This window comes from Pecten maximus, chromosome 14, assembly GCF_902652985.1.
Source record: "Pecten maximus chromosome 14, xPecMax1.1, whole genome shotgun sequence".
Classification (NCBI taxonomy): domain Eukaryota; kingdom Metazoa; phylum Mollusca; class Bivalvia; order Pectinida; family Pectinidae; genus Pecten; species Pecten maximus.
Window position 1 is genome coordinate 22,616,934 of NC_047028.1, and position 136,595 is coordinate 22,753,528.

At 36.3% G+C, this 136,595-nt stretch overlaps 5 protein-coding genes and 2 long non-coding RNA genes across 8 annotated transcripts; 3 read left to right on the forward strand and 4 right to left on the reverse strand.

The window, feature by feature from the left end:
* Positions 1-5,291: 5,291 nt before the first annotated feature.
* Positions 5,292-30,495, reverse strand: LOC117342437. Of its 2 annotated transcripts, XM_033904597.1 has the most exons (8): positions 30,246-30,495; positions 21,200-21,488; positions 20,438-20,515; positions 19,015-19,164; positions 18,338-18,694; positions 16,807-17,169; positions 12,436-12,530; positions 8,136-8,247 (listed from the first exon to the last, which is right to left on the reverse strand). In XM_033904597.1, exons 1-7 carry the CDS (start codon positions 30,348-30,350, stop codon positions 12,463-12,465), a joined length of 1,410 nt encoding a protein of 469 aa, XP_033760488.1. In that variant the 5' UTR covers positions 30,351-30,495; the 3' UTR covers positions 8,136-8,247; positions 12,436-12,462. The 2 variants fall into 2 exon arrangements, with proteins under 2 accessions (XP_033760487.1, XP_033760488.1); XM_033904596.1 differs by lacking the exon at positions 12,436-12,530 and having other exon boundaries at positions 5,292-8,247.
* Positions 21,995-23,014, forward strand: LOC117342439. Its single transcript, XR_004535864.1, has 2 exons — positions 21,995-22,084; positions 22,866-23,014. It is a non-coding gene; the product is annotated as an uncharacterized LOC117342439 (long non-coding RNA).
* Positions 30,496-45,168: 14,673 nt separating the features above from the next.
* Positions 45,169-56,884, forward strand: LOC117342433 (glutamate receptor 3-like). The gene is made up of 7 exons (XM_033904592.1): positions 45,169-45,365; positions 48,730-48,771; positions 49,282-49,458; positions 52,308-52,549; positions 54,114-54,196; positions 54,480-55,189; positions 56,480-56,884. Exons 1-7 carry the CDS (start codon positions 45,303-45,305, stop codon positions 56,540-56,542), a joined length of 1,380 nt encoding a protein of 459 aa, XP_033760483.1. The 5' UTR covers positions 45,169-45,302; the 3' UTR covers positions 56,543-56,884.
* A 6,744-nt stretch (positions 56,885-63,628) lies between these two features.
* On the reverse strand, positions 63,629-64,906 carry LOC117341806 (neuronal acetylcholine receptor subunit alpha-6-like). The gene has a single exon (XM_033903668.1). It carries the CDS (start codon positions 64,904-64,906, stop codon positions 63,629-63,631), a length of 1,278 nt encoding a protein of 425 aa, XP_033759559.1.
* A 4,827-nt stretch (positions 64,907-69,733) lies between these two features.
* Positions 69,734-77,109, reverse strand: LOC117341807 (myo-inositol 2-dehydrogenase-like). Its single transcript, XM_033903669.1, has 8 exons — positions 76,996-77,109; positions 75,535-75,611; positions 73,649-73,719; positions 73,109-73,217; positions 72,656-72,783; positions 71,270-71,508; positions 70,940-71,105; positions 69,734-70,051 (listed from the first exon to the last, which is right to left on the reverse strand). Exons 1-8 carry the CDS (start codon positions 77,107-77,109, stop codon positions 69,948-69,950), a joined length of 1,008 nt encoding a protein of 335 aa, XP_033759560.1. The 3' UTR covers positions 69,734-69,947.
* Positions 77,110-79,901: 2,792 nt separating this feature from the next.
* Positions 79,902-99,436, reverse strand: LOC117342953. The gene is made up of 4 exons (XR_004535930.1): positions 99,326-99,436; positions 98,860-98,984; positions 95,844-95,963; positions 79,902-80,006 (listed from the first exon to the last, which is right to left on the reverse strand). It is a non-coding gene; the product is annotated as an uncharacterized LOC117342953 (long non-coding RNA).
* Positions 99,437-106,190: 6,754 nt separating this feature from the next.
* LOC117342005 (glycerophosphodiester phosphodiesterase domain-containing protein 5-like) lies at positions 106,191-132,488 on the forward strand. Its single transcript, XM_033903945.1, has 14 exons — positions 106,191-106,459; positions 108,789-108,982; positions 110,377-110,480; positions 116,484-116,577; positions 117,048-117,206; positions 117,593-117,686; positions 118,777-118,922; positions 119,540-119,622; positions 120,337-120,487; positions 121,564-121,782; positions 122,594-122,739; positions 123,163-123,310; positions 124,103-124,185; positions 127,139-132,488. Exons 2-14 carry the CDS (start codon positions 108,866-108,868, stop codon positions 127,473-127,475), a joined length of 1,881 nt encoding a protein of 626 aa, XP_033759836.1. The 5' UTR covers positions 106,191-106,459; positions 108,789-108,865; the 3' UTR covers positions 127,476-132,488.
* The last annotated feature ends 4,107 nt before the right edge of the window (positions 132,489-136,595 follow it).

The window sequence follows — 136,595 nt, forward strand, 5'->3', positions numbered from 1 at the left end:
TATATATATTACGTTAAATTTTATTTTGCCGGCCTTAACAAATACATTCTCTGAAAACCCTATTGTTTCTACCTGTAGGGTATAATAACAACTAAACGAACCAAAATCATAAACGTTGAAAACTGAAAAAAAAATTCACATTAACAGAAATGAAGATTTACAATTTGTGCCTAATTCCGTTATTAAAAATACAATAAAATACGATAAAACCAAACAGCATAAACCTCAAATATGCTCTATGAAATCATATGGTGTCATACGATGATGTTATACATATATCTACAAGCACGAGACGTCCTAGCAATACCAATGTATACTGACAATAGGCATTACAATGTTATAGAATCTATTATGGCGGTAACTGTAAGTAGAAGTACATACATGTATGTACAATCGTATATATCAGAGAAGATTGCTATCATCTATCGTATATCAAAAGGTTGATATTTCATGTGATTGTTCTAATGGATAATTAACGTGTATTTGATATGTAGCTAGAATGTGCCCTGCATTAGTTTTTAATTAGTTTTAATTAAAAGTATTTAAAATATATATTGTGTTCATCGTTTATGAACACTTATTTGTTAAATATCGTAATGTAGCAACATTCATCTTACTCTTAGATTTCTAGATCGGTCTTTCTTCCTGTCATTCTTCTTTGCTTTTCTTTCCTTATAATCATTATAAGTATACTGTGTCGCTATCACAATCTTTGTAATATATATTTTTGGAGGTGGCTTTTATAAGTTGTTAACAATCTGTGGCGGTCCTGGAGAGATAAACAAGACAATAAAAAAACACTTTAAAGAACTTGACACGGCAGAAGGATTATAATGTCCCGTAGCTGACAACTAACATAAATGCCAAATGAATATCGTCGGGAAATATGTCTATAGGTATATTGTATATGTTATTTGTTCCTATAAACCTAGTAAGGAATTTTTAGGTTGATAATTCGGGATATCCGTTAAAAAATAATAATCTTGTTGTAACAGTCATTTTCATTGGCTTATAGAAACAGTCCATCACGAAAAAGAAATGACGTCGCTGATTGTAACGCCGCTTTAGATTGGCTGAGTATGATACAACGGCGTAGTAATACTGTATCTAACAGAAAAAAGTTCATTAATAAAGTGGATTTTTATAGGGATAGCATATAATCAGTTAAATTCAAGCGATTAACTTGAATATATATTTTATGATATGGAGCTATAACGCAAAAAAACTGGAGTGTACAACATTTGATGTAACTATTCCTATCGACCTTAATTAAGCTTCCTTCTTGATGGAAAATGTAACTATGTGTGTAATCTGCTTGCAGCTCTAGGAGTGCATACGACGTTTATAACTATACATAATCAAATCATTGATAGAACTATGTTTTGAACGATTTGATTACCGTCCTTTTGTACCAATACCACCGCCATCGCGAATCTGTTTATATTTATATTATCACTAAGGCAAAGAGAGGTAACTCCAACATTCAGTTCTGCTGAAAGAGTTACGATAAGAGGTAGAACAACTATGTAAAGGAACGCTTTCCTCTATCTTTAAAAATAAAAAAAATACACAAAATAAAAGAATAAATGTATTTTGATAGGTAATAAATTCTAACAAAATTTTCAAAAATTAATACATCAAATTAAATAAATTAAATAAAATTGAAATAATGAAAAATAAAACATTTAAATGAAGGATGATTTGAAATCGGATAGCACTACATATTAAATAGACTGATTTTTCTTTTAAGGTCATTTGACAGGGTGACTTATAGCCATCGTGTTTCGTCTTTACGTACGCCGTGCGAATTTTTTTTCTTTGAAGTCGCTACTGGTCTGAAACAACTTGGCGAACATGCATCATGCCACTAGAATCTAGTCTCTCCCCTATCCAAGGTTGCTTTAGACAAAATATAGAAACAATCCTGCCATTTCCTATAAAAGAAAAACAAACTGTATTTCCCCTATTGGGCTCCATGGAAATATTAAAATTTATTACAAATCATAGCAAAATAATAAGTATGTAGGTTTATTCTTTTAAAGCAACAAATTGATAAAAAATCTATATCTATTTTCAAGAATATAAGAAAGCAACTGCGAACTACTTCTTTTGCGTTATTATTTCCAGGACATCGTGAAGCGGCCATCGAGTGTTAGCCAATGAAATTGCATGTGATTAAAACATATTCCCGGTCAAAGGTCAGTGTCAACAAATCCAAACGCATTTCCACGTGTGGTATAAACTGAAGTTATTCAACAGTTGTAATGATTATGTCATGCCTTGGGAGTTGAATAACACCCACCTATTGCGGTAGAAATTGTTTTATAACTATTAAAACAGCAATATCCACATTATGAAACAGTACATTGGCATTCTTTAGGAAATTCTTCATTACGAACAGAAATAAGATACAGGTACGGTGTCTATACAATACCATTTGGGAAAAAAATATATAGATACGTATTTTACTTTTGTTGCCAGTTCTAATGGAATTATCGGCATTTATTTGTAACTAAATACCTTAGTGGAACAATGGTAATATCAATGTTACTTCACCCGCCTGAGACAGTTTAGTAACTAATGTCTAGGTTTGACGTTATAAAAGACTGTGAATATATAGTGTGAAGTAAAAACGCATAGTCGCTCAAACAGAATGTGTAATGTCTATACACATTTTTACAAATACTTTTCAGGACAGCAGGAAAAGAACAACCCTACAGGCGTTTTTAGCGAGATATAAAATTTGGACTGGCTAATTTCTGTCATGTAAAGGAAAAGAAGTACGAAGTATTTGACGTAGGAGACTTCGTCCGTAATTTTTCGCGAACAGATTTCATCTTTGAGTCATTAGAGGAACCTATCAACAACAGGACTAGGAATGAATACCGTCAAAGTCTAAGATGGGTCAATAATGCAACTATGTATTGTCGAAGGTTAAAGTAACATTTTTGGTTGAATCTGGACCTCTATGTCCTCAATGTCTTTTAAGGAGGTCAGTAGAAGTCTTTAGATATTATTTTGTTATTTCCCCGTCACTACTCTAGGGTAAGATTGATTGAATATCTCATCCATGTTTAATGTGGGCAGGGATAACCCGTCGTAGATAAGTCAGCCTGGGGTACAGTTCCAAATGTTACATCATCATGCTAAACGTTGAATATCTTATATCTAAAGTTGAGATTCCCCTGTCTACATCACAGAGCGGTGATTGTTTAATGAAGCATGACATGTGAATGATCTTGTAGAAGATGAGATAATAAATTATCAATCCAATCGCTTCCTGTCACGCTTCCGCAATGATATTCGAAAACGAAGCTGAGGGTGCTTCCCTTGACAACATCTAACATGGACGATTCGCCTTCCCGGTCGAGATCACTCTCTTCTGTACCACCTATTTCTGACACCATTATCAAGGGATGAGCCTCAGAAGCTATATTTATTTTCTGTGACTGAACAGATGTTTTGCCTTTAGTAAATAAATGGTGTTAAATATTACTTTGTTTAACCATCATTTATCATTTCGATCTAACTGTTGTACGATAGTGTATATGAAGTATTCCTGTCTGGTTCGGCCATTTTTGCGTTTTGATAAAGAACATATCATTTGTATATATTCTTTTTCTTTATATGATATCAAGTCTGATTTTCGCTATGTTTATTGGTATGTCTGGTTGTTCCGTTGTCACCTGCACAGATAGCATCTTCTCAGATTTGGCCTAGATTTGTATGGCGGGTATCGGCATTGAAATGAAAGACGCTTACACTCTGGAACTCCTGGTCTTAATCTGCTTCTTTCGTGAGATCTTCAAGCAAATTTTGTAATTTTTGTTTGTAATTTACCATCGTCTTATCGATTTTGATATAGAAATGCGATTTCATTATCATGCCGGTATTCTTTGTTTTTAGTGTATAAATTTAAAACTTTCGACAGTTACTTCTGTATTCCTGTTTTCTTTTTGTTCCTCGGATAAGCTAACACGATCAAAAAAGGGTCGTCCTTTGAGGGAGAAGGCCAGCATTTTCTGTAATAGAAATTTCTGCGATGGCCGTACGGAGAGTTTCTGGCTCAATTTGACAAGTTTTATTCTTTATTCTGTATCTAGGACAGCTGGGATTTTAATGATAACCCTATTGCTTTATCATTTTACATCATCAGTACGATCTAACATGTAATCATGCGCGAGGATGCGTGTGATAAACTATAAGTGTATACAATTCATTTAAAAGTGTATTTAAAGTATAATAAATGTATGTGACCAATTCGTTGGATAACTTATTTATTGCCAAAGTTTCGTTTGTCAAATTAAGACATATTAACACGTCGAATTATATATCAAATATAGTTAAGAAATACCTGGTAAGTGGTAATTGTTACGGTTTCCTAAGTGACACCTGTATACACAATGTACGCATACCTAAAACAATGCATTTTATCCTTGTGCCAGACGAGGTCAGCGGGAAGTAGAAAAACTACGACAGGATACCCAGTCTTCGGAACAATTATGATCAATCGGAAGAATAAACGATTAGAACTTTACATGTTTACGATCGATCTTGAATAAGTGGACCAAATTGAATTTTAAGCTAAAACTGAATTTCAGTGGGGATAATCAATGCATCCTATAATGTGAGAATGTAAGTACTGGGCATTATTTACTTGGACTGGACGTACAAATATGTAAGCTCCCTGTCTTTGACAATTCAAATTTTGTCAAAATGTTCAATGGCTAAAATGGCTCTTATCAATCTTATCAAACAATAGTGAATAAAACGGTTTGCCACATGATAAAACGGAAAACTTAATTGGATGATTATATCTGTACTACTTCATCACCGAGGGACATAGACAATGCATCTTGGTAATGTTGTAGATAGGAATTATAAGCAAATAAGTTAAATCATGCCCCTATAGATAAGATGTTTTTCGTGGTATGCATTGGTATTTATAACTTTATGTAGGTATATCTTTGATTGATCTTGATCTTGATGACAGTTCATTTTTAGCACCTTGGGCTAATTGGCTAAACAGGGTAATAGCACATACATACACAGTTAATTAAATAGAAATATGTTTTCCACATCATATGATATAAAAAAAACAAAAAAGTGTTCAATCTTATCGTATGATTGTATGATATATATTTATTATCACACACCACAAAACATAAATATAAATATACCTTGCACATACAGATTAGGTTTAAATAATATTTTCCACGCTAATCTGATGTCCTTTCATCAATAAGAATCCCAAATTATTATTAATATACCGAAAGGAAAATGAAACACAATTTGAAAATTGCCCACTTTACTGGAAATAAAAAGATGTTATAAAATGTTATAACAGTGTAATCAATAGATAGGGAATCACGGTGTCATGTGTAAAAATTCCATCCATGTGCGTTTAGTAGCCTCGTCAAATTTCAGTTTGATTCAAAGTTACCCCCTCTCAAAATGCGAAAAACATAGAGAAGGTGAATAGCGCCTTTATATACTGTCGTTAAAGGAATATGGTCACAAGATGACGAAGACTAAACATCAGTCAGGAAAAATAAACTTTTATATGACAAAAAAAAATCGAATTGTAAGAGGCATGAAAATGATCCATAACCACAAAAACGATTCGTCATTATCAATACCGATAGTTGTAGAGACCCCTTTGCATAGCACCATGTTAAATAATGGGTGTACCCTACCAAAATCAATAATAACAGTTTACAGTGCATACATTTACTGATATTTTGATACCAAATATGTCATAATGACGTAAGCGTAATGATACATTTAATTAGAATAACATGCAAAATTTTCACAATATTGATTGGTATATTATTTTAGGTGAACCATTTTACATCATTTTCATATGCAAAACAAGTCTTAATTTCCATAATGTGTAATACATAACGTCATTATTATAAGGTATAACGTCATAATGACGTTGCTAATAATGTGCTCCAAATGACCATCTTTCTGCTCAGACACAAATCACATTCTTTCTCTAATATTTTTTGTTACATGGCTGACTTGAAATCTTTCTTGTCTCTCTTCTAATTGCAAGGTTAAGTTTGTTATTATCTTTCGGAAGGGGAGAATAAACACGATTCTGAAGGTAACCCACAAGAAAACGTCTAGCGAATGCAACGACATAATGTTATCTCCAAACATATCGGACTGTCACGTTAACACTCTGGCTGCTTGATGTGAAGTTGACCCATATCTTGCCGAGACTACGCTTCCTCAGGTTAATCATTCAGTGTATTAATTGAGGCACAAAACTCTTTTTTAGCAATGTCAAATAGTCCATAACTATTCAGTTCTGTCCAGAAGTTTACTTCTTGGCTATTTAATGGTTTATCGGCGTAATAGGCTGGCTTATCTGTTCCACAGAAATGCACAATCTGTTTGTTGACTTGCCCATCAAGTGAACCTCATCAGAGAACCCAATAGCAACACTATGGTTCCAATGTTCCATTTGGCAAACGCAATGCGGGAAGAAAAATCGAAGAAAGATCAAATATCAGATGTTTCATAATTGAAAATTTACACAGCGTAAACTTTAGCTCAAATTTTGAAATTTTGTGAACAGACGAATAAATGATATATTTCAATTAAAGTAATTGAATTTTTCTATTGCTTCATATGGTTTTTGTTTTTTCAGATGACTTTGACCCTTCGTGGCAATGCATGCCCCTTTCATTCGTCTATTCGTTCTAATATTCCGTGACTGTCTCATTCGGCCCAAGTTCTCACATCTCCTTATAGACATTCTACATTTAACATTACCATTGGATATTTATTTTCGTGCTATATCTATTGACCGCGAATACAGCGAAATTATATATTATCTTCTCTACAATATAAAATTTCGCAAAAATATAGAAGTATGAAAAATATAGAATCAAATTATACATGTACATACAGTGAAACTTGCCATATGTGATTGTTCAAGGGAGGCAATAAAAACGTCACATAAGACAGGTGGTCTCTTAGTCCAGGTTCAGGTAACTAGTATAGTGAATAACATTGGGAGGGGAGAGTATGATCACTTATGACAAGGAGTCGCTTAATTCAGGTGGTCACTATGGCGAGGTTTGACTGTAATTTTTTTGTCCATCTTTAGGACCATCGAGTAATGCTGTAGTTCCTCCAGCTTAGCTAGTATATATAACATTTACCATATGGTGTTGTCAGTATAATATCACACATGAACTATTACCTCTAGTTGCGTTAATTGTATTCACACTAATAGGAAGATAGTTCTAATTGTGAAACCAAAAAATGGCGGCTCCTCAGATATAAAAATAGCTATCATTGAACCGAAGTTACTGTTTATCAACACAACATCGATCATTGTAAGAGTAAATAGTATTAGTACTGTGAATACCATACAACGCAAGAAAATATTAAGGACTGTAACATAGACCAATCAAGTAACGTATTCGTTGCTAAGCAACAGGAATAATTATTGATGGAACATTCCGTATCAGCGGTAACTCACACGCTGACAGCAATAAAAACGGCGTCCGTTCATCAACAAGCAGACAGCGACTTACATTTTTCGCCACTTGACTTCACAAAATAATAGTCGGTTATGCACTAGAACATTAGCATAAACGTAACTGTAATGCAGACACTAATTATAAATTATATACATGTTTATATAACGAGTGTTTCCAATATAACATTAGTCAGATTAATTTTCCAGTCTATGAACACTGTCCCTTTTGGGGTTTAATTTGTTTCAATATATGGCGATACATGTAACGACTGCAGGAACGAGTGTAATGGATTCATATGTCAAAAATGAAACTGAATGAGTTTTCCCTCGGTTTTAGGTCTATAATGCCTTTTCTCTCTCAGGTGTGTTCACCAAAAGCCCGAAAAAAATGAAAAATGAATAAATTGTATCTTAAATCTAACAAGAGACGAAACAAGTTGATCATTGTATTGATGCTATTGTTCCATGTTAATTCACATGTAAAATAAAAGAGAAAATAAAATAAATGTCAACGATGTAAAGAAATCAGTTAAAACAACCGGGCGTTCCATCAAAACAAATTATCATTTATGCCATCCAGTTAGTCACATGAATCCCGCGCTAGTCGCATTGCTTGGATTTCTCCTGAAAGCAGGTTTGTTCCGGGCATGAGTATATGAGCATTTTGTCCGGCATACATCTGACGATCTTGGTGCATGTGTATGGGTGGGCGATTCTGGTGTCATTAGAGAAGCCATCGCAGTGATTTGCTGTAATATATAAAACAGGAAACGTTATTGTAAGTTTTGGATTCCTAGGTATTCAAAATAAACATGAACCACACTATCCTGTTAAACTATCCTGCATTATCTGCATGCCGATTTATTCCTCTAGTCTGTCATAACCTTTAGATATGCTGTCTTCACAAATACCCTCCCTTTTTACCCTCTCCTTGTTCTCTTATTTTATGCTTTTACTTTTCATATACAAATATTGCAAGTGCCATACGATGATGGAATGTGTAATTGATATATATTTTCTTCTTTTAAATACCTGTACCTATTAAATAAAATTAGAGTTGAATCATACATTTACTATCAAGAAAGCGTATACCGGAACATGAGAGTGATACTGCTAGCACGAGAGCCGATGATAATTATTTTATATTGCTATATATATAAATCATACAAACTGTCAAGAACCAATACAGTATTGGGAAAAATATGTTGAAAATAAAACAAATATTAAAATTAATCTAAAATATCAGATATTTTATTTGAAACAATATTCTCATTGTGTTGGTAAGTTGCATGTATTGATAAATCGATGCATTAGTCGCTTTAATTGAAAAGATAATAGGAATAAGGAAATGCTGAACGCGGCAGTTTGAAGTGGTAGCATTTTTCTCCATTCTTCATATTCATGCGTACTTAGGGTGATGAACTAACTTTTGGAATTACCAGAGGTAGTACACTGTAGAATACAATAGTCTACTGAACTTGATGCGTGATTGTATTTTAAGTATATAAGTCAGCACATGCATCATTACTGATACATTTGTATATCAACGATGCTGTTCACTCGCCAGCGTCATTAACAATTGTGATACCATGTAGGATAAAGACAGAACCGCGACAACTTTGAAATTTGATGATAACCTATACTAAATTAGTTATACACGGCATACAAACACTATGGAACCCTTATTAATACAGTAAGTAAAAACCGCAATTAGTAGTCGTCGAAAGTATTTACGAGAAAAAAGTATTAATATGTCAATCAAGATTAGTTGGTCGTTAATAATCTTTCTCGTCACTGAGGATAAACAATATTCCATCTCCTAGACGCCACGTTGTCATTATAGGATAGAAACACAATATAGTTAATAAATCATTAGAGGTCTATTGAGAATGTAAATCACATACAGCGACTTTCTTCCAAACAAGCCAGTGGAAATTGTTTTATCATCATTTATTTCACCATTATTTACCTTTTCATTGGCATTCATGCAAATCTGTATACATTTTTGTTCATACTTTGCCCTCGTTCGATCGAGTTTGAGTAAGAATAACGGTTTCGTACATTAATTATGGCGGTATTCTCTGTTGTTTATGAATATGCGTTTTTTCATGGTTAGAAGGGCTTGCGAAAAGATAGAGAAAGAAAACCGTTGATAATATCGACTATTCAAGGACAAAGACTACCTATGTGCATCAAGAAAAACTGTTTTCTTTTAAGCTAAAATTGATGTATAATTCAGTCATACTTTTAGTACAAAACTACCTTTATCGTGAAATCCCATATTATTTAACGTTACAGTATGTCAAAAGACTGAAATTACTCTCTGGGGGTATCAGGTAATAAATACAATTTCGATTTCCCTGGTCAACAGTTGCTGCATATTGACTTTTAGTGACATAAATATCTTCATTCTAACCCGAAAGTTAATCGAAAATCTCAGAAAGACAACACTTTATCATTTTAATGACTTTACTGATATTGTGTAAGTGGATAATTTAACTACATAATGTACTTGACGTTTTGCTTCAGTTGTATTCCTTGTTGTATCACTATGTTGTAGAGTTGATACCAAGACATGTTATCCTATAGTCTTTATCGCTGTTTATTCTATCGCCCTGTTACCCTGAAGTGATACCCTATAGTCTTTTTCACAAGACACTCTTTGGCTTTGTTACATACTTGTTATGCTATAGATCTTTTTATCTTTATCCAATAGCCTTGTTTTTATGACATCATATCCTATAGTCTTTTTCACTCATTATTCTATTGTCTTACTCCCCTGAAATGATATCCTATAGTCCTTTTTCATCGCTACCATATTGCCTTGTTCCCCTGACATGATATCCTATAGTCTTTTTCACTTATTATTATATTGCCTTGTTCCGCTGACACGATATCCTATAGTCTATTTCATCCATTACGACATTGCCTTGTCCCCCTGTCGTGATACACATAGTCGGTTGGACCGTTACTCAGTTGTCTTGATTTCTTGACATGATATCCTATAATGTCTTTCATTCATTATTTTATTGCTTTATTTCCCTCCAAATGATATAATAGTCTTTTTCATCCTTTACTCTATTTCCTTGTTACCAAAAGATGGTATCCTATATTCTTTTGCATCATTATTCTATAGTCTTGTTTCCTTTGCATGATATAAAGTATCCCTTTTCATCCTTTACTCTATTGCCTTATTCCCCTGACATGATATCCTATAGTCTTTTTCATCTTTACTCTATTGCCTTGTTCCCATGACATTATATCCTATAGTCTTTTTCATCCTTTACTCTATTGCCTTGTTCACCTTACATGATATCCTATAGTCTTTTTCATCCTTTACGCTATTGCCTTGTTCCCTTGACATTATATCCTATAGTCTTTTTCATCCTTTACTCTATTGCCTTATTCCCCTGACATGATATCCTATAGTTTTTTTTCATCATTACTCTATTGCCTTGTTCACCTTACATGATATCCTATAGTCTTTTTCATCCTTTACTCTATTGCCTTGTTCACCTTACATGATATCCTATAGTCTTTTTCATCCTTTACTCTATTGCCTTGTTCACCTTACATGATATCCTATAGTCTTTTTCATCCTTTACTCTATTGCCTTGTTGCCCTGACACTATATCATACAGACTTTTTCATCATTACTCTATTGTCTTATTCCCCTGATACGATATCCTATAGTTTTTGTTTCACTCGTTATTCTATTCCCTTGTTCCCCTGACACAATATCCTATAGTTTTTGTTTCACTCGTTATTCTATTCCCTTGTTACCCTGACTTGATATCCTATAGCCGTTTCCATCCTTTACTCATCATAATTGATTTTATTCCTACATTCAATTCCCATTTTATAGTTTAAGCGATATTTTTGAATTTCAGGACCTAATCAGGAAATCGCTTTCTCGAATTAACCGTACCAACTTTAATGATAGCGTACAGTCAAAAGACTTCACTTTCCTGTATCTTTCCGGTCATCATAACAATATCAATTATTGTATACATATTGATTTCAAGCGCTTATTTTATTTATTTTCTTGTATTTCTTTATTTTAATATCTTCACAGAAGTTAAGGTGATCTGACAACCACGAATGACATCCCATCCTGTCATACTTGACTAATCACTTGTCTACCAACCCTTACAGTAAATTCATTGATTCAGTCTTCGGACAGAGCCTACAACCTCCTTGCAGTGGTGGACGTTCAACTTTAAGGCCAACCTATAGGCAAGTTAAAGCGGTGGCAAAAACATTTAGGTGGAGAAAACATAATTGTCTATCAAAAATGTTTGAACTAGTGCAATAGGTTCAGTGTGGTCACTTACATGTAAATGTCTTCAAGCAAGGTGCACGAAAGCATGGCCTCTTATGCAATTGCAGTGAAAGGTGTGTCGGCATCAATGCCAGCAAATACCATGGAGAGGCGTGTGAAGTTATGATGTTTCGGCAGAAAACGACATAATTGGGTCATCATTCCATCAATTAACATATTATTGCTGTTTAGTATGGTTTTGTTGTGTTGGAAATTTAACTCCTAATGATCTGTTAACGTAGATTGGAAGTTTATAGTGTATATTGTCTTATTTCCTTAAAGAAATGTCTTCAATCTCTCGAAAACTTCAATTCGACTGAGATATACTTCATCTTCATTTCGTAAACTATAAGTAATAACACGACTGTCACATTTGATACTGAAACTGGAGGTTGTTGTTGTTTTGTTTTTTTTTTTCTATTTTCATGATAAGAAATAGTAATGTTTTTCTCTACTCGGGGAGATGACTTATCATACAAACTTTTTATTATACAATGAATTAATCCTTATTGCAATTAACTTAATCTATTATGATTTGATTCTTTATTTTATTTTCTTTTTTTTTTTACATTTTTTTAAACAATCATTTTTTTTATCTGTATGGTCAGCGACTTACCACTCGACCATTCCGCTGACTAACGTATTAGTTCTTCCGAATTCGCCTAGGCTTCTTCCGTCGGTTCCGTCGTCTATTACGCTTTTTCTTTTTGCCTAGGGAGTCCGGGAAATAAGTCATACTGTATCAAGCACTACTTGTCAAATCGTCTTAGACCTGTCATCTGATTAGAATTACTTAGCCTGTGTGATTTGAATTCAATTTAATTCATTTTTATTTCACATAATAACTGGTGAATCACTTTGCAAAGCCAACAGATTATTTCATAAACAAGTCTCTTACTGATGAACTCTTTTTTCAAATGCACATAGACGTGTCTCTTTTGTGCCCAGGACATATATGCAAGTGAATTTACATGTTATTTAGATATTATTGTGAAGGATGAGAGCGAACTACTACACAAGACACAACGATAAGCAACCACGCACCTGACGCAAATGACACTACATGTGTATTATACTAAACGTTTACGTGACAAAAACCTCTAGGTAGGGTTATATATATATATATCATTATAATCAGGATTCTTTATGGGACTTGCAAGGTGATATTCATCAATTATGGATTAATTTTATCTGAGACCTGTCCCTAGAAATTTCTGGACTGTTGACTGACGCCTACTAAACATTGTCAAGGTGTGGGCGGTGTAATATTTGTAGGACAGATCATTGAGATATTTTTCATTCCCGTTTCGCACACGTGAAAATGTCAATCTGTTATACTCGTGAAATATATGTTATTTTCGACGGGAAACATCTCAATTTTTTCTATAGTCAAAGAACGTGAACGTATTCACAGGAAGTGACAGATCACAGGAAGTGACATACATGTATATATGAACGAACGTTATATCCACAGAAAGTTACAGATATATATTTACATTCCTAATGTGGTTTGCTGATATGAACATACCAAGTGAAAACAACAAACATATGACCATGAATACACTATGAAAACCGTATGAAAACATTGTCTCTCGTGCAAATCACCTGATTAATCGGGTCATATTAATACGCCATCGACAGTAAGACAGGAAGAGTAGCTTCCCTTGGATCGATAACGTTGGTACGAGATAAGTGTTAAAATAGTGAATGATTGTATTTAATATTATTTTTACTTTAATACTTCTTTCTTTTTGTTTTATACAAAATTAAACAAAAAAGACCGGAAAATGCGGAACGACATTAAAACAATGGCGTGGTGCATAGGCGGGATCTCCCGGCTGTTCTAATAATTTGGCGTTTCGTCGTATGCATGACAAATTTTTCTTTTTAATAAAATTTCTCGTTTTCTCGATATAAATTTTTTAAATCAAGGTTATGTAAATATATGAATTGAATAGATTTTTTTAATTTTCATTGCGGAAAATTAAAAAAATCTATTCAATCCATATATGAACGTGCGTTATATTCACAGAAAGTTATAGATATACGTAAGTAAGTTATATTCACAGGAAGTGACATCATTATATTCACAGAAAGTTACAGATATACGTAAATACGTGATATTCATAGGAAGTGACGGTCACATATATACGTAAGTTATATTAATTTATATTCACAGGAAGTAACAGGTATACATCAGTACGTTATATTCACATGAAGTGGCTGGTATATGTTAGTACGTTACATTCACAGGACAGACAGTAAATGGATAAGAACTGATATTCAACGAAAGTAACCGAATAAATATCCGTTACTCACCGGTAGGATAGTAAAAATCTATATTGGTTTATTGGGTTCATAACCGTACCTACAATCTTACCGACATACATGTACCTCTTTGGCTGATTAACAGAATATATATATACATATATATTTACATTCCTAATGTGGTTTGCTGATATGAACATACCAAGTGAAAACAACAAACATATGACCATGATACACTATGAAAACCGTATGAAAACATTGTCTCTCGTGCAAATCACCTGATTAATCTTGTCATATTAATACGCCATCGACAGTAAGACAGGAAGAGTAGCTTCCCTTGGATCGATAACGTTGGTACGAGATAAGTGTTAAAAATAGCTGATTTGAATTGAATGATTGCATTTAATATTATTTTTACTTTAATACTTCTTTCTTTTTGTTTTATACAAAATTAAACAAAAAAGACCGGAAAATGCGGAACGACATTAAAACAATGGCGTGGTGCATAGGCGGGATCTCCCGGCTGTTCTAATAATTTGGCGTTTCGTCGTATACATGACAAATTTTTCTTTTTAATAAAATTTCTCGTTTTCTCGATATAATTTTTTAAAATCAAGGTTATGTAAATATATGAATTGAATAGATTTTTTTAAATTTTCATTGCGGCTATGAATACCAGTAGCTAGCTATATATCCTCCGAGGCGCGCTACCGCGCGCCACGGGATATGTAGCTAGCTACTGGTATTCATAGCCGCAATGAAAATTAAAAAAATCTATTCAATCCATATATATCCCCATACCAAACACTTATTGTTAACCATCGCCATGGTATCATTCATCTATATACATGTATATACTACTTCAATATAAAATAGCTGATATAGCATATTAGAATTGCTTCAAACATATTCGTCCTTATTTTTTTCAGATTCTTAAAATATTTATCTTTATTCTTGGAAATTTTTCAGCATTTAGATATTAATTGCTTGCATGTCCCGATAACTGATTCCTATCTTACATATAAAAACAATAAATCACACGCGAAAGAAAGCTGATTTTCAATAAGTATATGCATTATCAACATTCCAAGGCAATTAGGGTAAAGTACCTTGCCCAAGGACACAACCACACTGACCAGTCCGTTCACAGCTTTCCGAGAAACACAAACCGCCACGGGTAGAAAACGTCCAACAACGCACCTCGGATCTTTACATGAGGTTACGTATAGGTTTATGTTCTAGATGCCTGAATTGTCAAAGCTCTTAATGAAAAATTCAGGATAATTAAAAATACCAATATACATGCAATTACAAAAAGGGAAATTTGACATTTCTCTTTTAGCTGTAGACCTATTTCTCTCTTTTTGAAATAGTAATATTTTCATGCATACACTATTATTTCTAGAAAAGCAGCATCTAGCCAGCGTTATACAAGTCACAGAAAGGTCTCTGCACCAACTTACATAGCTGTGGAACTTTCTCTTGTTCTATAAGAACGAAACCTCATATATTGTTTGTATATGCAAAGTAATGACGAAGTCTGGCAATGGGAACTCTAATTAATGAAATTAAAATCCTCATTTTTCGAAGATTTTGCTATAGACCAAAAACAAAAGTAAATAGTTTAAGGTTCAAAAGTTGGGGCAGACTTGTGTTGGTTTAATTTAGTTTTATTTTGTTTAACGTCCTAATAACAGCCAAGGTCATTTAAGGACAAGCCAGGTTTTGGAGGTGGAGGAAAGCTGGAGCACCCGGGGAAACACCAACGACCTACGGTCAGTACCCGGCAACTACGCATGACCTACGTTGGTTTCGAACTCGCAACCCAGAGGTGGAGGGCTAGTGTCAATGTGTCGGGACACCTTAACCACTCGCGGCTCGTGACTAGACCGGGGTTGTTCGTTTATGAAATAAGACGGACCTGGTGACTTTTTGATGCTGACTTTATAGGACTATATCAACTTGTGTATCTGGCCCCAGTTTCATCAACGTTCCCGAACTGAAGTTTAGGAATTTTCTTGTGTTGTGGAAAATTGATGAAACCGCGGTCAAAACATACTAGTTCAATAAAATACTAACACTAAAAAAAACACAGAGATCTGAAGGAAACAACGACAACTTGACTTCAACCGATATATAATCTTTTTTGTATATATTTGGGTAATAAAATACGTTTTAAGTGAATAGTTCACGACGAATATGATATGCTGTTTCTCTCAAAATATTGAACATAAACAAAGACAATACAAAAATACACTTTGTTATGTTATTTGATAATGTGAAAAGGAAGGAAGTAAGTAAAACCTATCGACCGGAAGTGACGACATTAACAGCAGAAACGGTGTCGTGACAAAACAGACACAGCAGTGTGAAATGAAAGCTTAAGCGGTTAGCACTACAAGGCTTTGTTTAAACATGAATTTGTGAAGCTAGAGCACGAAATTTACCTAAACCAATCTATATCAACACAGTCGAGCGAACTTCACTAGTAAATAATTCCAATCATTCGTGTTGATTTGAAAATATGCATTAAGTTCAAATTGTAGCTGAAATCGCATTTCTATTAGTGAATGTGAAATTGAAATGCAAATCGAAAAAAAGGAAAAAAAGTCAAATATTCAAAACAAATTAAATTCCATCATGGAGGAACAAAGTCTTTGATCCAATTTTGCTTCAACATGTCAGAAACATTTCAAAAGAAAGCTTGACAAATATTTACCTGGAACAACGTAGAGAGTTTCCCGTGATGACTTTATTTTCAGATCCGGGACTTCTCCTCCCGCTACTGGTGTGATTTCCGGTTTGACGATGATGTCTGTTCCATTCCAATCTAATTTCGGTTTAAATGTTGTATGAGTGTCGACCACAGTTTTACACTTGTTCTCCTGTCGCTTTAATGACCATATCGTTTGAGCACTAGAGAAAAAGTCCGAAGGAGTGGTTTCCCCGGGACTTATCGTGGACCAGCTCAGATTTCCGTGAGGGTCGGGGTAGCCTGCCATCCAGGAAGCGGAAATGCGAAGCTGCTCCCCCTCGATGACCTGCACTGGGATCGCCATCGTGACTTCCGGAGCCGGATCCACTGGATCATGTGGTCAAATTATGCTTTACTTTATCAATTCAAATTGTATATAATATTTTAAAGCAACATCATAGTAAAATATTTTCTTACATTGTTTTATCAATTACATAAACAATGACATTTGGTTGAGCTGAAATATATACATAAAGATGTTGATTGAATAATAATAATAGGAAAAGTTCCCTACATTGTAAATAGGCTGCGGTTGAAAAGGTTACAACGTTAAAGGACCCACACAAAAAATGGATAATTGGCAGAAAAATCCACATAATTTAGCTAAGGAAGTGACATGACAAATAAGAATTGTTCGAGGAAAAAGAAGAGAAAAGAAAAAAATGACAATTGCCATAACAAGATATAACGGTGTGAGTATGCTAAGCTTAGCGCTGCACGTTGTTTACAATATATGACCACAGCGATTTTGGTTTAAAAAATGATGACTGAATCATTCCCCCGTAATTATCAATTGAATTTGAGTTATCAATATAATTCGCCAAACACTGACAAAATCTGATGCCGAAAAACAGATAATTACATATAACGTCACTATGTCGTCCCTGTAATAGCATATGTTTCTTCTACAAGCTATGCGTATCTGTTCGTGTTTACAAATGAAATGCCTCGTTTTCAAAGCTGTCACGTGATGTTAGTAGGCTACAGTCGTGTAAATTTAACAGATATTTCCCATATAATCTAATGGCCAAGATAAACATCGGAACTCGGCAATGAATATCGGAATAATACGATGCACGTGTAAATGGAAGTGTATCAAAACGATCATCAAAAAGCAATGTTTTTACTGTTATATTATTCGATATGAAATAGTTATATTGATGTCAATAAACATTGTTTAATTTTGCGTTAGGAGATGAACATGCTTAAATGTTAAAATAAATAAATACATAATTTTTTGGAAAAAAAAAATGGAATGGAAGGGGATCGCCACAATGCACTTGAAAAGAGAAATAAACTATTATTTGACATCGAAACAACGCTTAACTCAAATCGTCATTGATCTAGATTATTTACGATGGCAAAAAAAATTTAGAAAATCTGGAGTTTTAAGAGCGCCGATAGGGACGATGTGGACATCACATAAATCGCGCTAGTAACAGAGATCTACAATATTCAGTACCTATCATCGTATTTGTATAAGATCACAACTTACCTGTAATGATCACCTTGGCTGTCCGACTGTCCGTCTCTCCGCCCGCCTGGACGCCACACGTGAATGTGTCCTGGTTGTCACACGCGACGTCCGTGTAGGCAATATACACCAACACATTATCCAGGTTGATGTCTTCCAGGTTTCTCTGCTTGTTGTGACGTACAACCATGTCAGAGTTATTTCCCTTTAACGAAAATTGTCCCGAAGAAGTCAAAATAAACTCAAAAATACCAGGTGGCTGAGATTTTCGTTTTCCGCGTAAAAATACAGATGTCCATCCCGATATTCCATTGACACTACAGGAAAATATCCCACTGGCTCCAATAGTCGTGTACATATCTTTAATTTCAATCGACCCTGTCCAAAGACAAAATCAGGTATTTCAAATCATTATATCACTGTGATGTTCTGTAATACCTGTACTCCTTTTGATCATATATTTCACAAATGTAACCATACGTTTTTTTTTATTTTGCTAAGTGTTGAATACATCATGATAAAAAGTAATGCATATATTTATTAGATAAAGCTTTATTTTTTCTTTTATTGATGATTAATATTTTTATTGAAGGCATATTCAAAATCAGCTGATATTTCATCAAAATATTAACTCGTCCTCCTTGTCCAGAAGGTATACAATAAGAGAAATGATTTCTGTCGAAGTGCATGATACGTACGTGCTAGTTTAGGAGTGTTTTTGGCTGCTTCTACGGGTTTGAGAGGTATAAACTGTGGCTTGCTGCCTTTCTCTGTGATTGTGGGGATGTTTTCTAGTTTTGGTATTGGAGGAGACAATGTGGTGAGGCCGAGTCGCCGAGAATCGTTAACTGAAAAAAAAAAAAAATGAAAAATAAAATATAATGATAAATTCTTTTTAAAAAATTCCAGGCCAACATCAGTTTCTTATGTACATTTCTACATTTATGATCGATATAAAAAACGGTAAATTTAAATGCTAAAAAGCTAAGGAAATAAAAAACAAAAACAAAATTTGCTTTGCTTATGATTTCATACAATCATATCCACATATCTGCCACGCCATTATATATAATTATGTGAGAGCAAAGTTCAAGTGAATCTGTCGTGAAAATATGTATCTTGTACAAAACAATTTGGCTCCTTCTGTAGACTGGACACTAATTAGTCAATCTACGCCATCTCTCATAAAGTTTGTTCTGTTCTGAATCATGGCGTGCTCGAGCTCCATTACTTTTTCATTCTTCATACTGATGCCTCTTAATATCTGATTAATTATGTTACCTGCCAATGGCGCCAAAGTTGTGATTCATATCACAAACCTAGACTCCGTACGTATGTTTTAATTATATATATATACATGTATTACGTTCTATTCCATACAATGTATCTCTAAATTTGTACCAAATTAAGGCTGCTTATTTTTTCCTATCATTAAGTACGGTACCTATATTTCATATGTCTTGCCACAAAATATCTAATGCTTAAGAATTTTTATTAAACAGGACCAAGACCTTTCGCCGAAATCACTTGTGCTTGTGGACAGGAGTGAGATTTTTCATTAAATATCGTGATTAAGACGAGACTGAATCATTTTATAGTGATCAGATACTTCATTAAAATAGTTTATAATAACAATATACGTACTGACCTCAAGGTAATAGGTGTTCTTATTATAAACTTTTAAGATTGAATATCTGATTACTTTAAAACTTTTTTTGTTCTCGTCTTACTAACCATATGTAATGAAAAATCCCATTATTGTCCACAAGTACCTGTGGCCGAAATAAATTTCACATTAATTTTCTTACACTTGCATTTAAAAAAATCCAGTTATGTTCAAACAACATATAGTCCTTGAAACGAACGTATCGAATTTTAAAAGTATATATTACAACCAAAACAAGAAAGACAAGTCTACTTTTTCTCGATGTCATCCATTTTGAAATAGTCTCATTCAGTCAGACGCTCCTTACCTTACATTGGTCTTACTGAACCAGACATATTTCTGTCTTGATTAACCCAACCGGAGATTTATAAATGACTTCATAACATGAAGTGTAACACCTACCCCAAAAAAAGAAAGAAACAAAACGAAAAAAAAAAGAAGAAAACTATTCATACCTAAAGCACTTAGATTTTGATGATGTGTGTCACTCCCTGGAATATGGATGGGGGCGCTGTTCGACACGTGTTCCTTGCCTGTTTAATATAAAATCATTTAATATGTTTGTCAACTGTTCTTCATCGTAAGAAGCAAAGTCGGGCTGGGCATCGCATGTTTGTTAACACCGGAATGGGAAAGAAGATGGCAGGCGTCAACTTAGGATGAAGGTCCTGGGGAATAATTGAAACATCAGCCAATCAAATTGCAAGTTAATCCCGGATCGCGGGAAAATCGAAATGCTACATTGGTAATCACGCGAGGGCGGACATTAAAGATTGAAAGACCGGGCCGGGGATACTGTTCTATGTTTGCAAAATATAATAGCAAAATTGTTGCTTATTCTTTATCATAATTTGTATAGGGAATTTTACAGACTAATATAACAAATTTAATTTTAAGACCTGTGGTTCGTGTTTCTGCACGAACCAACCAATTTATCATTCCCACTTTGATGTTAAAATTGTTGCTATGGAGATAAATCACTCTCAAACTATCATAGATACAGGTAAATATACACTGTATATGAATATTTATAAATACTTACCTGTATTTATGCTAATATATATATGACATACGTCATCTATATGTCCTAATTCCTGTTAATAAGCTCAGCCAACCTGCCTTAACGCTCATTATTATCATATACTGTTTGGACAAATCGTTACCTTCGCTGTTAATGAGAACTGACATTAATTAAATGAAATTATTCAGACACCCACTTTTCACGAAGACGAAATGAATGATAAGGGCTACGGCAGCAGCTATGGCGCCGAGACACAGGATCCCTAAAACTACACATCCCGTCGTGCGCCTGTTCCGTCGCTTCTTTTCAACAGCCGTCAGAAAGTTCTCAGAATTTGTTGACGTCATACGCGAGACCGGTGTCGCGCCATTGGTCTCCAGAGCTTTGCTTCCAAGGGGAGGTAACCAATTTGTCTCGTCATTTAGCACTGGGGGTTCTGACGAGAGTGAGTTATTGCTAATTACACTGGCTCGATTGTTCAAGATCTGGAAAAGATATTAAACACCATCAACATTAATATTATTACAGATGATATTGATAGTTGCCTGTTATTTGAGGCATATTGAGGATGATGATTGTTTTAGAAAAAAAACATTGATTCATTGACGACGACGACGACGACGACGATGATGATGATGATGATGATGATGATGATGATGATGATGATGATGATGATGAGATATATGTTGATACATTTCTAATGTATCTTCAAAGTGATGAGGATGATGATTGTTTTATGTGTGAGGTGTAATGAGCCAAGAAGATGATTATACATGCACACATCTATTTACAATATTCTGTGAGTGAAAAAAAAATGTTTGTGTGAATCTTTTTGTTATGTTAACAACTTTGAAAACAAAATATATATAAATATTATTAATATGCGATGCCTAGATTCTTGGCTAAGACACCAAACCCATGGTCCATATCATATCATTTTATGATATGTATCTATAATACATATTAGCTAATATATATAGATGTATTTATGTGTTTCCACTTTGGACGATGACCCAAAACTAGATACTAGGATGTCATATAGAAATTTTTACGATGACTACAAAATGGGACGAACAGACAAGTAAGTACTCTTATAGGACAATATTACAAGAGGCCAACTTCATATTGGTTTCTTTTGACACTGATAATTCAATATTGATCTTTACAAAAAAGTTTTCATGGAAGTTTCAGCAGCAGTAAGTACCATGTTCAGATTAAGTTTATAAATATCAGTTATAGATCTACCAGAAGGCAAGCATATTTTATTTCGCTGGCCATTTTTTAGAGAGAGGTAGGAAGTATCAATTATCTCTGTCAGATATATATATCTGAAGATCCCAAACTTTGTGGTTTACTTAAAATTTAAAAAAAAATGTGGATTATCTAAGTCATGGTTTGAATAACATCCATGAACTCCGTTTTAGTTATGAAATATGAAAATATAATATTGAATTTCAAATAGTTTTTTAACTACCTATGAAATCAACATGAATAAAAACCCACAAAAAATAATCGTTTTACAGTAACTATCAGTATTTAATGTGTGTATTGAATGTTGATTATTCCTCAAACTTCTTAAGTAAGAGGTATATGCACAGGGGATTGACACATCCTATGACTCAGAATGAAAAATTACCCCAGAGTCTGACCACTAGATCACTTATTAAGTCTAGGGGTTAGACTTTTGAATTAATGTTTCATTCTGGATCATAGGAACGTGTCGAGCCCCTGTGAGTGTATTTTCTTCCTGACTATCTCCCCTCCTGTTAGGTTGACAATTTTGTTAGTTTACAGATAGAAAATCAAGCTCATGTAGACTCTTGTATGTTAATGTTTATTTATTTTTCATTTTTTTTTTTCAGATCGGCAAGCAGTCAATACATTAATAATTACTTTGAGGATCAGTATAAGGAAAAATAAACGACCAACGGAAACTCCTGATTTCTGCCGTGTCAAAATTCTTCTCTGGAAATAACAGTTGGCTGTTGAAAATTTTGAGTGAAAATAATAAGCAATATACATATGTGTATATAATAATAAAAAAAACTCGACGACTGACTTTCAAGCGCTTTCGCAGCTCTTGCTGCTCATCAGCAGCAAGAGCTGCGAAAGCGCTTGAAAGTCAGCCGTCGAGTTTTTTTATCATTATATCTTTATTCTTACTTTCACATGGAAACAAACTATTTTTTCACTGTATATGTATATATGTACTATGTCATTGTGGTTGGAGTCACATTTGAGGATCTTGAAGAAAAAATGTCATGTTCTATAAATATAAATCTGATGTAGTTTTATGTTTTAGTGGTGAGTTGCCTGATTATCCTGGACAAATCTTTGAAAAATTATAACAAAACACTTTCTGAATGGGGTAATGACAGTCAAATTGTTGCCCTTTTATTGTCTCAGCGGACAATTTATTCAAACAGTCCTGTTGAAACTAGCACATAATGTCAACACCAATGCTTGACTTTTCTTTAGGTTCTTGATACTAGTTTCTGGGATGCTGTGCCAATCAATGTCACCATGGGGACATCTTATGTGCATGTTATTTCCATCTCAATTTCATTTTTCTTTGCTTCAAAAGGTTGTTGGTAGAAGGTCAGAAAACTAACCAAAAAGAATTTAAATAAATAGAAGAGAGAAATTGATGTGATAGGCATGTTATGGACAGTGGTGGCCCTGTAACAATAATTTTCCTTGAATCCCTTATTTAATTGAATATACATAAAGTTTTAATATGGTATGTATGTGTTTTGTAAAGTATGAACGTGTTATAGTTAAAAACTTTATTTAATATCAAGATATAAATTATTAATATTATATGAAAATGCTGTGTGTTACTGGAAGTAATAAGTTATTGCTAGAAATTGGAAAGTAATCGAAAATGAAAGGTCCAACAAATTGATGTGTTTTATAACGTGATAATATATTTCTATTGCTCTAGCCATTCATAACTTGATTGAAGGAAATAAATGATTTTTATCAAAGCTGAATTTGGTGTTGTTCTTTGTGTAATTTATAGATGTTATTTAATTTAATTTGGTATACTTTGTGCCAAATCCCTATGTTTACTAACATCGTCGCTTTTCTCACTACTTTTCCTATTCCTAATAATGACCAAATACGTAAATAATACCTGCTAGCCTCGTCTTGACAAGCATCTTTCAAAGACAGTATACATACTTATATTCTACTTTTCCAAACAAATTATGATTACAGGTGTAAATATACCTTATGATAATTGTAAAGTAAAGAACACATCAACAAAAAATGTTCCATTTGTAGGCTTCAATTATCATATGTGGTACTTCATTTTACGACGGATTTTGAGATTTGATAACAATAAAATTATCATTACTAGACATCCTCGCTGAACAGATCGTGAATTATCGACCATAAATTTAAAATCGGTATTAATGTTGTACATCCATTTCCGTTTTATGTCGGGGTTAGCAACTTTGTAAAAATAGCAATTAAGATAAGATGGGAAATTTATAAGTCGAATTTGAATTGAGCGAAATAATACCTTGGTAGAACTCGAGAACATGTAATTCAAGCTAGTATACGTTTCCAAAAACACACATACGCACTCACCACACGCATGCATGTCCCACGCACGGGAGGCCGTCCTTAAAATACCTTAGCTGTTAATAGGACGTTAAACAAAATAAACCAAACCAAAGTATACGTTTAATCTAATCTTAACCAAACAGTCTCTTAGTTGTTTTAGTTATTCTGAATGATTCTGTCTGGATAAAAAATGTAGTCAATAATACTTATTTTGTATACTTCGTCTGTTACCTACATTGCTTTTGGCATTCATAGCCGTTATAATTGAAAGCACTTTGTATACATATATATTATATTACACGTACATTGTAAAACACAATATTTTATGTTTCACTGCAAAATTCTGTTGTTAAAACTACTATAGATACACATACAGATGTAAAGCAGTTCAGTGCTTATATCAAAATTACATTGAACTTTTGCCTATGACGTCATGACGGGCAGGCGATCGGTAGCGTTTTCAATCCTTTATACATTTCAATGGCACTGCCATGTGGATATAAATATTACCTTATCTATGGCACATCGGTAGACATAGACCGTGTCATTAACCATTTCGAATTACAAGAAGACTGTCACGTTGTGGGGAAGACCTTTTAATTCTTGACTAAAAGCCAACATTGTTGAAAGTCATAAAAATCGTATTGCATAAATAAAACTGATCTTTTTCCTCTTTTTATTGTCGTATACCTTGTTATAAACATCGGTGTTGTCAGCACGTGATCTTAAGCTTTTGATATGTAAAAACAATGCAAATTATGCAAATGCAAAACTCAATGAAAAAAATATACATCTATATGTATTATGCAAATACTGTATGAATGCCTTTGTAATAATTAATCCTTTTAAATCATGTAGTGCCATTTCCTCTACAAACTAAAACTGTATGCCTCTCTTTGTTTTACCAAACACACGTTAAGTGATTCTCGTCCCCTATAATTTAGCTGTATTTCCCATTCATCACAGAAGGTCATTGGCTACAGTACCTGTCGTCTGTCACCAGGGAGTGGTGAGATATGGCGACAGTTATGTGTTTATTGTTTACTCACAGATCAAACCCAACGTAATTATCATTATACCTCCATATCGGCCTAATAACATGTCCACTTGTGTGTCACTCTCTCACACACAACTGCTGATACTGATACTCTGTCTATAACGATTACCTCTCAATAATGAACCCAGATTACATCTCAATAATGAAGTCAAACCCAACGCGATTTTCTTTTTACATCCATATCGGCCTAATAACATGTCCACTAGTGTGCCACTCTCTCACCTGCCCTGCAGGTAGGGCGCAAGAATTGTACCTGCTGCCCCCATTGCATGATCGTAAGAGGCGACTAAACTTGGGATCTTACCTTTTCTCTTCTTTCTTAACAACTTTCTTCTTCCTAATGTCTCCCTTGACAATGCCTCATTTTTGGCCTTAGTTGAGCGTTCGCCCCTGTGAGGAAGGCTTTGGGTTCTGTCCCCTGGCCGAGACATACCAGAGTCTTTAAAAATGGTAGTTGCTACTCCTGTTTAGCGCTCAGCATATTTGGAGTGGAACGACTGGTTGGCCCGTTGTCAGTATAATGTGACCGGGTGGGGTGTGCTGCTGGGTGTCTTCGACAGTATGCTTCAGTGAGGTAGCACTATAACTCGGCAAAAGTTCCGGCCTATCACAAGGAGACTTAACACAAACATACCGCAGCCTCCCAACACACACATACGCACTCACCCAACGCATGCATGTAGCACGCACGGGAGGCCGCCCTGAAATGACCTTAGCTGTTAATAGGACGTTAAACAAAACAAACCACACCAAACCAAACCACTCTCTCACACATAACTTCTGATAAGGATAACCTGTCTATAACGATTACCTCTCAATAATGAACCCAGATTACCTCTCAATAATGACCACCTCTTGGTTTTGATATCGATAGTAAGTTTCTCTACACAATGTGGAACTCTTAGAAATAATCGTCTCTTGACAAAGAGAGACTATCGATTATGGCCCTCTCTCTTTCTCAATAACGACCACACATCCATAGGTTAACCTGTCGATAAGGACCACCTTTCAATATTGACCATATCTTGATTAAGAATTTATAACTAACTATCGATAGCGATCATTCCTTCTTGATGGTCACCAGTCGATGATGACCACTTGTATTTGAATATAAATTCTCTATGGTGGCTAACCTATCGGTTATGGCTACCTGTCGGTAATGACCACCTATCGGTTAAGGCTACCTGTCGGTAATGACCTCTGTGACTAAATAATGACAACCTACAGTTGAGTGTAGACTAAAGGTTACACAAAGTGCACTCCGAGTGCACTCCGTTTGGACTCCAGGTAAACTTGGAGTGCACTCCGAGTGCACTCCAAGTTTACCTGGAGTCCTATCAGGCCCCAATCCGACCTGGGTCCACATGTATCACATGTACCTGTAACCAAGTAAATATATACATAATGTTTATAGATAGATGTATACTCTTATACATTAAGACTCCTTAAACATGTAGCAATAATAAAAGAAATATTCCTAGTAGACTAAACAAATGTTAATAGTAATATTAACAGAACAAAAGTTATTTGTAAAATTCTATTTATCTATATGTAAATTATATTAAAAGCATCAAAGTATTAATATATATATGATATAATCTGATTATAGAACTGGGGTATAGGTATGGTGTCTTATAGGACCCCAGGTAGACTCTGAGTCCACTTGGAGTGCACTCCAAGTTTACCTGGAGTCCAAACGGAGTGCACTCCAAGTCCAAATGGAGTGCACTCGGAGTGCACTTGGGTGTAACCTTTAGTCTACACTCAACTGTATCTATAATGCCCACGTGCAGAAAATGACCACTTGTATATGAATATCAATTTATTTTCGATGATGATTGCCTATCCGTAAGGCTAACGTGTATATAATGACTACCTCTCTATTATGTTCAAATGTTAAAATGACAACCTGTCTATAATGACCACCTATATATAACGACCATATGTAGTTGACTATGAACTCTCGATGATGATTGCCTATCCGTAATGCTAATCTGTCGGTAACGGCCACCTTTCAGTAATGCCTCCTGTAGTTAATGACCACATGTCCATAGTGACCACCTGTAGATAATGACCGCTTATGTTTATATCGTCGAATTGTAGCCAGATATGGCATTATCACAGCAAATATCTAGCGGTAGAAATCCACAGGTACCACCTCACCTGTACGACACAGTGACCTGGTTATTAAGGATATACATACACCGACATGTGTATACCTCACAGGGACCTATATGGTAATGTTGTATGTGTCACATACAAACTATTTTAAGCACAGGGACTTGCGAGTTTGGTTATACTACATTTACCATGCAGTCCTATTTTATGTCACATGCAAACTAGGTAATGCAAAGGGCCTTGCGAATTCGGTTAGCATACATGTATACAAATGTACAGGTACTTCCACGAGTGAAAACCAAACAATACTAGTACCACAAGCAACTAAAACATACTATAGTATTAGCACATTCTTAAGATATTTGACATGGTTCCACAGAATAAAAAGGTAATGACAGAAATGGCTACTTAGAAAAAGTTATACTGTATAGTGACAGTAATAGTTACACAAGACATGTGATACTGTATAGTGACAGGAATGGTCACACACGACATGTGATACCGTATAGTGACAGGAATGGTCACACACGACATGTAATACTGTATAGTGACAGGAATGGTCACACACAGGACATGTGATACTGTATAGTGACAGGAATGGTCACACACGACATGTGATACTGTATAGTGACAGGAATGGTCACACACGACATGTGATACTGTATAGTGACATGAATGGTCACACAAGACATGTGATACTATATAGTGACAGGAATAGTCACACACGACATGTTATACTGTATAGTGACAGGAATGGTCACACAAGACATGTGATACTATATAGTGACAGTAATGGTCACACAAGACTTGTGATACTGTATAGTGACAGGAATGGTCACATGTGACATGTGATACTGTATAGTGACAGGAATGGTCACACACGACATGTGATACTGTATAGTGACAGGAATGGTCACATGTGACATGTGACATGTGATACTGTATAGTGACAGGAATGGTCACACAAGACATGTGATACTGTATAGTGACAGTAATGGTCACCCAAGACATGTGATACTGTATAGTGACAGGAATGGTCACACGATACATGGGATACTGTTTAGTGACAGGAATGGTCACACAAGACATGTGATACTATATAGTGACAGGAATGGTCACACACGACATGTGATACTGTATAGTGACAGGAATGGTCACACACGACATGTGATACTGTATAGTGACAGGAATGATCACACAAGACATGTGATACTGTTTAGTGACAGGAATGGTCACACGATACATGTAATACTGTATAGTGACAGGAATGGTCACACAATACACGTGATACTGTATAGTGACAGGAATGGTCACACAAGATACGTCATACTGTATAGTGACAGGAATGGTCACACAAGACAAATGATATTGTATAGTGACAGAAATGGTCACCAAAGACATGTGATACTGTATAGTGACAGAAATGGTCACACGATACATGGGATACTGTATAGTGACAGGAATGGTCACACACGACATGTAATACTGTATAGTGACAGAAATGGTCACCAAAGACATGTGATACTGTATAGTGACAGGAATGGTCACACGATAAATGGGATACTGTATAGTGACAGGAATGGTTACACAAGACATGTGATACTGTATAGTGACAGGAATGGTCACACGATACATGGGATACTGTATAGTGACAGGAATGGTCACACAAGACATGTGATACTGTATAGTGACAGGAATGGTCACACGTGACATGTAATACTGTATAGTGACAGGAATGGTTACACAAGACATGTGATACTGTATAGTGACAGTAATGGTCACACACGACATGTGACACTGTATAGTGACAGTAATGGTCACACACGACATATGATACTGTATAGTGACAGGAATGGTAACACACGACATGTAATACTGTATAGTGAGAGTAATGGTCACACACGACATGTAATACTGTATAGTGACAGGAATGGTCACACAAGACATATGATACTGTATAGTGACAGTAATGGTCACACAAGACATGTGATACTGTATAGTGACAGGAATTGTCACACAGGACAGTCACTGCTCTAGTGAAGAATTGGAAACACAGGACAGGCTTTATTCTAGTGACAGAAATGATCATACAGGACAGATTTTACCGAAAGGATAGGTCATAAAAGACAGGTTTTACTGCATCAACACAGTTAAAAAAATGCTTGCTCTGATATATTCTACATTTTGGTTATAACAGGATGGTAAAACGAGTGATGTTTCCATTCCCATGTGCTGCAATGTAGTACAAATCTGCTTGTATTGCATTGATCTATATATGAACGCGGAAAATATCGTCCGTCAAATGTTATATATACTGTTATTACATTTCGTCGTTGTCAACACTGAAATGTATCTTAGTTAATATGATTACGTGATAAAGATGGATGGGACCCACAACACTGTGGTAATGTTATATATACTTATCACACAGGAAAAAAACTATCGTCACACTGACACGAGATAACATTTACATTTAGCGCGAGATTCGTTACTGTACCTTGGTGAGATCGTGACTCCGCAGGTAGTCTTGGTAACGCTTGAATAGTGTTCCATCGAAAAACAGCGTCCATAATGGCCGTCCATCCGGCACCGGGTCGTCCATCCAGGATGATGGCGAGTCCTGGGTTTGTGAAATGCTCCTTAATAATCTACACCATTAATATATCTCCGAAACTTTCGATAAATCCCCATGCACTTGTTAGTTAAAAATAATGGCGGCCGGGCTGACTTTTCCGTCCGAGACTTATTTCCCAGGTGTGGCGTCGTTAAACTGGCAAAGTTATGCCTCTCGTTTGTTTAAACACCTGAATTTTTAATTAGATATATTATTTTACCTGTGTTTTACCTGAGAATGTCAAACTCTGTCATAACTCATCCTTGTCGTTGTGAATCTGACAAGCCCATCACGCCTCACCTCCACAGCTCAACGTTGTTTCCCGCGACCGTCACGTAAGGTAGACCTCATTAATTCATATAGACATGGCAGTGGCGTAGGAAGTCGTCAAAAAGTGGGGGGGCAAAATTTTTTTTAACCTAAAATTTTACGCACTAAACAAATCGTATGCCATCTCCGCAAAATTAGCCAATAATTATCATTTCAACATCCCATGATAATTTTGATAATTTATGTAGTACAAAATAAGTTATTGACGCAAATCAGGATATATTATTTATGGCAAAACATGAATCACTAGGCCCGGCCAGGATTTTCGAAAGGGCGGGGGGTCCAGTAACTTATTAATAATGCGAGCGCCGTAGGCGCGAGCCGATTATTTTTGCTTTTTTTTTTTTTTAACGAGGGGTCTGAGGGGCCGACCAGCGAGCGCCGTAGGCGCGAACCAATTTTTTTTTTTTTTTTTTTTAACGAGGGGTCTGAGCCCAGCGGGTCCAGGGCAGCGCCCTGATAGGGTGTTCAAGGGGGTCTTAGCCCTCCGCGGAAAATGAATATAGCACATTTCCAATAATTCGGGATCAGGCGCGGATCCAGGAGTTTTCGGAAGGGGGGTCCAGTAATTAAGTGATCATGCTAGCGCCGTAGGCGCGAGCCGATTTTTTTCCCCTTTTTGCGAGAGGTCTGGGGGCCGCCCAGCGGGTCCCAGGGTGGCGAAGCCCCCCTGTGGATCTGCAATCGAAAGGGGGGGGGGGGGGGGGCAGTAATTTAGTGATACAGCTAGCGCCGTAGGCGCGAGTCGAATTTTTTTTGTATTTCCTCGTACCTGTCGGTAATTAGTATCACTCTATTCACATTAAAACCGCGCATTCTTATTCATGTTGTGTTTCTGTCTTGTTCTCATTATGAACTCAATTAACTTCACAAATTATCATCAACTTATTGAATCTATGTGATGAGGTTAAGCAAAATTTCGTATTAAGATATAAATATTGACTTACCAGGCTCTATTGCAGACGACCGACACACAGGTCTGAGGATTGATATACTAGTATAAAAGTCGGAATGTTCCGGATGTACAAGATAAAGTTTTTATCGTTGCCTTCAAGAAAACATTATCGGTTCGAAAATATACAGATATTTATCGAAATGAATATATAAATTCGTGTTTTTTCCCCTTTTTTAGATTTTGGATGTCAAAAAGTGGGGGGGCAAAAAGATATGTTTGCCCCCCACTGTAAAAAGTGGGGGGGCAATTGCCCCCCCCCCCCCCCCCCCCCTGCCCCCCCGCTTCCTACGCCACTGCATGGTTCATTGAAACGTTGTCGTCCGCTTCGGTCGCTAGACCGAGATCATTAACTCTGTACGCTAGGGCGGGGGTTCGATTCTGTGATGTAATGCAAGGAACGCTAAAATCGCTAAGCAAATATTGACTGTTTAGTTTATCGTTTTGGAAGTTTAAGATATTCTGTAATCATATTGAAATATTTCTTGAAGTTAAGACATATATATTGGTAGTTTCAGAAGTGTTCAACATTTGGTGTACGGTGACTTATCGATGGATGGACTTTCAGTTTGGAAAACACATTAAGTCATCATACAGGATCGTATGGTTTTGTTGTTGTTTTGTTTTGTTTTAATTATCATTTCAACCATCATGGTATAGACTCTGTTTATGAGTTAAGACCATCTTCGTTTTGTCTGTCTTTATTGTGTGTCTATTAACATAACTAACGTGTATCCGCAATCCTAACTGTATCTACAAGTCTGCTAACATGATGTCTGCCTGTACGTGTGTGTGGAATACAAATTTACTATACAATGTATGTGCAGAATTGTACAGGCATGTGTGACCTTATGCCCCTGTCACACTTTACCGGATTGGGCCACCGGACGTGAAACGGATAACATTTTTGGATATCCGGTGATGTTCGTCAATATCCGTTTTATGTCCGTTTTATGTTCGGTTCATTCGTTTCATGTCAGGTGATGTACGGTGCGTCCGGTGGTATCCGTTGGAAAACGGACAGTAACGGATAAGAATATTCGTTGGCTGTCCTGTGCATGTCCGTTTTGTCCTGTATATATCCTGTCATTGTTCGTTTATATGCGGTAGGTGTACGGGGAGCATGCGTTACCCAGTCCGTTGATGGAACTTGAACGCACACATAACGAACACATAACGGACACATAACGGACAAACACAGGATGCTTGCAGGATTAACACCGGACACGACGAATAGACAAACGGATTGAAAACGGATAACACGCACAGAACGGACGAATACAGAATACCTACAGGATACCTACAGGGGGAGGAACTGACTACCGACAGAAACTGATTAATTATCGCAGGCATATCATCACCACCTTTATCATGTTCTGTTTCAGTTTCAGTTTCGGTTTCCTGTGCAACAGCATCAACAGCATCGACAGACACTTCTTCTGTGTCACTTTTGCAGGAACGTTTTTTTTTTTATTTTTCTGCCGCGAGGCATTTTGGCGAGGCAGTCAGCACTGCAACTTTTTGACAACTGATCGCCGGAGAAATGCATATATCTTGTTTTTTTTCTGCACGCGCGCGTTAATGTCCGTTAGGTGTTCGGTTTGTCCGGAATGCATCCTGTACACGTCCTGATTCACCGGTTCATGTTCGTTTGTTGTTCGTTACTCATTCGGAGACACCCGGTTGGTAGTACGGTAGCCGTACGTTACATGTTCGTTATTGGTACGTTTTATCCGTTCCATATTCGGTGCAAGTACGTCGTCAGTTTGGATTTTTCTACCGGACTGACAACTTTGCCACCGTATACCACCGGATAACAAAAAATTATATCCGTTGATGTCCGGTACACCAATCCGGTCAAGTGTGACAGGGGCATAACTACCTGTACAGGAGTGTCCACTAACCTAACTACCTGTACAGGTGTGTCCACTAACCTGACTACCTGTACAGGAGTGTCCACTAACCTAACTACCTGTACAGATGTGTCCACTATCCTAACTACCTGTACAGGTGTGTCCACTAACCTAACTACCTGTACAGGTATGTCCACTAACCTAACTACCTGTACAGGTGTGTCCACTAACCTAACTACATGTACAGGTGTGTCCACTAACCTAACTACCTGTACAGGTATGTCCACTAACCTAACTACCTGTACAGGTGTGTCCACTAACCTAACTACCTGTACAGGTGTGTCCACTAACATAACTACCTGTACAGGTGTGTCCACTAACATAACTACCTGTACTGGTGTGTCCACTAACCTTACTACCTGTACAGATATGTCCACTAACCTAACTACCTGTACAGGTGTGTCCACTAACCTAACTACCTGTACAGGAGTGTCCACTAACCTAACTACCTGTACAGGAGTGTCCACTAACATTACTACCTGTACAGGTGTGTCCACTTACCTAACTACCTGTACAGGTGTGACCACTAACCTAACTACCTGTACAGGTGTGACCACTAACCTAACTACCAGTACAGGTGTGACCACTAACCTAACTACACTGTGTACCTGTACAGGTGTTACCACTAACCTAACTACACTGTGTACCTGTACAGGAGTGTCCACTAACCTAACTACCTGTACAGGTGTGTCCACTAACCTAACTACCTGTACAGGTGTGTCCACTAACCTAACTACCTGTACAGGTGTGTCCACTAACCTAACTACCTGTACAGATGTGTCCACTAACCTGACTACCTGTACAGGAGTATCCACTAACCTAACTACCTGTACAGGTGTGTCCACTAACCTTACTACCTGTACAGGAGTGCCCACTAACCTAGCTACCTGTACAGGAGTGTCCACTAACCTGACTACCTGTACAGGAGTGTCCACTATCCTAAGTACCTGTAGAAGAGTGTCCACTAACCTAGCTACCTGTACAGATGTGTCCACTAACCTAACTACCTGTACAGGTGTGTCCACTAACCTAACTACCTGTACTGGTGTGTCCACTAACCTAACTACCTGTACAGGTGTGTCCACTAACCTAAGTACCCGTAGAAGAGTGTTCACTAACCTAGCTACCTGTACAGATGTGTCCACTAACCTAACTACCTGTACAGGTGTGTCCACTAACCTAACTACCTGTACAGGTGTGACCACTAACCTATCTACATGTACATGTGTGTCTACTAACCTAACTACCTGTACAGGTGTGTCCACTAACCTAACTACCTGTAGAAGAGTGTCCACTAACCTAACTACCTGTACAGGAGTGTCCACTAACCTTACTACCTGTACAGGTGTGTCCACTAACCTAACTACCTGTAGAAGAGTGTCCACTAACCTAACTACTTCTACAGGTGTGTCCACTAACCTAACTACCTGTACAGGTGTGTCCACTAACCTAACTACCTGTACAGGTGTGTCCACTAACCTAACTACCTGTACAGGTGTGTCCACTAACCTAAGTACCTGTAGAAGAGTGTCCACTAACCTAGCTACCTGTACAGATGTGTCCACTAACCTAACTACCTGTACAGGTGTGTCCACTAACCTAGCTACCTGTACAGGTATGTCCACTAACCTAACTACCTGTACAGGTGTGTCCACTAACCTAACTATCTGTACAGGTGTGTCCACTAACCTAACTACCTGTACAGGTGTGTCCACTAACCTAAGTACCTGTAGAGGAGTGTCCACTAACATAGCTATCTGTACAGATGTGTCCACTAACCTAACTACCTGTACAGGTGTGTCCACTAACCTAACTACCTGTACAGGAGTGTCCACTAACCTGACTACCTGTACAGGAGTGTCCACTAACCTAACTACCTGTACAGGTGTGTCCACTAACATTACTTACCGTACAGCTTACTGTACAGTGTGTGTCCACTAACCTTACTACCTGTACAGGTGTGTCCACTAACCTAACTACCTGTACAGGAGTGTCTACTAACCTAACTACCTGTACAGGTATGTCCACTAACCTAACTACCTGTACAGATGTGTCCACTATCCTAACTACCTGTACAGGTGTGTCCACTAACCTAACTACCTGTACAGGTATGTCCACTAACCTAACTACCTGTACAGGTGTGTCCACTAACCTAACTACATGTACAGGTGTGTCCACTAACCTAACTACCTGTACAGGTATGTCCACTAACCTAACTACCTGTACAGGTGTGTCCACTAACCTAACTACCTGTACAGGTGTGTCCACTAACATAACTACCTGTACAGGTGTGTCCACTAACATAACTACCTGTACTGGTGTGTCCACTAACCTTACTACCTGTACAGATATGTCCACTAACCTAACTACCTGTACAGGTGTGTCCACTAACCTAACTACCTGTACAGGAGTGTCCACTAACCTAACTACCTGTACAGGAGTGTCCACTAACATTACTACCTGTACAGGTGTGTCCACTTACCTAACTACCTGTACAGGTGTGACCACTAACCTAACTACCTGTACAGGTGTGACCACTAACCTAACTACCAGTACAGGTGTGACCACTAACCTAACTACACTGTGTACCTGTACAGGTGTTACCACTAACCTAACTACACTGTGTACCTGTACAGGAGTGTCCACTAACCTAACTACCTGTACAGGTGTGTCCACTAACCTGACTACCTGTACAGGTGTGTCCACTAACCTAACTACCTGTACAGGTGTGTCCACTAACCTAACTACCTGTACAGATGTGTCCACTAACCTGACTACCTGTACAGGAGTATCCACTAACCTAACTACCTGTACAGGTGTGTCCACTAACCTTACTACCTGTACAGGAGTGCCCACTAACCTAGCTACCTGTACAGGAGTGTCCACTAACCTGACTACCTGTACAGGAGTGTCCACTATCCAAAGTACCTGTAGAAGAGTGTCCACTAACCTAGCTACCTGTACAGATGTGTCCACTAACCTAACTACCTGTACAGGTGTGTCCACTAACCTAACTACCTGTACTGGTGTGTCCACTAACCTAACTACCTGTACAGGTGTGTCCACTAACCTAAGTACCCGTAGAAGAGTGTTCACTAACCTAGCTACCTGTACAGATGTGTCCACTAACCTAACTACCTGTACAGGTGTGTCCACTAACCTAACTACCTGTACAGGTGTGACCACTAACCTATCTACATGTACATGTGTGTCTACTAACCTAACTACCTGTACAGGTGTGTCCACTAACCTAACTACCTGTAGAAGAGTGTCCACTAACCTAACTACCTGTACAGGAGTGTCCACTAACCTTACTACCTGTACAGGTGTGTCCACTAACCTAACTACCTGTAGAAGAGTGTCCACTAACCTAACTACTTCTACAGGTGTGTCCACTAACCTAACTACCTGTACAGGTGTGTCCACTAACCTAACTACCTGTACAGGTGTGTCCACTAACCTAACTACCTGTACAGGTGTGTCCACTAACCTAAGTACCTGTAGAAGAGTGTCCACTAACCTAGCTACCTGTACAGATGTGTCCACAAACCTAACTACCTGTACAGGTGTGTCCACTAACCTAGCTACCTGTACAGGTATGTCCACTAACCTAACTACCTGTACAGGTGTGTCCACTAACCTAACTATCTGTACAGGTGTGTCCACTAACCTAACTACCTGTACAGGTGTGTCCACTAACCTAAGTACCTGTAGAGGAGTGTCCACTAACATAGCTATCTGTACAGATGTGTCCACTAACCTAACTACCTGTACAGGTGTGTCCACTAACCTAACTACCTGTACAGGAGTGTCCACTAACCTGACTACCTGTACAGGAGTGTCCACTAACCTAACTACCTGTACAGGTGTGTCCACTAACATTACTTACCGTACAGCTTACTGTACAGTGTGTGTCCACTAACCTTACTACCTGTACAGGTGTGTCCACTAACCTAACTACCTGTACAGGAGTGTCTACTAACCTAACTACCTGTACAGGTATGTCCACTAACTTAACTACCTGTACAGGTATATCCACTAACCTATCTACCTGTACAGGTATGTCCACTAACCTATCTACCTGTACAGGTGTGTCCACTATCCTAACTACCTGTACAGGAGTGTCCACTAACCTAACTACCTGTACAGGTGTGTCCAATTACCTAACTACCTGTACAGGTGTGTCCACTAACCTAGCTACATGTACAGGTGTGTCCACTAACCTAACTACCTGTACAGGAGTGTCCACTAACCTAGCTACATGTACAGGTGTGTCCACTAACCTAACTACCTGTACAGGAGTGTCCACTAACCTAACTACGTGTACAGGTGTGTCCACTAACCTAACTACCTGTACAGGTATGTCCAAAAACCTAACTACCTGTACAGGAGTGTCAACAAACCTAACTACCTGTACAGGAGTGTCCACTTACCTAACTACCTGTACAGGAGTGTCCACTAACCTAACTACCTGTACAGGTGTGTCGTCTAACCTAACTACCTGTACAGGAGTGCCCACTAACCTAACTACCTGTACAGGTGTGTCCACAAACCTAACTACCTGTACAGGAGTGTCCACATACCTAACTACCTGTACAGGAGTGTCCACTAACCTAACTACATGTACAGGTGTGTCCACTAACCTGACTACCTATACAGGAGTGTCCACTAACCTAACTACCTGTACAGGAGTGTCCACTAACCTAACTACCTGTACAGGTGTGTCCACTAACCTGACTACCTGTACAGGTGTGTCCACTAACCTAACTACCTGAACAGGTGTCTCCACTATCCTAACTACCTGTACAGGTGTGTCCACTAACCTAACTACCTGTACAGGTGTGTCCACTAACCATTCTACCTGTACAAGAGTTTCCACTAACCTAACTACCTGTACAGGAGTGTCCACTAACCTAACTACCCGAACAGCTGTGTCTACTATCCTAACTACCTGTACAGGAGTGTCCACTAACCTAACTACCTGTACAGGTGTGTCCACTAACCTAACTACCTGTACAGGAGTGTCCACTAACCTTACTACCGGTACAGATGTGTCCACTAACCTAACTACCTGTACAGGTATGTCCACTAACCTATCTACCTGTACAGGTGTGTCCACTAACCTAACTACCTGTACAGGTGTGTCCACTAACCTAACTACCTGTACAGGAGTGTCCACTAACCTAACTACCTGTACAGGTGTGTCCACAAACCTAACTACCTGTACAGGAGTGTCCACTAACCTAACTACCTGTACAGGTGTGTCCACTAACCTAACTACCTGTACAGGTGTGTCCACTAACCTAACTACCTGTACAGGTATGTCCACAAACCTAACTACCTGTACAGGAGTGTCAACAAACCTAACTACCTGTACAGGAGTGTCCACTTACCTAACTACCTGTACAGGAGTGTCCACTAACCTAACTACCTGTACAGGTGTGTCCTCTAACCTAACTACCTGTACAGGAGTGCCCACTAACCTAACTACCTGTACAGGTGTGTCCACAAACCTAACTACCTGTACAGGAGTGTCCACTTACCTAACTACCTTTACAGGAGTGTCCACTAACCTAACTACATGTACAGGTGTGTCCACTAACCTGACTACCTATACAGGAGTGTCCACTAACCTAACTACCTGTACAGGAGTGTCCACTAACCTAACTACCTGTACAGGTGTGTCCACTAACCTGACTACCTGTACAGGTGTGTCCACTAACCTAACTACCTGAACAGGTGTCTCCACTATCCTAACTACCTGTACAGGTGTGTCCACTAACCTAACTACCTGTACAGGTGTGTCCACTAACCATTCTACCTGTACAAGAGTTTCCACTAACCTAACTACCTGTACAGGAGTGTCCACTAACCTAACTACCCGAACAGCTGTGTCTACTATCCTAACTACCTGTACAGGAGTGTCCACTAACCTAACTACCTGTACAGGTGTGTCCACTAACCTAACTACCTGTACAGGAGTGTCCACTAACCTTACTACCGGTACAGATGTGTCCACTAACCTAACTACCTGTACAGGTATGTCCACTAACCTATCTACCTGTACAGGTGTGTCCACTAACCTAACTACCTGTACAGGTGTGTCCACTAACCTAACTACCTGTACAGGAGTGTCCACTAACCTAACTACATGTACAGGTGTGTCCACTAACCTGACTACCTATACAGGAGTGTCCACTAACCTAACTACCTGTACAGGAGTGTCCACTAACCTAACTACCTGTACAGGTGTGTCCACTAACCTGACTACCTGTACAGGTGTGTCCACTAACCTAACTACCTGAACAGGTGTCTCCACTATCCTAACTACCTGTACAGGTGTGTCCACTAACCTAACTACCTGTACAGGTGTGTCCACTAACCATTCTACCTGTACAAGAGTTTCCACTAACCTAACTACCTGTACAGGAGTGTCCACTAACCTAACTACCCGAACAGCTGTGTCTACTATCCTAACTACCTGTACAGGAGTGTCCACTAACCTAACTACCTGTACAGGTGTGTCCACTAACCTAACTACCTGTACAGGAGTGTCCACTAACCTTACTACCGGTACAGATGTGTCCACTAACCTAACTACCTGTACAGGTATGTCCACTAACCTATCTACCTGTACAGGTGTGTCCACTAACCTAACTACCTGTACAGGTGTGTCCACTAACCTAACTACCTGTACAGGAGTGTCCACTTACCTAACTACCTGTACAGGTGTGTCCACAAACCTAACTACCTGTACAGGAGTGTCCACTAACCTAACTACCTGTACAGGTGTGTCCACTAACCTAACTACCTGTACAGGTGTGTCCACTTACCTAACTACCTGTACAGGAGTGTCCACTAACCTAACTACCTGTACAGGTGTGTCCACTAACCTAACTACCTGTACAGGAGTGCCAACTAACCTAACTATCTGTACAGTTGTGTCCACTAACCTAACTACTTGTACAGGTGTGTCCACTAACCTTACTACATGTATAGGAGTGTCCACTAACCTTACTACCTGTACAGGAGTGTCCACTAACCTAATTACCTGTACAGATGTGTCCACTATCCTAACTACCTGTACAGGAGTGTCCACTAACCTAAGTACCTGTACAGATGTGTCCACTAACCTAAGTACCTATACATGAGTGTCCACTAACCTAGCTACCTGTACAGATGTGTCCACTAACCTAACTACCTGTACAGGTGTGTCCACTAACCTCACTACCTGTACATGAGTGTCCACTAACCTAAGTACCTGTGCAGGTGTGTCCACTAACCTAACTACCTGTACAGGTGTGTCCACTAACCTAACTACCTGTACAGGTGTGTCCACTAACCTAACTACCTGTACAGGAGTGTCCACTAACCTAAGTACCTGTGCAGGTGTGTCCACTAACCTAACTACCTGTACAGGTGTGTCCACTAACCTGACTACCTGTACAGGTGTGTCCACTAACCTAACTACCTGTACAGGTGTGTCCACTAACCTAACTACCTGTACAGGTGTGTCCACTAACCTAGCTACCTGTACTGGTGTGTCCACTAACCTTACTACCTGTACAGATGTGTCCACTTACCTAACTACATGTAAAGATGTGTCCACTAACCTAACTACCTGTACAGGTGTGTCCACTAACCTAACTACCTGTACAGATGTGTCCACTAACCTAACTACCTGTACAGGAGTGTCCAATAACCTATTTACCTGTACAGGTGTGTCCACTAACCTTACTACATGTACAGGTGTGTCCACTAACCTAACTACCTGTACTGGTGTGTCCACTAACCTTACTACCTGTATAGGTGTGTCCACTAACCTAACTACCTGTACTGGTGTATCCACTAACCTTACTACCTGTACAGATATGTCCACTAACCTAACTACCTGTACAGGTGTGTCCACTAACCTAACTACCTGTACATGTGTGTCCACTAACCTTACTACCTGTACAGGAGTGTCCACTAACCTAGCTACCTGTACATGTGTGTCCACTAACCTAACTACCTGTACAGATATGTCCACTAACCTAACTACCTGTACAGGTGTGTCCACAAACCTAACTACCTGTACATGTGTGTCCACTAACCTAACTACCCGAACATGTGTGTCCACTAACCTAACTACCTGTACAAATATGTCCACTAACCTAACTACCTGTACAGATATGTCCACTAACCTAACTACCTGTACAGGAGTGTCCACTAACCTAACTACGTGTACAGGTGTGTCCACTAACCTAACTACCTGTACAGGTATGTCCAAAAACCTAACTACCTGTACAGGAGTGTCAACAAACCTAACTACCTGTACAGGAGTGTCCACTTACCTAACTACCTGTACAGGAGTGTCCACTAACCTAACTACCTGTACAGGTGTGTCGTCTAACCTAACTACCTGTACAGGAGTGCCCACTAACCTAACTACCTGTACAGGTGTGTCCACAAACCTAACTACCTGTACAGGAGTGTCCACATACCTAACTACCTGTACAGGAGTGTCCACTAACCTAACTACATGTACAGGTGTGTCCACTAACCTGACTACCTATACAGGAGTGTCCACTAACCTAACTACCTGTACAGGAGTGTCCACTAACCTAACTACCTGTACAGGTGTGTCCACTAACCTGACTACCTGTACAGGTGTGTCCACTAACCTAACTACCTGAACAGGTGTCTCCACTATCCTAACTACCTGTACAGGTGTGTCCACTAACCTAACTACCTGTACAGGTGTGTCCACTAACCATTCTACCTGTACAAGAGTTTCCACTAACCTAACTACCTGTACAGGAGTGTCCACTAACCTAACTACCCGAACAGCTGTGTCTACTATCCTAACTACCTGTACAGGAGTGTCCACTAACCTAACTACCTGTACAGGTGTGTCCACTAACCTAACTACCTGTACAGGAGTGTCCACTAACCTTACTACCTGTACAGATGTGTCCACTAACCTAACTACCTGTACAGGTATGTCCACTAACCTATCTACCTGTACAGGTGTGTCCACTAACCTAACTACCTGTACAGGTGTGTCCACTAACCTAACTACCTGTACAGGAGTGTCCACTAACCTAACTACCTGTACAGGTGTGTCCACTAACCTAACTACCTGTACAGGAGTGTCCACTAACCTAACTACCTGTACAGGTGTGTCCACTAACCTAACTACCTGTACAGGTGTGTCCACTAACCTAACTACCTGTACAGGTATGTCCACAAACCTAACTACCTGTACAGGAGTGTCAACAAACCTAACTACCTGTACAGGAGTGTCCACTTACCTAACTACCTGTACAGGAGTGTCCACTAACCTAACTACCTGTACAGGTGTGTCCTCTAACCTAACTACCTGTACAGGAGTGCCCACTAACCTAACTACCTGTACAGGTGTGTCCACAAACCTAACTACCTGTACAGGAGTGTCCACTTACCTAACTACCTTTACAGGAGTGTCCACTAACCTAACTACATGTACAGGTGTGTCCACTAACCTGACTACCTATACAGGAGTGTCCACTAACCTAACTACCTGTACAGGAGTGTCCACTAACCTAACTACCTGTACAGGTGTGTCCACTAACCTGACTACCTGTACAGGTGTGTCCACTAACCTAACTACCTGAACAGGTGTCTCCACTATCCTAACTACCTGTACAGGTGTGTCCACTAACCTAACTACCTGTACAGGTGTGTCCACTAACCATTCTACCTGTACAAGAGTTTCCACTAACCTAACTACCTGTACAGGAGTGTCCACTAACCTAACTACATGTACAGGTGTGTCCACTAACCTGACTACCTGTACAGATGTGTCCACTAACCTAACTACCTGTACAGGTGTGTCCACTAACCTGACTACCTGTACAGGAGTGTCCACTAACCTAACTACATGTACAGGTGTGTCCACTAACCTAACTACTTGTACAGGTGTGTCCACTAACCTTACTACCTGTACAGGAGTGTCCACTATCCTAACTACCTGTACAGGTGTAATCACTATATCCAAACTACCTGTGCGGATGTGTTTACCCGACAATTGATTTTACTTTGAAAGCAAGTAATTATTTTCAATTGTTTTTCACATTTAACATTGATTGCACAATCTATAAGCAATCGTTTGTATAATAATATATTCAGTCCCTGCCCCTAGAGAGCGACAGAGAATTATTGACAGGTGAAACAGGTGAAATAAAAACAATGGGAGACAATAACAATACATCCTGTTCACCACGTGCGTCTGTAGTCATAACATTTCATGTAAGAGCGGTTTGGTATCCCTCTGTCTCCAAGTCTACATGTATTTAACAGCATGATTAGACTAATCTGTGATCCAGACAAACATTTCAAGATAAGTTAATGAATTTAACAACCAATTACTAAGTCAATTATACTCATATCTGATAACAAGTATTCTATCACGTCTGGAACTATGGCGACAACGTCCACTCGTATTAATGTTCTGAATTACTATTTCAAGATTCATTCACAAACTCAGACACACTATTGTGTACAACTAGAATTAACATTCAGTAAAATCCATTGTTAATTTGCACTTTATAATATATAATACAATGATATCCTAAACACTTTTAGATTCATCATACAATCCTAAACTGACATATATAGACACTATACAGCACTACCAATCCAGTATTAGCATGCATTAATAGAAATTATTACACTTGTATTACCATACCATTACACCCTAAGACGTACTTGAATTAGTGCATCATCAGGTTTCAGCAGATATGCGCAAGTATTTGCTATAACTGTATTTAACGTTGAACAAATTATTTGCTGAACTGTATTTAGCGCTGATAATAGTATATGCTACTTGAACAGCCAACGCTGTACAATTGATAAGGTTATAGTGTACATACAAAATGTATATATCGGCATGTGTTCAAATACACTGACTGTATCATAATATGAAATTTTATAATCTGTAATTCGGATACGTTTTTTAAAAGACAATCAGCATTGTACAATAATATATAATAAATATATATATATATAAATATATAAATAAATGGATACGTCACTTATGCAAACGATCCAATCGTAACATCTCGGTCGATTCCGTGAAGGCAAGGAAGCATTCCAAACCTTGGCGGAATTGGCCGATACGTTACGATTAATATATGTTTTGTAATCACGGCGGTAATTAAGTTGAGGTGTAGCGTGTATGTGTACTGGTAAGCAAAATTGAGGTACGACAATACCTCGGATGGTTGTTTTTCAAGCATAATGCAGTTTCAAAAAATAATGATGCTTATTTAATATTCGATGTTATATATATCCAGGATGTACCTCAGTGTACAGTGACGTTCTAACACAGCTGTACTTTATTACGTGTAAGGGGTACGTCACCATGTATATCGTATTAACGTATCGTAACATAAGACCTTCACTGATATGTTAATTAAACCCTCATTAATTTGCACATTCAGCGGTTGACGCGGACCTGCACTTACAATTAAACCGTTAATGACTTTAGTGAAGTCTTGTGACAGACCCCTACACGTGACAGAAGTGTGCGCACGACCCGAGTGGTTTCCACTAGTTTAACGAGTTGTGTACTTTGAACTTTATATATGAGTTATGGAAACCAAAACTAATGTATTCGGGTATTGACGGCGCCCCGGATATCACCACGGGTCTCTGAAACGTACATGGTATTGAAGTCGACTTAACAGTATCATTTGGCAGATACAGTTTTGCTTAAGCAGTACCATGGCAACCGGAAAATTCACGTGGTTTGTCGTAATGGCGTTCAGCACTGTTCTCGTTTCACAGGTATGGCAGCTTTAACATACTAATTCTACCACAACTTTAGCGTTTTTAGCGTTTGGCTGGAGAGATCAGATAGCAATCTTCTTTAGTGACATTAGCTATAGAATATATTGGGAGATCACTTGTAGCGATAGTCTATATATTGTAATATCTAAAGAGTTCATATTTAGCGATCACCTGTAGCAATAACTCTAGATGAAATGAAACCAGAAGCTATTAATTAGCTTGAGAAATAACCTGTAGCGAACACTTGTAGAGATAACCTCCATAGATTATCTTAAAGATCACTTGTAGCGCTAGTTTCTAAAAATTACATTGAAAGCTAGATCATTTGTAGCGATTACCAATAGGAAAGTCTCTTTGGTATATCTTTAGAGATCTGATCACCTGTGAGGTTGTCGCTATGGATTATAATTAGATATCACCTGTAGGGGTTGTCGATATAGATTATATTTAGAGATCACCTGTAGGGATTGTCCTTATAGATTATATTTAGAGATCACCTGTATGGGATTGTCGCTATAGATTATATTTAGAGATCACCTGTAGGGATTGTCGCTATAGATTATATTTAGAGATCACCTGTAGGGATTGTTGCTGTAGATTATATTTAGAGATCACCTGTAGGGGTTGTCGCCATAGATTTTATTTAGAGATCACCTGTAGGGATTGTCTCTCTTGATTATATTAAGAGATCACCTGTAGGGATTGTCTCTCTTGATTATATTTAGAGATCACCTGTAAGGATTGTTGCTGTAGATTATATTTAGAGATCACCTGTAGGGGTTGTCGCCATATATTTTATTCAGAGGTCGTATGCTGGGTTGTCGCGATAGATTATATTAAGAGATCACCTGTAGGGATTGTCTCTCTTGATTATATTAAGAGATCACCTGTAGGGATTGTCGCTATAGGTTATATTTAGAGATCACCTGTAGGGATTGTCACTATGGATTATATTTAGAGATCACCTGTAGGGATTGTGGCTAAATGTTATATTTAAAAATCACCTGTAGGGATTGTCGCTATAGATTATGTTTTGAGATCACCTGTAGGGATTGTCACTATAGATTATATTTAGAGATCACCTATAGGGATTGTCTCTCTTGATTATATTTAGAGATCACCTGTAGGAATTGTGGCTAAATGTAATATTTAAAAATCACCTGTAGGGATTGTCGCTATAGATTATATTTTGAGATCACCTGTAGGAATTGTGGCTAAATGTAATATTTAAAAATCACCTGTAGGGATTGTCGCTATAGATTATATTTAGAGATCACCTGTAGGATTTGTCGCTATATAATATATTTATAGATGGTCTGTAGGGATTGTCGCTATAGATTATATTGAGAGATCACCTGTAGGGATTGTCGCTATAGATTATATTAAGAGATCGCCTGTAGGGATTGCCGCTATAGATTTTATTTAGAGATCACCTATAGGGATTGTCGCTATAGATTATATTTAGAGGTCACCTATAGGGATTGTCGCTATAGATTATATTAAGAGATCACCTGTAGGGATTGTTGCTAAAGATTTTATTAAGAGATCACCTGTAGGGATTGTTGCTAAAGATTTTATTAAGAGATCACCTGTAGGGATTGTCGCTAAAGATTTTATTAAGAGATCACCTATAGGGATTGTCGCTATAGATTATATTAAGAGATCACCTGTAGGGATTGTTGCTAAAGATTTTATTAAGAGATCACCTGTAGGGATTGTCGCTAAAGATTTTATTAAGAGATCACCTGTAGGGATTGTCGCTATAGATTATATTCAGAGATCACCTGTAGGGATTGTCGCTAAAGATTTTATTAAGAGATCACCTGTAGGGATTGTCACTATAGATTATATTTAGAGATCACCTGTAGGGATTGTCGCCATGGATTTTATTTAGAGATCACCTGTAGGAACTGTCACTATAGATTATATTCAGAGATCACCTGTAGGGATTGTCGCTAAAGATTTTATTAAGAGATCACCTGTAGGGATTGTCACTATAGATTATATTTAGAGATCACCTGTAGGGATTGTCGCCATGGATTATATTTAGAGATCACCTGTAGGGGGTGTCTCTATATATTATATTTAGAGATCACCTGTAGGGATTGTGGCTAAATTTTATATTTAAAAATCACCTGTATGAATTGTCTCTCTTGATTATATTTGGAGATCACCTGTAGGGATTGTCGCTATAGATTATATTTAGAGATCACCTGTGAGGTTGTCGCTATGGATTATATTTGGAAATCACCTATAGGGGTTGTTGCTATAGATTATATTTAGAGATCACCTATAGGGGTTGTTGCTATAGATTATATTTAGAGATCACCTGTAGGATTTGTCGCTATATATTATATTTATAGATGGTCTGTAGGGATTGCCGCTATAGATTATATTGAGAGATCACATGTAGAGGTTGTCTCTCTTGATTATCTTTAGAGATCACCTGTAGGGATTGTGACTAAATGTTATATTTAAAAATCACCTGTAGATATTGTCGCTATAGATTATATTTAGAGATCACCTGTAGGGATTGTCTCTCTTGATTATATTTGGAGATCGCCTGTAGGGATTGTCGCCATGGATTATATTTAGAGATCACCTGTAGGGGGTGTCTCTATATATTATATTTAGAGATCACCTGTAGGGATTGTGGCTAAATTTTATATTTAAAAATCACCTGTATGAATTGTCTCTCTTGATTATATTTGGAGATCACCTGTAGGGATTGTCGCTATAGATTATATTTAGAGATCACCTGTGAGGTTGTCGCTATGGATTATATTTGGAAATCACCTATAGGGGTTGTTGCTATAGATTATATTTAGAGATCACCTATAGGGGTTGTTGCTATAGATTATATTTAGAGATCACCTGTAGGATTTGTCGCTATATATTATATTTATAGATGGTCTGTAGGGATTGCCGCTATAGATTATATTGAGAGATCACATGTAGAGGTTGTCTCTCTTGATTATCTTTAGAGATCACCTGTAGGGATTGTGACTAAATGTTATATTTAAAAATCACCTGTAGATATTGTCGCTATAGATTATATTTAGAGATCACCTGTAGGGATTGTAGCTATAGATTATTTTGAGAGATCATCTGTAGGGGTAGTCTCTCTTGATTATCTTTAGAGATCACCTGTAGGGGTTTCGCTATAGATTACAATTAAAAATCACCTGTAGGAACAGTCTGTCTTGAGTATCTTTAGAGGTCGTCTGTAGCGATAGTCCGAATAATCTTTAGAAATTGTCTTGTTCAGTTCCTAAGACAGCCAATACTCTTAAAATGTCAGTTATCGCATTTTTGCGTTGGAATATCTGTTGATTTGTTTTCTTTTTTCCTGGTAACATAGGGTAGCTGTGACGGCCCAATATACAGAGTGACAACAATATTGGTAAGTTTTCCGTTTTTTTCAGTAGATCTGAATATTGATATCAAAATACTGACAATAATTTGCTATATATGCACTTCTTAATATCCTGACTTATGTTCACTATAATGAATCATTTAAATCAACCAGTCGCTTCTCTGCTACAAGTGACCCAAGTAATGTGACTTTCTACGTCCTACACATACATTGATGACGTTCTACCCTTGTTTATTAATAGTGTACAAGGTAGTACAAAAAATATGCGTATACGTTTCTTAAATGTCCGTTTGTAAAATATTACGACAAACAAACTGTACAAAAATCAAAAACTGAAAAACTGTTTCAAGCGGTATTTTACAAATTGAATCTTTATCTATAGATGTATATTTCGCTATACCCTCGTCGAGATATTTTACTGGATATGGAAAATGGTAACTATGGAACATCACGTTCATTGCTGATATGTAATTAGAGTACGTATAATATACGTGCATGTGTATGTCCATTTAAACTCATATCTATTTATATCTGAAGCACAAGCCTTACCTCGTCAGTCAAAATCCCATGAAGGGATACGTCCCGGACTTGCTGCAAGAAATATCGGCACTCTCTAACGCGACTTTCATCCTTAATCACGTCGCTGACTATAGATTTGGAACTCTGAACCCGGAAGGAGATTGGAATGGGATGATTGGCGAACTCACTTCAAACGTGCGTACTTCCTGTTTTATGTCTGTATAATGTACTTAATGTCAGTCTTATGTCTGTATAACGTACTTATTGTCTGTCTTATGTCTGTATAATGTACTTACTGTCTGTCTTATGTCAGTATAATGTACTTATTGTCTGTCTTATGTCAGTATAATGTATTTACTGTCTGTCTTATGTCTGTATAATGTACTAACTGTCTGTCTTATGTCTGTATAATGTACTAACTGTCTGTCTTATGTCTGTATAATGTACTTACTGTCTGTCTTATGTCTGTATAATGTACTTACTGTCTGTCTCATGTCTGTCTAATGTACTAACTGTCTGTCTTGTGTCTGTATAATGTACTTATTGTCTGTCTTATGTCTGTATAATGTACTTTCTGTCTGTCTTATGTCTGTATAATGTACTAACTGTCTGTCTTATGTCTGTAGTATGTACTTACTGTCTGTCTCATGTCTGTATAATGTACTTACTGTCTGTCTTATGTCTGTAGTATGTACTTACTGTCTGTCTTATGTCTGTATAATGTACTAACTGTCTGTCTTATATCTGTAGTATGTACTTACTGTCTGTCTTATGTCTTTATAATGTAATTACTGTCAGTCTTATATCTGTATACTGTACATATACTAACTGTCTGTCTTATATCTGTATAATGTACTAACTGTCTGTCTTATGTCTGTATAATGTACTAACTGTCTGTCTTATGTCTGTATAATGTACTAACTGTCTGTCTTATGTCTGTATAATGTACTAACTGTCTGTCTTATGTCTGTATAATGTACTAACTGTCTGTCTTATATCTGTATAATGTACTAACTGTCTGTCTCATTTCTGTCTAATGTACTAACTGTCTGTCTTATGTCTGTATAATGTACTTACTGTCTGTCTTATGTCTGTATAATGTACTTACTGTCTGTCTTATGTCTGTATAATGTATTTACTGTCTGTCTTATGTCTGTAGTATGTACTTACTGTCTGTCTCATGTCTGTATAATGTACTTACTGTCTGTCTTATGTCTGTAGTATGTACTTACTGTCTGTCTTATGTCTGTATAATGTACTAACTGTCTGTCTTATGTCTGTAGTATGTACTTACTGTCTGTCTTATGTCTGTATAATGTACTTTCTGTCTGTATTATGTCTGTATAATGTACTTTCTATCTGTCTTATGTCTGTATAATGTACTTACTGTCTGTCTTATGTCTGTATAATGTACTTACTTTCTGTCTTATGTCTGTATAACGTACTTACTGTCTGTCTTATGTCTGTATAATGTACTTATTGTCTGTCTTATGTCTGTATAATGTACTTACTGTCTGTCTTATGTCTGTATAATGTACTTACTGTCTGTCTTGTCTGTATAATGTACTAACTGTCTGTCTTATGTCTGTACAATGTATTTACTGTCTGTCTTATGTCTGTATACTGTACTTACTGTCTGTCTTATGTCTGTATAATGTACTTACTGTCTGTCTTATGTCAGTATAATGTACATTCTGTCTGTCTTATATCTATATAATGTACTTATTGTCTATCTTATGTCTGTATAACGTACTTACTGTCTGTCTTGTCTGTATAATGTACTAACTGTCTGTCTTATGTCTGTATAATGTACTTACTGTCTGTCTTATGTCTGTAGTATGTACTTACTGTCTGTCTTATGTCTGTAGTATGTACTTACTGTCTGTCTTATGTCTGTATAATGTACTAACTGTCTGTCTTATGTCTGTATAATGTACTTACTGTCTGTCTTGTCTGTATAATGTACTAACTGTCTGTCTTATGTCTGTATAATGTACTTACTGTCTGTCTCATGTCTGTATAATGTACTTACTGTCTGTCTCATGTCTGTATAATGTACTTACTGTCTGTCTTATGTCAGTATAATGTACTTTCTGTCTGTCTTATATTTGTATAATGTACTTACTGTCTGTCTTATGTCTGTATAATGTACTTACTGTCTGTCTTATGTCTGTATAATGTACTTACTGTCTGTCTCATGTCTGTATAATGTACTTACTGTCTGTCTCATGTCTGTATAATGTACTTACTGTCTGTCTTATGTCTGTATAACGTACTTACTGTCTGTCTTATGTCCGTTGTATGTACTTATTGTCTGTCTTATGTCTGTATAATGTACTTACTGTCTGTCTCATGTCTGTAGTATGTACTTACTGTCTGTCTTATGTCTGTATAACGTACTTACTGTCTGTCTTATGTCTGTCAAATGTACTAACTGTCTGTCTTATATCTGTATAATGTACTTACTGTCTGTCTTATGTCTGTATAATGTACTAACTGTCTGTCTTATGTCTGCAGTATGTACTTACTGTCTGTCTTATGTCTGTCTAATGTACTTACTGTCTGTCTTATGTCTGTTGTATGTACTTACTGTCTGTCTCATGTCTGTCAAATGTACTAACTGTCTGTCTTATATCTGTATAATGTACTTACTGTCTGTCTTATGTCTGTATAATGTACTAACTGTCTGTCTTATGTCTGCAGTATGTACTTACTGTCTGTCTTATGTCTGTATAATGTACTTACTGTCTGTCTTATGTCTGTCTAATGTACTTACTGTCTGTCTTATGTCTGTTGTATGTACTTACTGTCTGTCTTATATCTGTATAATGTACTTACTGTCTGTCTTATGTCTGTATAATGTACTAACTGTCTGTCTTATGTCTGTAGTATGTACTTACTGTCTGTTTTATGTCTGTATAATGTACTTACTGTCTGTCTTATGTCTGTTGTATGTACTTACTGTCTGTCTTATGTCTGTATAATGTACTAACTTTCTGTCTATATGTATATAAGTAAGTAACGAAGAATTGCAACTGTTTCAGAAAAGCGACATAGCTGCAGCTGCGTTGACATTGACCGTAGAAAGGTCACGTCATGTACACTTTTCGCACCCGTTTCAAGAAGTGTCTTTGGGGATTTTAGTGAAGAAACCATCTATGGACATTCTAACGAAACTCGTGAATGATGATGCTGCTCTCTTCTTTCGGCCGCTAACTGCTGGGGTATGGATATCAGTGGTCGTTGGTTTTGTCGTAGTTGGCATTGTGCTCTACGTCATCGGAAGGTGTGTATTTTCATTTCTATTGACTTCCGGAAGTACATGTTTATTTACCCTTGCGTCATGCTCCCCTTATGTAAACATATCAATCAATAAAGGTAAATGATATCATGTGACAATTATGACGTCATAGGTGACATCCAATATGATGTTATTCATTTATTACATCTATAAACGTCATATCCAGAATGTTCAGCTCTTATATATACTTTCCTTACACATCCTGCGCGCGAGGGGTCTTAATGTGGGAGGAAACCGGAATACATGGAGAAAACCCACGTGGTCGGGCAGGTGACCCAATACCTTTTCACGTCCGACCGGGGAATCGAACCCGACCGCCTAGGTGAAAGGCAAGTGTGTTACCACTATGCCACCCGACCACCCATAGGAGTAATTGTATAAGTTTTGGGTGACCGTGTGTAACGGTTTCTGATCAAGAATATCTATATATAACCGAATGAAATCTAAGCTAGTCACATAAAAGGCTGTGTCGAAAACCAAAATACTTTCGTTCAATATTATCTCCAACCATTCCGCTGATCTATTTATAGAATAATTTATTTATATGGTTTAAAAACAACGGTGGACAATGTAGAAACGCAATACTTTTTGTTATGCAAAGCTTCTTCTTTCTTGAAAAAGCGTCGCTTCGAAACGTGAGAGTTCATGTTTATGCATCCCCCTCTAAAAATGTAATTTTAAGGAGAACTGTTGCGATCGCCATTTGTCTGACGTCTTCTCAATGACCAAGAGGCTCGGGGCCATGGTATTCTGGCAAATAGCATGCTCGGATGAAGTTTTTTTCCCAAATGAATGACCTTGACCTATTTTCGAGGTCACAGAGGTCAAATGTACTGAAATCCTTAAACACATTCTCAATAACGGAGACGCCCTGGGTCAAGATTGTTCAAATGAATGACCTTGACCTACTTGCAAGATGACAGGGGTCAAACGACTAAAAATCTTTAAGCGACTTTTTCTCAGAATCACGAGGCTGACCACAATGATATTGGGCGAGTAGCATGCTGGGAAAAAGGCCTACTGACTTGTTTTCGAATGAATGACATTGACCTACTTTAAAGGTAACAGGGGTCAAATGACTTAAAATCTTTAAACGACTTATCTCGATAACCAAGAGACCCAGGACCATGTGATTGGGCCAGTAGCATGATGGTATAAATGCCTTTTAAATTTATTTTCAAGTGAATGACCTTGACTTACTTTCAAGGTCACAGGGGTCAAATGTTTCAAAACCTTTAAATGAGTTCAGATGTGTTTACTGTTGGTTTAAAAGCAAAACGTTATTGATCAATATACACATCAGCACTCAGGTGACCAGAACACTCTTGTCTTCACTTAGGCGGCCGGGGTTTGATTCTCCGATCGGATGTGAAAGAAATATGGGGCTAATACATAATAGGATATCTTAATCATTCGACCAGTTTGCATTGCATAAAAGAAGGTTATACATTGCTTGATTGTCCAACGTGAACAAGTTACTTCGCCAGTTGACTTTCATGTTATACTAACTTTTTACAAGTAATTAAGACGAACATTCGTATTTTTGTAGGTACAGCCCTATACAGGAGGAGCAGACAGAAGGCGGAGTTCTGTGGGCACTATGTATCACATGTGCTATAGCTTCGCTACAAGGTCAGTGTTCAGTTATATTTGGTTGAAATCATGCAAAGCAGACAAAAGTTCATATTTGTGTTTTCTTTTCTTATTAAAGAAATTTGATTTAGTCGGCTTAAACAGAACAGAAATCAGTAAAACTGACGTCAAAATAAATCATTCAAATATATCGAATTAAACATAACAAATAAGTGAATAAATAATTGCTATAAATGAATAAAAGAATGAACGAACGAATATCAAAACGATTACTAAAGTAATTTATTTCACTATGTACTGAAGAGATAGTCTATACTTGTAGGAATGCGACATCTGCCAGTGGCATTCTCCGCCCGTGTCCTCGTATCCTGTGCCCTGTTCTTTACGCTAATACTGGTGTCCATGTACTCCGCATCACTAGTTGGGTTCGTTACGGCAAAGACCGGCAACAACAACGTTCCATTCAACACATTCAGAGGCCTAGCGATGCAGTCAGAGTACCAATACGGCACGATGGGCGGAGGCAGTACTTACAGTTTCCTTACAACCTCCAAAGGATCTACAGAACAGAAAATGGCAGCGTACCTTAAAAGTAATCCTTTAAATATCATGAGTAATACGGCGACAGGAGTTGCTCGAGTGAAAAAAGGAAAGTATGCTTTCATTCTCGAGTCGGCATCTGCCGAATATATCGCCTCGACGTCATGTGACTTGATGGTTGTAGGGGATAATCTGAGAGAAAGGACCTACAACTTTGCCTGTCGACAAAACACCAACATTTGTGATCAACTCAATATAGCCATTTTACAATTGAAAATGAACGGGCGTCTTGAAGAGCTCAGAAAAAAATGGTGGAATGGAAAGTGTGGCACCTCCTCACCAACACCAATGGGGACATCTGATGGAGTAACGGATAAGGGTACTCCAATAGATATAAAGCGTTTTACCGTTCCATTGATACTGCTGGTGACCGGGGTAGTGCTGAGTATTGTGATGCTTCTAATGGAGATATATCTTCCAAAAGTCGCAGGGGTACGTACATGTTAATTTACCTTAGTAAAGGTCACGTGACTGGTGTTGAAGGGCATATTTACCTGAGTTAAGGTCGTGTGTGTAGTGTTGTAGGATATATTTACCTGAATTAGCGGGCTGAAGTTAGCAGCGGATTTGTTATTCGTTATTTTGGATTCGAATAACGAATCCGCAACCGATTGGGGATTCGAATAACGAATTCGCGGATTCGAGATTCAAATAACGAAACAGCTGCAGCAGCGGATTGGGGATTCAGTTTTTTATGTTAAAATTATATTTCTTTTTGTTGACATTTTGACGTTTGGATTCATATAAAGAATCGACTACAGAAGCGGATTGGGAATTAAGTTACATATGTTTATGGATTTTTCTTTTTTTTTAATTTCATTATTGAAATTTTGGGATTTTGGAATTCGAATAACTGCCCAGGACGGATTGGGGATTTAATCATTATGCTTCTTTGGTATTTTTCTCATAAACTATGATTGTAGATTCGATTTTGATTTTGTGATTCGAATAACGAATTTGCTGCCAATAGCGTATTGCGTATTGTCGATTCAGTTCTTGATTGACGTATTTTATCACAAATTACAAAATGGTAATATGCGGATATTTCAATTACATACTTACTTCGTAATTCCATCAACAATAATAGGAATCTACTTCGAATCTGCTTCCAAGAGTTTCTTTCTTGTAACCTCTAACGAGATCGAGTGTCATTTCGATATACATGTAGCTGAAGGTTTGATTGGAGTGAAAACATGCATACGGAATTTATAATTATATCAGTAAAATACTCTTGGTTATTATATTTATGCTACCAATTGAATAATATTGTTATACCAATTTGCTGTTATTCGAATCTCCAATCATATATTAAAAGGAAAAATATCAATTGAACATGTATGTAACTGAATCGTTATTCGAATCCCCACCCCATAACGAATAATGAAACCGCTGCTAACTTCAGCCCGCTTATTTACTTGAGGTAAGGCCACAAGCTCAGGAAATATTGTAGTATGTATCGCCGTACATGTAAGATCATCAGCACTAGGTTAATTTCGACAATAAAATATGCTGAAATCAAAACCCCCTATGCGTATACATTGGCAGATAACTTTGTCAACAAACCCTGACGAATTCCGGACATCTTTTTGTGTAACTTCACAAACGTTTAGTCGTCTTTACACGGTGCAATTGCTGAGTGATTTTCATCTAGAAATGAGACTTAAACAGGTATTTGTAAAATCTCATCACGATCAATATAATGTCATTTTTATCTGCTTTCAGCAATTCCACACAAAGAGGATGTCTGATGACACCCAAGGCTTCTCTGGACAGATGCATTCCTGATCGGAACTCCTCTTCCGCTTCATACGCTTTATCGTTGTCTCGAGATTTATCGAGATCCCTCAGTATCTGGTGATCTGAGCTGTACTAAAGTGAAGATCTCCTTCGAATTATTGAGCTGTCAGTATGTTGACGAATTATTGAGCTGTCAGTATGTTGACGAATTATTGAGCTGTCAGTTTGTTGACGCTAGCTGTCGACGATATCCCTTTTAGTTCATTTAGACTAGTAATACATGAATAATCAAATCATTTTAAAGCATTTTTGCATCAATATTTATGTTGTATTTTCTTTTTTTTAAGATGGTTAAGAAATGATATTAATAAATTAAATAATACTCTACCACAGGAGGTTGTGTTCACTATATTTTTACACGAGTATAAGATGGTAACGACTACAAATTGAATTAAAACTTTCATTTTTGAGCAACTGACCAAAACACGCAGAGCGGCGAGAGACTGAACAACACAGAAACACGTAATCACAATGCACATGTACTCTTTATAATCAGATCGGCGAGAGACAAGACAAAGAGACACGAGCAGTATACATTACCAGCTAAATACAAGAAACGGTATCTTCTTTAAGAATTTTAAGGAAACAGAAAAATTCGTAAAATTCATAAAATGACACATATGATATAGGAATATATTTAAGTTGGCCCGCGGCCGCAGTTTCCCATTACCTCAAAGTAATCAGGGCTGTTTCTATAGGCGATTGTCTAGTTCACATGACATTACACCATACATTTTATATATCAACGTCACAGAAATGCTTCGCACTGCACTATGAATGAATCAAGTGCAGCTAGGATTCTGATAGAGAGTCGAGCTACGTTTTCATGACGTCATTGCAATGACGCTATGTTGATTTTCGTAACAGCAAGGATTTGTACTGTGTGTCAGATGGTTGCGCAAAAATCACAGAAATCAATTTGATCAAATCAATCAGATGCTATTCTTTCAAGTGAACACAAGGAAAAGGAGTAAAAAAACCCACATATTTATTACAGAAAGACATAGTTAACATGTAAATTAGATATGATAATTAAACTTTTGCTACGTTTGTATTAATCAATGTAATCTGGCTGACACATAGATATTCATGTCGCCTTAGCGTGAGTTATTCTTTTAATATGTCAACCAGATTACATTGATATTGAAAATCAATATAAATAGATAAGCGTTTAAATGTCTAATTAACACCAACACATGAAAACAATAATTAAACTTCATAAATTGAACGCATTTTAGCGCTAAAACCTTGGAAAGGTCTGCAGCTATTGTCAACCCATTCTGAGAGAATATGACAAATGATGAAATCCACCCTCCCTGCTCCTAATTTTGTGAAGCAGCCAACATATCTAATAGCGTCGGTCTCCAATTGATTTTTGTTTTTCTTGTTTATAAGGTTGTCAAAAGTCACGAATCAAATATAAAGGCGGAGCAGGATAGCCTTTCATCAGGATCCAATCAGTTATTTATTCACTCTAAATAAAAAGATGAAAAATAAGTTGATGAGGTTGGTAATAGCTTGAGGTGTAATAGGAAAAATACACAGCAAGACCAGGTTCGACCCTGAGACGTCCGAACACTAGCCGAATGCTCTACCAATTGAGCTACCTGCCAATTCTAAATGTACATGTAATATGTAACTTAGGTGCTGTATGAGAATTTAAAACACACTAATGTATGTTTGTTTTCAGTCGATCACAGTTACCCTGTGACGGAGATGTAGCTCCTAGACATGTTGAACATATCTTTTCATAACATTACCAACAAGACAGGTCAGTTTAATGCAGCATTTCTGTTTACTACATCTATCAACATCATCTATCGAGCATTACCAACAAGTATACCTTAAACATCAGCAGACCAATCACGGCATTGCATTTATATCACATGGTACTACGACGGTTGCGTTAATCTGGCCAGTTGTGAATTCGAATTTGCTGCTGTGGTACCATATATTTCCATAACCGCTGACCAGGGTTTCTCATCTCTGTGTAAGATGTTGCCACCCATCCGCGATTCTAGCTGATATCACAAACTTCAAAGGTAAGCTGATTCCATTTTGTGTCGTCTGATTTTGAAAAAGGCAGACGACATATAGGTATCACTCGTTTGACCCGTGGGAGCAATTGGCTTAAAAGTCTGTGGTCTAACATGAATATTCATTTTGTTATCTGCCAATCAAAATGCTTCCTACATTGTACTGATGAAACTCTTTTTCGTCTAGAGGATAGAAACGAACCGTATACCAAGATGGCAGCGCCACTGTGACGGCATTGATCTTTACCAACATCTTGCTGAAGAAACCGAAGAATAAATATTAAACAATTTTTCTGATTGGTCGAATTTTCAATAGCCATTCTTTTTACGGAACGAGTCAGATTACTTCATTTTGGTTCATGAATATATTCATTCATCTACAGAATACAAATTATTTCTTCTGAATTTAGTCAAACTTATTAAACCCGACACCAACGATAACGGCTGAGAGATGTGAACATATAAGAGTTGTCCCCCATCGAACGTAGATTACTCTGCCCGCCTGAAATGCTTAGTAAGATAAGTTTGTCTTGCATAGCTATTTTACAAAGGACAACTCTATGAAACATGTAAAAAAGTCTGTCTTAAGTGCATGTAACATTTCACGCGCGGAGTAATCTGAGTTCAAGCGGGACAACTCTTATATATGTAATTATGTGTTCACATCTGTCAGTCGCAATTCCCGTGTCGGGTATAAAAACCGAGAGTTTGCCAAACAGAAAAAAGATTTTGGTAAAAACCTCAAATAACGAAATAAATAATAAAAAAACAACGGATATCCAGAGAGGTATATATACCAGAAGTTTGCAAATGATATCAGAGAAAAATACTCTTTAATATGTGTGCATATGTGATGTTGTGTTGCGTACCTGTCTGGACGATCAATATTGATTCCGCACACCATCTTATCCGGGTTTTATCTCCTACACTTTTCCCAGAGCAAGGGTTCTACCAAAATTAGGTCATTATGTGACATTAATAACTTTGATATCAAAGAAAAATGTTGTCCAGGCTATTTGCACTTCGTACTTCGAGCATGAGTGCGACCAAAAGTAGCTATCTATGATCTACATTGTGAATTTTGACCTACATCTAAAAATGTTGTCCGGGCTATAACTGCTATACTTTTTACACTACATATTTTCCTCGCTTTATTCGGCATAGCCGTCTAATTTTGTTTTGGCCCCGGATATGACGCGACAGGTGGCGGTACTGGTCAAGATGAAGTATGTGATTGGTCAATGTAGCGGTCAATGCAAAATGCAGATATACAGTTAAAAACGAAACAAAGTTAAAGGGACCTCACGGTAAACTACTATTTATTTTGTATTTTTTTTTATAATATTATTGGGTATATCTTTTAAACAAATAACCTTCTGAACAATAACCATACGAATTCGATGATGTATGTACATAAAAACATCAATTATCAATTATTAAAAGGTTATCACAATTCGCTGATCAACAATCTGAATAAACACATGGAAACAAAAATGGCTTCCAATGTGAATCGACTGCGGTTGAAAACGATAACAGCTTCTGCAATGAAGAGAATAATAGGAAAATGGGTCAAACACAATCCTAGAATTAAACTTGGGAAGCAGTACAATATACTGTAACAGTTCAAACATGAAAACAGCAGTAATACGGACGCCGCTCGTATTCTGCTTGATTGTTTGATAGTAGGTCATGACAATCTCGGTAATATTTACACAAACTCGGTAAGATTTCCACAATCTCGGTTATATTTACACAAACTCGGTAATATTAACACAAACTCTGTTATAGTTCCACAAACTCGGTACTATATATACAGTCTGTACCAGTACATCGCTACTGTCACTATACTATATGAACAATGTTTACACTTATTTACACATAAATATGTGTGCCGTAATATACAAAGAACGTGTTATTTAACATTTAAACCACTGTATACATAATATCGTTATCCAACTAACCCAGATGGAATATAGATATCGCCTTGTAAACTATCGTGTGTTTGTGCTGCCACGAATTCAAAACAGTCACGTAATGATTTAAAAATAATTTCCGCGCTAAATTTAGAGGGGGATTCCCAACTAAATCGAGTGGTCAAGCTGGACATAGGGATTGACTGTGAACATTGGGACAGCACAGAAACATAACTGGAGAGGAACAAAACGCGTACATTCAGTGAAAATTGCAACGTTTTTACCGTGATGTCCCTTTTAAATTGAATGCAAGCTGAATAAGTGGATGCATCTATTCAAATGACACATTTGCAGTCTTATTATCACCAAAATGATTCAAACTGATATAATTTTGTTATCCGTGCTGAAACTGCGCATTTATTAATTACAATGTAGTTCGTTAACTTATTTCACCAGTAGTTTTACATTATAACCACCAGCATTAAAACTATGCCGTTTATCTTTTTTAAAATAAAGATATTTCTTGTTTACTGCGTACTTACGGAAATGAAACAGATGACACATATGATTCCTCAGAGTCAATACTTGGAAAAAACATTGATTTTTCGTATATACGTTTCTCTCATATCTCGCCATGTTGGATAGAGTTTGCCCATGTAAGATAGTTATGTAAGATAAATCTATCTTACATAGCATTTCACGCGCGCGGATTAATCTGCGTTCAAGGGGGACAACTCTCACAACGTCGTCTGCTTGTGTTCACATCCGACAGTCCTTATCGTCGGTGTCGGTTTTGAAACGTTGGACTTAACTATAAAAATACATACATTCTTAGATAAATATATATCATATCAGCAGTAAATCAATAGGGCTACACGGTTAAACAATTAGACATTTCATCTGAGCGAACATATAACTCCGTTACTGTAACAAACAGACTACGCCTACAGGCCTGTTGTAGGCACAGTTACAGTACAATACAGACTTGCCTACCCGACAGATTTGTCATTTGTCATTAAAAACATGTAAACACACACAATCACCTGGCAATGACAGGAAGTAAAATAAAAGCCATACATAGAAAAAAAATTTAAAAAAAAATGTCAAACGTCACAACCTATGAAACGGTTCCGTTTGCGTCAGCAGGGGGCCCTGGAATTTGTTTACTCTACTGTACTGTCAGTAACTGTTAGACCTACCCAGTAACCTGTGTATTTGGAAGTTGGGAATTGGCTCTTAAATGAACGAACATTCGGTAAAAATGACACCCCTCGATGTTCATATAAAAATATTTATTTTAATTGTAACTCAGAGCCTATATTTGTGTAGAGTAACCATGAAAACTAACTGCCATCCTAGCCTTTCAATATGATCATCGTTAGCCTATCGACTGACCTACCTTCGTCATTCCATCAAGACAACCGGTTAAACACATATAATCCTTTGTCACAGAAAAGATCGAATACTCGTATAGTCACTGTTCGCTGGTTCACACACGAAGTTGCCAAAATCACAGTGAATTTAAAATTACCAGCCACGGAACATCGCCGCGTCATGGCGATCGAGATCGACATCACTCTCAATATCCTTGAACTATGAATGGAATTCCAATGACAGTCGTGACGTCATGCAGTGACGTAGTATTTTATAAAAAAAAAATGACTTGACATTTAAAAGTACAGTGTGTTCTGTGAAATGATTAAATATGTCGAGGTGCAAATCAAATTATATGTGAAGTTGGAAAACTCATTTCAGCGTTGGCTTTCAGTATTGTTGATAGAACTTCTTTTTCTCGGATGTTGACAATTTGATCACGGCCACGTAAAAGTCGGTCAAGTTATGGTAATTTTTATCGGCGAATTGTTCATTCGTTCATCACTTAACCACACAATGAATGAAATTTGTGTGCAAACATAGTTTGTCAAAATAGGGTATGATCTTTCAGAATATCACAAGTATATTTAGTAAAAACGTCAAATAAAGAAATTAAAAAATTGAAGAAAATGGATGGCTGAGGGACACTTTCGCCAGAAATTCGGTAATGATATGAGAGAAAAAGACTCTTTCATTATGTGTGTATGTAGGATAGGGATATTCCACCCTCGGGATCACAAAATGTGGTAAAACCCTCGGCAAGCCTCGGGTTTCACCACATTTTGTGACCCCTCGGGTGGAATATCCCTATCCTACATATACACATATGAAAGAGTCTTATAATCTTTGAAAGTGCCAAGTCAACATAGAACATCGGAAACATTCATCCTCGGTTGATTATCCGAGGTGTGTGGCTCCACCCTTAATCTGAAAGCATAGAACACAGACCCTCATGTGATGTCATGTTGTGACACTTCATCCCATATATATCATGCATCTTACCATTAAATGATGTGGTCACCAGCTGATAAAAGGATACCAGTCTAAAAACAACCCACCTTACATGTAAACTAATGTAGTGATATACACGATGTTTGCATATGGTACTGCCGTAGGTTGATAAAGCAATTACTTAGTACTTTAAAAAAAGTGCCATCATTAATTTTGTCGATGCCGAAATACATTTTGTTTTTGTTTGCTTACACTGTACTTGCATTTGTCTTATTGAAACGATATTAATGTTTTTTTTAATCTTAGGATTATTGCTTTTTCAAAAAGAAAAATACATTTCTGAATAGTTGAAAAGGTTTACAAAATCGACCGACTTGTCATACAATACATGCATTGTCTAAAAATAACCAGGAATGAAGTTATTGTTGTATTGATTTTCAATAAGCATGTGATCAAAATGACATATATAGAATGATTCATAGTCGTTACAGAATGATAAATTAATATAATGTTTACATTTCATACTAAGTGGTTTTTATTTTTTTAACGTAACAGGTCTTAAAGATCATCAATATATTGTTTATTGATGCTAAGCTATGTGTGGTATCTAAGGCGACGTGCGAATCATGTAAAATGTCACAATTAATTACGGATTACAAGTCTACTTACAGATTGGTGGGCTTCTATAATTGTTCATACAAGAATATCTGATAAGGCTTATAATTATACAACACAATGATAGTAGTTATTAAAAGAAGTAGAAAAATCAATCAAACGATGCAATAAATCAGTCATAAGTATTACGATAAAGCAATATACATCACAAAGGTAATATTGCCTATTACGAGCGTTGACAATAAGACTATCAGGCAAAGTCTGTCTATAATTTTGCCAAAGTCTTTTTTCAGCATGTTACCATCTGTCTTGTCTTTAGCAGAATCGCCCTTGGTCATGGATATTACGGGAGGCATAAAATCATTTCCACTTACAGCGACTGTCATTGTGCCATCTTTGTCGATATCATACTGCGATTTCACAGTAGGGGAACAACACCACGATACAAATCTCACAAATTTTGAGACACAACTAGGCATCATTTCTCCGTCCTCCTGTACTAAATGAAATCTCAGTCCAACTACAGTCGTGAAGAGAATAAAGGCACTATATCCTACATTACATACGAGATACTGAGTGAAGATTGACACCGGGTTGGTTACAGGCATCTTCTCCGATATAAGTGTCATGTAGACCGAAAACGAGAGAAACATGGTGACAGAGAACGACACTCTCTCTCCGGACTGTGGAGGAAGAATGTATACAGCTAGGTTGAGGAAACATAGCAGGACAATCGGTGTCAATAGATTAATGATGATAAATTGAGGTTTTCTTTTGAGAACAATTCCAAAGGCAGACCGGCTATACATTTCAGTGTCATCATTGTAGGCATATATTTCTGTAATTTCCCATTGAGAGTCTTGCTCTAATTTTGCCATATCGGTGTTAACTGAGGGAATCAGCTTCATTTCTCCTATGAAGTAGTCAGGTGAGTATATTTTGAGAGTACAGTTATGACGATCATATGGATATAATCGCATGTCAGGTTGGCAACTCGTACTTGTCTGTACAGCAACAGTTAAGAAATTATCACCAACTGCAGTACAGCGAATAGTTCCTTCCTTATATTCGTTCTTCATATTATCATCGCCAGTCGGGTTATCCAAAGCAAGAACCGGATTCCATATGTTTTCACTGTTCAGAATTATATAAGATGTGTAGTACACTGACATATTCCATTGCATCAATTCATTCTTCCATACATTTATGAATCTGGAACTAGTCACGAGTTCTCCTGCCACTTCGTTGAAGCCGTTGATGGAGCTTAGCTCCCAGTATACCTCGATCACAATCGCCTCTGCTTGCCTTTTTATGGGTCGGAAATCTTTGCTGTAATTTTTGAGTAACAAATCTTGAAGTTCGATAACAGATTCATAGGAAATATTTGGCGAGAATATATAGTCATTACTACGGGCATAACATATAAAACATACATACAGAATAAGACTGTTACAGAGATACATGGTGTGATCTTCCGTAGTCTCGAATGGTTGGCGACACCAATGGTTCAGGTACCCAAAGTCTACATACTTTCAGCCTTTGATATTTGCCCATCACACGGATGGTAAACATCCTGCGTTACAGATCGTACATAATATTATTGACAGAGGATTGCATTTAAACTTCAATGGCACAAGGCATATAACGTAGAATTATCGTTGTCTGTGCTCAACCAGTACTCACTTTTAGATCCATTACTATCGATTCATCAATAATTTAACAAATCCCTTATTTGGCTAGTATCGGGTTGCGAAACAAATGTATGTATTGATTTGAAGACTTGCCACTGAATGTACTCATCATGATAAAAGCAGCGGTACACACATTATGTAAACATGACACAGGGGTTCAGGTTCTAACTTTGTTAATTTGATAGAAACAATGTTATCCCCAATGGGACTACTATAAATCAACTAGTCGCAGAGTAATGGTCGATATGCTTTTTTGTTAATTTATACTTAATGCCTTTAGGTGATAGAGCACAAACACATTGATGTGTTGAATAATTAAATCAATATTCAGTTGAAGTATATTCATATTGTGTTACAGAGTGACGATGAGGATAACTATTGCCCAGAGACACACCAAGACAAAAGCACAAAAAGGTCAGACCATAAACAAAGGCGGTTTACTCAAATAACCATAGAGAACAGATAAAAGAGGAAACAGACATAATGGACCAATAGGGACACGGTTTTGTTAGGGAACCATGGAGTCACCAACAACATGAACTTCGGTGTTGTCAATAACATAAACTGAGGGCGCCAACAAAAGGGATCAACGAAAATCAATAACAAAGACTGGAGTGACAAATGAGGATACATTAATAGCAAATTAAAAGGCTTCAATTACTGCTGCCAAGGAGATATGATTATCGCAATTAAAGAGATATCAACTATATATAATTATTGACGTTGTTTAGATTATTACAAGGTATCGTTACCTTCGAAACATCACCTTTGGAAGATTAACAATTCGTTGTATTAACCTAAAGAAACTCAATAACTGTTTTGTAATACATTGTAAGATACCGGTAATACCACTTTCCTCAGATCCAGAAGCAGTTGCGTATCTAAGTTCGTGGTAGTATCACATTTCTCGGCTACATTCATATAGTTACGGCATACAAAATGTGCGAATTAGATTTTCAAATGCCTATATTCTGCCAAATAATACAGAAATATCCTTACCTATGTCTTTTCGGTGATTCTGGCTTTTTTCATATGATTGCTATCTTTGTTATTCTGTAGATTAGTGTCCGAAATACATCTAAATGTGTATTTATTAAGTCCAACAGCAAATATTTATGGCCATAGCCCGATGATCGACAATCCTCTTTTGTGATAGGTAACTGAAGTCTCAGGAAGTTATCTTTTACTATGTATAGCCCAGGATAATGAACTTTATCTCAAAACAGGTGTTCATAGATCTCGGATAAAAATTGTATTTTGTCAAGGCCTTTCGAAGAATTTCTACGACCAATCAGAAAACCGGAAAATCAGTCATATAACAAACTTAACTATGGACCATCGACATCAGCTAATGAGAAGACATCACAGTAACTATGGAGACATCAATAACTTGTTTAATAACAATAGTGGGAGATCTAATGACTAGTTCAGTAAAAACAAGTGTAAAGACATCAACAACATAAATCGTACGACTGTATTTTCGTAATCAGCAAGTCATACATGGCATTTGCTTGTTTTACGAGTAATAAAACAATAGAGCGGTAGCATCTAATACTGTAGTCAGCCTTAGCTCTATGTACGTGTAACACAACGTGACTGAGAACCAAAAGGCATTGACAAGGAAAGCTAAGCAGACCACACAGGTGTTAAAACATTCTGGAATTACCACGCCAGCTGCTTCATACTGTTATACATCGAAACAAAAGATCAATTCAGGATAGTAGAGTTTGTTATATTTGATTTCTTCTATCCTTATCTATATCTTATCCAAGTTTTGATATTTTCTTTTCCGTGTTTTGCTTGAGAAACATTAAGGAAATCGCTAAGGACCAGCAGTTGCCTCTTTGTCTTTCCTAGAAATCCGTTCTGATATGAACTAGACCCGTTGGGAGGACTTTCACTCCATACAATGTACATGTACACATAAATAGATTAACACCTTTTTTATTATTATTTTTTTTAATTTGCTTTTTAACACGTAGTATATAATATCATCCGAGAAAACCGAGGCCATAGCCTTCCCAGCCAATGGAACACTCTTTGCTTTCTTTGGCGGGGAAGAGCCATGGTGTTTCCACTCAATAATGTGCGCCTGGTGTGCTTCTGATCAAATGTCATAAGTCTTGGTACCCGTCGGGCCGAAAGCTTTCTCATTGCGAAATCCTCGGTCAGAATGGTATGTACTCTTTCCTGTGAAAGAGTACATTGAAAGGCCTTTCAGGACGATGGTCACCCTCAAGGCTGATCCACTTTTTCACTGAATTCTATAAAGGGGCATCTTTCCATTGTTTGGCTACTATATCATTATGGATATCCTTAGGTGTTCAACCTTTTATGCAGATATTGGGTCACTGCTCTTTCACCGATTTTGTCAATTTTGCAAACGGAGCTTGTCTTGTTTACTTTACAGTGCTACCTCGTCGATATAAACTAACCAAATCAGACCAGTCATTGGGTACACGGCCCCTTATATTCAGAGAATAGTAGGACATAAAAAGAACATCCTTGAGTACCTCCTTCAATACGAGGCTCACACCATATCAATCACCCCTCGTACATAATCTAAATTACGTCTATAAGGTGCAAATTGCACATATCATGCCATTTCATAGAAGGATTTAAATGACCATTTCTTTTCAAATTGTGGAATATCAGCACAGAGTGATATGTAAATAGATGTATATTTGCAGTTGTTCATATGTCAATATATATACTACATTTGCAGTTGTTCATATGTCAATATATATACTACATTTCATTGATTTTAGGATTTTAAACCAATTGTATGGTATTGTTCAATTATATTTAGCACAGGGATAGTTCATTAATAACTGATATAACGGTCGTGCTACGTTATACCAAGAACATATACTAAATCCATACGGAAACAACTTCAAACCAGTCCAATAACTTCGTCGAAGTCCGTCAGAGCTGTAAAATGCCAGGTCTGCCGGTGACCACTAGTTACGGACACACGTTTATATACATGGACATGTTCATTACGTATACAAAGAAATGCACACGCCGGTATAGTACTCGCGAACAGGTGTTCAGACAGTTTTGAATTGGCCTCTGTAGAAGATAGTTTATTGGTTTGTCCGCTATCTTGGGCCATAATTAATGATATGACAGGCTATGGCTGTGACGTACGTGGAGTGTGTGCCTCTGTGCAAGCCTATATTAATAGATAATCTTCAATAAATATGAAGAAGTAATCCTGCGGCTTTGCCGTCTTTTAATCGACATCAGCGTAAGTAGCATTATTCAACTTTCTTCTGCGAAATGTTTTTACAATAAGCTGGTTATAATTCCAATTAATACCAATAATATTTCTACTTGGGATGATATATCACCATGGGATGGGACTGGACTCTACACATATTACAGCACTTCAGCATATACAAGTATCGTTACTTTTGGAATCATCTTTCAACAATGAAAACCCGAATTTACCATTGTGAATCTACTGACTCCGACTGCCCTGCTATGTGTTCTCTACCTAGCAGTTTACGTTTTTACTACACAGTCCGGAGAAAGGGTGTTTTCTCTGTCACCATCTTTCTCTCGTGTTCCGTCTATATGAAAGTAATATCAAAGAAGCTCCTTATGGCCTATCAAGTGTCAATCTTCACTGATCTGATTTTTAACTGTGGTGTATAGTGCATAGTTCGCTTCGCGGCTGCAAAATTATGTACAAGATACCCTCCTCTTGTTCGAAATTATCTCCCTTTATGTCTGACTACTTTGATATGTTTAGAGGGCTAAACAGGGAGATATGTTAACCCCATGACTCATTTGAGCAATGATCTCTATGGGCAGATTATGAATGATCATTTAAACCTAACAGACACAGAGATCGGCTGTAAGACGTTTGCCGAGAATCTGTTAATATTGTCAAAACTGTTTGGGGACTCCAGTTCTCCCTTTATAAAAATCATTTCTACTCCTCAGAATGGAACTTGGGTCAGTTAACCCTAGTAACACTTAATTCATGATCTTCCAGCCCTCTAATCGTATAAATAAATAATAGATTTAAATTTCAAGTTTGCAACAGCGAATATGAATATCTGGGCAATATTATAAATGATTCAGGTAAGCCCAATTTAAATATTTCAGTTCCTTAGTCAAACCAATACTTACTCAACTCAAAGTTTTTCAACAAAATTTACAAACATCAGATCATCACCAAACCGAAGTTTTTGTTGCTGTTTCTTTAATTACAAGAGTGCTAATAAGGTTGACTTGAATTGAATCGGATATTATCAATGTGTTCAACATGTTTAATATCACTTCATGTCTACTCGAAATCAGCCTGCATGGAATTTGAAATCTAAAAACTATTTGCTGAAACAGTGCTATTGACTCTGTCTGATATGTATATAATTTATCTTGAATAATTAAATTACTTTCGTATATTTCTGGTTGTGCAAGTATCACCTTGTTATATTACCTTTGCCGTATTTTGACCCTTAATTACTTTTTGGTTGCTGGGTCGTTACGTAGGACACAAACCAACAGGACTTCTATGATGTTGAGCTATCATGTATGTTAGTTCTTTTATTATTAATTCAATACGTCAAAATTTCACAATTCGATATATGATCAGCCCAATTAAGACAATGTAAAATCAGGAAGAGCGCTTGCTACAATGTATTGGAAATACCTGGTAACACTTCACAACGTTGAAGCCAATATATTAATGCCTGCCCTAAAGCCAAATTACCATTCTTACATGTTTATCATATATGAAAATATGTAACCGAGGTCACAACCATGTCAATTTAAGATTTTATAACTGTGTGATGTTGACGTGTCATAAATATACCACTTTTCCTGTTTTGAATGATTCCACGCCTTTCTCTACTACTTCCATCGTAAGTAGACATTCCTCCTTCTTTATCAATGGGGTGTCTCTACCTAAAAATGTAAAAACATTTGACTCATATAATTTTAGTCGTTTCGGCAAAGTACAAGACCTAGTTCAATTTCATTTTGGGCCACCAGTTATACTTACACATTGAAGTAAACAGATGAATAATTGAACCCCTTTTTTGTCTCTGCTGATGCCGTTTGCAGCCCGGAACTCTTGTCGTAATTGTTATAAGTCACGTCTGAATTCTTTAAATCACCTTAACGGAACTTGAAATATATGTCATTTACGTTTGTCTCCTGCAACAATTTGGCATATACTATACACATGTACTTCATGGATGAGTTTTTGGACAAATGACCACTATCTGTATTTTAGCATTGTTATTATATAAGGACTATAAGATGTTTCTTTTAATGAGCGAAGAATGGCCACAGTGCATTGCATACGATAACCAATTACCGTTACACACTAAAAACTGATAAAAACTCGATTGCATTGATCTACAACCTACAAAAGATTTGTCTTATTATAATAGCATAGCAAGTGTAAGAATTCATTTCAAACTCTTCACATCAACAACATTTTGAAATATCTAAAAGCTGTTGATATATATCAATAGATATGAGTAACCATAGCCAACTCAGACTATTCGTGAGTATACCAATGCATAACAACATTTTACATGCTTCGTTTACCTACTGTTGTTTTGTTTTTGCCCATTTTTACTCACTTTTCTTCCTTCCCAAATGACCGTTATAATGTTGGTTGGCCGTTACGAATTCATAGTTAACTAACCGACCTGTTCTTGAATCACATAAGATTTCTAGTAGAACGGCATTTGTTCCACTCTTAATTCGGATTTTATTGTAATTTCATATATATGTCTGGTCATACGTTTTATTGACTGCTATAATCAATATATTTATGCTTACCATCCAAACAATCTATGAAGTGGTCGATTTCCTTTTCAAAGGCAGCCTCAAATCTTTGCGGGAAGGAGTTAAACAACCTTTTAAGTTTACCACCATCTTTGCCATCTACCACAGCAGAAGATTCTCTTGGATTTTCCGCCTTCACCATCCCCTCTGATCCGAACATCTGCAAACATCATATTGTACCATAAACGTATTCTAAATAGTTCATATTGTTTTTGGTACTCTTTTAAATTCACGTCAAGGCTGCATATTTATCTAAATCATAAAATCAAACAGTAAGGTATACAATTGTACAGTTGCGGTTGATGAATCGTAGCATTAACCTACCTCTATCCGCATATCATAGCCGTACGGAGACTCTCTCTCCGAATCTATAATGACCATCAATCCGCTCTCGTACTTTAGCGCCAGTAAACTGGAATCGGGCTGACTTATTTCTTTCATAATTGGGTCATGCATGTGCGACATTGTGTATACAGAAATAGGTCGCTCTGCACATGTCAGCCATACGGTCATATCTATATCGTGTACGGCCATGTCTGATATCAGGCTGCATCCGCTTACATCTGCAATCATACATATAGAAGAAAAACGTCAAAAGTTTTAGTGTATTTGTATTTGTTACAGGTTTCATACAGACGTACAAAACTGTTATAAAGAATCCCAAAGGAGAATGAAAACACTGAGTTACAAACTTAATTCGCATTAACGTAGGCTAAAAACTCGAAAACAAGCTGACCTCAAGCTCAGCATAGATTAAAAATAAGCATGTGTTAATTTACTAATAGAGAAAATAAGCCGCGTCTTGTTTAGATGTTTAGCGGTAATAATGAATGAAAAATACGCATTCTTTATTAAACAAAATAAGATAATCGCTCAACGGTGGGATTCGTACAAAACATACTATCACACATCTCCGCTAACCAAAGATTGCATTATAGAGTAGCTTAGAGTAGTGTAAACCTTCGTTAGTGAAGATGACAATCACCATTTCCGTGTTCTTATATGTTTTACTTTGTATTACTCTACTGGTGTGATGCCATGTTGAACAATATTGTTTTGAACAAAGAAATCTCGATTCATCGAACGGGACTTAAGAAGGCTAACAAAAATACTGGAGAAGAAACAGGTATGTGAAAAGATGGCAATATTCCTGATATTTCGAAAGATTTTCAGCTGAAGTTACATGGGAGACAACTAATGACTTCCATTATGAAACTGCTTTCAAGGAAACCGTTACTTTTTTGAATTTTTTTCCTGAAAGAAAACCTGGAAAAACATTCTGATATCTCCATTACGGGTTACTAATCTTTGTCTACACACCCACATTGTTTTTCAATTAAACTTTGTCGGCCAAATACTTAATGTGGATAAATTTGAAGCGAGACGGCATAGCATGGTGCATATGTCACTTACCGTTCTGGATTCATTATGCTAGTTTTACACTTAGCCGAAAGATCTACGATTTCCACGATTTGGGGAGTCATGGGTTCGAATCCTGGTGATCTTGAGAGAACGTAATGGAATCGTGATGGTCACAATGACCGTGATGAAAGTATTGGATTGTGAAAACATCGTATAATTAATAGGTAAAGTTACAAGCTTCCTGCAAATTGCAGAGATTGTGGCTTATTGCAAAACTAGCATTGAAATAATTTAAGCATCGATTAGCATGTTATGTTTTAGTAAATCAATATGTCTCTGAAGGAATACCCGTATTTCTCAAAAATTCGTATGGGGGCTTAGGCGAATCCCGACTGGTGACTCTCATGAATCGCAAGTCTCCAAGGGCTTTATTTCTTGAGGCTTGGAATACGTCTTGGAATGTAGTGTCGAATCTCCTGGAAAACATACAACAGAATTAAATAAAGGATAATATTACATCCTGTCGTAATGTAACATCAGATATCCTACACACATATAACAAAGGTATAATTAGAAAAACATAATGCGTCCAACTTGTAAGAATGAAGAGGCTAATGCGTACAATATAACATTACTAAAGCAGAAACCCCGTGTCATTCTAGAATGAATTAAGAATAGCTTGTCGGGCATATACAAACCGAACTCCTATATAGTGTTTACATATAGTGTTGGATTTCACATATAAACTAAAAAATAGAAACATAAAAAAAACATTATTTTGTAGCAAAATAAATGAAATACCTCTGAAATCCTGTCAGGAGAACCTTGTCCATACGTTCGGCCAGATCATAACACCGTTTTATGTCGCTGTATGTTTCACCACATGGCTTTTCCGTCATAACAGCTTTTCCTGAAAAGGAACCTCGTGATATGCTAACGAGCATACATTAAGTCAAATGTCATTTATCAAAAGGAAAGAAAACAATTCCTATTTTGATTGAGTTATATATCATAAACAGTTCGATGGTTTTTCCTCGCCTTGTATCTGTTAGCAATTGACATCTATCTAGGACATTCTGGTATTGAGCAGAACAATCGACATCATGAAATCTAAAATTCACAAGTTTGTAAGCAGGTTTGTACTTGGAAATCTTAATGCTTCTCATAAGTAAAAAAATGACCGAGGTTAGCGCTGACCCGGAAGGATTGGTTAATTTTTTTTATATCTGGTCTAAACGATTGTTTTACAACACATATATTGTTCTCCAATTAAAACACAGTTTTTTTCTCAGGGGGATGCTATAGACGATCCTTAAGGAGGCTTGGTGTTTGCCTACCTACCTCTACGGAGACTCTCGCATATATAGTCAGCGTGGGTCTCTGTCGGTGTAAATACGAATACGGCGTCCAGACTGAAAGACAGAAGGAATCATCAATAGGTGACCATATACATGTATATATAAAGACAATACAGTGTATATACACATACTGTATGATTAGTTTCCTCCAATTATCACCATTTTAAGTCATCAACATCAATGACGCGAGTCCTACAAGGAGAATACACATGTATTGTGTAGTTGAATCCAATGTGGTTCTACTACTACCTTACTCCCAAGTTGTTCTAACACTTGGTCATATCTTATGTTTGTCTTAAAACCATTACCTCACTTATTGTCGTTTTCATTCTTATGGAAATGAAAATATTATAACTCATTTCTCTCTTATTATTATATATATCATATATGCATTTTATTTCGTTACTGTTGTTTCCCTGGTGTTACCGATCAATATGTCTCCGGGATGTTTGTATCAGCGCTAACAGGGGGAATTACTCTTCCAAGCTTTACTCAAATGTACGTATGATGTTGAATTAGAAATCCATTTTTTCTCTGGAAATATTATTTTATAAGTGTTTCACGTCCCATCAAGAATTGACATTGTTTTCCATTAATCCTTTATTATCGTACTAATGATAATTAACTAACAGATTGCAACATACAAAAATTGCATTATATTTTAGGTAAAGAAAGTTCAATACTTTTTTGAGAACACATTATTTAGTTTATATAAGTTAAAATTGACGATATTTTTTGTGAGGAATGATTGTAGATCCTATACGTTTATTGTAACTGAATATTGAAGAAAAAATAGAGTTTTGGTCATTATTGGAAATCATTCAAGTATTGTACTTGATAAAAGACGTCTAGGACTAACGCCTGTCAATTGTAACTTTTTACAAAGTAATATATGATCTAATACACCAGTTTTAATAATAATAGAGTAATTAATACAAAACATTTAAATGTATTCTAGTAATAGGAATAACAATACTGTTGAATAATCTTGATTTCGTGGACTGGCGAGCTTTATCTTCACCTGTGGTTTCTGCAAAGAAGCTGTTAACATGGACAAGAGTTGATTTGCGTCATAACACGCGGAAGGTATTCCGGGTTTTCTTTAATGTATTATTGATCTTCTCTCATTAAATTCTGCTAATGAGTATATAGCAATACTAGAATGTGTACCCTATCGGCCCCCGCTTAAACTTTTGCCTTGATCCCAAATATCCTTTTCCGAGATATCATAAGTTTTTACCAAGGGTCAAAGTTTGACTAAAATCACTCGCAAACTTCTGCGTAAGGTACGTACAAGACAGACGGAAAGGAAAATTAATTTTACCTTCCACCAATGATGCGGATGCAACAAATAATGGACAATAGTTTTTTTTTTCAATTCAAATCAATTCTATGCTGCGAATACTGTTTTGAATTGAAATTACAGAGTTGTATACCTTTCATCATAGAAGTGTTTCCCGGTCATCACTGTTATAAAATGGAGTGTCGTGTAGATGTAGAAGATCTTTACAGCTTGATACAGCAGCAGGGGAGTCATCGAGTATCCACTTAAGATGTAATCGTCTTTTCTGCAGGATGTTCTTGATGTGAACTGAGGACGCTATTCTTCCAGCACCGAAAACGCCAACATTGTACTGCCTGTGGATAGGAATGCATTTCCAGCTCTAAACAGGGACGTCCACCTCAGATATTTTCTTAGAAAACACAGATTTGAAAACTCTCCATTAGATCAAAGAATCAGCTTTAATATGCCTTAGAGAATCATATATATGACTATATATGAAAATGAATAAGCCGTATAACTGCAATTACACGATGTATATATGTCGCTCTGTACTGGTGATTCACAACTGTATAATTATATCTTGCCTCTGTTTTGATGAAACCTGGCTTCCTGGTGTAGAGTTATTCTTTACGCTTGAGGTACAAAGTGTGCGCTGAAATATCTGTGAATAACAAAACAGTAGAAATGTGTATAACTTATCTTAAAGAATATTTAACAACATCAGAAAATGAAACAAGATAGTTTTGTGACATAATTAAATGTTAAATTAAGAAATATATTTATTGCAGTAATATTAGAACTATGCTTTGTTTCGATTTAAAACACCATGGAATTCAAATATAAGATATGCTGTGGTTTGATATATTTTTGTTACTTTTTTTGTCACGTTCCGTGTGTTCTTTTCTTTTAAAAAAGCTGGATAAGACATTTAGTCAAGTATGTTGATTGCTTAAAAACAGGTATTACTACGTAGGCTGATTTGTGCCATTTCGTTATTTCGTCTTTTCGCCCCGAAAAGACGAGAATTAACAAACTTTAATTCTCGTCTCTTCGCCCCGAAAAGATGAAAAGACGACAAGTCATACACGAAAAGACGAAATTAATGCACGCTAATTAGCGACCTTAATTCTCGTCTTTTCGTGTTTAAAAATCTCGTCTTTTCGTCTTTTCGTGGCGAAAAGACGAAATTTAACAAACCGAGAATTTAACAAACTCAAGAATCGCCCCATTCTGCTCAATCTGGTGTATGCATAGGTAAGGCATGACATTAAAACATGTAGATTACAAATGTTTGCTCCTCATGTTTATTTGTTTGGACTTTGCATCTTAACGATTTTGTTCACAGGTGAAGTGTCCTAAATATTATATTTTGAAATATTTTCTTCAGGTTGGGGAGTATTAAATGGATTCGTACATCAAAATCAGTGTTGGATTTCATGTGTGACTAAATTATGTTACCTTCATCAGACAAATGACCAGTTAAGCGTATACAGTGGTATGACGTGTATATGATTTTAGTTCAATCTTACTTAAATGCATAAACATAACTTGTATTGTCTCTTCAAATCATTGATACTACTTCTTTAACAGCTTCAGTTATTAAATAAGTCAAAAGAAGAGGCAAGACCCTAAATACTAGTCACAGCCGTGTTTAAATTAAGTACACTTAACATAGCTGAATCAGCAGAGAAAAGCTGATATTTGTTTTACCTTAGGCTAGGATATGTATAGGCTAGTTATGCTTTACTGGGTTATAGCAGTATAGGGACACCCAGGTTATTGACACAGGTACAGGTTTCTCCTGATAAGATAACGCAAAATGCTTTCTGTGTCAAAGTGAAAAGAATTCGAATTATTCGGCTCGGAACTTGGTGATTTTATATTGTTCTCCTTTTGCAAGGTATATCAGATATTTAGTACACGTTTTTATTATTAATAGATCATCACCAGTCTTAAGGATGTCATTGTACATACACAACAGCACGCTGTCATATATAATCTTAACATAATACATATACCAGAAACGCCAAGCACTATGTACTTACCTGATATTTAGAGGCTTCATTGGTTAAAACATTGAGTATTACGTCGTTACTACGGGTTCCTGTGAGGAAACTTCGTACAGGTGAATGTCCAATCTTCTTCCCTACGAGCGCCATTTTATCTCTCGACTCATATACTTATACAGTGTAAGTCCTATATATACTTCTCGACCGTGCTCATCGAACAGATTTCTTCGGTTATGGACAGTTGTCATGGGCTATCTTGACGTAGTTGTTGTACAGACAAGCCAGGTATAGCTTCGGTAATGATAAGAACAATATTACGAAGACAAAAAAGGAAATTTTACCCGGGCATTTATCATGAATTATTTTGTACAAGTAGATTATTTAGAATGTTACTTTTTGATGTCAGATTTTAGCTATTTGCAATTTGTCTGACTCTAGCCTTGAGCTGAATAGGAATGTAGCAGTGTTATTGAAAGACTTCTTATCTTCACCAAACATTGTTTGATTTTATCTATGGTGTTCAAATAATCTCAATCGTTTCGGTTTTATCTTTTACACTAGTTTTCTATTTCTTAAGATGTCATTTGTGGCCTTTTGACCTTTTGACCAACGGCCGCCAGAATCTAATAAGGTGGGGGAACTTAATAGTTGAAATAATAATATTTTATGAAGATGATCAAATTCTATTGGTTGAGAGGTTTGCGGTATATTATGTGCACAACATACATACTTTTGTTTATTTCATAAGCAGTAAAATAAGACCTGTGACATTTTAAATCTTGATGGCTGACCACCAAGTTCTGCAGAACTTATGATACGGGATTTGGAATTTTAGGAAGGCACTCCTCACATCGGGATGAATACAAAAATGTTGTATTGTGTTATAACAAAGCAAACAAACAAAGCACAGTAGACGTACTAGCTATTGTAGGATACAAAAAAACAAGAGAAAATACCGACATAATAACAAAAATTGTTATTCGAGATCAAAATTCGATGAAATGGACAGGGAAATATTAACAAATAGCCTATATTTTAAAAGAGACCATTGAAAAATTACAGGTGTTTAAGTTTATTTGAGGAAGCGTCTGTGAGTTGTACAATTTTGCTTAAAAATATATAGATCTACCATTTGTTTACTTTCATCGTTCATTTATCTTTAGTTGTTGCAGGGAAAAGTCTACGATGAAATCAAAGTTGTGTTGAAGACTTTACTTGCGTGACAGATGACGGTGTAAATAACACGAAAGTGTTCGAGAGATACAGGTTGATGACAACCACAGGACAGTGTTTTGGTCGGCATCATGGTCTTCGTGTGAAATACATGTTTCCTTGTGTTATATCAGGTTACAAATGCTCGATGCTCGTTCATATGCCTAGTGGTTCTGATGTCACTATTTTTGTTCTCAATTGGAGAATGTGGTGTACATTGGAATTGACCTACATTTGCATGACGGGTGTCGTTGAAAAAGCGGAAGACGCTTACTCTTCTGTGGTATATGGTCTTAGTTTCTGTGTATTTGTTCAAGGATCTCCATGCAAATATGTTTATTTAATATTTTGCTCCTTTTTATCGATTTTGTCTATCACTGATATATGTAGAATGTCGTAAGGTAACAGATAAAATGGTCTGTATACAAAACAGCAATAATTCTAAAATATAAAGAAACTAACAGGAGTATGGATATAAAACAATAGAATATAACGTCTTCGATTCAACACAAAATGACAGAACTACAATTCTAAAGTGATTAAAAACAAAGGTCTAAAACACTGACAAACCTTAGATAAATTATATAATAAATATTTGATATATACAATCACGCATAATTTATCCGAGCAGTTCTCCTAAGTCATTAATATCAAAGAAAGCAGCTTAATAATCAACTTTGTCACATTTGAATAGACATTTTATGGGTACAGTTTACTGACAAGGCCAGTTGTATGATGTATATTTATGATATCTATTAGACGTCATGTGTTGTATCTACTAATACATCCTCTGTTAAGAGTTCAGTTATGGCGTGTGGAACGTTCCAATTAATATTCATAGAATTTATATATTTGAACAAATAATTATATTTTATGACCATATATTGATTTTTTTTAACATAGAATTTTAATTTTTGAATGTATCTTATTTTTTTTTAAACAAATATTTGTGTTATTGAACAAATATTTGTGTTATTGAACAAAAATATAAATTCTATGAATATTGCAACGTCCCACACGCCATATGCAGTTGTGTGTTAATTGTATTATCTGATTATCGGTGCCTTCCTTATATGGTTTGTTTTGTTTTGGTTTGTTTTTTGTCTAACGTCCTATTAACAGCCCGGGTCATTTAAGGATGTAGGTTTCAAAATCGCAAACCAGAGGTGGAGGGCTAGTGATAAAGTGCTGGGACACCTTAACCACTCGGCCACCGCAGCCCCTCCCTTATATGGTATCGGAATCACTGCAACGAATTAGTATCACGAATCACAAAATTCTAAAATATCTTAAATAGTGCTCAAATACCTGTTTCTATTGGTAAGAATAATGATTGCAAAGAATTTGTCTGATTTATAAGTTATATAATAATATGTAGTAAACAGACATTATTAAACTGATCCTTTGCTATAAAATCTGTGTCAACAGATTAACCAAAGTAGGAGTATGCTTGAAAGAAACAGCTATTTTCATAGCAACAGCGTGGCGCAAAGGAGATATAGTGTCTTGCTTTGCAAATGTGTGGACTAGCTTTACACCCGGTTATCACAGTAAGGTAATCCATGAACGGGTCAGGGTAGGATTAGGGATCAATGTCAAATTAACGTTATGTACGACCGACATTCAAATTACATATACATGTACGTATAGAATTCGTTTCTACAACAATGTCGTTTTATCTAGCTTGAAAAAAAAAAGATAATACATGTAAATGAATAAAACACAAACCATAATATGTTTGATGCTTTTATTTGTCAAAATTTGAATTTATATTTTATTAAATCTGTAACTTGATGTTGCCGTCTTCCAACTCGTAGATATCAGGACCTGACAAACTGAAACGAGAAAACAAATGATTATCTATAAAAGCACTGGCTGTGTGAAATTGGCTCAATATTCAACATACAACATTCACCATTCAGAAATTGAATATTGTGCCATTTCGACATACGACATTAGATAATTTCAGTATTATAATGTTGTGTCATCTCGACATACGACGTTAGAGAATTTCAGTATTATAATGTTGTGCCATCTCGACATACGACATTAGAGAATTTCAGTATTATAATGTTGTGTCATCTCGACATACGACGTTAGAGAATTTCAGTACTATAATGTTGTACCAGCTCGACATATGCCATTAGAGAATTTCAGTATCATAATGTTGTACTATCTCGACATACGAAGTTAGAGAATTTCAGTATTATAATGTTGTACTATCTAGACATACGAAGTTAGAGAATTTCAGTACTATAATGTTGTACCAGCTCGACATACAATGTATGCCATTAGAGAATTTCACTATTATAATGTTGTGTCATCTCGACATACGACGTTAGAGAATTTCAGTATCATAATGTTGTTTCATCTCGACATATGGCATTAGAGAATTTCTTTATCATAATGTTGTGCTATCTCGACATACGACATTAGAGAATTGCAGTATTATAATGTTGTTTCATCTCGACATATGACATTCAACATCATGAATTTTAATGTCGATCAAGCACAACTTTCAAACTCTGATCATGAATGTTGTAAGTTGAGCTGACTCGACATTCAAATTCTGAATGTTACATGTCGTATGTTGAATGTTGAACTACCTAAGTAGGGATTTGACAGCAAATATTCTGCTGCAGTTAAAGCATTCTTAAGATCATACAAAACAAAGTTAGCTGGCGATTGTATTCAGCAGAATTCGAGGACATAGGACAGAAGAAATATGTCACACACAAAGAGTGAAAGAAGAGCACGGCTTTCTACATCATCGCTGTTTGAATGTTAGCCTGGTGTACAATGTGTCCACCTCTTCGCAATATTCAGAGATAACTAAAGAGAATAAATGGATTCCGTTGATTTGAAGCACACAGAAATGTTTCGTGCATTATTAATGAATATAAAGAATCTTCATCAAAGGAAAGAGGAAAATTGACAGGCCATTTTCAGGTTAATGACAGTGCAAATTCTACAGCATCATAAATATACTTTCTCATCTGGTCATTACCGTATGTATATATATGTTGTGTAGTCATTACTGTATGTATGTTGTGTGGTCAGTACTGTATGTATGTTGTGTGGTCTGTACCATATATATGTTGTGTGGTCATTACTGTATGTATGTTGTGTGGTCATTACTGTATGTCTATTATGTGGTAATTACCGTATGTCTGTTATGTGGTCATTACTGTATGTCTGTTGTGTGGTCATTACTGTATGTCTATTATGTGGTCATTACCGTATGTCTGTTATGTGGTCATTACTGTGTGTCTGTTGTGTGGTCATTACTGTATGTATGTTGTGTGGTCAGTACCGTATGTATGTTGTGTGGTCATTACTGTATGTATGTGGTTTGGTCATTACTGTATGTCTGTTATGTGGTCATTACTGTGTGTCTGTTGTGTGGTCATTACTGTATGTCTGTTGTGTGGTCATTACCGTATGTCTGTTGTGTGGTCATTATCTGTATGTCTGTTGTGTGGTCATTACTGTATGTCTGTTGTGTGGTCATTACTGTATGTCTATTGTGTGGTCATTACTGTATGTCTGTTGTGTGGTCAGTACTGTATGTATGTTGTGTGGTCTGTACCATATATATGTTGTGTGGTCATTACTGTATGTATGTTGTGTGGTCATTACTGTATGTCTGTTATGTGGTCATTACTGTGTGTCTGTTGTGTGGTCATTACTGTATGTCTGTTGTGTGGTCATTACCGTATGTCTGTTGTGTGGTCATTATCTGTATGTCTATTGTGTGGTCATTACTGTATGTCTGTTGTGTGGTCATTACTGTATGTCTGTTGTGTGGTCATTACTGTATGTCTGTTGTGTGGTCATTACTGTATGTATGTTGTGTGGTCATTACTGTATGTCTATTATGTGGTAATTACCGTATGTCTGTTATGTGGTCATTACTGTATGTCTGTTGTGTGGTCATTACTGTATGTCTATTATGTGGTCATTACCGTATGTCTGTTATGTGGTCATTACTGTGTGTCTGTTGTGTGGTCATTACTGTATGTATGTTGTGTGGTCAGTACCGTATGTATGTTGTGTGGTCATTACTGTATGTATGTGGTTTGGTCATTACTGTTTGTCTGTTATGTGGTCATTACTGTGTGTCTGTTGTGTGGTCATTACTGTATGTCTGTTGTGTGGTCATTACCGTATGTCTGTTGTGTGGTCATTATCTGTATGTCTGTTGTGTGGTCATTACTGTATGTCTGTTGTGTGGTCATTACTGTATGTCTATTGTGTGGTCATTACTGTATGTCTGTTGTGTGGTCAGTACTGTATGTATGTTGTGTGGTCTGTACCATATATATGTTGTGTGGTCATTACTGTATGTATGTTGTGTGGTCATTACTGTATGTCTGTTATGTGGTCATTACTGTGTGTCTGTTGTGTGGTCATTACTGTATGTCTGTTGTGTGGTCATTACCGTATGTCTGTTGTGTGGTCATTATATGTATGTCTATTGTGTGGTCATTACTGTATGTCTGTTGTGTGGTCATTACTGTATGTCTGTTGTGTGGTCATTACTGTATGTCTGTTGTGTGGTCATTACTGTATGTATGTTGTGTGGTCATTACTGTATGTCTATTATGTGGTAATTACCGTATGTCTGTTATGTGGTCATTACTGTATGTCTGTTGTGTGGTCATTACTGTATGTCTATTATGTGGTCATTACCGTATGTCTGTTATGTGGTCATTACTGTGTGTCTGTTGTGTGGTCATTACTGTATGTATGTTGTGTGGTCAGTACCGTATGTATGTTGTGTGGTCATTAATGTATGTATATGGTTTGGTCATTACTGTATGTCTGTTATGTGGTCATTACTGTGTGTCTGTTGTGTGGTCATTACTGTATGTCGGTTGTGTGGTCATTACCGTATGTCTGTTGTGTGGTCATTATCTGTATGTCTGTTGTGTGGTCATTACTGTATGTCTGTTGTGTGGTCATTACTGTATGTCTATTGTGTGGTCATTACTGTATGTCTGTTGTGTGGTCAGTACTGTATGTATGTTGTGTGGTCTGTACCATATATATGTTGTGTGGTCATTACTGTATGTATGTTGTGTGGTCATTACTGTATGTCTATTATGTGATAATTATCGTATGTCTGTTATGTGGTCATTAATGTATGTCTGTTGTGTGGTCATTATCGTATGTCTGTTGTGTGGTCATTACTGTATGTCTGTTGTGTGGTCATTACTGTATGTATGTTGTGTGGTCATTACTGTATGTATGTTGTGTGGTCATTACTGTATGTATGCTGTGTGTTCATAACCGTATATATATGTATGTTGTGTGGTCATTACCGTATGTCTGTTATGTGGTCATTACTGTATGTCTGTTGTGTGGTCAGTACTGTATGTATGTTGTGTGGTCATTACCGTATGTCTGTTGTGTGTTCATTACTGTATGTATGTTGTTTGGTCAGTACCGTATGTCTGTTGTGTGGTCATTACTGTTTGTTTGTTGTGTGGTCATTACTGTATATCTGTTGTGTGGTCATAACTTTATGTCTGTTGTGTGGTCATTACTGTATGTCTGTTGTGTAGTCAGTACTGTATGTCTGTTGTGTGGTCATTACTGTATGTATGTTGTGTGGTCATTACTGTATGTATGTTGTGTGGTCATTACTGTATGTCTATTATGTGGTCATTACCGTATGTCTGTTATGTGGTCATTACTGTATGTCTGTTGTGTGGTCATTACTGTATGTCTATTATGTGGTCATTACCGTATGTCTGTTATGTGGTCATTACTGTGTGTCTGTTGTGTGGTCATTACTGTATGTATGTTGTGTGGTCAGTACCGTATGTATGTTGTGTGGTCATTACTGTATGTATGTGGTTTGGTCATTACTGTATGTCTGTTATGTGGTCATTACTGTGTGTCTGTTGTGTGGTCATTACTGTATATCGGTTGTGTGGTCATTACCGTATGACTGTTGTGTGGTCATTATCTGTATGTCTGTTGTGTGGTCATTACTGTATGTCTGTTGTGTGGTCATTACTGTATGTCTATTGTGTGGTCATTACTGTATGTCTGTTGTGTGGTCATTACTGTATGTCTGTTGTGTGGTCAGTACTGTATGTATGTTTTGTGGTCTGTACCATATATATGTTGTGTGGTCATTACTGTATGTATGTTGTGTGGTCATTACTGTATGTCTATTATGTGGTAATTACCGTATGTCTGTTATGTGGTCATTACTGTATGTATGTAGTTGGGTCATTACTGTATGTCTGTTATGTGGTCATTACTGTGTGTCTGTTGTGTGGTCATTACTGTATGTCTGTTGTGTGGTCATTACTGTATGTATGTTGTGTGGTCATTACTGTATGTATGTTGTGTGGTCATTACTGTATGTATGTTGTGTGGTCATTACTGTATGTCTGTTGTTTGGTCATTACTGTATGTATGTTGTGTGGTCATTACTGTATGTCTGTTGTGTGGTCATTACTGTATGTCTGTTGTGTGGTCAATACTGTATGTATGTTGTGTGGTCAGTACCGTATGTCTGTTGTGTGGTCATTACTGTATGTCTGTTGTGTGGTCATTACTGTATGTATGTTGTGTGGTCATTACTGTATGTATGTTGTGTGGTCATTACTGTATGTCTGTTGTTTGGTCATTACTGTATGTCTGTTGTGTGGTCATTACTGTATGTATGTTGTGTGGTCATTACTGTATGTCTGTTGTGTGGTCATTACTGTATGTCTGTTGTTTGGTCAGTACTGTATGTCTGTTGTTTGGTCATTACTGTATGTATGTTGTGTGGTCATTACTGTATGTCTGTTGTGTGGTGTTTACTGTAGTATTTTTGTCATTACTGTATGTATTTTTTGTGGTCTTATGTATGTTTTGGTGGTCTAACCTTATATATGTTGTTTTGTGGTCATTACCGTATGTTGTTTGTGGGCTTTCTGTATTCGTTGGTGGGATTTCTGTTGCATTATCTGGTCTTACCCTTTTCTGTTAGTGGATTCTGTGTGCTGTTGTGTGGTCTTACTGTAATTGTGGTTTGGTCAAAATGTTTGTCTGTTAGTGGTCATTTCTGTGGTCTGTTGGTGGCATTTTTCTGTAGTCTTTGTGTGGTCTTACCGATGTCTGTTTTTGTGGTCATTTTCTGTAAAGTCTTTTTGGGGGTCCTTCGTAGTCTGTTGTGTGGTCATTACTGTATTCATCGTGTGGGCATTACTGTATTCGTTGTGTGGTCTACTGTAGTATTTGTGGGTCTGTACAAAATTGTTTGGGGGTCTTACTGTATTATTTGTGTGTCTTACTGATGGGCTGTTAGTGGGCATTACTGTGTGTCTGTTGTGAGGTCATTACTGTATGTCTGTTGTGTGGTCATTACCGTATGTCTGTTGTGTGGTCATTATCTGTATGTCTATTGTGTGGTCATTACTGTATGTCTGTTGTGTGGTCATTACTGTATGTCTGTTGTGTGGTCATTACTGTATGTCTGTTGTGTGGTCATTACTGTATGTATGTTGTGTGGTCATTACTGTATGTCTGTTATGTGGTCATTACCGTATGTCTGTTATGTGGTCATTACTGTGTGTCTGTTGTGTGGTCATTACTGTATGTATGTTGTGTGGTCAGTACCGTATGTATGTTGTGTGGTCATTAATGTATGTATGTGGTTTGGTCATTACTGTATGTCTGTTATGTGGTCATTACTGTGTGTCTGTTGTGTGGTCATTACTGTATGTCGGTTGTGTGGTCATTACCGTATGTCTGTTGTGTGGTCATTATCTGTATGTCTGTTGTGTGGTCATTACTGTATGTCTGTTGTGTGGTCATTACTGTATGTCTATTGTGTGGCAACTTATTTGTTTTTTGGTCATTACTTTTAGTTTGTGGTCTTATGTAGTCTATTATTGATAATCCGTATTCTTTTGGGCATTTAAAGATGTTGTTTTGGGGCTTACTGTATGTCTATTTTGTGGGCATTACCGTATTCGGGGTTTTGGTCATACGTTTGGCTGTTGTGTGGTCATTCTGTATGTTTTTGTGGGGGTTAGTACCGTAGTTTTCTGTGGTCATTTCTGTAGTAGTGGGTTTGGGGGCATAGGTATTTGTTTTGTGGTATTACTGGGTGTTGTTGTGGGCTTCGTTGCTGTTGTGTGGTCATTTCCCTATGTCGTTTTGTGGGCCCTTATCTGTATTTCTTTGTGTGGTCATTATTATGTTTTTGTGGGGTCATTTCGAGTCTGTTGTGTGGCCAAATTCGTATGTATGTTGTTGGTCATTCTGTATTCTGTTGTTGGTCATTTTCGTATGGGTTTTTTGTGGTCTTCGTATGTCCCCGTTGTTTGGTCATTCTATGTATGTTTTGTGGTCCCTTAAAGTATGTTGTTGTGTGGTCATTACTGTATTTTTGCTGTGGGTCATAAAGTAATAATTTTTGGGTGTGGTCTTACCCCATGTCTGTTATGGGTCATTACTTATGTCTGGTGTGGGCGTACTGTAGATGTTTTGGGTCTTACCGTATTCTGTTGTGTGTTTAAATTTCTGATGTATGTTGTTTGGTCTACCGTTTCTGTTTGTGGTCATACTGTATTTGCTTTGTGGCTTCCGTTGTCGTTTGTGGTCTTCTTTTGGGGTTTTTTTTTTTTGGCTTATTTTTCTGTTGTGGGGTCATAATTTATGTCTGTTTTGTTCAAAATTATGTCTGTTGTTGGGCAAAGGGGAAAGTCGGGGGGGGGTCATTAGTAGATTTGTGTGGTCATTAGATGTATTTGTGTGGTCATTACTGTTGTATTATTGGGAATTACCGTATTCGTTTTTGTGGTCATTACTGTAGTCTGTTGTGTGGGCTACCGTATGTCTGTTGTGTGGTCATTATCTGTATGTCTGTTGTGTGGTCATTACTGTATGTCTGTTGTGTGGTCATTACTGTATGTCTATCGTGTGGTCATTACTGTATGTCTGTTGTGTGGTCAGTACTGTATGTATGTTGTGTGGTCTGTACCATATATATGTTGTGTGGTCATTACTGTATGTATGTTGTGTGGTCATTACTGTATGTCTGTTATGTGGTCATTAATGTGTGTCTGTTGTGAGGTCATTACTGTATGTCTGTTGTGTGGTCATTACCGTATGTCTGTTGTGTGGTCATTATCTGTATGTCTATTGTGTGGTCATTACTGTATGTCTGTTGTGTGGTCTTTACTGTATGTCTGTTGTGTGGTCATTACTGTATGTCTGTTGTGTGGTCATTACTGTATGTATGTTGTGTGGTCATTACTGTATGTCTGTTATGTGGTCATTACCGTATGTCTGTTATGTGGTCATTACTGTGTGTCTGTTGTGTGGTCATTACTGTATGTATGTTGTGTGGTCAGTACCGTATGTATGTTGTGTGGTCATTACTGTATGTATGTTGTGTGGTCATTACTGTATGTATGTTGTGTGGTCATTACTGTATGTCTGTTGTGTGGTCATACTGTATGTATGTTGTGTGGTCATTACTGTATGTATGTTGTGTGGTCATTACTGTATGTCTGTTGTGTGGTCATTACTGTATGTATGTTGTGTGGTCATTACTGTATGTATGTTGTGTGGTCATTACTGTATGTCTGTTGTGTGGTCATTACTGTATGTCTGTTGTGTGGTCATTACTGTATGTCTGTTGTGTGGTCATTACTGTATGTCTGTTGTGTGGTCATTACTGTATGTCTGTTGTGTGGTCATACTGTATGTATGTTGTGTGGTCATTACTGTATGTCTGTTGTGTGGTCATTACTGTATGTCTGTTTTGTGGTCATTACTGTATGTCTGTTGTGTGGTCATTACTGTATGTCTGTTGTGTGGTCATTACTGTATGTCTGTTGTGTGGTCATTACTGTATTGTGTCTGTTTTTTGGGTCATTACGTATGCGTTGTTTTTCATTACCGTATTTTGTTTGGGCCATTATCGTATTCTGTTGTGTGGGGCATTACTTTATGTTGTTGTGGGGGTCATACGTTGTCTGTTGTGGGCCATTATGTATTTTGTTGTGTGGTAAATTTCTGTATTCTTTTGGGGGGTCATTATCGTTGTCTGTTGGGGTCTTTCTTTATTCTTTGTGTGGTCATACGTATGTATGTTTTGTGTCATTCGTATGTTGTTTGTGGTCATTCTTATTTTTGCTGTGGGTCAAACCCTATATATTTAGTTGTGTGGTCATTTCCCCTAAAGTCTGTTAGTGGTCATTCGGGATTCGTTTTGTGGTCAGTACTGTATGATGTTTGTGGTCATTACCGAGTTGTTGTTGTTCATTACTGTATTTTGTTGTTGGTCAGTACCTATTCCCGTTTTTGGGGGAGACTGTATGCGCTTTGTGGTCATCCGATTTCTGTTGTGTGGTAATTTTGTTTTTTTTTGTGTGTCATACTGTAACTTTTGTGTGGTATAAATTTATGTCTGTTGTGTGGTAAAACTGTAGTTGTTGTGTGGTCGACTGTAGTCTGTTGTGTGGTATTACTTTTTTTTTTTTTTTTTTGGGGTGGGTCATTTCTGTATGTTTTTTTGTGGTCTTATTATGTCTATTATGTGGGAAAATTTCCGTATGTCTGTTTTTGTGTCTTCTTTTGGGCTTTGTGTGGTATTTGTTGTTATTTGTGGGCATTACCGTATTCTTTTTGTGTCTTACGTGGTCTGTTTTGGGGGTCATTTCGTAGTAGTTGGGTGGTCATTTCCCATGTATGTTGTGTGGGCATTACGTTGTAGTGGTTTGGTCATTATGTAGTCTGTTTTGTGGTCATTATGTGGGGTTGGGTTTTGGCATTTTGTAAAATGGTTGTGTTGTCTTACCGATGAGTTGTGGTCATTAACTGTATGTCTGTTGGTTTGGCTTTTGTAGTTGTTGTTGGTCATTATTATTCTATTTTGTGGTCTTTCTGAGTCTGTTGTGTGGTCAGTACGTTGTAGTTTGTGGTCGTACCATTAAAATTTTTGTGTGGTCATTACTGTTTTATTTGTTGGTTTTTTACTGTTGTCTATTATGTGGTAAATTAACCCTATTCTTTTTTGGGCATTACTGTAGTATGGGTTTGGGCCTTTTTTCTGTTTTTGTGGCATTACTGTTGTCTGTTTGGGTCATTCTTATGTTGTTGGGTGGTATACCGAAGGGTTTTGGGGGGGTCATTATTGTATGTGGTTGTTTGGGCTTCTGATGTCGTTGGTGGTAAATTTCTGTTGTCTGTTGTGTGGTCATTAGTATGTTGTTTTGGTGGTCATTTGTAGTCGTTGTTGGGGCATTATGAGTTTTTTTGTGGTCATTTTCGTAGGGCTTTGGGGGGTGGGGCATTTTAATGTTTTTGTTTGGGTTTATTAAGTAGGGATGTTGTGTGGTTTTTGTATGTATGTTGTGTGGTCATTACTGTATGTATGTTGTTGGTCATTACTGTATGTATGTTGTGTGGTCATTACTGTATGTCTGTTGTGTGGTCATTACTGTATGTATGTTGTGTGGCCATTACTGTATGTATGTTGTTTGGTCATTACTGTATGTCTGTTGTTTGGTCATTACTGTATGTATGTTTTGTGGTCATTACTGTATGTATGTTGTGTGGTCAATACTGTATGTCTGTTGTGTGGTCAGTACCGTATGTATGTTGTTTGGTCCGTACCGTATGTCTGTTGTGTGGTCATTACTGTATGTATGTTGTGTGGTCAATACTGTATGTATGTTGTGTGGTCATTACTGTATGTCTGTTTTATGGTCATTACTGTATGTATGTTGTGTGGTCATTACTGTATGTATGTTGTGTGGTCAATACTCTATGTATGTTGTGTGGTCATTACTGTATGTCTGTTTTATGGTCATTACTGTATGTCTGTTTTATGGTCATTACTGTATGTATGTTGTGTGGTCAGTACGGTATGTTTGTTGTGTGGTCATTACTGTATGTATGTTGTGTGGTCAGTACCGTATGTATGTTGTGTGGTCATTACTGTATGTATGTGGTTTGGTCATTACTGTATGTCTGTTATGTGGTCATTACTGTGTGTCTGTTGTGTGGTCATTACTGTATATCGGTTGTGTGGTCATTACCGTATGTCTGTTGTGTGGTCATTATCTGTATGTCTGTTGTGTGGTCATTACTGTATGTCTGTTGTGTGGTCATTACTGTATGTCTATTGTGTAGTCATTACTGTATGTCTGTTGTGTGGTCAGTACTGTATGTATGTTGTGTGGTTTGTACCATATATATGTTGTGTGGTCATTACTGTATGTATGTTGTGTGGTCATTACTGTATGTCTATTATGTGGTAATTACCGTATGTCTGTTATGTGGTCATTAATGTATATCTGTTGTGTGGTCATTACTGTATGTCTATTATGTGGTCATTACCGTATATCTGTTATGTGGTCATTACTGTGTGTCTGTTGTGTGGTCATTACTGTATGTATGTTGTGTGGTCAGTACCGTATGTATGTCGTGTGGTAATTACTGTATGTATGTGGTTTGGTTTACTGTATTTCTGTTTTGTGGTCATACTGTGTGTCTGTTTTTGGGCATTTCGTATGCGGGTTTTGTGGGGATTCCGATGTCTGTTTGGGGGGCAACGAGCCGGGGGCAAATTTTTATGGGGTTTGTGGGGGAAGTATGTGTGGTTTTTTTGGTTTAGTATGTGTTTTTGGGGGGTATTTTGTATGTCGTTGGTTTGGGGATTATGTATTTTTGTGTGGGTCTTTTCTGTATGTATGTTTTGTGGTCATTCTGTATGTATGTTGTTTTGGGGCATTACGTTGAGTTTGTGGTCATTACCGTTAATATATGTAGTTGTTGGGCATTACCGTATGTCGTTATGTGGTCATTACGTATTTTGTTGTTTTGGCAGTACGTATGTTTTTGTGGGCTTACCGTATGTCTTTGGTGTTCTTATGTAGTATGTTGTTTGGTCAGTACTGTATGTCTGTTGTGTGGTCAGTACTGTATGTCTGTTTTGTGGTCATTACCGTATGTCTGTTGTGTGGTCATTACTGTTTGTTTGTTGTGTGGCCATTACTGTATGTCTGTTGTGTGGTCATAACTTTATGTCTGTTGTGTGGTCATTACTGTATGTCTGTTGTGTGGTCAGTACTGTATGTCTGTTGTGTGGTCATTACTGTATGTATGTTGTGTGGTCATTACTGTATGTATGTTGTGTGGTCATTACTGTATGTATGTTGTGTGGTCATAACCGTATGTATATGTCTGTTGTGTGGTCATTACCGTATGTCTGTTGTGTTGTCATTACTGTATGTCTGTTGTGTGGTCAGTACTGTATGTCTGTTGTGTGGTCATTACCGTATGTCTGTTGTGTGTTCATTACTGTATGTATGTTGTTTGGTCAGTACCGTTTGTCTGTTGTGTGGTCATTACTGTATGTCTGTTGTGTGGTCATTACTGTATGTCTGTTGTGTGGTCATTACTGTATGTCTGTTGTGTGGTCATTACCGTCTGTCTGTTGTGTGGTCAGTACTGTATGTCTGTTTTGTGGTCATTACCGTATGTCTGTTGTGTGGTCATTACTGTTTGTTTGTTGTGTGGCCATTACTGTATGTCTGTTGTGTGGTCATAACTTGATGTCTGTTGTGTGGTCATTACTGTATGTCTGTTGTGGGGTCAGTACTGTATGTCTGTTGTGTGGTCACTACTTTATGTCTGTTGTGTGGTCATTACCGTATGTCTGTTGTGTGGTCAGTACTGTATGTCTGTTGTGTGGTCATCACTTTATGTCGGTTGTGTGGTCATTACCGTATGTCTGTTGTGTGGTCAGTACTGTATGTCTGTTGTGTGGTCATTACCGTATGTCTGTTGTGTGGTCATTACCGTGTGTCTGTTGTGTGGTCATTACTGTATGTCTGTTGTGTGGTCATTACTGTATATATGATGTGTGGTCATTACTGTATGTCTGTTGTGTGGTCATTACTGTATGTCTGTTGTGTGGTCATTACCGTATGTCTGTTGTGTGGTCAGTACTGTATGTCTGTTGTGTGGTCATCACTTTATGTCGGTTGTGTGGTCATTACCGTATGTCTGTTGTGTGGTCAATACTGTATGTCTGTTGTGTGGTCATTACCGTATGTCTGTTGTGTGGTCATTACCGTATGTCTGTTGTGTGGTCATTACTGTATGTATGATGTGTGGTGATTACTGTATGTCTGTTGTGTGGTCATTACTGTATGTCTGTTGTGTGATCATTACTGTATGTATGTTGTGTGATCATTAGTGTATGTATGTTATGCGGTCATTACTGTATGTCTGTTGTGTGGTCATTACTGTATGTATGTTGTGTGATCATTACCGTATGTATGTTGTGTGGTCATTACTGTATGTATGTTGTGTGGTCATTACTGTATGTCTGTTATGTGGTCATTACTGTGTGTCTGTTGTGTGGTCATTGCTGTGTGTCTGTTGTGTGGTCATTACTGTGTGTCTGTTGTGTGGTCATTATCTGTATGTCTGTTGTGTGGTCATTACCGTATGTCTATTGTGTGGTCATTACTGTATGTCTGTTGTGTGGTCATTACTGTATGTCTGTTGTTTGGTCATTACTGTATGTATATGTTGTGTGGTCATTACTGTATGTCTGTTGTGTGGTCATTTTCGTATGTCTGTTGTGTGGTCATTACTGTATGTCTGTTGTGTGGTCATTACTGTATGTATGTTGTGTGGTCATTACTGTATGTATGTTGTGTGGTCATAACCGTATATATATGTCTGTTGTGTGGTCATTACCGTATGTCTGTTGTGTGGTCATTACTGTGTGTCTGTTGTGTGGTCATTACTGTATGTCTGTTGTGTGTTCATTACTGTATGTATGTTGTTTGGTCAGTACCGTATGTCTGTTGTGTGGTCAGTACTGTATGTCTGTTTTGTGGTCATTACCTTATGTCTGTTGTGTGGACATTACTGTATGTCTGTTGTGTGGTCATTACTGTATGTATGTTGTGTGGTCATTACCGTATGTCTGTTGTGTGGTCATTACCGTATGTCTGTTGTATGGTCATTACTGTATATCTGTTGTGTGGTCATTACTGTATGTCTGTTGTGTGGTCATTACTGTATGTCTGTTGTGTGATCATTACTGTATGTATGTTGTGTGGTCATTACTGTATTATGTTGTGTGGTCATTACTGTATGTATGTTGTGTGGTCAATACTGTATGTCTGTTGTGTGGTCATAACTGTATGTATGTTGTGTGGTCAGTACCGTATGTATGTCGTGTGGTCATTACTGTATGTATGTTGTGTGGTCATTACTGTATGTATGTTGTGTGGTCATTACTGTATGTCTGTTGTGTGGTCATTACCGTGTGTCTGTTGTGTGGTCATTACTATATGTCTGTTATGTGGTCATTACTGTATGTCTGTTGTGTGGTCATTACTGTATTTATGTTGTGTGGTCATTACTGTATGTATGTTGTGTGGTCATTACTATATGTCTGTTATGTGGTCATTACTGTATGTCTGTTGTGTGGTCATTACTGTATGTATGTTGTGTGGTCATTACAGTATGTCTGTTGTGTGGTCATTACTGTGTGTCTGTTATGTGGTCATTACCGAATGTCTGTTATGTGGTCATTACTGTATGTCTGTTGTGTGGTCATAACCGTATATATATGTCTGTTGTGTGGTCATTACTGTATGTCTTTTGTGTGGTCATTACTGTATGTCTGTTGTTTGGTCATTACTGTATGTCCGTTGTGTGGTCATTACTGTATGTCTGTTGTGTGGTCATAACCGTATATATATTTCTGTTGTGTGGTCATAACCGTGTGTCTGTTGTGTGGTCATAACCGTGTGTCTGTTGTGTGGTCATTACTGTATGTCTGTTGTGTGGCCATTACTGTATGTCTGTTGTGTGGTCATTACTGTATGTCTGTTGTGTGGTCATTACTGTATTATGTTGTGTGGTCATTACTGTATGTATGTTGTGTGGTCAATACTGTATGTCTGTTGTGTGGTCATAACTGTATGTATGTTGTGTGGTCAGTACCGTATGTATGTCGTGTGGTCATTACTGTATGTATGTTGTGTGGTCATTACTGTATGTATGTTGTGTGGTCATTACTGTATGTCTGTTGTGTGGTCATTACCGTGTGTCTGTTGTGTGGTCATTACTATATGTCTGTTATGTGGTCATTACTGTATGTCTGTTGTGTGGTCATTACTGTATTTATGTTGTGTGGTCATTACTGTATGTATGTTGTGTGGTCATTACTATATGTCTGTTATGTGGTCATTACTGTATGTCTGTTGTGTGGTCATTACTGTATGTATGTTGTGTGGTCATTACAGTATGTCTGTTGTGTGGTCATTACTGTGTGTCTGTTATGTGGTCATTACCGAATGTCTGGTATGTGGTCATTACTGTATGTCTGTTGTGTGGTCATAACCGTATATATATGTCTGTTGTGTGGTCATTACTGTATGTCTTTTGTGTGGTCATTACTCTATGTCTGTTGTTTGGTCATTACTGTATGTCCGTTGTGTGGTCATTACTGTATGTCTGTTGTGTGGTCATAACCGTATATATATTTCTGTTGTGTGGTCATTACTGTGTGTCTGTTATGTGGTCATTACCGAATGTCTGTTATGTGGTCATTACTGTATGTCTGTTGTGTGGTCATAACCGTATATATATGTCTGTTGTGTGGTCATTACTGTATGTCTTTTGTGTGGTCATTACTCTATGTCTGTTGTTTGGTCATTACTGTATGTCCGTTGTGTGGTCATTACTGTATGTCTGTTGTGTGGTCATAACCGTATATATATTTCTGTTGTGTGGTCATAACCGTGTGTCTGTTGTGTGGTCATAACCGTGTGTCTGTTGTGTGGTCATTACTGTATGTCTGTTGTGTGGCCATTACTGTATGATGTTGTGTGGTCATTACTGTGTGTCTGTTGTGTGGTCATTACTGTATGTCTGTTGTGTGGTCATTACCGTATGTCTGTTGTGTGGTCAGTACTGTATGTCTGTTGTGTGGTCATTACCGTATGTATGTTGTGTGGTCATTACTGTATGTCTGTTGTGTGGTCATTACTGTATGTCTGTTATGTGGTCATTACTGTATGTCTGTTGTGTGGTCATAATCGTATATATATGTCTGTTATGTGGTCATTACCGTATGTCTTTTGTGTGGTCATTACCGTATGTCTGTTGTGTGGTCATTACCGTATGTCTGTTGTTTGGTCATTACTATATGTCTGTTATGTGGCCATTACTGCATGTCTGTTGTGTGGTCATTACCGTATGCCTGTTGTTTGGTCAGTACTGTATGTCTTTTGTGTGGTCATTACCGTATGTCTGTTGTGTGGTCAGTACTGTATGTCTGTTGTTTGGTCATTACTGTATGTCTGTTGTGTGGTCATTATCGTATGTCTGTTGTGTGGTCATTACCGTATGTCTGTTGTGTGGTCATTACTGTATGTCTGTTTTGTGGTCGTTACTGTATGTCTGTTTTGTGGTCATTACTGTATGTATGTTGTGTGGTCATTACTGTATGTCTGTTTTGTGGTCGTTACTGTATGTCTGTTATGTGGTCGTTACTGTATATCTGTTGTGTGGTAAATACCGTATATGTTGTGTGGTCATTACTGTATGTCTGTTGTGTGGTCATTATATATTACTGTCATATGTAAATATCGATTATGGCTGAAAAAAAACGCACTTACACATCGGTAGCTGTTGTGTTCATCCAGGCCTGTGCATCATTTTACAAATACGTTTGCAGTCACATATCTTGGGATGACGTGGCCAGCCTTTCATGCGATGCCACCACCATCGGCCGCCATCTAAACGGAACACTCAGAATGAGGCATTCGATCTCTACCTAGATTGGCATTAATTGAATATGAAATGTTACATGTAATTCTTATATCCAGTGCAGTAAGGTCCTATTTTATAAAATGAAATTTGTAGAATTCAGATAGCAGCTTAAAGTAGTGTAATATTATCACAAGGATGGTTTAGATTACGTCGTGAACTTTCTCACGTGCCCAATATTGCAACCCTACAAAGTACAGAAACGCTCTCCTTAATTGAATTATTGCTGCTCCTAATATTTTTGGACGGTTCATTAGAAAGTTTCAAAAGAAAAGACCATTATGCTGAATTCAACCATTGTTTATGATGCCCTTTGGAGGCAGGTTTATAGAAAAAAAAAAACCTTCATCGTCGGATACCATGGTTTATTGCAGTATACGCCACGCTACAGTCATCACTCGTGGGTCAACTCAGTGGAAAATCTTCTTTTCATTATAGGCTGTAACGTATTCCTATCAGAATTCCATCCAATCGTATTGAAGGTAACATATTCTTTATAAAAACTGGACATTAACAACAGTTGTAGCGAGCGATCTCGAAAATATATTTCAGAAATTTAATGTCAATGGGTTTAAACCATTTAAACGGAATGTTAATACCCAATTGTCTGACAGACATGGCTTCCTATCGCCAAGTCGTTGTTCAATCTCGATACTCAGTTTAGGCTACTGACGCACATATTATAAGGTTTTCATATCTCGGCTGTTCCTTACTTCCCAGAAACATCGCCAACAACGTGTATTACTTCTTATCCACTTAATGTTTACAGAATCTGTACGCCTTCACCTTTACATGCTCTTTTTAACATTTCCCCCTTTAACTGAAGAGTTCTTTTTTTGAAAGAGTTATGTTGATTAGTTTCTATTTATAAAGTGACGCCAATGAAATGAAGATTTGTTTTTACTAAGTTGGCCCACCTGTGATAAATGTAGCGTAGTGCAATCACCCTAGGTATATTGACGGTGTAAAAACTTGTGTTGGTCGAAACCTCGTGAATGAATCATGTCTATCCTTCATTTGTGCGTGTCGTGCAACCGGTTAATACCTTAAGCATTTTAGTGGGGTAACATGCATGTTGTCACGTGGTTGTTTGTTTATACATGTACTTTAAAATACAGTGTTTTCTGGACCAAATACACTTATACTACTATAAATAATATAAAATGTTATTGAATATGTTTACGGGAATAAAAAATTAATTCGCAGGAACCCGTCTTTAATAAATGTTAGTTTAAACATATCCATTTGCCAAAACGAGACAAGACAAGATTTCACAATATTATCTCGACTTTTTATTCCAATATATACATCAAATTATAGTATGTATAAAAATAACAAACAAAAAAACAGACTTTGCCGCAAGCCCTTTCTGTCCTCTCAGGCTTCTTCAGGCGGACTTAAATTATATATATATATATAAAACACAAAGACAGTCACATAATAAAAAAAACTATGTTTGACAAATATATGAGGAATCCTCGCCTGTAAGCAATATATTGGGTGTGTTGACAGACGAGGCGAGTACCTGTGTACGAATCGTAACGTCGGACATGTATTTGGAACCATAGATCAACGCGGCTTTAACATCTTAATCTTCATTAAAATAGAAACAAATAACCACGTGTCTAAGGTTAGCTCGCAAAATGTAACAATTACATAATAACCGAAACATGTTTAAGATGGTCAACCGGCGGAGCAAACGACAATTTTGGATGAAATTAAGAAAATACAAATTCAAAATTATCGGTATCCCTAAAAAAATTCACCTGATATTGGATTCCGAAACAAAATTAATTGAATAAAATATGGATGGAAATTCTAGTCCTTTCTAAATCTTATAAGATAATACAAGATAATGTGCAAATGAGGCTCCGATTAGTGCTCACGAATCCCATAATGCGGTGCGAAAAAATGTATTCTGGTGTAAATAACATGACCGAAAGAGCACGAGTAAAAAAATGAAACTTGAACAGACAAAAGGAATAGAAAGCATGCAAAGATGGATGTCCAATCGCTGGAATGAGGTCAAAAAGATATTTCAATTATCGTTTCAATCTTTCTTTAATACCTATTTTATCACTAGTTTTCTAGTTCTAGTTAGCCACTACCTGTAGGTGTCTATCTTATTGTATTGTTATTTCGCATTTCATACCATTATGATTTTGTTTTAACGTGTTTTAATAACACATTCTTGGACACTCATCAGTGTCAAAATATTTGACATGGCGAATAAAAACAGATAAAAGTCAGAAGCATTTAACTTGAAAAATACAGTACAAGCTGGAGACTATAGACTGTCCAATGAGGTCACAGAAAGTAGACATTTACACAAGGAGGTAGAACAAAACTAATTAATGCGTGAATTTCGGTAGTTTTCTAGTGTTTTGTTACATTGAAGATAACCGCATTTAAAGAACTCGTATTTCATGGCAATTGATTTTGAATTAGAGATTTTATTGTTTTTCTTACATTGTGATTACTCGAATTCGGGAATGTGCTATGGCAATTTTCTTAAGAGGAAGCATCTTTATTTGAACAGAAATGAAACTGAAGTGCCACACCTTAATATCCTGAATGGTTTAAAGGCTATGAATCAAAATTTAAATGTTTTCAAATATCCAGTTATAGCTCTCTATCAAATCATATTGATCTATTTACTTTTTTATCGTAATAACCTGTTTTCAATGATATTTGATATTAAATACCGGTGAATCCTCCCCTCCTCCATAATATCTCAGAAAAATCGAAAATCGAAAATCATAAAAGAACGATCAAAAGTCCGACAGCGATGAAATATACACGATATATATTTTAGAAGACTTATTATTTATAAATTATCTACTTATATAAAGCTGGCATCCATACCTGTCGTGGGGAATCCATCGGTATATAAAGTCGCTTGTACTGTGCCGAGAACCACGGCAATGGCTAGCAACACGACTACTGCTTTCAGCATCTTTAACTTCTAAAGGCAGTAAGGGAGGAGAAACCTGAAATAAATAAATAAAAATGACTTGTGCTTCTTTTTAATAATACTAAGTGAATATTAACTAATGTATTATATACGTTGGAGATAGAATGATTCAAAGCGATTACAATCTATCAACATTGAACAGGAAAGTTGCTTTCTATTCTTCACATAGGACACATAGGAGGATAGCGACATTAGATAAATCAATTAAGTAAAAGTTACAGCGTTGGATGAATGATGAATACAGAACTGTATTATACAGCTTTTCCATGGTCCAGTGTTAATGTAGAGTCGTAACTGTTCTTTATACTAATTTAAATCATAGAAATATTCCATGTAATTATCATCTTCTGCACTTACCGTTTCGCTGTTGCCAAGGTACGTGTTATACACACTGTTGATGTGACCCCGTATTTATACGTTTCTGTCTAACAAACATTGATCATATATGATACATCGGGAGTAATCAGGCCGTTGGGAAAAAATCTGTCCATTGCCGATTAATGAGTAGATAAAATAGATATATGAGGATGCAATATGCAATAAAGTAAACAGATAAAATTGCTGAAGACCGTGTAAATTATACGTAAAGTGTGGGTAATAAAATCTCCAGTGCTAATAGATACTGGGATGGACGTGTTAATTATAATGTAATTTATCTTATGTAATGTGATGAATATTTATTAGTATGCATATTGTTTACACTGTGTCATGTAATGGCGCCTGTGTGCTTCAGCTATAAAAGTCGGTATGTATCACTACCACTGCCAAAGTTCATGCAGCGGTTTGTATACATTACGACCTACTAAAATTTGTAGTGAATATTTTACCTGAAAGTCTTAACAAAACCTACACAAATCCCATTTCCCCCAGATTTGAACTCCATACGCAGTTTGATATTAGACTAGTCCGTCTTCAGAATATTCTTTGGAATTACGTCATAACAAAACATTTTATTTAAATATTATAAAAAGAGATAAGGAATGACAAGTGAGAAATAACTCAATCAGTTACTTGTTAAACAAATACCTTTTTACTAATATGTCAACTGGTGTGCATTATATGCTTTTAAACTAATAGGCCGTAACTTCTAATACAATTAAAGGAAAATCAAGATTTTCTGAGATCGATCGGCATGAAGCACGAGGTATGTGGTATCTTTCCAGATACATTGTATAGCGAACTTATATAACTTTCTTTGTCGTCTCAATATTTTTTCGATACCACTTATCTGGGGTTGATATATAATATATCGATCTTCTCAATATGGCAACATTTCACGTGTCTTATTACTTCACTACGTTTTCATGACATGATTGGTTTAGTTGCAGGGTATTAGTCTCGATTTCGGTAAGTTCGGGCTGTTAGTTAATGTCAGAAGATGTTTCACTCCTCCCTTCTTAATTAACGCGGGTTTAGGACCAGCCATGGCGGAGTTGCGTTCATGACATCATTAATGCGTAATTTATATACCTCTACTTTATTTACCCTATATAAATGTAACCGGTGAAAGGGAGTATAACGTCGATTTCGCAAAGATCCCTTTTAGTCCTGTGCGTTAGCCTGGAAACTAAAACACCCCAGCTGAACTAAAACAAACTTATACTCAGGTGTTTCCGAGAGACGAGAGCTCGAGGTAGGAGGAGATTGCAAGAGAACACGCCGTCAATGCTTGTTACCGAATTAAAGCGACACGAGAGCAAGGCGGGTTTTTTTTACCAAACGCAATTTCTATCTAACGTTGTACAATACTGCAGTATACAAAAACTTGTCGTTCTTTGACATTATTTGGAGGCGAAGGAGAAGAATATAGAAGAGAGTAACAAGATGTCATGTTGATTATTTCGATACAATAAAAAAAGATGTGCCAACGTTAGGAATATTGACGGGTATAATATGTTACACCAACACTTGTCCTTCGGACACGAATCCAGGATATCATCAACGAAAAATCATTAGCCAAGTCAAATCACAGCCAATGCGGTCTGTCTTGTGAAATTACTTCATGAAATGTAAGTCACCATAGCATGTTTAACTTAACTTAATATGGTTGCATTTGGATCCATTGCCATGTAAATGACAGGACGCATAGATACAGGCTATATTTAACAAATATCTTAGCAAAGAATTTTAGTTAAGAATATCCGGTCTTGTGTCAGTATAATAAAACGGTTAAAGGATGGGATTTAGGGATATATAGAAAAGTTCTAGCTTTCTTTGATTATGCCTTTTTCATTGACTTTACCTCGAGAAACAGACCTAGTATCGGGAGGCCAGACAATTAATGATAAGTGAAGCGTAGCGTAGTGCAATCAACCGTGGGCATCCGACGATGAGTGCATCTTTCAACTCAATAATATAACAGTATATCTAAAATCAAGATCACAAACGAGTTATAACAAGAAACTTATCGTGTTTTTAATTTTAACGCATTTTAACTAAAAACGATTATATGTATAGTTAGAGTGTTATTACGAGGTAATTTTATCTATTTATTTTATTTTGTTATTTTTTATTTATTTATTTACTTATTTTTTCAATATGACATTAATAGGTTTACTTATGTTAGCACGTCATACGTCATAACATCATAACGAAACAATTACCGCGTGGAAATGAAAATACAAACTCGTAGAGCGTTAAACAAGTTAAAAACGCGTTTTGACGATTTTAACGTGTTTTATCGAGATAATTTCCCCGTTGTTAGGAGAATCAGTTCAAAATAACCCTTATAAATTTCCGTATATCTGAGACCTTCCGCTACTTTTTTTCCAAAACGGAATTGCAGACATTTAATATTTCGAGAGCTAAAACTGACAAAGCTTACAAACAATAAAATGCATATTGAATGCAAATATGAGGAAGTACATTTGTATGTAATGGTGAGGTTCTAAATATCTGTCGCACATAAAAAATTAATCATCAGTATTATGGAACAGGAAGCGAGAATCTCATGATGGATGTGTTCATTAAACAAAGCAAAAACGTGTTGTGTTTCTAGTGCATATTCATGTTCATGCTATTCCATCATCGGTAATATGCATAAGTACATAATGATCAGTTGAAAGGTAGAGTAACACTAATGATAACCTAGATATCTTACAAGATGATGTCCATTACGTCATACAACAAAGTATTACTTACACTGATACGATTGATCAACAACGCTTACAATCATTGGGTTATTCAATCATTAAGTGAAAAATAACTAAACACGACATCCTTTTCTTTTGAACACAAAAACAAAACAAAAAAACGAAATACAAAAAAAAAAAAAAAAAAACACACACAAAAATTAAAAAAACAAAAACAAAAACAAAAAAACATATCGAAATATGTTTTATAGATATTTAGATAAAGCGGATAGTGCTGGATAAATAGCTTTTACACTTAGTTTCAGAAATAGCCTAAATGTATTTCTTGGCTCATAGAAAGGTGCGTTTGGTGTATACTATTAGACGTCAGGTGTTGTATCTACTACTACATCCACTGTTATTGATTTCAGTTGTATGATGTACATTTATGATATATCTATTAGACGTCAGGTGTTGTATCTAGTATTACATACGCTGTTAAAAAGTTCAATTTTATGTCAATTGTATTATCTGATAATCGGTGTCTTCCTTATATGGTATCGGAATTACTACTACGAATTAAGCTTTTTGCATCATTATTCATAAAACAAAATCAACAAATATCTTAAGTAGTGTTCAAATACTTTAACTAGTATTTCTTACTCTTTGATTTATGATATGTATACCTATTTTAGTGGTAAGAATATTGATTTCATAGGCTTTGTTTAATGTATAAGTTATATAGTTAAAAAGGCGTCAAATCCTGGCGGTATTTGCCACAGAATGCTAAAATTACTCTCAAGTGAAATTTCTATACCACTTTCTTTTATATTCAATTATTCTTTGTCATGTTGTATATTTCCTGAGAGATGGAAAATTGCTCATGTAATGCCTATATTTAAGGCCAATGACGCAAGCATTGTCTCCAATTACAGACCTATCTCGCTGCTAAGTTGTATAGGTAAACTTTTTGAGCGTGTAGTATAAAAGCATATCTACAATATTTTAATCAAAAACGACCTTATTTATGAGTATCAGTCTGGATTCCAACCAAATAACTCCATAACACATCCACTTATTGAAATATATCATTCAATCATTCTATCTTAATTTTTTGTGATTTTTCTAAATCATTTGACAGCGTGTGACACAAAGGCCTCATACATAAACTCAACAATTATGGTATCTCTGGACCTCTTCGTTGGGTGGCTAGTTATCTTTCAAAAGAAAACAAGCTGTATTACTCAATGATTCACTTTCCTCTCGCCTATAAATGCTGGTGTTCCCCAAGGGTCAGTTCTTGGTCCACTTTTCTTTCTATTATACATAAATGATATTTCCTGTAATCTTTCATCTCTATCTAGGCTTTCCGCTGTACATCTCTATCCTACGCGTCATATGACCTCAACCTTATTGAGACGGAGGCTAAACGCGACTTATTAAAACTTGAAATTTGGTCCAATGAATGGCTTATGTCCTTCAATCCTTATAAAACCGAGGCCCTCATAATATCAACTAGACAACTTCCTTTTGTTCCGTCCTTACATTCGACAATACCCCGATTAAAATAACAAACCACCATAAACACCTAGGAGTCATTCTTTCTGTAATGATTGTTAGTGGAACATACATGTAGAATCTATAGTCAATAAAGTAACTAAATATATAGCCACCCTCCGTAAATTAAAACTTATCTTAAACAGGAACATTATAAAAAATGTACCTTGCCTGTATAGTAAGACCATTACTTGAATATGCATGTGAAGTATGAGACAACTGCGATACAATAAACTCATTGTTTTTAGAAAAGATAAATCTAGAGGCCGCAAGAATAGTCACAGGGCTGCCATATTCACAAAAACAGAGTTCTTATATCTAGAAACCGGTCGGTTACCCCTTTCGAAGAGAAGAGATGCTCGGAAACTCTCCTTATTCTATTCCATAGTCAATAATCTGGCACCTACTTTTCTTATCGACCTACTACCAATGTATATTGGCAACATAGCTCCTTATAATCTACGAAATGCAGATTTATTTCAGGAACAACACTTTCGTCTACAACTATCAAAAAACTCTTTCTTTCCTTTTACTTCAAAACTGTGGAATGAAAAATCTATGACAGTAAACAGCATATATGACAAACATTTTATCAGTATCGAAAACTAAATATTCTACACAACAGAACAGCATAAACAGGTGAATCAACGAGATTGGCTCTAAAAAGATCGTTTTAATGTAGATATACTTTACAATGGTGACACTTCCTCAGTTGACAATATATAAATCGCCAAAGTTGTGCAAAACTTCTTGAGAAGGTCGGGAAGATTCGACTAATTATCACTTTCAACCCCCCCCCCCCCCCCCCCCCCCCCCCCCCTATTCTTTTTATGCCATTTTTCTAAACTTAACCCCAAATGCTCCATTTATCCATATAATATATACGTGTATATATATTTTCTAATTGATTAAGTATAACTGAATTCATTTCAAACATTTATAGGTCGTGTTACTGATCCTTCCTCTCTGTCTGTCTGTCTGTCAGTCTGTCTGTCTGTCTCTTTCTCTCTCTCTCTCTCTCTGATATGTCACTTATTATATTTTCATATTTTCGTTTCTTTATCAAATTTTTCAATATTTGTATATGCCATCATGTGACTTTGTAATTGTTTATTACTTTGTTATTATTATGGGTGAAGTCGTTTATAAGTTGGTAAAACTTGCTGACTAATCTCTGTCATTTTTGTATGTTAATAAAATATGTTTAATTAAACTAAACTAAGTTATATAATAATCTGTAATAAACATGCAGTATTAAACCGATTCTTGACGATAAAACGGTAAATGATAAAACTCTATATACGCTTGGTAATTTTGAATGGACCAAATATGGAGGACAATCAAAATGTCATTTTTTTCCAAAAAAAAAAAAAAAAAAACAACTTTTTTTCACAAAAGCTTAAAATGTCATCGACGTTATATGCTTACAGTTTTAGTATTTTATAGTATAATATTGGTATTTAGTTTATGGTTCTAACTTTCCTATTTCGTAAAATACATAATTATATATAATTAAGTTTCCATCTGTTTTTTGACAATCTGCGTTTTTATTGTATAGCCAAGGGGAGGGGGGGGGGGGGGGGGGGGGGGGGGGGGGGACACAACTTAGTTGTCATAACGTAATGTATCGGTGAGTGGTCTCTGAGGTTAAAACATTCTTTAGGGCGAACCTTATGGAAATTAACATTGCTGGAAACCCCACCTTTGGAATATCTAAATGTCGCTGGATATAGGTAATAATAGCCACATTTTTCATTTTAAACATATACGCGCGTGTACCAAAATATACCTTAATCAATTCTGAACATATGCCTTTTATGTTGTTCCGTTTTATGTCCATAGTATTTATTAAGTAATAACTAACCGTATGTTTTTGCTGTAGACAATGTGTTATAGTGGCCTCTAACATGTGTCCACTGTCATGTAATACATGAGTGTATGTATCTATTTAATGCTATTGTCTTATTTTATTTATTTATTTATTACAGTACGATAGCAGGCTTCTCTTGCTTGATGACCAGGATAACTTCCCAGACGCAGGCCTGTGACAAAAGTAGCACATCCACTCAAGTGTTAAACGACTCTGGTGTCTCTCTCTGGATAGCCTTTCGCGAGTTATCTCCCTTCGACTGGTTAAACGCTGTATGTGCCGAATTACTCGGAATCCGGCGTTGCCTGCACATCGTCGGGATTCCTCGTGGACGGACTCCGGAATGTCGAAGGAAGCTTCTATCAGAGACTGTGCTTCTATGTTGAATTAAGGAGTGGTCATTTGTCGGTTGGACTGTACAGGTCCGACCAATCTATCTGAATGTTAGGACTAGTACCCCGGACCATCTTGTGGTAGTCATCTCTCTTAATTCCTATCAAAAATAATGAAATTGATACATAAATAGAGACCTATGATATACAGGGACATATATTATCAAATTACATTTTCATATCAGAAAATAGGCTTGAATTTCTTATATACAGTCGATTTGTTGATATAAAAATAGAATCGAGTGAATAAAATTTTATGATAAAACAGTGCCTCATATGGCCGTTTGGGGCGAAACAGAAAATCTACGTCTCTGGCCATGGGCACACCAGTTTTGGGGCGAAACGTCTGAAAATCATTTCTTGAAGACTTTCAACGGCCATTGGCGATAGCTTCAACGTCAAAACCTGTGATTTAGGTTCTTCATGCTTTTCATTCAAAGAAAGGAAAATTGGTAAAGGATCGTCTGTTTTAAATCGAGAACGAGATCACGACCTTTAACTCAACATGACCTTTCACCCGTCAAGAAAACATTCCAAGATGGCGGAACTGGTCATATTGAATAGGACGTCAATGTGAAAACATGGAATACACACACGTCTGGTTTGTATTTTATACTTTAGATATCAGAGGAGCCGAATAACGGTTTATTCCATGTATATGTCTACAATATTTCGGGTTATTACGATGTTTGTTGTAGATATCCATTCAACATTTCATTCAAACTTCCTGCTAGGATGGTTTAGGCCTGTGTTGGCGTTGTGGGGTCATTGATGACAAATTGAAAAGGCGTGATGACGCATGTGAGACAATGATTTCGTCTGTTTCTGTAATGTCTTTATTATGACAGCCTTATCCCACTGATAACACCACTCAGGTATACCTAAGATGGGCTTTTGCCATTTCTAAGGCTTATACAAACTTAGGTAAGGTAACGCAAGTTCTTGGACCACGGACAGTCATAACAATGGATCTTTTAAGTTTTTAGGTTATCAGTCTGTTTATTTTTGGTCTATTTGGTAGATCACACCAGACAGTATTATATAAGGGTATTATATCAGTTATTAGCTATTGCCAAATTTCATTAATTTGATAGATGTATAACATTTGATTTCTACTTTTAGCATATGATAATATATATACATTGTAGGTAATCATGGCCAGGATACCTAACTACTCTAACAATGTTATAGAGGATAACACAGCGAGAAACTTATGACAGGTGCCGCATCAGTTGGCTTCAGAACAAAAAAAAACCCAGATCACTTGAGCTAGCAGGTCAGGTTAACTATTCCAATAATATTAGAGGTTTACACGACAGGACACTTTGGACAAGCTGTAATATCCACGAATGTAATCAGGTCAGGAACCATGCAGCTAGGCCCAGTTGGCCACGCCGGTTATAAACTTGATATTCCAGGCAATGTTTCAGACACTTCAAATTATATAATTATATTATAAGAATTAAAGGGGATACACAAAGAAACATATAAAGCTACTTGGAGTTTCAATCAGTTTAAAGATATAAAGGGCTGGATGCATGTCATGTCAATGTATCCATGACATTTCAGTGAAACAACCACATTGTAGATCGTCTTGACTTGCACCATGCAAAAATCGAAGCCACAATCTGTACTGACCTAACTAACAGTATAATAACTTGAATAAGTATGTTGATATATAACTTGATCAGTCCATATCAACCATTAAAGGCAAACGAAATATTGAAAACCTTCAGATTGTTTCTTAGCTATAATTATATAACTGCACGTACACGTAGAAGCTAAAGCGAGCAAATATCATTTTGCTTGCTGTTATATATATAACCATTCTGACAGTGACATATTACCGTCTCAGTAGAGCCCTATGTATATATAGAGAGAATACATGCATGGTGATCAGTGTCTTAAAATATAAGCTGTATTTCCATGGGCGAGGGTAAAGAAAGTCAAAAGTGGCGAGCCTTAATTGGCGAGCCACTTTTGTCTTTCTGTCCTGAGCCAAAAATACAGCTTATATTTTAAGACACTGACCATGTATTCTATAATCTATCCTGCAACAGTCATAAAAAATAATCATCAAAAATGATCATTTTGAAATGAAACGGTGTCAAAAATGACAGAAATATGTTCGCCTTTTAAACGTTGTTTCACTTTTAAGTAGGTTAGTCAAATTGACGCACATGCTGCAGATTCCAAAATACATCTGTTTTTTCGTGACTGTCGTATACAGCAAAAATAAATATGATGAGTGTATTCCGACAATGTAGTGGCAGTACTAGTTGCAGGATGAATGTATATACAGTTATGACAATGACATTATATGTAAGACACATGTACTTGATTATGATAATGACATTTAATTTACAGTTTGCAGTTAGTTATATATTGGCAATATTATTACCAAGTTGATTAATATGAATTTACCTATGAGTTAATCATTTCTAAATTTAGGGTCCAAAATCCAGAAACTCTGGAATAAGGAGGGTAAATATATATAGGCAAGTATAATCTGGATGAGTAGTACATGAAAATGATGGTGTTGTATCGATGACTCTAGCAAAACCTGCAGAGTCAGTTGCAATTTGAGTCTTGATCAAGTGTGCTGCTTTAAAAGTGGACACCGGATGTAAGAGATATCTATCTATCAGAATAAGTAACATCTGTTTGTCATGAGTGACAACAGACCAGATAGCCAATACATTTTATTGATTGAGACTGGACAATGTATAAGCCGGGTGAATGCGAAGCATTTGCTTGATGCATGGCATGTAAAAGTCATGACGTCAATTAAGGTTTTTCAGCATATACGTGTGCTTGACTAGAGGTGTGGGGTTAAAAGTCCTAGCTTCGAATGGTGATAATTCAGGTATATATAGTTGTAGATAATTTTCTTTCTAACAAAGCAGTGATAATGCAATTCTTTTTTTCAGAATGATGTGACAGTATATAGAAGACCAGTTTGTAGATGTAGGAGGCTGATCTCAAGGGTACTGCCCTGCTGGTAACCATGGTTACCCACGCCAAACTCCAGTATTACCGCCACAACTATGGCCTTGTGTGTATCACAGGGTTGCTGGGGTGTCGCTGGCATCGTTATAAACAGTCCCTACGTGATAACAGAAAGGTTAGTAATTAACATGTAATTCACAGTTTAAGAGGTGTAGCTATTCACAGATGTCTTGAGTAATAAACGTGACTGTTTTAGGTCACCTGAGACAAAGCTTAAGTCTCATGGCCTATTCTTCTAAGGTAATCGCCTTTTGTCCGTCGTTGTGGACTATATATGTGTCCATGCATAAACAAGTTACGTACATTTTCGACTTCTTCTGAGAAATCCCTGAACACATTTCGAGGAAATTTTGCAAAAACCATCCATGGACAAAGGTCAACCAAAATTGAAATCATATAGTCCCTAACCCCCAGGGGACTGAGGGACGGGGTCAGATTTACTGAATTTCAAAAATCTATTTCACAATGCCCAAATTATATAGCATATATAGAGTCAAATACTCTTCATAGATAGATGGGTCTTATATAAGGTACTTTACCAAAATTGTGAATTTCACGACCCTGACATGAGGTCTCAAGTTTGCCTCTGCGGAGGGAGTACAATACTGTAAGTCTATGTAGGGAAATCAAATTTTTGAGTAATATTTTTCAATTTCTATGGGAATTCATTTTAACTTGATTTGGTTAGAATTAGCAGTTATGGGTGGCAGAATGATGGCATGCAAATGTTGGTCTGACTGACCCCCAGGGACTGATGGGTTGGGTCAAAATGACTGATATATTTTTAAAAACTCATGCAGGTGACCGTTCAGACCCATGGGCCTCTTTGATTCACTCATTCATGGGTATCATTAATTCCTTCCAGATTCTTATAATCCTGTGTTAAAAATTCTTCAATGTCAAACTTTTTTCCCACTTTCATTCCATTCAAAATTTCTAACTTTCAAACTTCAAAGGACTAACGGTTGTAATGTTTTGTATGTGAATATACCGGTATATGATATAGGTCGACTTAATCAGCAAATTTGCATGTTGAAGTGTACATGTGGAAATCTAATTCGTCAATATTCCACAATATGATTTATCAATCAATAATTACAAAGTTTAATGCAAAACAAAACAATTTAGGATTAATTATACATTTACAACTATCAAATTGTATATCAAAATAATTTTTTTAGAATATATTATCAAAAAAATATTTTAAAAACTTTAAAAACTGGAAGCTTTATATTTGGACACAATACAGTTTGTATTGATATTTTGTCTTTTAAAATTAAATATGCTATTTGCTGGTAGTTGTATAATAAAATTTCTTTCATCACTAAAAACATTTTGTGAGCTGTAAATTAAAATTAAATCAGTTGTAAACCTGTTTGATTATTTTCAAACAGCTTACAGCACTTTTAAATAATAGCTGTAATTAAGTGTATCTTGTTATGTTTACTTTTGACATTTAATTACGTAACACAATGATTGTGATAACTTATAATTGGTTTTTATCTCCAGAGGGACTTCTGTGTATTTGGCATCATGTCATTGACGTTTCTGTTCCTCACCTTTTTCCTGTATGTCATTCTAATATCCAGAAATGACTTCGATGATTTTAACTGGTGAGTGAATACATGATGGACTTATATATATATAATTATATGTACTTAATATCGCTGGTCACTAAGATTACGGATAATACTTGATTTAATGACTAGCTGTAGCCTCAAAATCACTGTAGAAATGTATATTAAGCCATGTCTTTGTCGATGTAAATTAAAGAAAGGAAACACAAACTTTGGGTATCAAAAGATTTTATTTTAAAAACTAACAACCCTTATTAAATTGAATACCATCAGGGATTTTTTTCATACATGTGTCTGTAGGGTCTAGATCTGCGGCCCTACAGATAGGGCGTTAGAATTGTACCAGCTGCCCCCATTGCATGATCGTAAGAGGTGACTAAATTTTGGAACTATCTTTTCTTTCTTAGTTTCTAATAACTGTCTTCTTCCTAATGTCTCCCTTTTCAATGCACTACTTTTGGCCGAGACATACAGTAGTCTTTAAAAATGTAAGTTGTGACTCCTGCTATATGCGCCCTGCATTTTTGGAGTGGGATGACTGGTTTGCTCGTTGTCACTATAATGTGATCTCTGCAGCCTCCCAAAATACACACCCATACACCTAATGTATGCATCTCGCACACGGGCAGGCTGTTCTTCAATGACCTTAGCTGTTGATAGGACATTAAACAATACGTAACCAAACTGAACTGAGTCCAGTTACTCCAAGTTGACAAAAATGCCCGGTTTTGTCCCTAATAAATAATTTGATCTAAATTTTCCCTATCAGAAATGAAGGTTTTACATCACCAAAAGTAGCAACAAAGGCTCTAAGCTAATGCTATGTATTTACATTAGTATACACTGGAATATCATAGAACCACTTGGAAAAAAAACCTGAAACAGTTACAGATTTTTCCAGGCGAAAACAAAAAATCAGCTAATCTTGATCAGCCATTTTCGCTAATCAAGGGTTACACAATGCTAAGCTTCATGAAATAAAGCTAATTAAGCATATTGTAACCCTTTTTATGGAGGCGTTTACGCCTGCCATATTACAATCACCTACGAGTTGTGACGTCACAATCTCTCACTTTCATTTTCGTTATATTTCCTTTCACAGTTCATTTTGTAGTTTCTTTCGGTTCATATATGATGTAGTTGAACTATATATACATTTATGAAAACTATCAAGACTACAAATAAAGTGCTATTACATGAAAAAAGGTATATTCAGTATAAATTTCTCTTCGGCGGAAGCCCGGAATTTGAGACCTCTGGTGGTAATTTCTGTAACTAGGGGTAATGATTCGCTTATAATTAGTTCCAAGTATGAGGCACGTCATTGTAGTCCGTCATTCAAAGTAGATGTGCACAGAAATGTATTAACTATGCTGATAATGTTTTGAACATTTCAGGAACTATTTTGAATAAACAATAAGAATAATGTCTTGTAAATATCTACACCTGCATCGATTTTTGCAAATCTATATTGAAAATACTGTTTGAAGGGAGATAACTGCGAGATTCTGACGTTACCTTACAGAGGACACTTGTTTAACTACTAGAAATAAAGATGGCATAACAACCAAGCGCAAACAAATTCCTGATTTTCATAATACCTTCCAGGTTTTGGCTAACAACATTTCTTTTGTTTACAACTTTGTAGTTTGTTCACGAGATTTTATGAGATTTAGTCCGATATTTAGCGATCACGTGTTCCGTCTGTTTACGTGAGCGAGCACTCTGTCAAAATGGAGGCACGTGGACACGGGCTTCACACGAAGCATCAAAATGATGTTTGTCGCTAGAAATTAATATCTATCAACATGAATTAAAGGCAAGTTGCTTACAAAGTTTAAATCTGTTTGTTGACCCACTGAAATAAGTGTTTGTTTATTTAGGACGAAACTGTTTACGATAAGTTGTTCAAGCCTGGCCAGACCACAAAATCACAATACAGTATCTACTGCGATTATAGTCCGAATTTTCTGACGATCTTGCTATATACTATATGCAAACTTTAATCAGCTTTAAGGCGATATCAACCCCAGAACCCTTCGGATTACTGCGATAACTGATCGAAGTCCCTGTGTTTCAAATCCATGAATCGGTAGACCTACGTGATGGCGTGATGGAATTCGATCGTTTATTTTTTAAAACTAAGAAAACTGGCACATATCTGTCGTGGTGGTCATTTGTGCTGTACCTTCCCCGACAGAGACAATATACAGAATCTGGATTTCTGTGATAAGGTTTACTGCAGTAGCTACTCGCGCTCGTAATATATATGAAAATACTAAATTATTATTGAACCAGCTTGTCTTATTTACATATTATTCAGCTCACGATTCAACCTTTTCAAATGTTTTCATGTAATATATATATACATTTGTATGCACCAAGCTGTGAAATGTTTGTATTACATAGAATATTTAAACAATACAAAGTAATTGTAGATTAACAAAATGTATACCAATTGCATTTTAACCTATTAGTACAACTTTTTGTTGTTTTCATGTAAAATGATAAATACATGTATATCTATTGGCAATCGATATCAAATCCATATAATATAAGACTTTCTCAAATATCAATATTCCTCATAACTTTCAAAATAAATCTATATTTGCTTTTGAAATTTAATTAAAAATGTTTGATTTTCATGTCGCGAACATATCCCTTAAAATAATCATCAATCTCCTTATTGGTCTCCAGAAAGTGTGAAAATAAATGAAACTTTTTTGTCAATAATTCTATTTATTATGAATTCATGTATAACCATTTAGGTTTTTTCCAATGTTGACCTTTAAAACTATATATATATACAAGCAACAATCTGTGGGATGTCAGATATGGAAGGCTATAGCTGTTTCAGGATAAATTGCCAAAAATGCTTAAAGTACTGTTTCTTATCACTGATCACATATATTGGGTTTTCGACTATTATGTGTTATTGCTACTTAAGTGTGAATTTTTTCGGCTTAACTGATAATGTATTTCTTTGTACTTATGTGCAACAGACATCGCGATAGTTTAATTCTCGTACATATAATATTGACTCCTACAAAAAGAAGTTGAGTGATCATGAGTGGTTGACCTACGAGAGGCATTTTATCAAATCTCATATTGACCATACTGATTGCTCATGATCATATTTCATCCGGCCTAGTAAACTCTAGAAAAAACATCTTAATTTATGAAAGTAGCTAACTCATTTAATGTATGTGTAAAAATTAAGTATATATATATATCGTACAAAACATCAAACTTCTAATATGGTAGATATGAAACATACATTTAGGCTGACTGCCTGATAATATAATACAATTTGTACAGAGTTTACAATCCTTTGACATTCAGCTCATAATATACACCATTATAATTTGATCTGTCGTCATGCGTCGGTCTTCTTCTTAAGACCAAGATATCGCAGAATGGTGTACAAAAGGTTCTTAAGCTGTTTTATCAAAATTGTTAATTTCATGGCCCCCCTATGTGTCGCATTCTCCCTGGGGAGAGGATACATTTTACTATAGTTTATATAGGAAACTCATCACACATATTTTAGCATAATTTGTTTCATTTTCATTGGAAATTGGTTAGCACGTGGTTAGGGCAAACTTTTCTCAATGACATATTGTCAGAGAATGTCAAGGCCAACGACTTGTTATGGGTTCGAATGTCAAAAATAAAAATCTCAAATTGATTATTTTTTTCATTTCATATGAAAGAACATAGTCCACTGAAACAGAATGTGCATATTTTATTGTCATCAGATAAAAATAAGGCAGAAAGATATGGCACTTGGAAAAGAATCATAAAGCTATTTTCTCCAGCCAAAATTAAAAAATAATCCAAAATTGCAGAATAAAGGTTTCTGCTCTTTTATCTATATACACATGAAGGCTTGATGTTTGGCGCATCGATAACGTATGGCTGGCTACAAATGTTATACTTATATTTGATCTTGACCTTCATTCAAGGTCACGGGGGTCAAATGATGAAAAAAATTCAAAGTTCTTTCAAAATTATTAATTTGGGTCACATTTTAAAGAATCGGCCCTTTTAAAGGTGTGTGCAATGTATCAAGGTCAAATAATCAAAATGACGCAGATATGGCACTTTTAAAAAGAAATTCCTACCAAAATGAAAAAATGACCCAAAACTGCACATACACATGAAGGCTGGATATTTGGCAAACAGATACATGTAATATGTGTGACTGGCTACAAATATTGAGTTTATCTCTCTGACCTTGACCTTCATTCACATTTTAAAGAACCGGCTCTTATGAAGGTGTGTGCGAAGTTTCAAGGGCAAATTATTAAAAATGATGCAGACATGCCCTTTAAAGAATGTTTTCTTGCCAAAATTAAAAATTATCCATAAATTGCAATTCAATTGTTGGCTCAAAAGGGGTGTCCAGCAAGATTATGGAGTTGGGATCTGAATGGTTTCACAGATAAAACAAGAGGCCCCGAGGGCCTGTATCGCTCACCTGGTTTTATGAGATATGAAACAAGAATGATGCTTAAGTTTATTTGTCGCTGGTATTTCTATGTCAATATATCATAAGCATTTTATATGGGTACATGTACATTGGTTTATTGTTATTCTAAAAATGTCAATTTAGCGAAATTGACCTATTTTGGTCCCATCCTTCAGCCCCCGGGAGGTTAACCCAAACATTCGTACAATTTTGAATACCCACCCCATAACCATGCTACCATACAAATGCAGGTTTTATACCAAATTGTGCAATTAATCCATGAAATGAAATTGACTTTGGGTACAACCCCATAGGGATTGCTACCACACCAATGTGAGTTATATCCATAACAGAGAAACCAATTGACCCCTTTTGACCCTGCCCCCCCAGGGGTCAACCCCACCATTTTTACAATTTTGAATCCCTACCCAAAATGATGCTACCAGTCAAGTATGAGCTATATCGATTGCTTAGTTTCAGAGAAGAAGTTATTTATGTCAATTAAGCCAAATTGACCAAGAGATTAACACAATCCTGATGTAAAAATAGGCCCAGGGTTCTTTCCCCACCCCAAGGGACTTATACAATCATATTGAATTGATATCAAATATGAAAGTTTTCTTCAATATTTTGCATGTAAAACGCTGTATATTTATATACAGTACCTATAGCTACTAGGCTATTATCTACATCTTGCTGGTAAATTAAAAAGCAACAAATCACAAATCACAGTTTATTGTTAATATTGACATTGGATCTATTAAAATAGATGGAATTGATATCTAATTTTAAAATAATTGTCCTTAACAAATGAGGTATTTGTTGAAAAAAAAGTGTAATAACTTTTAAAAGCCGTCAATCTAATTTTGATATTATTCTAAGATCAAAATAGAAAGGAATAAACAACTTTGTTTACAAGATATTGAAAGACATTGCACACTTTCAACAAAAAAAGTAGCAGACACTTCCTGTATTTTCAATACATATCGTGTATTGTTATAACTTATCGAAATGCATATCATATTGTTTCGACATTTCTAATACCCAGGCCTATAAAATATAAGTTTGTTTTAAACACATAAATGCAAATTTTGAACTACTTAAAAATATAAAAGATGGTTTAAAGTATGAATGTTAATGACATGTACCTAAGTAGAAGTTGATTTGAAAAAATTTAAAATGTTTGACTTCTTAAGTAAAGGTTTGATTGAAATAAGAAATGTTTAACTACTTTTAGAAGTAGGTTTGAAACTTTAAGATGGTTAAAACCATTATGTATATCGGAACAGTCTAAACCATTACATTCATCAGGACTGTGAAAACCATTATGTCCGGTTGGTTTGACACACTTAAGTGGAAATGTTTAGTCATGTTGATATCAGTTTAATTTGTATTCTCGCTTTATTTCAAATATCTCCTTTTACATCTGACTAACGCCTCCTACAGTACTTTCAGTACTTTGATTTAGTTATTGAAGATGCTGATTAACATATGTTAGCTATATGTTATATTATAATGAGTCTGTTTTGACTGGTGAAGTGTAACAGGTGCTTTGTTTTATGTTACAGGTTCATGTACAATTCATTTGACAGTTGGGCTCCCTATTTTGTTATACTGCTGTCTGTGATCTGTGTCCTTTTTACATACATTACTGTACTAATGGTGAGTAGAGAATTAAATTCAACTCAAAATAAATGTACTTATTTATTAATCTTAATTGAACCTTATTATTGATCTTCTTTAGGTTAATGTACATATGTCTTAAAATTTGGTTTTATGAAGTTCACTGCACTAAATTATTAGTCCCCTAACGGTGAAACTAGGGAGCACTATATAATTGGGATAAGTGTTTAACAGCAGAAATCATAAATTATATTTATTACAATGCCACCACTGAGAATCAAACCCGGACCCTTGTTGGCTTTCTAGACAAACTCTCATTTCTACCAGATGGGGTAAAGAGAAATTCCTCTGGCCTAGCTGCAATTGGCTAGAAGATATTATATACTGGCTTATAGAATATGTACTTATATATTTATTTATCCTGATTAAGATAAATGTATTTATGTTGTTGATATTTATCTACTGTATCCACATGTCTTTGTATCATCAAACTTCACTGTATTCTTCAGCTCTTGTCCCTGTGTCACATTGTACATGGTCACCAACTCTATGTACATCCCGTACATGTAGTATTCATCATCATCTGTTTGGCCTGCTGTGTGGCTGGAACAATCGGTTACTCTGAGCTTTGGGCCACTGAATGGTTCCTGATCTGGTTGTCTCTAAAGGTAGGTCAAAACTACCCCCAAAACTCGAATTAGTAAGCAGAGATACGCATGCCCACACCAACGTAATATCTCTGAGGAGTACTGGACACATGGCACATACAATACTTTATTTTGTAACTTTAAGTGAAAGTATGGCGCTAGTACTCCTGACCAGGACAAGCAAAAGCCAATTAAAACAGACACTTTCCCATTCACAAATTTTAATTTTAATTTCAAATTTGTCTTTATTTCTGAGAATTGGTTGAAGATGTAGACTAAGTACAAATTTTAAAGTTATGTACACATTTACTGTCAGTATACTGTGTTGATTTCAATTTTTTTTTTTTTTAATTGTTGTGGACAGCATACCATTCACAGCTATATATCTATTTTACCCTTTGTTTTAGGTCATTGGTCCGTTCCTCCAAATCGGATGTGTGATCTTGATGACATTAATGTCATATATCATCATAGGACAGTGGTTCACCCTGTCTAAGTGGTGTAAGTAGTCATTAGATTCAAATATGTACATTTTTTGAAAATGTTGATAACTTAATTAATAAACCCAGTATCGATCATTGGCTGTTTCATATAGAATAATGGGACAATTTCATATAGAATGCAACTTTATACAGAAGTTTATACACAACACACCAAAACAGTATGAAAGTCAAAAATTTATTGAATGGAACCAATAACTTGTTCAGGCTCATATTAAATATTATCTAAAGGTTTTGGCATTCTTAGGGGCTGCTCATTCTTACAACTAAATAACATCAACTAACAATATTACATAATAAATTTTTACTCGCTACTCAAAAGATACACCTAAACAATTAAGATACTAATTATACTATAGGGGCATGCAACCCCCAAGCTAGAGCGATCATAGCTTAGCTAGCTATGACTAATAGAGAGGAGAGAAACCTAGCTTGAGCGACCTCAAGCCACAGAGTAAGCAGTTGGTAGCTAAAAAGCAGGCAGTTCTGCTAAGACTGTTTCAGATGGGGCGACCCCCGAGCTTGGGCGATCCCAAGCATATCATCTACATAAGAAATAAATACACAAAATATGATATAATGAATTGGGGGCAAGAAATTCCCCGAATTTAAAAGTGCTAATATGAAGACAATTTCATATAGAAGACAATTTAATACTGAAGACATTTTCATATAGAATGCAATTTCATAAGGAAGACAATTTTATATTTCTGTTGTTAGCCTGCAGGTTGAGATTTTTTTGACCTTTGACGAAAAGTCGGTGCGGGCAAGAATGGCATCATCAACATTTTAATTGTGTTAAGTTCTTTCCCAGTAAAATGTACACGTTAACATATACCCACTCCAGATTCACCAATCATGGAATTTCTTTATTTCTGTAGTCCTCCAGTGGGATATAGTACTTCACTGGAATAGCCCGTAGCTTTCTTTATAAAAAATGTAGATAATGTAGAAGTCAAACTTAGACAATTTATAGATAGATTATATTTTGTGCAGTGAAAATAGCATGCAAAATATTGTCAAGATTTTACAATCAATGTCAGACTTTGTTGAAAATTAAGATATTTAGATAAGATATGGTTGAATTTCAGACTTACAGATGCTGTGGTTGTGTGCATATTTAATTGTGATGGTTGGACTGTATATATCTCCCCTGTTTATTGACTCGCCCTGTGTAGTGGCAACGACCAGACTGCCACATAAGCCACAAATCGTAGGCCACAGAGGGGCCTCTGGGGTAAGTATAAACTGCCACATATAGGCCACAGAGGGGCCTCTGGGGTAAGTATAAACTGCCACATATAGGCCACAGAGGGGCCTCTGGGGTAAGTATAAACTGCCACATATAGGCCACAGAGGGGCCTCTGGGGTAAGTATGAATTGCCACATTTCATGGGCCATAGAAGGTCCTCTGGGGAAGGTACAAACTGCCACATATCATAGACCTCAGAGAGTCATATTGGGTAGGTCCAAACTGCCACATGTCATTGGCCACTGAGGGTCCTCTGGGGACGGTACATATTGCTGCCACATATCATAGGCCACCGAGGGGTCCCTTGGGTAGGTTTAATCTGGCTGAAACAGGTAGATTGGTTTGGAATTTTTCAGCAAAAACGGAACTCACAGGTAGATGTACCTTAACAAATATTTAAGCCCCCTTCAACATTTTCGCAGAAGTATTAATTTTGAAATAGTAAGCTAAAAGTGGTTCCCAAATACACCATCTCCAAACTTTAATGCAGTAAAACTTTTTTATAACAAATCCCACAGGAACAGATGTGTGTGTGCACTGTACATACATGCATTCTTTCCTGCAAAGCCTTGGTACAAGATCTCTCATAATTCTCATTTCAGATTGCACCAGAGAATACTATGATCTCATATGAGGTTGCTGAACAATATGGAGTTTTCGGATATGAAACTGATGTAAGACTCAGGTAAGGTATCACAGTTACATATATAAATCATACATGTACAACCAATTGTTACAAATCCTCATGCTGGACATGTATTGGTGAATGATACAGATGCTGGGGGAATATACACTGTACATACAGTTCGTAATATTTGTGGGGTATATAATTTTGTTAAATATCTGCTATCATTAAATAAAGCATAAAAATAATAATGTTGTAGAAAATTTAATATCCACGATCTCTGACCTGAACAAAGGTGAAATTTTAGTCATACAAAAATTAAACAAGTACTATACAGTAGAACTCTGAAGATGCTAGGCAGAGTGTGATCATTCTCTCTAATTCCACCTGAAAGCTTCTCATGGTAGTTAATTTTGCATGATTTTCATCTCACTTTGAAAGTACAGTTTAAACAATTCAAATTCAAACAAAATAATACAAGTTTAAGGATAAGTTTCTCAATGATTCTTACTACTGAATCAGATATGAATGTTATTGTATGAACAGGTAAATAACAGATGGAACTTACCAGTAAAGTAAGATATTGTTAATGTGAGACTTTTTGATAAATAAAACATAAGCCAATCATTTATTCATGTAATTGCAATGTAACTGAAAGATACATGTACGTTTAATAACCCAAGATGCCATGTAACTTGTTCCTCAGCCGTGTAAAACAGAGACTTACAGGTGTTAAAAAATCTTGTGACCAAAGTATTTGATTGTATCTTACAGTTTTGATGGTGTGCCATTTTTACTCCATGATTCAACTTTTGCGAGAACTACAAATATTGCCGATGTTTTTCCTGACCTAGTAGATACAGAAGCTTCCATGTTCAATATATCTCAGATAAAGCAGTTAGATGCTGGCTCATGGTTTGTAAAGGTAATGAACGTGCTTGTGTGGTGTATAGAATTCATGATTTATATACACATGAAATATCTTGTTATTCTTCATAAAATTGGCAATAACAGCTAAATATACACCTATTGCAAATTAGCACATTGTTTTAACAATATCAACACTCACCGTTAAGGTGAACATTATTCCAACTTTTCCCATAAAAATTCCCCAGTGACAAACAGCCTGCTTGGCTATAGTTCACTCTGTTCTCCGTGGTGCTGATTGTTACCTCACACGAGAACACGTATGTAGTGTAAGGAACCGCGAAAAATCCTTGTGCGATAATTTCAAACACTTATTTTTGTATGGTAATGATAAAAACAAAACATCTTACCATACTAACCAAATATTTATAATAGTTACATAACTATCAATACTGTCATACCTTAATTGATAGTCTATGCATTCTTTGTGATACTGCTCATGCACATTTATATGTTTTTATCAGTTAAAACGTCTGAACAATCACTATAATTGCTAGAACAACTCTTTGCCCCCTTCCCGTCCTGTTTCACAAGAAAGTAAAGTTCCTTAGTACTTGAGTGTTATTAAGGTCAAAATGGGAATAGAAGGCATTTTTGGAGCTTAAGAGTTAATGTGAACACAGGGAAGCCAATATACAGTTGTTGTTTGTGTAAAGAGAGGATTAATTAACAAGAGTCAAAATATATAGCAAAAATGCCTGGGGGAGGGGGAATTGAAATGGTCGCTTAGAACAGAGGGTTGCCCAATAGAGTTGGTCACTTAGACAGATTTGACTGGATATGAAAGAGACCAAATCTTAACAGAGAAATATGCCAAGATTAGATGTTTATGACATGTATATAATTAATTAACCATAAAGTTCTTTTGTGTCATTAGCATGATGTATTGGCAATTGATGTTATGGTCCTAATATGTAATACAAGTTGGTACTGCTGACAAAATAACACCAACCGATTACCTCTAGCAGGGCTTTATGATAGTTTGTTAGTAAATAGAATGCTATAAGACTGTCATTAAGGCGCTAACGGACTGTCTGTAAAACATTTATGAAAAATGTACTTTGTTTTAAACAGACCAACCCAATGATGACTTTAGGCAGTGTGTCGTCAGAGAGGAGAAATCTTTACACACAACAGAAGATCCCAACTTTTCTCGAACTTCTAAAATTTGCCAACAAAACAGGCAAGGTTGTCATGTTTGATCTCTTTCTACCTTCCAAATCACACCCATTTCACACGGACATGGGACCTGTTCATAACGCCATACACGAGTCAGGCATAGATCCCAAGAAGGTAAGTCAGATAAAATGGTATTGGAACCACTGAACCATATGATTTCCCATAGTCGATAATGTTAAGGTTTACCACTGTACTGCTTAAATGGAATGTTCAGCACTGGTCCACTAGCGATAATTTTGAAGAATGTCATCTCACAAACCTGTAAATAGAATATTTAAAAATTCTACCAATTGGAACTTTTTTTATACTGGGGCCACCATCTTGTATTGAATTCAGCACCAAAAATTCACCTAAATTTACAGCAAATTACACACTTAATTAACTCCACCTGACAAAAACAGGCTAGAAAAAAGTTAACTTTTTTTCTGCATATTTTACATCTACATGTACATATATATTGCCCAGCCAACTCATAAAACTTTGGAAACTTCTCTCAACTGAATATCTAATCAGTAGGCCCCAATGCATTCACCTTCCTATTAAATCTTCTGCCCAAACTGGGAAAACCTACAATCTATTTTTGATTTGGTTCTGTGGTCCCTATAACAATGACTCAATAATGACGTACTATCTCTTATGGGTTTAAGTACTTTTTTCTAGTGTCTACTTTATTAACTGATAACTTCTTAAGGTGTTAAAAGCTATTTTCCTCAACAAGAATATTGAGATCCTCTATTCATAAATCAGCCGTAATATTTACTTACAGACCATGAAGCTCATAACATATCCTGACATTTATCTGAATTCTAAAGTTTTCTTGTAAAGGTAAAAAATCTGTCACATGTCACTGGATATCAAACAGATTTATAAAGTCTTACAGTAATATTGATTTACTCTGGTACCTTACTACGTTCTTACCTGACAGATATGGTGGTTGATGAATGTGGAAGATAAACTCGGTGAAAATTATACACCTGTTTTGAGGGAATACTTGCCTCCAGATGTTCTCCGCAGGAAACACATCTACAACATTAACATCGAATACAGCAGCATAACTTTGGAACAAATTAGGTTTGTGCATGATATGGCTTATATATAATAGAAACCAAATGTGTCTTAGTAATAAATTAGTATCAATTAAATGTTAGATCTCTTTGTGACATTGGCTTTCAATGGATATGCCTTCCAGATATTCTATCATTATGTATAAATTTGAAACAAAGATACGAAGAGGTCCTACCAGGGGTACGTGCATCCCTTCCAAGATTTTATGGAAAGATACTGTATTGATATTACAAATAAAATTCCAATAAAAGAATTCTAAAATGGATTATTTGTGTCCAGAATTTGCTTTGAATTATCACATCGTTATAATAGACTATTTCCTATCTACGATAACCATATCTGGTACATATATTGATGTTTTGATAATCTTTTTGTTTTCTGTGAAACTAATATTTTCCATTATATGTGACCATTCCTGTTGTTTTTCAGGGAGTGTCAGGCCAATAACATCAGTGTTAACGTGTTCAATGTAAACACTGGATGGTTCCTGTCTCTGTTTTGGTGTGTAGGCACAGCCAGTGTGAGTTCTGACAACTGTCACACCCTGTCAAAAGTGGAACAGCCAGTGTGGACCCTGGTACGTTAAAATCGTAATCTACAAGTTTATAATTACTATCAAAGTTTTTGGGAAACTTTCGTTTTTGTATTGCTATTTTAAGCACATCACCATCAGACTGTTGTTAAAGTGAGCTTTTGCGATGTGCTGTGTTGTGGCATCTGTCGTTAGTCGTTTGTTAAGTTTTCATTCAAACAACTTCTTTTTGAAAATCAAGAGTCCCAGAAACCTGACATTAGGCCTGTAGCATGCAAGCTGGGGTAAACGGCCTCCAAATGTGTTCAAATGAATGGCCTTTACCTTTATTCAAGGTCACTGGGGTCAAATATGCTAAAAATCTTTTAAACAGCTTCTCAATAACCAAAAGGTCAGGAAACCTGATATTAGCTATTGGCTTGTAGCATGCTGGGGTGAAGGGCTACCAAGTTTGTTAAAATGAATGATCTTGACCTTTTTTGACAAATATAGAAGACAAAAATGTTTTTAACACCTTTTCCTCAATAACCAAGAGACCCAGAGACCTGATATTGGACCTGCAGCATGCTTGAGTGAAGGGCTACCAATTCAAGTTTGTTCAAATGAAGGACCTTGTCCTACATTCAAGGTTACAGGGGTAAAAAAAAAGAACAAATTATTTTTTTTTTAAATTTCTCATTAACAAAATGACCTAGGGACCTTATATTAGCCGGTAGCATGCCAGTAAAAAATCAAAGTCCAGAAATGAATTAAATTGAATTGAGCTTGCATACCTGAAACAATGGAATAATGAGAGTGTGATAATGGATCAATGTCTGATGAGTGTTTTAATTGCAGTTACCGAGGAACTACCTAATTTTGTGGGTGACCGTGGATGTGCTGTCTGCTATAGTGGTCGTAGTTATATTTATTGTACAGAGGTATGTAGACCATTGTTGTATTAGTGCATTGTTTGGTTTGCCTGTATCTATTATATATGTATATTTCTTATATTAAAATGATTTATTTGATGAGGGGCTGCGGTTGCCGAGTGGTTAAGGTGTCCCAACACTTCATCACTAGCCCTCCACCTCTGGGTTGCTAGTTGGAAACCTACATGGGGCAGTTGCCAGGTACTGACCGGAGGTCGGTGGTTTTTCTCTGGGTACTCCGGCTTTACTCCACCTCCAAACCTGGCACGTCCTTAAATGACTCTGGCTGTTAATAGGACGTTAAGTGAAATAAACCATTAAATTATTTTCTTTGATATGATATTACAAAAGAGGCCCTTTTCTTGTCTTCCAGTTAAATGTATGAGTTTAGTTTGAGTTTTTCAACTAAAACTTTCAGATGTAAATGTTAACTTTTTCTCTCCATACCTCACACACTGAAATGTCAATGCAATATCATCATGATTCAAAATTGTACCTTTGATAATAAACGGAAGGAGTCGGATGCAGGATATATGAAAAATCTGCCTGTATATATATACAGTGCTATGTTTTGTTTTTAGTGTACGAATGCCGCAAAGCATTTACAACTTGAATGACAACGTCATTTACCTGGAGTCCTTTGTAAAAACAGGTTGCGTACCTCATACAATCCTAACTACTATACAGATACCTTTGCCTTACCTCCTTTTGATCCCAACTCTATTATATCTATGTGGTTCTAGCGTTTATATGTGAACAAAAACAATTCATCATTGTACATGTACTACCCTGTGAATTGTACCATATTAACTCCCAACTCCTTTTTAAAGTCCATTCCACGCAAATCAGTTTTTCTACTTATTTAGCTCACCTGCCAAAGTGAGCTTATGTTGCGGTGCTGCATCTGTTGTCCAACTGTGGTCCGTCAAGCATTAAGTTTTTCCCATTACATTGTAAACATCTTTTTAATAACCAGCAGGCCCAGAGACCTGTTATTGGGCAAGGTCATAAGGAACAAATATGTTGAAGTCTTCAAATAACTACTTTTGATAACAAAAGGCCCAGGGTACTGATATTGGTCCTGTAGCATGATGGGGTGAAGGGCTAGTTTGTTCTAATGAATGACCATGACCTACTTCAAGGTCACATAGGGGAAATATGTTAAAAACTTCAAACAACTTCTTGATATCAAAAAAGCAAAGGGTACTGATATTGTGGCAGTAGCATGCTTGGATGAATGACCCTGAACCACTTTTCAAGTTCATAGAGGTCAAATATGTTGAAGTCTTTTGGATAACAAAAGGCCCAGGGTACTGATATTGTTCCTGTAACATACTGAGCTGCAGGGTTATAGATCATAACCTGTTCAAATACAATACCTTGCCCCTTATCAAAGTCACATGGGTCAAATATGCTTAAATCTTTTAACAAAAAAATCTACATAAACTTCAAGGTGAATGATACAGGCCCTTAGTGCCTCTTGTTGGAGTTATGTCCCTTTACACTTAGAATTTCTGATACAGAACCTTGTGCATCTCTGACCTCCTCCAATACAATGCCCTATACATGTATATTGATTCTGTGAAAGCCAATCATCTGCATGTCAATATGTCAAAGGATATAAACAGTAACATAAGATTTATTACATGGTTTATTTGTGTTGATATATATGAGCTGTGAGCAAACATATATATATGATGTAAAGTAAGAAAGATTTTTGCTGAATCATAATTATAGACAAGTTCAGCTGAAATCCTGTGTATTGTGATGACTTGGAGGTATAACTATTTTCCTGTTTGGAACATTCTTTCTATATTCTTTTTATTGATAAGGGGAGATAAACCAGTGAAGTTCTAGTGCTGTTATAGTGTTATCCTTGTTTATAAACCTGTGGATCAAGTATTATCTATGAACTTCTGTCGCATGTTTCTACACATACCTGGTACATAGAAATATGTCTATATATCTGTCTATACACAGGCACCATATCCTTATAAACACTGTACATACCTTACATTGCATGACCGATATATATACAAGTACAGTGTCTAGTATTACCATATATACAAATGTATATATATACAATATATTCATATGAAACCCTGGCAGACTACATTCATATCCCTTAGAGATTGTATTCTATTGATTATTATGTATTCTATTGATTATTATCAGCACAGTGAATACATAATTATATTTGTTTGAAGTAAATGCTTCATTATAATAATTGCGATTAACTAGCAAAGTTTTCTATGACAAAAATATTTGAAAAGTATGGAGCTGTTTATCAATCATTCTTCTTTAAAAAAACACTGTAGACTATATGAATGCCAACAAGATAAATGCAAATAAAATGGAATGTTTTAAAATATGGTTTGATAGATATGCCTTTGGTCATTGTCCAGCTGGCCCATATACAAGTAGTCTAAGAATTACAGTAGGATAGCTTGAAGCAGTATATGATCAGTGTTTATTGGTAATTTGTTTGATGTACAGGTGTCTTGAGTATATCTCTTCATAGATTTAGACAACTGGTCATTATCCATACTCTTAAATCAGGGTATAATAGTATTAGAAATGACTTTGTCTGTGTGCTGTGCCTGCATTCTTGCAAACCTTGTGTAAAAGATATGTTGTGAACTTCTGGGCCGGTTCAGCTGATATTCACATCGTTATTTACACACACCGTCAGGTTCCGAACTTAGTTAGATTTTAGTGGTCCTTGCTTAAGTTTTACAGTCAAAGGAGGTCACACTTGTCCCCATTTATTAAAACAGGTGAAACCTCTAGATAGATCATTGTCTTATTGATGGGCGAGGGGGTTGTATATCTACATGTATATGAGATCCCACCCACTTTGGTTTTATTTCTGCATTAGAAGGCCCATTGTTTTCTAATAATCTGTTCTTGTGTTTCATCCTATTTTCGTGCTTATTAGTTACAAACTGGGCTTGTGTTTCAGAATCCACAAACAGGGCACCAAATACAGTCCAGAGTCTCAATCTCTCAACTGGGAAGCTCAGAGCCAACAAGTCCAGCAACACCGGAGTCAACAACGTGTGGATAGTTACAGACGCAATAAACGCGCCATGAAGGAGAAACTTCTAATGAGGGATGTAGCGTCAGAACTGTTTGATGTGGAGCCAGAGGTGGACGACCTCGGTATCGAGAGTAACTACACTGTACAGTCTGCCGACGGCCGAGTCATGGCTGCAACATTCCATCAAGAACAAAACGGGTATCAGACGAGTTATCAGGACCCCAGTCGTGTACATTCAGACGGTATAGTTAATCTATAATTCCTGTTGATTGGTGGGGCTGATAAGAAAGTTTATATGGAACAGGATGTGGACTTGTTTGATTTTGTTATTTTTTTATGAGGGAAGGGAGGGGGAGGATGGAAGATGATTTTTTTTTTATGAGGGAAGGGAGGGGGAGGATGAGGTGAAGTAGGGAGGGATGGCTTCAAATTTACTGTAAGCAGTAAGACGTGTATACATGACAGTATATATCAACGGTTAAAAGAAGGTGAAAGTTGAGTGAGCACGAATTGACTAACATTTTATTCCATGGTGTGATTGGTCAGTTTGCTTTGGCTATGCATACTTACTACACCAATAATGTTCGTTGTGCCAGCCCTTTTCGAGAGACTAGAATTATTACCCAGGACATTAAATCATAGATCTAGTCGTCAAGGTGATATTTTGGCATTACATTGAACTTGACAGCAATGGCATTGAGTCAGTTGTAGATTCAATTGGCAGAAGAGAGATATTATGTTTTAAATGAATACTGTGTATTCGTATGTACTAGATACATTAATGATAAATGGAAACTTATTTGTTTCTGTTGAGATTGATGAAGCTTTCAGCTTTTCAAGGTAGGACCAAAAAAATCTGCATGTCTTTATTGATTAATTTCATAAAATGGAAGCTAAATTATAAGTCCACCTATACCCTGTACAATAAATAGTAGATATTTATTATAGTATAAATAGAGAAGGTCTATTTTAAATTTGTGAAAAATCATCCAATGATTTCCAATGATATTTAAAGTGTATACAATGTATATTATGTACTTAACTGATAATAGAATGTCTAGTAGATCTGCAGATTTACAGATTCTGTTTTGGAATTGCAGTTTTATGGGATTGCCAAAAGAACTGGTAGGATGTGAAAAGATCAATTTTCATTTCTTAAGGCTAACATATAGACATACATCTTCATATTGATTGAGATTGTTGGTATATATAGATCTGACATGTATACTGACCTACAATATGTAGTTTGAAATTTTAAAATTTTTAGTCCCCTGACTGGATTTTTTGTGTACGTGGGTACAATGCATGAAATTGACACTGAAATTTATGTTACTGTACTGGTATAAGATGCACAGCAGTGTAAAGATATAAGGTATGTGTTCAAATACCTGTACATCTCTTTTGTAGCCATACTGTGTATTTACAATACTTGTTATTCAAATTTTTATTAAATTATGAATATTAAAACTATATAGTTATATTTCGCTGATTTTGAACAATATTTGATTTTACCTTTTCATTATTCTTTAGTTGTTTTATTTTGAAATAGGACACTTAAGTATGAACAGCTGAAACTATATATAGCACCGGTATCTATATACATTTATTTATCAATCTGTGACTTACACTACTTATATTTTGTATAATTGTATATGAAGCATAGTGTATATAATGTATACAGTAATAACAATTTTGTCTTTTGAACTCCTGAGATTTTAGACATTGTTACGGGTGCTTCCATTTTTTCGGTAAAGCTGTTTCATTGAAATATTTTTTGTTTTGTTTTTGTTATGATTTAGAAAATGGACAAAGAGGATAGCCACTGTTTATACATTTTTAGAATTGTTAAGTAAGAACGCCTGTGCATATTCTGTTCCAAAGTCATTTCAACCCGTCCTAGAGGTATTTAAGCTTTTCTGATCAATATGCATAAGACAAAGGTTTTATTTTTCTTGTTTTTATTGATAATTACCACAATTTGTTACAAGAATGCATCAGGTTCCCATGCCTTCAAAGATTATTTATAGATTTTTGAGAAGTGTTTTTCCCAGCAACATCCATCTTTTGATTTCTATACATTCAAACTCTTATCAACATTTTTTTTTTTTTTTTTTCAGAAAACCTGGAATACTTGATTGTTGCTATTGGTGATATGTACATTAAGATTTCATGATTTTGTTGTGTCCTGCTCTCACATCCATTTATAAACTTTCATTTAAGTGCTGCTACTTAAAATTCTTTTAATATAGTTACTGATAAAACTGTACACATGAACTGTTTATAAAGGTAGTTGTGTGCTTCTGATTTATTTTCATTTTGACTTTTACAGGAGTTATGCCCCTTGTTCGATCTCGATAAATGATCAAGAAGTTGTTTACAATATTGCAATCAATTTTAATATATGAAGGAATTTGGTACATCTAAATATTGTGAGTGACTGGTCTTGCATTTTTTTTATTGCTTTGTTTATTTTTCTTTGATTTTGAATTTTGCTTTGAATTAATATTTGTTATGAATTATGCTCTTCCCTTTATATTCGGTAAATATACGTCATCGGTACTTATAAACTTACGCTTTCAATGAAGTTTTCTTGTGTATTTTCACTATTTTTTCTCCCTAAATTTTGTTTGATTTGATATTGACATCCCTTTGTGCCCAATATTTATTTTTATTCTGGTTTGGTATTTGTGTTTCAAAGACTTCTTGTGATTTGCTAAAGAGTGCAATAAGATATTGGGCATGAAAATTCCTGTTACATTTATGTATGCTACGATATGTCAGGTGAAAATTTTTAATAACAAATTAAAGAATATAGGGTTTGAAACATTTTTTCTTTAAAAAAAGATAGGATAAATACATTATTTTGACAATGGTATATAAAACTATGTCAGGATTCGCTGAAAAGCTGGAGAATTTTGTCACCAAACTTGAGTGCTGTTTTTCATTTAAAAAAAAAACAACAACAAAAAGCAGATCTTGTTGATGATCTTGGCTTGTTGATATTTTAATGTAGAGGCCAGGGTTCTTGGATTATAGATATATGTTGACTCATCAGATACATTTTTCACCAACATTATAAATACATAATTTACCCATTCATGATAATTGGAAAGAACTAATACCCTTTCATTGTGATAATCAGACACACACTGTAATAAATACCCTTACATTGTAATAATCAGACACACTTACTTACTCCCATACTGTGACACCCATACATTATAATAATTTGATACACACTTCTCCCATACTGTGACACCCATACATTATAATAATTTGATACACACTTCTCCCATACTGTGATACCCTTATGATGCCATGCATTGTAATAATTGGATACACACTTCTCCCATATTAAGATACTCTCACATTGTAATAATCAGATATATGCTGTAATATCCTTACATTGTAATAATCAGACACACTGTAATACCTACATGTATACATTGTAATAATCGGATATACATTTCTTCAATACTATAATACCCATACATTGTAATAATCGGACACACACTGTAATACCCATACATTGTAATAATCGGATACACACTTCTCCCATATTTTAATACCCTTCCATTGTAATAATCGGACACACATTTCTCCCTTTGTGGTTGAATAGAGAAGGAATCAACTGTCCATCAATATTGATGCATAAAATGTTTCATAATTTGAATGTGTACTAAATTTTCTACAATATCAGTTTTTCTTTTTTATTGCTTAAACAGACCAGAATTCTTACAAGGAGATTAACAGTAAAGACAGAATCTCACTTATTTTAGATTCTTCAAATATTTCTTGTAGAAAAAATTGTCTTGAAGGTCTGAAAGTGTTTTTGAGTTATTGCTCGTTTGATCAAGAGTCACAGGCGCTTATTGGATTTATTTGCAGTTTTTGTATGCTTCATTGATGGTGATCTGCTACCTATGTCTTAGGTACAGTATATTCCATGTGTTGGCGTGTTGTTGTTAGGTTCTGTAGGCTGACAAATTGGTAAATTACCACGGTTAAGACAACAATGAGAGGTTCCCTGGGCTGAGATATTGGTAGGATCCCACGGTTAACACAAAATTGCGAGGTTCCCTCAGTTTGCACAAAATTGAGAGGTTCCCTGAGCTGACATATTGGAAGGTTCCCACGGTCAACATGACATTGGGAGGTACCCTGGGCTGACATATTGGAAGGTTCCCACGGTCAACATGACATTGGGAGGTACCCTGGGCTGACATATTGGAAGGTTCCCACGGTCAACATGACATTGGGAGGTACCCTGGGCTGACGTATTGGTAGGTTCCCATGGTTTACACAACATTGAGAGGTTCCCCCTGTTCGCACAAAATTGAGGGGTTTCCTGGGCTGACGTATTGGTAGGTTCCCATGGTTTACACGAAATTGGGAGGTTCCCCGGGGTGACATATTGGTAGGTTAGATATACATAAATATGACATTGGTAGCTTAGGTTCCCGGCTTAAAAGTGGAAGGGTTCACTGCACCAACAACATATTGGTAGGTTACAACGAATAACAAAATATTGGTAGTTTCCTTGTGTGGCACTTTATGGGTATGACCCAAGGTTTGAGACACAAAGATAATGATATTCATTGCATGCATGTATTTATTAAGGAGTATTTGACTACAGATGTATGTTTTTCCAGTTATTATTTAAGTTCTTTGCAGTTGATGATGTCACAAATTAAAATGAAGCCAAATGATATATTGCATATCAAACTGAAATACATGTGATAAAAATGCATAGTTGATGTGATGTTAGTGAGAAATACCTGATACCTGATACCTCTTCTTAGACGCCACTGGTTAGCTGATGTCAGCTAATTCTGACGCATCTTTTAACGTGATAAACATGGGGCTCCCTCTCCTGGTTTATAAGGGAAAGAGGGTCTAAAACTACCAAATTGTAGATATAATTCCTATCTATAACTACATCCAATGTGGGAAAAGTATACTCATCAATATCATACAATATTTTACTGTAACAGTACTTAAAATGTGTACAGTTAACACATTAATATTGCCCAAAATTCTTAAAATTGTTAAAGTGTCATGTATATTTTACCCAATTAACATCGTACAAAATTAAAAGACTTAGTCTCAGCATTCCTGAGATTTGGGAATTTGACTCTTTCTAAAAGATATCTTCCAATAATTTAATTTTGTATGAAACACGCATTTTCATTGGCTGAAATAATTTTGTTATACCTCCATCACAAAATTTTTGACGTTGCGAAATGTAACGTCATTTTTGATTGGCTGATGACGTTGCGTAATAATTTATCACAGAAAAGAGTTCGCCAAAGAAAGTGAAATATCTTGGTGTGTATAAGACGAAATTAAATTATAAGAATTAACATTAATTATTTTTTAGGTCACCTGAGACGAAGTCTCAGTTGACCTATTGCAATCGCCTTTTGTCCGGCGTCATGCGTCGTGCGTCGTGCGGTGTGCGTCGTGCGTCGTAAACAATTTACATTTTCAACTTCTTCTCAAAAACCGCTGAACTAAATTCAATGAAATTTTACAGGAAGCTTCCATGGCTGAGGGTGAACCAAAATTGTGAATTATATGGTCCCCACCCCCCAGGGGCCTGCGGGGCGGGGCCAAAAAGGGTCAATTTGACTAAAACTTCAAAAATCTTCTTCTCTACTCTCAGATATGGTAGAATCAAATACTCTTCATAGATGGAAGGGTCTTATGGTGCTTTACCAAAATTGTGAATTTCATGACCCTGGGGTCTCATGTTTGCCCCTGGGGAGGGGGTAAACTTTACTATAGTTTATATAGGGAAATCACATTTTTGACTATTATTTGTTGGATTTGTATTGGAATTCATTCTAACTTGTATCAAATTATCAGCATGGGATGACACTTTGATGGTATGTACATGTTGGCCCTATTTGAGCCCCAGGGGCTGGTGGGCGGGGCCAAAAAGGGTCAAATTGACAAAAATTTCAAAAATCTTCTTCTCTACTCTCAGATATGGTAGAATCAAATACTCTTCATAGATGGAAGGGTCTTAAGGTGCTTTACCAAAATTGTGAATTTCATGACCCTGGGGTCTCACGTTTGCCCCTGGGGAGGGGGTAAACTTTACTATAGTGTATATAGGGAAATCACATTTTTGACTATTATTTGTTGGATTTGTATTGGAATTCATTCTAACTTGTATCAAATTATCAGCATGGGATGACACTTTGATGGTATGTACATGTTGGCCCTAGTTGACCCCCAGGGGCCTGCAGGGCGGGGCCAAAAAGGGTCAAATTTACAAAAATTTCAAAAATCTTCTTCTCTACTCTTACATATGGTTGAATCAAATACTCTTCATAGATGGAAGGATCTGAAGGTGCTTTACCAAAATTGTGAATTTCATGACCCTGGGGTCTCACGTTTGCCCCTGGGGAGGGGGTAAACTTTACTATAGTTTATATAGGTAAATCACATTTTTGACTATTATTTGTTGGATTTGTATTGGAATTCATTCTAACTTGATCAAATTATCAGCATGGGATGACACTTTGATGGTATGTACATGTTGGCCCTAGTTGACCCCCAGGGGCTGGTGGGCGGGGCCAAAAAGGGTCAAATTGACAAAAATTTCAAAAATCTTCTTCTCTACTCTTAGATATGGTAGAATCAAATACTCTACATAGATGGAAGGATCTTAAGGTGCTTTACCAAAATTGTGAATTTCATGACCCTGGGGTCTCATGTTTGCCCCTGGGGAGGGGGTAAACTTTACTATAGTGTATATAGGGAAATCACATTTTTGACCATTACTTGTTGAATTTTTATTGGAATTCATTCTTACTTCGTTAACATATCAGCTTGGGATGACAGTTTGATGGTATGTACATGTTGGCCCTGACTGACCCCCAGGGGCTGATGGGCGGGGCCAAAAAGGGTCAAATTAACAGAAATTTTAAAAATCTTCTTCTTACAGCCCAAATAAGGTAGAATTAAATACTCTTCACAGATCGAAGGGTCTTAAGGTGCTTTACCATAATTGTGAATTTCCTAGCCCTGGGGTCTCGTGTTTGCCCCATGGGAGGGGATAAACTTTACTATAGTTATAGGGAAATCACATTTTTTACTATCATTTGTTTTATTTGTTTTGAAATTCATTCTTTCATTCAAATTTACTGAAATATTTCAAATTAATTGCTTCATTCTGCATGAAATACAGAGTTTATGTCAGTTAACAGCACTGATGTATCACTACATGGACATGTTGGTAGGATGGCAGAGTGGAAACATACTTTTCACCTAGGTGACTGGGGTTCAATTCTCATATTGAAATGGTATGGCGTCACCTGTCAAACCATGTTGGTTTACCTCGGGTACTCCGGTTTCCTCCCACAGTAAAACCCCTCGCACGCTTCCATCCGGGCCAACAAGAGTAATTAATATAAGCTGATATTACTTGTTCACAGTTATTGTAAAATAAATGAAGTTAGCATTCTAACATGGGCATGTAGACTTGTAGCCATATATTATAGTGAGTTGTTATGAGCGGTCTATAAATACAGCTTCTGCAGAAGAATTATTTCTTTCACATTCATGCAGTCATATTAGTTATATGTAAATGAAGAAAAATATGCACAGACTGTAATGCATTTAAGGGACTGTAATTTTGATCATAATTATAGACTTTGACACAATATATGTTAAAAGTTTGACACAATTGTTAATGTGTATATGCCTGTACTTCAAATTGTTTAACACATCACAAGCTTTCAATATGACTTACATGTGTATTGTACCTGTACTTACATATAATGGAAGATTGGTCTGAGTATTTTGAGCTTTAATTTGTTTACGGCGAGATATAGTGTCAGTTCTGCGGATTATTGCAGATGTGATAGTTGGACTATCTCAAGATAAAATCTGCTGTACTTTCGTTTATGGGAATATATACTTGTTTTATTTTTCTCTTTTGTTGATATATACTTACAAAGGACAATGCTTTCGTGTGATAAATAAGAATTAATCCTATTTGTAGCCAAAAAGTGGAGAAATATGTACATAGCTGCATGGTGCTGTTAATTTGATGTGTAAATAAGTGTAATATCTAGCAAGATGGAGACCTTCATTTGAATATTTATTTGTGCTCTTGACAAATTTTCATACAATTTTCTGACAATATTCTGCAACTAAGCATCTTAGAAATTTTACTACGTCTTATTTGCATTTAACATAAATTTTTGGATGGATATTTAATTAACTAGAAATCTAGAAAACTATGAAATGGGATAACTATATAAGGTAAGAAAAGTGTATGTATTATAAAGTTTAGCAACCTTTAAAACACAGGCTGCCACCAGTTCAGCCAATATTTCTCCTAAAATTATCATTTCAATTGACTTTATTATCATGATATGTTAACATATAAAAGTGAAATGATTTATATAAATGAGTAAGTGTTACGACACCATTACAGGTTAATGTAGTTATTGTATGTACATATACATGTACCTCCACGTAATGGTTCACCCGAGTTTCATCATCGTTCCTCACCTTAGGGAACTTCTTAACTTCAAATTTTCTATAAGAAAGTATGATTGGATTTAAAGAAACTTCTAAGTTAATTAACCTTCCATAAATTCTGAAATGCTTTATTAATATGGAAACTTTTAAGTTAAGAAATTTCCTTAAGTTAACGATGTTGATGAAACTGGTACCAGGCAAAGGGGCTTGGCATGATTTAATAAATGATAGCCCATATATATATGTATTATAGTATAATACATATATATATATGGACTATCATTTATATGTATTATAATATAAAACATATATATATATATGGACTATCATTTATATGTATTATAGTATAATACATATATATATATGGACTATCATTTATATGTATTATAGTATAATACATACATATATATGGACTATTATTTATAAAATCCTGCCAAGCCCCTGTGGTACCAGGTATGCTCTGAAGGACGAATTGGTTATCCCTCTGGTCACTAAGTGTTGTGATTACAATAAACCTGTAGATATACAGGTATACATACCCATGTTTATAGATATTACATAGAAAACTTACATTGTTTTTGACATTGCCATATGTTGAATTTGTTGGGTTCTTTTAAATACCAATGCTTATTTTTGTACTTGTTTTTTTATGAATTATGTCTTTCATGACTTGTAATGAACTGTCCAGTTGTTAGTGTATTTGATGTATGGACCATGTTGTAAAGGCATATGATATGTATAGGTCTGGCTGGACACCTGACTTGATGGTCAAGTGGTCAGCTAGACTAGCGTGCTAGTGTCGCACCAGCACTCATGTACTATTGTAATCTGACCCCTTGTTCTTAAAATGTAACTGAACGATTCCAGATTCCTGAAAAAT

What these genes read in the sequence shown, in the direction of transcription:
- LOC117342437 (XM_033904596.1), bottom strand. Translation starts at nt 30,350, where the DNA reads ATGGACGACCCGGTGCCGGATGGACGGCCATTATGGACGCTGTTTTTC. An exon ending in TCATTTCGTCTTCGTGAAAA is followed by an intron (nt 20,516 to 21,199) that starts GTGGGTGTCTGA and finishes TATATTAAACAG; the next exon opens with GCAAGGAACACGTGTCGAAC. An exon ending in AACTCTCTACGTTGTTCCAG is followed by an intron (nt 8,248 to 16,806) that starts GTAAATATTTGT and finishes TATATATTACAG; the next exon opens with CAAATCACTGCGATGGCTTC.
- LOC117342433 (XM_033904592.1), top strand. Translation starts at nt 45,303, where the DNA reads ATGGCAACCGGAAAATTCACGTGGTTTGTCGTAATGGCGTTCAGCACT. An exon ending in GCACTGTTCTCGTTTCACAG is followed by an intron (nt 45,366 to 48,729) that starts GTATGGCAGCTT and finishes CTGGTAACATAG; the next exon opens with GGTAGCTGTGACGGCCCAAT. An exon ending in TGCTATAGCTTCGCTACAAG is followed by an intron (nt 54,197 to 54,479) that starts GTCAGTGTTCAG and finishes CTATACTTGTAG; the next exon opens with GAATGCGACATCTGCCAGTG.
- LOC117341806 (XM_033903668.1), bottom strand. Translation starts at nt 64,906, where the DNA reads ATGTATCTCTGTAACAGTCTTATTCTGTATGTATGTTTTATATGTTAT.
- LOC117341807 (XM_033903669.1), bottom strand. Translation starts at nt 77,109, where the DNA reads ATGGCGCTCGTAGGGAAGAAGATTGGACATTCACCTGTACGAAGTTTC. An exon ending in CAGGTTTCATCAAAACAGAG is followed by an intron (nt 73,720 to 75,534) that starts GCAAGATATAAT and finishes TCTGTCTTTCAG; the next exon opens with TCTGGACGCCGTATTCGTAT. An exon ending in CTTCATAGATTGTTTGGATG is followed by an intron (nt 70,052 to 70,939) that starts GTAAGCATAAAT and finishes TTACATTTTTAG; the next exon opens with GTAGAGACACCCCATTGATA.
- LOC117342005 (XM_033903945.1), top strand. Translation starts at nt 108,866, where the DNA reads ATGGTTACCCACGCCAAACTCCAGTATTACCGCCACAACTATGGCCTT. An exon ending in CATACATTACTGTACTAATG is followed by an intron (nt 116,578 to 117,047) that starts GTGAGTAGAGAA and finishes TGTATTCTTCAG; the next exon opens with CTCTTGTCCCTGTGTCACAT. An exon ending in GCCACAGAGGGGCCTCTGGG is followed by an intron (nt 118,923 to 119,539) that starts GTAAGTATAAAC and finishes TTCTCATTTCAG; the next exon opens with ATTGCACCAGAGAATACTAT.